We start from the raw sequence: 144,179 nt of genomic DNA, 5'->3' as shown, positions 1-144,179 counted from the left end.
TAACCTTCCTGCTTTCTCAAATTTGCTTGAAAATGCACCATTTGGCCATTATTTTTTCAAAATTTTCTAGGGGGGAAACCCCCCGAACACTCCTTAGGTTGTTCGGGCTCGCTCGCTACGCTCGCTTGCTGCGGTGCATAATGGCAATCATTTCACGCCCCACCACTTTCAAATGTCACCAGCCGCATTTGGCTGATTTGCAGGTTCTTGGCAGAGTTATTCCAAATGGGAAAGAGTTATGAACAGAGAAAAAAGTTGTAAAGTAATCTTCAAAGGTAAAAGAGTATGTGGAAAAGCAGAGACCAGCGTTACCGGAAACAAAAAGTTGTTGGTGAATTTGACAGCACATTTACCTCTGCAGTACATTAACTCAGTGTCTTAATGTGCTTTCATTGGACGTCTCTGTGAGCTGAATTTGAGCTAAGGTTGAGAGTTCGATGTTAAGAAAGCGAGACATAAATTGATTGAATGCTGCCTACTTAGACAATAATAAGGGGATGTATATGCCAAACTCTTTGCAGCCATGTCCAGGACACCTGCTCCAATGTTACAAGTGTATCGTCCTCCCCAGCCCAGGAACATGCAAGATAAATACGCCGCACATGCTGCTCTGCAACATACGTCTTTATCCTCAACATACAACTTCACGCATTGCGTCATAACTTATATAATCACACCTTAACACCTTGCAGCAGATTATGTAATTCCTGTTTAGAGTTCACCCAGAACCACAAGGGTCCTAGCTCACGTAATATCTCCCCCTTTATTATATTAAAAGTACAGACAGCATTAGCATCATAGTTCCTGTATGAGTCATCGAGGCAGTTGCACTGTTCTGCCAAATCGGGTGGTATGAGGTAGTTGAGGTGCACTTTGATTGGGCACAGATGGCAGAGGCTCTAGGTGCTTGATCTGGATATTTAGGTGGGGTTGCCTCACTCATAATATTGGTAGCTGATGAACATCGAGGTAGGTGTTTGAAGTATGACAAGTCCCGGAAGATGGACTTTCCAGGACGATGTGCTGTCGCCATGTGTCCTTTCCACGTTACAATCATTAAAGGGTCGAAAGCAAACAGAGGGTCCATATTCCACTTCAGTTTCTGTATAACCAGTTTCCAGTCCCCAGTGTTGGAGAATGTTTCCTGGGCGTGTCGGTGCTGAACAACATATGTTTTCATTATGCACTCTCGAGAAGTGTCTGTCACATGAACCTTATCAGCATTCGTCAATCTGTCCACTGCCCTTTGGGGTATTTTTATTCAGGTGGCTCTCCCAGATAGCAAGGTGGTAGGACTCTCACCAGTTGTGGAGTGAGGAGTTGATCGATAGGCACAAATGGCTTCAAACATGGATTGGTTTAAATCAATTCCTTGCAACGATGCTCGTTGAAGTACACCCTTGAGGGTGTCCTTGACTCATTCAACACCATTGGCTGGGGGCCAAAGCGGTGTACCCTTTTGATGCTTGACATTGAGTCAGACAAGAAACTCCTTGAATTCTTTGCTATTGAAAGCCAGGTCATTATCAGATTTGAGAATAGTGGTGATGCCCCACGCTGCAAAGACGCTATCAAGTCGCTCGATGACTTTATCAGTGGTTGTTGATGACCAGTGGCGGTTTCTGTGCACGGGCGTCGGGGCTCCGCCCCCTTTATTTCCACGGCAAAGCAAACATTATCTTTATAATGTTAGATCCGTTTTTTTTTATTTAAAAAATCACCCTTATAAGATTTTAGAACAAGGGAGGGGCACTGCCGGCTCCACTCGCCTGCATCAGCATTGTTGCTGTGCTCAGCGTTAGCAATGCAGGCACGTTACTGGTGACGAGAGGAACACTGGGAATGCCAAAAGTCTAAGTATTTACCGGGCTGACAATCTCTCGGCCCTGAGGCCTGTGAGGTCATCAGCTCGGCAAAGACCTTGCATTCACGCCCAGTCTTCACCCCCAGATGGCGTGGAGGTTAAGTCAGACCCGGGCGTTTTGAATTGAAGCCCGGTATCTCTAAGCCTCCACGTCAATCAGGGAGTGGAGAGAGCAGTGTCACCCCGCCCTTTCCCAACTCGTTACAGGTTGGGAAAGGATGTGGCAGCCTGGCAGGCGGGAAGGCAATAGATCGAGACTGCACAGACTCCGTGTAGCTTCTGAGGCATTAAGTGCTTCCATTAATGAGGGTTCGGTCTTGGGTGCCGTGCCTTGTAATAAAATGAGCATGCTGTGTGTGTGTGTCTGTTCAGACAGACAAACAAATGATTTGTGCAGTGCCTGCAGCTAGAGAGCGTGAAAGCACTGCAGGTTCCTGCCTTCGTGATGCTTATGAAGGAATCGGGCCCGAAAGCACTGCAGGACAGACTGTTCCTGTCGTCGTGACACATGGGAAGAAGTCGGGCCGGTACACAGAAGTTCACCAAGTAAGAACTCCAAAAAGAAATTGGCAGCTGCCGGACCCAGGCCCTACTTGTTGGTTGTAATTGGGCCATCCATTGTACGCGGGGGTGTACTACAGCAGGCTTTGGGAGGTGGTGGGGCACTTAAAATAATGGGGGCCCCATAAGCAAGGGTATATTATTGAAAAGTCCATTTGTGAGAAGCACAGCGCTATCTCTGTTGAAATCCGACACAATTTTAAAACATATCTTGTCCTGTTTAAATGAGTTACAATTTCCAGTGGTACTAAAATAAGCTGGCACACATGCTGTTAATGAGAAAATTGGGATTATAGGAGCGCAACATTACTTGATAATGTTTGCTCAAAAAAACGTTTTACATGTTTCTTTTGATGGAATGTAAATGTGTTTTTGTAAGCGCCTAAGGAGAAACTCTGTGGACCAGAGTATTTAGCAAAATATGCAGTGCAATTATTATGAAAATTGCATCCGCCTTTCAAAGTCAAAGTCAAAGTCCACTTTATTCGATTAATTAAAATCATAAAAGTATTCTACAACAAATATCATACGTTCATATATCTTAAAAACAGTTAATACAGTATTAAACAGTCGATAGAATTTAAAAAACAAGTTAAAAAGGCATTATTTACACAGAATTCTTTGCAGTTTGCACTCAACATTACAGTAAACATGAATTCAAGTATCTATCCTCAGTTGTGAATCCAATCTTAACCTTGATCTCTTACATCTAACAGATGCAGCCAAAAAACTAGCGGTGCAATACATAATCAAAGGGGAATGCAACATCTGTAAATATAACAGCGCAGGCTTGTACTGCGTGAAGCCCAACTCCCTCAGAATTGATTTTAAATATCGAGTACGGGGTTCGTGATAAAAGGAACAGAAGAACAAAAAATGCGCATTATCCTGAGGGGAAAAACCATCACATTTGCATGGGGACGAGTCCTCGAGCTTACACCAGTCTTTCTCGTCCCGCAGAACCATATAAATTTGGTTAAAACGGAATTTGGACAGTAGCCACCTATGAAAAGAATTAGTGACCACTGCCAAATAAGGAGCCAACTCAAAAGATGGGGTTATCAATACATGAGCCCTCACAGAGGGTTTACATAATTCATCCGCTTCACGCTCGGCCATACGTAATCTGATGAAATTGTTCTTAACCCACAACAAATCTGCTTTACACAGGGATTCTGGGCTGGTAAAGATTTCAGGGCGTCCCAGACTTGCGGCCAAGGACTCGACATATGACAGCCACTGGATATCCCTCCTGTGATCTAACATAAGACAGTCTTTGATTATCCTATGATTAAGGCCAAGATTCGGATTAAGCCAAAGCTTAATCCACATCAGAAGTGGAGCGAGATTAATTATATCTAAAATATAACCCAAACCCAGCTCAAGATGTAAAGAGTGAGTAGCAGTTGACTGTGGGAGACCCAACAGAGAACGAAGAAATGTATTTTCCTCTGTCTGGATGCATTTAGAATTAGCGTAGCCCCAGACTGCAGCCCCGTATCTAGCGATCGCGGCTGTCTTGGCTTTGTAAACAGCCAGGACAGCTTCGATAGGTTTCCCCCCCAATCTTTTAGTGAATCCCAGGATTGCAGAGTATGAGCTTCTCACCGCGTTCGCTTTGGCTGTTAACTGCGGTGTCCAGGTTCCCCTTTGGTCGAATATCACTCCCAAGTAGGTAAAAACTTTAACATTTGTAATAACCTCTCCATCACAAAAAAAGGTTTTTTCTTTTAGTTTACCACATCCTGCTGACATAGTGTGCGATTTGTTTTTATTCACCACCAGGTCAAGACTGGACATAAAGTTACCGAAGGAATTGAGTAACTTTTGCAGGGCAATTGGGGTCCTGGCTATTAGCACCGCATCATCGGCGTAGAGGAGCACCGGAATTGGTGCACCCCCCATGCTCGGAATATCCTTTGTAGCTGCCCTTAATTCATCCTCCAATGAGTTCACGTATAACGTGAACAGCATTGGCGCGAGTATACATCCCTGACGGACCCCTCTAGTTGATCGAAAACTCTTGGTACACTTTCCGTCCGTTGTTATTCTGATGCGGGCCCTCAGATCTTTATGGAGCTCTGCCAGAAAGTGTACCAAGGAGCTATCGAGGCCCATCTTCAGGAGCATTGCCCACAACTTAGATCTATTAACAAGATCAAAAGCTGTGGACAAGTCCATGAAGCCAAGAAATATACTTCCCCCTTTAGCTCTGGTGTATTTAGAGATTATGAGGTGGAGATTGAGGCATTGATCCTCTGTACTCCTCCCTGACCTAAATCCGTATTGTGCCTCGGACAGGATATTGTTCCCCTTGGCCCACGCGGATATTCTTGCTAGGACAACCTTTCCTAGGATTTTAACCGAGGAGTCCAACAACGAAATCGGTCTATAGCATTTCGGATCTCCTCTCTGCCCTTTTTTAAATATTGGCACAACTGTGGCTAAAGACCAGGTCTGAGGGAATCCCACTACGGCAGAGGCATTAAAAACTTTTGTTAAAATATTGGCCCAGAACAGCGGATTTGCCTTGAACATATCCGCTGGCACTCCATCGGGTCCCGGGGCCTTGCGTCCTGCTGTATCCTCTATAGCTCTAAGTACCTCAGTTATGTCAAAGCTCACAGGCTCCAAGGGGTTCTCAATAGCAGGGATTATGAAAGGTTCCAGCTCCCTATTACTATCATAAATATTTTCAAAATGGCGGAGCCAGTCCTCTTCTGAGATATTTAATTCCATTACTGAGTTTTGGTCACCTGAAAGTAAAGGAGTGTTAATAATTGACCAAAACTTAGCACTGTTTTTTAGGGTGGCTTTATCCATTAATTCTTCCCAGGCTTTACTCTTTAGTTCATTTTTGCGCAAATTAATGGCATCCGCCTTTCAACATGCATGCACCTACTTTTCACTCACTACCCTCAACTTTGTTCATTTCAAATCGCAAAAGTCATCATAGCTGCCAAGCCCCGAGACTGCTTATGTGCGGCATGTCCTTGTTTTGAGTCCCTTTGCGTGTTACATTAAAATGTGTATGAGTGACACTTTACCACAAGTTGAGGAAACTTGTTATGCATATGTACACCTTCAGTTATTTTTACTTTTTTAGTAAATAGCAAAGTTGCATTCTGGGATTTTTAGTTTTATTCTTGGAGATTCCTGGAAGATAAAGAAGTAGATTGGGTTGAAACTTGCATGTATGCCAGCCGCCTCGATAATTTATTTTTTTAACTTTAGGTCCAGGCAGGAATGTAGAGGGTAGTAAAGCATCGTTTTTTCTGACATACTCAGTTAATTAGGTGATAACTGCTGGGGGCATGTATAATCTGTCAATCAACCCTTGCTGGTCTTGTGCTCAAACTTAAAATGGCTACTTCTGCTGTGCACATAAGCATGTGCTAATTATTTTTTGTTATTCACTATAAAAGTAAGCGTGCATAGTTCTGCTCTCATGGCTTTGTGTTGAGATCCATATTACAAATGCTACTATTTTAGCAGCAGAATGAGAAGTAGATTATGTACTCTAAAGTCATTTGATAAAGGAGTAAACATTTCTAGGAAAGCTATTCCCTTTTGCTCTTTTTATTTGAAAAAATTGAGCTGAAAATGCAACTTTTTATTTCACTTTTGTTATATACGATTTGCACAGAAAACGGCCACTAACCTCCTCACAAAATACTGTGCCATTCCTACACACCCCCAAGCCCAGCCCTACCACTCACAAATCTCACCAGCCGCCACTGTTGATAACAAGTCTTCCATCAAATAAATCAACTGCAACTCTCCTCCGGTATGCTCAGGGAGGTCAGACATTGTCCGTGGATGCTGCATCACTTTGGGGGATAAACAGTTGCAAAGGTGGCACGCTTTCAGCTCTTTCTCAACTCATTCTTCCAGGCAAGGGAGCCACACTCAGTCTCTCAGGGCTGTTTTGGTGGCAACAATGCCACGATGTCCTTCATGGACTAGTTCAATGATTAGCTGTCTCAGGCTCACAGGTATGACAATTCTCAAGCCTCTCAATATGATACCTTAACAGGTGATGGATAGCTCATCCTGCACATTTTTTTAATTTTGGGAATTCCACATTGTCAGCAAATGGTCGAATACTTTTCTTCGTTTTAATGAGGTCTTTGAGAATGAGCATGTCTTTATCTGCTTCGGTAACATCAATAATTTGTTCAATGGTTAGAACTGCTGGCATGCTGGATCTCACAATGAAGTTGAGATCCTCTTCAGCCGCTTTGGACGTTGAACTGTGGTGATGTAGCAGCACTCGTGAAAAGTAGTCTGCAGGGTTTTGATCATTCCTCGGCTTGTGTACAATCGTATAGTCATACTTTTGCAGTCGCAAGCTTTACCTCGCAATGTGAAGGGGCATCTTAGCTTCTGGCTTTCCAAAAATAGTGAGCAAAGCCTGGTTGTCTGTGATGATCGTGAAATGATTTCCATATAAAAACACATGAAAATGTTTGCAGGTCGACACTACTGCCAAACTCTCCTTCTCTGGCTGATAGTAAGCGCGTTCTGTTTCAGACATGCTTCTGCTGGCATAGGCTACAATGTGTCTCTAGGCATTTGGAAGGCCAGTGAGTTGAGCAAGGTTTGCCCCCAGCGCCACCGGGCTCACATCTACTGTGATCTTTGTATGTAACTTGTTGTCAAAATAGGCCATTTAAATTGCAATTTCCATTGCATGTTTTATTTCTTTGAAACTTTGGTTGCATTCAGAAGACCACTGGAATGGGACATCTCACTTTGTTAAGTCTCTCAATTGGGCACTCACTGTTGCAAAGACACAAATGTACCATGAGCAATAACTGGTAATGCCTAACAAGGATCGCAGCATGGTTACTTCTTGTGGGGCGCAGGTAGATGACAATGCTTACACTTTATCTGGGTCAGGAGTCATCTCCCCATTACAGAATATGTGCCCAAAGAATTAAAGTTTGCTTTTGTGAAATGCACACTCTGCTGCATTCAGAGTGAGACTTGCATCAGGAAGTTATTGGCACACTTGTGTAAGAGCCTTGCCATGGTCCTTTTGTGTTGTACAGTATTCCAGTATGTCATCACTGTAATTGAAAGCATGTGTAACAGGTGGAATTATTCAGCGATAAAGATACTGAAATATCTCTGCAACCGAAGAAACTCCAAAACTCAGTGCTTTGTATCTGGAAAAACCAACATGAGTCAAAAACGTAGTAATGTACGTACAGTTCTCTTCCAGCTCGAGATGATGATATCCTTTGTTCAGGTTAAGACAGGAGAAGACTTTGACTCAGTTAAGCTGCATGATCATGTCCTCTATGTGGTGACCAGGATGTCTTTCTCTCTTGATTGCTTTGTTGGCCTGGCGTATATTAACACAAATGCCCACTGCACCTCCACTTTCCTTTTTAGCACCACAACTATGGGTAAAACACAAGGCATAGGACCGGTGGAGCGTTCAATTATGTCATGTTTCAACAGTGTTTCTAGTTCTTTTTCAGCGGCTTCTTATAAGTAGAAAGAGACTCTGCAGTTCTGTTGGGCCACAGGGCAAATGTTCTTATTGATGTGAAGTTGTACTTTCAATTTCTTGAGTCTTCCTAGGCCATGAAACAACTGACTCACAATTTCAGACTGAGTGCTGTGAGAAATCAGTCCCATGTCAGCAGCGGTGGCAAAGGTAAGTAGTCATGCAATAGATAAAGTACATTGAAGGACATGAATTCACGCTTGCATTGACATTGTTTTATGTTGCATGGTTGCTGTATATGACCTTTGACTCTGTAACGGTTTAGAAGCACCCCATGTGTATACCTTCGTGTTTGACAAAGTAAGGCATGGCACACGAAATAGGCTGCTAAACTTTTCTAATCACGTGGACACCAACAACTGTGTGTCGGTCTCTTTTCCTTGTAGCACCAGCCACCATCTTGGAGAGGCTGGCTGCTCCGATTTTCCTCAATCTAGTGCATTAGCAGCATTCTTTAAATTGTTTCCCTTTTAGGCATTAGTTGCCCTGGATTTGCCTGCTTCCAGATCTTTGCCGCCATTCAGGTGAGGCGGCTTTTAATTGTTTTATGTTTTCGCCTTTCTTTCTATTATTTTAATTTTAATTTCCTTTACAGTAGCTGCAACTCAAAAGGGAGCTTGTGAGCGCTGCAGGGGTTGCTAGACCCCCGTTTTGTTTCTATTTAAATTAAATTGTAAATTGTTGTGTCTTGTAAAGCGCACTGCTACCCGGAGGCCTCGTAGCGCTATAGACCGCTGGGGAACCCGTCCTGGCTTTCCCTGTGAGATAGTCCCTCCTGGGGGTCTCCAAGGTGAAACCAGGCATCCCCGGCGTTTGTGTGGGGCCGTTGTGGAGATGAGGCAAGCTAATGCCCAGAGTTGCCGAGTGTGCTCCCTGGTCGGAGTAGGCACCGATGCGAGAATTATCAGTCCGCTGATCCTGGTCCAAGACCCTGCCGCGTCGGGGATCGAACCCTGGTCCCGGGCCGTTCTCTGCACTCGGGTCTGCTGCCTCTAACCATTGAGCCACACCTCTCCTTTCCTTTATCCTTCTTCTGCCCTCGCATTAGTGCCTGCAGCCACGCCCCCAATCCCATCCCTAGATGCCGGACTACAAATATGGACCACTAATGCATCCACGGAGCGGGCGCGCCACTAGTGTGCCAAAGGCGCCCCAAATTCAAGCCTGTCTGCGCCTGTCCATGCCCGGATTGCGGCCAGCGCCAGCCAATAGAAATGCTGCTACAACTCAGACCCAAAGGTCCTGTATGTTCCGGAGCATGCTATGATCCCCAGCTGCAAAAGGGCTCACTACTCTGTATACAATGCAACCTTATTTTTTTACTTCATCCCTTTGCCTTATGCTAGACGCCTTGATTCCACCATGGCATCCCCTCAGGTAAGAAGAACACGGATCTCCTGCGTTCTCATTAACGCGAGATCCCTTTCCAAAAATGCCTTAGTCTTCTGCGACTTCATTGAAGGCCATCGGATAGAGTTGGCATTTGTCACAAAAGCATGGGTGGATGCCTCCTCTGACCCAGATCTGCTTCAGGCTCTACCTGATGGATTACATTTTTTAGAAAGGATAGAGGTGGCAAAAGGGGGGAGGAATAAACATAATCATTAGTACTAGTTTTAAACTATGGTTCAAGCCGCTTAACAGACAATAAAGAGTGTGAAACTGCAGCCTTTAAAATTGAACTAGACAGTCAAAACACCTTCAATGGTATACTACTCTATCGCCCTCCAAGAACCAAACCCTCCTTCTTTTGTTGATAAGATAGGTCAACTACTACAAGCTAAAGCATATGAGTCTAACTTTTCGATATTAGGAGATTCAATTTCCATTTAGAAAATATCTCTGACTGTGAAACTGAAGCCCTCCTTGACGAAATGGCCAACGTAGGACTCAGACAATTGGTTAAAGGGTCTACACATTTAACAGGGCATTTTCTGGATGGGTTATTTTTGGATCATCCTAATTTAGAATGGGCCAGATCACTTCCCTCAATCTGGTCTGATCACAGTGCGATCTTGCTGGAAATCTCTTTGCATCTCAAACTGTCTGTAAAACCCCCAAATAAGGTCACTACTTTTCAAGCGAGGAACAAGGTACAGGCTGAGCAACCTAATAATGTGCTCCCTCAATCTTTACAAAAAACTCCTTTTGATTTAGGTCATGCTGTGAAGAACTCCCAGTCCTGGATTGATTCTGCAGCCCAGCAGCTGGCCTCACCGGCCAATCGCCTCCACTCCAGGCAATCACCATCGGAACCCTGGTTTAATGACTCACTGAGAGCTCAAAAACGAATCTGCCATAGGCTGGAAAGAAAATGGAGATTAGATGACAACCCTCAGACAAAAACAGATTACAGATTAGCCATTCAAGTCTATAAACATCTAATATTATAGGAAAAGACAACTTATTTCAAAGAAAAAGATTGAAGCAGCCAATGGCTGTTTGAACATATTATTTTCCACCACCAAAAAAAATTTCAAAGCTTCCAGATCCCTAAGATCACAAAGTGAGCCAACATTTCTGTGACTCTCTAGCTGTCTCTTTTCAGCAAAAGGTTAAATTGGTCTACGATGCCTTTTTGCCCAGAGATAAATATCTGGTCCATTCTTCTCTTCATTCCAGCCACAGATCTCTTTTACAATTCACGCCAGAAAGGTCCACAATGCCGACCCTTTCATCATTTTCAATTTTATCATTAGATCAGTAATCTCAAAAGTCAAGTCAGGATCCTCGATGGACCTGTGTCCGCCGAGAATTCTTTACTTCGCCCCAGAGATCATTGCAACATCTCTCCTGCCTATTTTTTATCTCATGATTACTTCAGGACACTTCCCCATCAAATGGAAAAGAGCATCCATATTACCACTTTTTTTAAGAAATCTAACTTAGATGCTAACAATCAGCTGAACTATTGGCCAATCTCATGATTATCTTTTCCAGCAAAAATAATTGAAAGAATTATCAACCAAGAACTATCCACCGTCATCACTGAAAATGGCATTCTTGATCCTTCGCCATATGGATTTTGGGCCCATAAGAGCACCAAACTGGCCCTGATTACGGCCATGGAAAAGCTTAGACAAACTCTAGATGGCGGGGGTGCAGCCCTGACCCTACTAGATCTGTCAGCAGCTTTTTACATGATCAACCACATGTTGGTTGACCGTCTATCATCGTGGGTGATCAGAGACAAAGGGCTCACCCTGCTAAACTCTTTTCTGTCAGATTGATCTCAAGTGGTGAAACTTGGAGATTTTCTCTACCCCCTTCTCTCTTCCCTGTGTAGTCCCCCAGGGCTCATCTATGAGCCCTACCCAATTTAACCCCTTCTCTGTAGGGGTAATTCCCCCGCTGTGCTGGGGTGCAGGCACAGCGCCCCCATGCTCATGACGAGCTCAGCAAAGCAAATGCTAAAAGCAGTGACAGCAGAGTTGCTGTCACTGCTTTTAGCATTTGCTTTGTATGGATGATGGTTCTGTGTTATTGTGGAAAGCAGCCTCCCCTCTTTCAGCCTTACCAGTTTACGCCAGGAGAAGAAGTGGAGGAATACCAAGACAACCGACAGCCACTCCACCTACAAGAATGCCATGACAGACTACCACAACCAATGCAGAACAATCAAAAAGAACTTCATTCACAACAAAATCCTCACCAACTCCACCAACTCCAAGGAACTCTTCAACGTCATCCGGGAATTCACCAACCCATGCAGCGAAGCCACAGACATCACCCCGTCCCAGGACCTCTGTGACAAGCTCGGAACCTTCTACCACCTCAAGATCAGAACACTATGAAAACTTCACAGACTTCCCTCAAGACACCTCAGCCAACCCCTCGCCTCGCCAATACACCAGCCAGCCCACCTTCTCCAACTGGACAACTATCACAACCACAGACACTGCCGTGACCATGAAAATCATCCACTCAGTGGCCCCCACCAACCACTGCCCCCGCACATCTACCACAGAGCCGCAGACATCATCGCACCCCAATTGCAACACACCATCAACACCACTTTCGAAACAGACACCTTCCCAGACGACTGGAAGCGCGCCTAAGTCAGGCCCCTGCTCAAGAAACCTACAGCGGACCCCACCGACCTCAAGAACTACAACATCAACAGGGAACTCACACGGTTCATCAAAGAACACACCATCCTCAACCCGTCCCAATCCGGATTCTGAGCCAACCACAGCACTGAGACCACCCTACTTGCCTCCACAGACGACATTCGCACCCTCCTGGACCAGGGCCACTCCGTGACCCTCATCCTCCTTTACCTAGCTGAAGCTTTTGATACCGTCTCTCATCGCACACTAATCTCCAGACTACGCAAGGCCGGCATACGAGGAACTGTCCTAGACTGGATTCTCTTGTTCTCCACCGGAAGAAGCCAAAGGACCAGACTACCGCCCTTTCTCCCCTCCCCCACCGACATCACCTGAGGAGTACCACAGGGGTCATCCCTGAGCCCGACCCTCTTCAACATCTACATGGCCCCCCTTGCAGGCATCGTCCGACAGCCTGGCCTCAACATCGTATCCTATGCTGACGACACCCAGCTCATCCTCTCCCTCACCAATGACCCCACCACAGCAAAACTCAACTTCCAGAGATGAATGCAAGAAGTGGCAGAAAAAATGGAAGTCCTTATCCTCGGAAGAACCCCTTCAGTATGGGACAACACATGGTGGCCAACCACCTTTGGAAGCCCAACTACCCCCTCAGACCACGCCAAGAACCTTGGCATCATACTCAACTCATCACTCACCATGAACCGACAGGTCAACGCTGTCACCTCCAGCTGTTTCAACACCCTCCGCATCCTCCGAAAGACCTTCAAATGGATCCCCGAGAATCTAGGCAAACAGTCACCCATTCACTCATCACCAGCAAGCTCGACCATGGCAACTTCAAAGAATACAGAATACCGCCGGCAGACTCGTCCTCTGCATCCCCCGGCAGGAACACATCAGCTAACACCTACGGTGACTCCACTGGCTCCCCGTGGAGTAAAGAGTCACCTTTAAGATCCTCACTCACGCCAACAAGTGCCTGCACAACAACAGAGCCAAATACCTCAACGAGAGAATAAACTTCCACACACCCAACAGAAACCAGCGATCCTCCAACCTCGCACTGGCTGAAACACCTCGGATCCTTAGAACCAGATCAGGCAGAAGATCATTCTCTCACATCGCAACCAAGACCTGGAACAAGCTACCAGTAGACATCAGATGCGCCCCCTCCCTGGACACCTTCAGGAAGACCCTCAAGACCTGGCTCTTTGGCTGAACGGAGTGGTACACCCCTCCCCCAGCGCCTTGAGACCCTCACGGGTGAGTAGCCCGCTTTACAATACCCTGATTGATTGATTGATTGATTGGGTTCTTGTGAGCTTTTCAAATGTGCTCCCTGCAGGGTCTTCAACTTCTACTTCTACAATGGCCGCATGTGGACTGGAACGGGGCTTGACTCCACATACACCAGTGGCAAACTGCTGTGCATAGATTCTCGGCACACATGGCACACGCAAGCAGTTTGCTGTACCATTGCAAATTCTCTGGGAGAGCAGCCTTGTTTCCTTGGGGCACATATCCTCTACTTATCGCCAGTTGTAGCGCCCTTCCCCGCCCGGGAGCATGGAAATGAAATACGCAGTACATGGAGCTCTGTTACATACGTCTATATTCTTCAGCATACAACCACACTGCACACATTGCGTCATAACTTTTATAGCCACACCTTAACACCTCCCAGCAGGTTATGTAATTCCAGTTTCGAGTCTGCCCAGAACTGCAAGGGTCCTAGTGTACATAATATGAAGACACTAAACAAGGTTCAGGGCGAAACGCACTCTGCACAGTTGGGGTAGTTAGAGGTTCTAAGCAGACCATGCAGGGGTGCCAGGAGGTGAGAATTAAGGTAACGGTTACAGTTGAACCAGACGGTTACTCTATAGCACACCCACAGATGCCCAGTTGAGAACAGAATAAACCCACAATAGAGAGGACCAGAACTGCAAGTGGAGAACCTGTCCAAAAGCTGAGCAAGCAACAGAGAAAAAAACCTCCCCAGACCCTCATGGCTAAATATTAGACAATAAAAGTTCAATCCTCGAATGTGAATGGCCTGGGAAGTAGACTCAAGATAGGCATACAATACCTTAAGAGGCAGGCCCCAGAGCTTTTAATACTCCAAGAGATCCACCTCAAGGTAAATCACTACTAAGCCTTAGACAAATACAGGTACATTATGAGGGCACATGCAGGCTGCTAATCAGATTTATGAAGAGTGAGTATACTAACACGTAATTCAACGCCCTATAACACAGGCAGGACCTGGACAGACCAGCAGGGTCGTTACTTAGCACAAGCTGGGTGATGGGACAAGCTGACGATAAACATCTGCTTGATAGACATACCTTCCAGGTTCCATGCATCCACGCTCCCCGAGATAGCAGCACTGCTCCCACAGCTCCTAGAGGGAACCATACTGCTAGGGGGGACTTGGGTGAAGTAGCCTCAAAGGAGCCTGACAGACTCCCACCTGGGAAAGGGAAACAGAAGGAGACAAAAATGTCCACTTTTGTGGACGACCTGGGGCTGGCAGATATCTGGAGGGCTGATAGTCCCCAAGAGAAGTAATGGGCAAACCACTCAGGGGCGCATAGCCGCTTTTCCTGAGTTGTTTATCTCCTGACACAGCATAAACACTGCAAATGTTTCCTAGGGCCCGACACTTAGCAAGGGGCATTTCTGACCGTCCACTGGCATGGGTATAACATCTGGGACAGACGGGAAAAGGAATATAGACAGTGGGCCCTGAGAAATCAGGAGATACTAAAGGGCTTGAAATCTGCACCAACTGCTCCTTCACTAACAATGAAGAAACAGTAGACTACTTTCCTACACTGTGGGGAGCCCACAAAACAGTATTAGAAGAGTAGGCGTCATCACTGATATCCAGGGGAAAAAAGGAAAAGTCGAAATTATATGAGCTAGAAAGATATTGAAGAGCTAGAAATCCTCCTCACCTCCCAAGCGGTCTCAGAAACTAAACGTTGCTTAGCCCTAAAGCACTAGGCATATAGGGACGCAGCAGAAGAAGGGGCTAGGGATACATTCCAGGCCTCAAAGGGCTGCATATACAAAGTAGATAATAAAGCCGTAAAATGATTTGCCTGGCTAGAATATAGTGAAGGACTGACCAACTGGGTCCTCAAGAACAAAGATATCAATGGGGAACCCCAGAAGGAAACTAACAAATAGTTTACGAATTTTCCAGGCACTATGCCACAGTATATAGCTCTATGACCCCCAAGTCCATGGCAGAGGCGCCTACCCTGCTGCAAGACATACAATTACAAGAGGTGGGCAGAATTAGAGAATTTAATAGCGCAGAATTCCAAGGAATTATATCAATCCTGCATAAATCCGTGACCGAGCAGGCCATTTGGTGCTATGCATCCTTGTGTCCAAAAATTAATGCAAGGATTCATTTTGCATAAGAAGTAGCACCGCCGAATGCAATGCAGTGCACACCGCTTGTCACCCTTACATATTGCAGAGGGGTATGTTATACACTGAAGTGCAGTCATTGGTTTCTAAACAGGGCTGGAATAGGGAGAAGTCCTCTATGTTTAAAAATCACTGCAGATTAAATTTTCATCTACAATATTTTTTTAAACATAGAGGGACTGCTCTCTCAATGGGGCACCCCAGAAGGAAACTAACAAACAGCTTACACATTTTCCAGGCACTATGCCACAGAATATTGCTCTATGACCCCCTTCATGCCTCTCATTGGCTTCGTGATTAACAAAAAACTCCATAGGATAACATTGGCCCATTGCTTCCTGTGAGAGCACCATGAACTGGATCCGACCAGTCTGAACCAGTTCTCATATCGGAGACCATTACCCAAACCAGTTCGCACACCTCTGAGAATCCAGTCAGAACTGTTTTGGATCATTACTTGGTAACAGAAAAGACTATACCAACCAGACTGTTCCTTCTAATGTTAAAGGTTTTGACAAGCGTAAGATATTTGTTAAACCTGTCAGATCTTAGGGTGGTCTTCCCCTAAACGTTTTCGCCTTCATCACTGATATTTATGCTGGCATGTGCTCACTCTTTAAAAAATGGTAATATTGACATCCCCAATTGGCATATTTAATTTACGCATAGGTCCCTAGTAAAATGGTACTACATGTGCCCAGGGCCTGTAAATGTAATGCTACTCGAGGGCCTGCAGCACTGATTGTGCCACCCACTTAAATAGCCCATTAAACGGATGTATGACATCACAATGCATGCTTTTACGTCGCATGCTTTTACATCGCAAGTTTTACAACGCATGCCTTTACAACGCATAGTGCTTTGGGGTGCTGGATAGTGAATAGTTTAATTTACTATTCCAACTCCAGTCCCCGTGGATAGTAGGTAAGGTGTTGGATAGTAAATTAAATCTATTTCCTATCCTAAAGCGCCCTCCAGCGCAATGCGTTGTAATGGTTTGCGTTGTAAAAGTTGCGATGTAAAAGCACTGCGTGGTAAAAGTTGTGTTGTAAAGGATGTTTCCCCCATTAAACATGTCTCAAGTCTGCCATTTCAGCAGTTTTAAACTCGCATCTGGACCTGGTAAAATAAATCTTTTGCCAGGTACAGATCTTCCTATTCAAACAATACATATAAGTCATCCCTAGGGTAGGCCCTGGGCAGCCCATAGGGCAGGGTGCAGTGTATTTGAAAAGTTGGACATGTATTTTTTTACCTTTACTATGTGCTGGCAGTGAAAAACACTTAAATTCATTTATTGCTACTGCAAGGCCTGGTTGTATGACACAACCATGCTGCATAAACCATGCATACCTTAACCCTCCCCACTACCCGTCCTTGCTATATTAACTACCCCCGGCCCCCTACCCTGAGCCCTATAACCTGGCCCCCTAACCCAAAAAAACTACCCCAACCCCAGCACCCCCACCCTCAGCCCTAAAAACTGCTTCCTTGCCCTGAAAACTGCCACTTCCCCCATGCCCTGAGCCCTAAAACTCAGCCCCCTGTCCTAAAAACTACCCCAACCCCAGCCCTGATCTCTAAAAAAAGGTCCCCCACCCCTAAAACCTTACCTCCCCCCAGACCAACCTACCACACTGCATCTCGGTCGTTCCTGCAGTGACCCTTCCGGTTCCTCTCACTACTAGAACAACAGCTAGAATGCCAACTGCCTTAACCAAGCATATGTGTGGTTAAGGCATATGCGTGTTGAGAAAAGTGTTCAGCTTGCGGGGAAATGGCATGTGAGCTTAAGGCCGTGTTATGACTGCTATTTCCCGCAAGGCCGACCTCTCCAGTAGGATAACATTGGAGCTACCGCATTTAAAATACTGTAACTTCCAAATGGCAAAAGGTAACCAGTTCATGTTTGGTGTCTTTGGAATTACAATGAAAGATCATCTGTTATGAAGTCAGATTTTATATTACAATTTTAAAATGCCACTTTGAGAAAGCTGTCATTTTCCTGCCTAAGCCATTTAGTGCATGTAGCCTGTCTCTGGGTCACATGACTGGATAAAGCTGCTGACAGTTGGGCTTTGTGTATTCATCCTAGACTGAAACACACAATAGAGAGCTTTCGCTTGTCTGGATGGCCATTACTGGCAGTATGGGTGGTGGAGCTGGGCACAGCCCCACTTACACTTGAAGAGGCTATGTCATGACTCCACACGGAACCAATGAATTGCCTTAGCTGAGCAACGCATCCTCAGCGTGGCACCTCGTAATGCTCCACAACCAGAATTTAAGGTACTCTTGTTCAGTTGGCTAAACTAGGTCCCTGTAGCTGGCCCGTGCCTCATCACAGTTGGCCTGAAACTGTGACTTTCTCCTGGTCTGTTGTGAACAGATATCCACTGCTGGCGCTTTGTGCTTTTTGGCTCTTTTGTCACTGAAATCTTTACAATGTCACCTCTCCAGTTCTATTTTTCTGCATCTGATGTGGGATCCTTTTGTGGTTTGTTTTTACTGTGTTGCTGTTTGAGGTGTTGCAAAAATATTTTACATATTGCCTTAACCGCATCGCTGCGGCGGTTATTTTTGCACTGTGCGGCTTTTTTCTAAAAGCCGCGTTACATGACGAGCTCAGCTCGTCATCCGCACACGACCACCGTGGCTGATGACGAGCTGAGCTCGTCATCAGCAGCGACGGGGTTAAGTTAAGCCTGACTGCTCTGGGTCAAGCTGCCATGGGGTGATCACAGGTTAATTTCGAGCTTGCTTGTGACTTCACACTGTCAAGGATTGTGCGTTTTGTTTGAGTAGGGTTGTAGCCCCCTCGGCCAGAAACCCAATTGCTTACAATGCTATTATTTATCAAAGTGATAGCCTTTGCTGGAGATGTCATCTTTATTGAGATTGTAATACTCTAAATCTTCTCAAAACCTCCAATGAGGGGGGCCTTGGCTGCTCGATCACAGTTCCTCTGCTGACTCCTCCAACTTCACGAAACAGGGGTGAGACCTGGTGTGTATGTCAAAGTGAGAGAAAAGCTTAAAAACAATGGAATGGAATGCTCCTACATACATTCTCAATGGTGTGAAAGCATTTACCCAGTAGATTTCCAACAGGTTAAGAACTGTTGTTCCCATTGTTTTAGTGATGACTAAATGTATGTGTAGGTGTATGTATGCATTAGTAGAGTGCCAACCTGCCCAGAGGCAGCAGAGCATTGAACGGAGTCAAAGGCGAATACGAGTGCATTTAGAACGCGTCTGGTCTGCTTTTTTCATAAACAAGAGCACTGCTAATGGCATTGTATTATTGTATTCTTTGAAGAAATGTGCCTTAAGCTCTTTCCTGAATTGAATGCGATCCTTCCAGACTCTCGATGCATAGACGGAAAAGGCCCATTTCATGTTTTTTCCTTGTTTTTTGCATTTTTTCATCTCGAGACAGAAAGCCTTCATGCAGCGGGTGCGTCTGCAGCCACCAAAGACGGGGACCTTGTCAAACTGGTAGGTACATGTTAAGCTTGCGAATGCTTTGTCGAGTTATGCGGACCTTTTACCGCACTATCAACAATGCAGGTCAGTTCCCCACTTGGTCGACTCCACAAGATTAGACCCCGCAGCAGGTGCAGGTGGGAAATAAAACAAACTAAAAAAAACGGAGTCAAATGGGATCTCCTGTAATGTGTTATCGATGTGAACTGTAATCAGCAGCACAGTCTGACTGGGTGTGAACACCAACGCCAGATGAGTCATTCGTGGGAACCCCTGCCGCTTATCAGGGTGGAACATTGAGATGGTTTTGCACAGTCCACTGATGAGTGGTGGGCAAGTGAGTTTATTACATTCAAGCTAAGCAACCCTATTCGCTAGTCCATCAGTCAGTCGCTGCCCTTGTTGCCTGAATTCTTGCTGCCTGGCAGACATCAATGAACATAAGTCTTCCAGAGATGCCATTTTGAGACCAGGCAGCCTGGGAGGGATTCGTTTGTGGGCTTGGAAATTTAGCAAGTGCTGGTCTTTCACGGAAAACAGGCTTCCAGAAGCCCACACCAAGAGCGCCTTCATTTACAGAGTATGAGTGGCAAAATGCGGGGGAGGGAAATGAGTGAGGGGCTGTAAGGAGACAGATCTGAAATGAGGTGAGAGCTTCAGGAGCTCAAGTCTTGGTCCGATATCTTAAAAAACTTTCATACAAACAAATTGGTATGTGTAATAATTCCCATTTGGTAAGTACAGCAGTACACATCATAAACATCTGAGCAACTCACAATCATTGCATCATGAAGTATGGAGCTGTGTGGCAGCATAATGTTGGCTCCACCCTTACAAGTCACTGAATATATTACTGAAGATTATTCACTGTAGAGACTAGAGATGTATATACGTGTGTGTTCTAATGTTTAGATTATAACATGAAGACTTGTAGTTCTCATTTACACTTAGACGTGTATTTCAAGATATATTGCATTTACTGAAATTGCATTGAATATGTAATTTCAATGCAATTTCGTTCGACCAGCCAACCCCTCGCAGCCGTTCCACGCATCTGAAGGACGACCATGGGAGGAAGATCCTTCTCATACCTGGCAGCCAAGACGTGGAACTCTCTCCCCATCCACCTCCGTCAGACCCAAGACCACCTCTCCTTCAGGAAGCAACGCAAGACCTGGCTGTTTGAGCAGTAACTGACCCCCCTCCCCTAAGCGACTTGAGACCCTCCGGGTGAGTAGCGGGCTATATAAATTTCTTGATTGATTGATTGTGTATTAATTTATTAACGTTTTTGGATTTAGTCTGAAGATATACGTGCACATAATCACATATTCAAAGTGTACATTGAAATGCTTGACTAAAGTTAACTTGACTAGGCCTTAATTTTTAAATGCATTTTGCTTGCTTTGAGTGTTTTTCTTTTGCAGGTGCATTCTCGCTGCAATGCAGCATTGTGATTGGTCTGAGCACCATGGATTGGCGCTCAACCAGGGAAGGGGGGCCTGGGCATGTTCTCCACCCAGGCTGTAATGCAGCCTGCATGGTGAAGATGCGAAGTGTGCATGAATGTTTGGCAGGCCCGAGAGGGCTGGCCGAACAGTCATGTACATTTGGGAGTGGGCAAAACACTCCTCCGCTGCTCCTCTGTCGTCGGAGCAGCCCCGCCCCAAATGCAAAGCTGCAGCCTAAAATGATAATAATGCGAGTTATTATCACTTTATGTTTCCTTTACTTCTCTGCTGCAAAGCAGTGGGGCGACGCTCCTCTGGCTTAGAGGAGAAGCACACAAGGGTGCAACAACTGCCCCTGCCCGTGGGATGGGAAAACTGACTGAAGTTCCCAATATCAATGGTGGGAAGAGCAGAACAGTGGGATAATGGCTTGGGTTTCACCCATTTGTAAAGTAGACCACTATTGTATTTTGAAAAGAGAAGATCCCTATGGACTTTGAGGGGAACAGACCTCTATGCTTCCTTTACTCTTGCATGAGTGTAGCTTTAAGCAAACAATTATTTTCCTGTTTTAGATCACTTCTTCTGAAGTTTTCCCCATGATGACACCTTCCTGCATTTCGAAACCTCACTGAGACATTTAATCACGAACCATCCTCATTCTAGACTTAGAGCCAGATTAGATGACTTTAGAACCTATTCCTGTTTGGGAAGGAGAATTGGAGTTTCTTTAACCCCTTCGATGCTGATGACGAGCTCAGCTCGTCATCACCCACGGGTGTCGTGTGCTGATGACGAGCTGAGCTCGTCATGGTGCCACTAAAATGGCAATTTCCAGCACAGGAGGGGGAAAACACCTAGCAGCCAAGGTGTTAAGGAACATCAATTCTTGGTTTAGCTTTTTGCATTTTGTGGTTGTGATTGTTGCATATCTATTGCATATGCAATTGAGACTGATTTTATTTCACCGACTCACACTTCCTTTTAGGATTCTGTATTTTCATGATGCTTCATTTGCAGAAACTTGAGTTGACTGACGACTTATAATAATCCCACATAACTTTATTTTTGGACTACTGGCCTTCCTTGTGCAGCCAAATTGGTTGAAGGAAAGTTTAAACTGTTGTGATTGATTCTAACTCCCTGTGCCTCTCAGTCAACTGAAAAGGTTCATCAGATGGAGAAGTAGTAACCTCTTTCCAGCGCGTCCTCAGCTGCAAATTGAAAACCACATGTACATGAAGACACTTAACACTAATCATGTATCCTCCCAACCAGACTAAAGCTACAATAAAACGACTGAAGCATAACACTATTGAACGTTTCCCGGACTCCCTTTTTGTTGATCAATTTTACAATGGTTGTCTTGGGAGGCTCAAAAATGATTTCATTTTCTTCACTCGCGACACCCCCTCTTGGTCCAACAGTTTTTACAATTCCCTTAACGTCACCTCCTCCTCCTCTATCCCTTATGGGAAACAACTAAAAATTTCCCCCTCTGAGTGCTTCAATGGCTACCTCACTATCTCACTCTATAACAACGGTACTGTCATGATCAAAGGCAAAGACACTTGCCTCTCGCTCTTTGACCACCTCTTCCCCTCCATACTCCCCTCCTCTGCAACCAGGTTTCCCCCTGACTCTCCTTCCAGCTCCACCCATTACTCCCTTTCACCTCCGCCGACCCCACCTCACTCCAATTGGCTGCACTCTCGAGAAGAACAGGTCGGCCCTCTTCCCTCCCCCCCAACTTACCTCATCTCCTATTCCTCCCCCCTCACAGTATGTCCCCTCCCACATTACTTCAGCCTTACCACTAGCTAATACGCTCCGCGTCCCAGCTGCACTATCACGATACTCCAATCTCTTCTCCTCTCCCATACTTCTTCCCATCACCCCCCTTTTTAGTCCACCTCTCCTCCAACCCTCTCCCCCAATTAACTTTCCCTATGCTCCGCTTATCCCTCCTTCCATCCCTCCTCTCCACCCCTTCATCCCCTTGTCATTCACCCCGTTTTCGCCACATTCCCACTGCATCTCTCTCCGCCCACTCCACCAGTACTGCAGCACTACCCCCTTTCCCCTCCTAGTAACCCCTTCCATCTCCCTCCCTAGGGCCCAGCAGAACCACTTCCTTTCCTCAACTTCCCTTTCTCTCAACCCCCCTCACTCGGCCAGATGACCGTTCCCTCACTGCCACCTCTCCTAACTGACAGGATCTCCACAACCACTGCACCTCTTTTCCTCCCAAACCTCCTACATTCCCATGACGCCACACAGGCCTCGCCCCTCCTACGTCCCTACCGCCGTGTTCCGCACCTTTCTCCCTCTAAATGTGTCCTTAATTCCTCTCCCTCTTGCAACACCAACAATGACAATTCTCCCTTAACCTCCAATTCACCTACACCCGCTCTCAACCTCCACCTTTTCCCACCTGTGAACCCCACACCCAACTCACCTCCTGTCCCCCCACCTCTCCCTGCCTTCCACCACCAATTCCACCCCCCCCTTGTTTCAATTGAGCCACCCAACCTTCTGTGCTCTGCCTCATTCTCACTGGAAAATACGCTAGGCTCTCTGATCACCTCCATCTCCCAGCTTACAGCTGCCATTTCACTTTTATGCTCTAAGATCTCCACCCCTCCATGCACCTCTACTCCCTCCCAACTTCCCATGAGATGCACCTCGCCCCCTCACCCCAATACAGCCAAGCTCAACCTTTCATCTGCAAACGTCATTAACTCACACAAGCCCTTGAATGCCACCCTTCTTCAACAGGCATACCCTAGCAACCCCTCTATCTACACTATTCCGACCATCACCTCTGCTAGAACAAAGCATCCACCAAAACCCTCCCGAGCACCCCCGCATAATTACAATATCCCGATCACCCTTCAGAGCCCAAGTGCCCCCGTCACCAAAACAGTCCTGACAGAGCTGCGCTGTATGCTTCACAACTGCAGATCTCCAGTAAAACACAAACTTGAAATCTCCGATACCATCACCCTTCACAAACATGACATGCTCTTCCTCACAGAGACCTGGTTCAAAGATACCTCTCACTCTATGTTGGATCTCTTATTACCCACAGGTTATTCCATATTTAGGAATGACAGAACTGACAACACGGGGGGAGGTGTTGCAGTCATCTTTAGAAACGCCCTCCAACTTAAGGCTTCTCCAATCAGCTCCTCCCGCACCTTTGAATGCCTTTCTCTTGAGCTTCAATTGCAACACCGTTCACCGCTCAGATTCCATATCATTTACCGCCCGCCTCGTAGTGGCCCTTTGTTTATAGAAGATCTCACTGACTTCATCAGCGACCAATACTCACAAAGTGACAATCAGACCTTCGTGGGTGACTTCAATATCCACTGGGGCATACCGCAAGAATCCTCTGCAAACTCACTGGCCACCTTCCTCTCTGCAAACGATCTTATCCAACACTGCACTGAATCAACCCACTCTAAGGGCGCAATCCTGGACCTTGTTATTTCTAAAGCAGGCATGCTTTCTACCACTACCCCAATTCATGTAGATTGTTCTGACCACCACCTCATCCCATTCTCTCTTCAACTTTCACACTCTATAACTCTGGGCCAACCCAAGAGGGCCATATCCTGGTTCCGTGATGCCAAAAATATTGATGTCGGTCTCCTCTGTGAATCAGCTTTGCTATCACTTCCAAGGCTAGACCCGAACATAGCTGTTGACGATCTCACCTCCCAATGCCTCACAGTTCTTGCAGCTGAAATTAATAACGTTGCTCCACTCAAAAGCAAAAGGATAAGGCCCACTCCCTCAGCACCTTGGTTCAACAAATCCCTTTATGAGGAAAGGAAGCAGCTAAGATTCCTGGAGAAGCAATGGAGGCAAGTACCCTCCACTGACAATTTAGCCATGCTTCGCACAGCAAGATCCAAGTACCACAAGCACATCTTCCTTGAGAAAGCGGCGCACTTCAAAACCCTCCTTGACTCCGCCAAAAAAAGACCCAAAAAACTATTCGATCTCATCAATATTCCGAGCTGCTCTCCCCCAACCTCCAAGGTAGAGGATTCTACAATGAGAGCAGCGGATTTCGCTACTTTCTTCGATGAAAAAGTGAAATCACTTGTGGATCAGGTCGCTCATTCTACACCTCCAGAGGAGCGCAAATCCTTAGCCATTTGGCAGAGCTTTGACCCCATATCTAAAGATGCCCATCTCAAGTGCATACGCGAAACAAAGCCCTCCAACCATTCCCTTGACCCTATCCCCAGTGCCATTGCCTTTGACTTCTATACCCATTCCCTTTCCTATTGGACCACTCTGATCAACCTCTCCCTCTGGCAAGGCTCCCTTCCTGTCTCCTTCAAAACTGGGCAGTTCACCCCTCTGCTTAAAAAGCCCACTGCTGATGTGAATGACCTCAACAACTTCCGCCCCATCACTAACCTTCCCTTTCTTGCGAAGATCACAGAAAGATGTGTCGCAAAACAACTCTCTCGTCATATCAAGGACAATGATCTTCTTGACAATTGTCAGTCCGGCTTCATCCAAAACTGCAGCACTGAAACAGCTCTACTGCAAGTGGTTGATGATGCGCTGAGGATACTCGACTCAGGGGGGTCCTGTCTGCTAATTCTCCTTGACCTTTCTGCAGCCTTTGACACTGTCAATCACAACACCCTCCTCAATATTGGGCATGGAGGGCACTGTACTTAAATGGTTTGCATCCTTCCTCTCTGACAGATCTCAAATGATCAAAATAGTGAACAGTCTTTCTTCTCCTGTGGTGGTGGGTCAAGGTGTTCCCCAAGGCTCTATACTTGCACCCACATTGTTCAATCTCTACTTAGAACCACTGGGAAACCTCCTAAGCAAATCCGGGATTCACTATCATCTCTATGCAGACGACACTCAACTCTACCTCAAGGTTGCCTCCACTCATGATCTCTCCATCCTAAGCTCTACTCTTGACTCCATTCAAAACTGGATGTCAAATCATCAATTGATTCTGAATCCCTCCAAAACTGAATTCCTCCTCTTCTCCTCCTCACTCTCTCCTCGCCCGGTTCAATCATGGATGGATCAGATGAATCTACTAAACAATAAACCCATCATTGTCGACAGTGCAAAATCCCTTGGTGTCATTTTAGACAAAAAACTCAATCTAACTACCCACATCAATTCTATTGCAAAATCTGCTCGTTACCAACTGCGCCTTCTTTGGGGAATCCGTCGCTTCTTCCCGGGGCAGGACGTTATAACCCTGGTGCAATCGCTGGTCCTCTCCAGACTAGACTACTGCAATTCTCTTCTTACTGGCCTCCCCAAATATCACCTGTCCCCACTTAATTCTGTTTTCCATTCATCAGCTCGCTTCATTTATGGGGCCAAAAGAAGCGATCACATCACACTGATGCTATCTACCCTCCGCTGGCTTCCCTTCGAGGCTAGAGCTATCTACAAGACTGCTTGTATCACCCACAAAGCCTTGCACTCCTCCTCTCCTCGCTACCTGGCGAATAAACTGAAACTCTCTGGAGGCTCTAGACCTTCACGCAATGCAGAGAATCTACTGCTTGAACCTCCCACTTTCAAGAAGGAAAGAACAATGGCCCAATCCTTTTCAGGCAACGCAGTGAGAATCTGGAACTCCTTTCCGCCTCAGCTCCGGACCACCGCCTCCTCCCAGGCCTTCAAAAGGGACCTCAAAGTTCTCCTCCTCCAGAGACACCTCCAAAAGTAATTCACGTCCTCTTGTTATTTGGAGGAAGACTTCCCACTACTGAAAATTTCTACTTTCCATGACCATGGAAGTGCCTTCCCAGTGTGTTCTTGTGATTGGAGTGTTTGCCTTTTAGCAGTATTTTCCATGTACTTGTGTTTTGTGCCCTTTTGTAACATGCACACATCACTTTGCCCTTGTAACACACGGTTTGCTACCTCTCACATGTTTTTACCTTTGATACTTGCACAAGTGCCACCTTTGCCTACGTAACGCTTGTTCTTGTGCCTGAGTGTCTAGCACTTATTGCAGTATTATACCTCAAATTATACTTTGTTTTCTCTTGTAACTGCACACTTGTCACTTTTTCCTCTTTTGCACTTTTTACTACCTCATGTATTTTTGGTTGCTCACAATTTTTACTACCTCATGTATTTTGTTTGCTCACAATTGTCACTATTACCTTATGTAACGTAACGTCTGCTTCTGTAATCTGTTCTTGTGTAATGTTTCTCATCATGTTTCATTTCTGTTCCTATTGTGAAGCGCTCTGACGCCTTCTGGTAAAGTCAGCGCTATATAAAAATGCATAAATAAATTTTTTTAAAAATTAAAAACTTACTTAAAATAGTTTTTGGGTAGGCTCAGAAAGTGTTTATGATTCATTACGTTGTGTAGACTAATTTACATTTTTGTATATCATTTCTACCTACGGAGATCAATTGCCCTGGGCAAGTCCCATACTACGACCCAGTCTTGATACAAAACAGGTTCCTCTTACTTCATAGGTTTTTCAAGCATAATCCCATTAGGTTAATTTTACTCAGTGTACCAAGACCAGTTGTATTCTTTTTTCACAATTGGCTCATCTCCTCAATAACGAAGAAAAAAACAAATTACATGAGAAATAAATTGGTCACAATCCACCCGATTTGCCAAATATTCTTCACTTCTCCAGGAAGCAGATTCCACTGTGATCCTTTCATGGAATAGGCCAACTATGTCTCCAAAATATAACATGGAATCAGCAGGCCCTGCACCATGCCATCAACAAAGCACCAAATGAGAAGAATGTATAGAGGTGCAGTTAGTATGTGTCGCCTTTTGATATTGCCACTCCTGAGAATGGCTATCAAGACAAAATTGCTGGAAGTGTCCTGAGGTGGCCCAAGGGTGAGGGTCTTACCCTGCCACCATTTGATGCCTGGGGCACAGTCTGGTCGAGTGTGGACTGCCTCAGGATGACATTTACAGGCCGGTGGGGCCTGGCGAGCTTGGTGTAAGTAGCCTAGGATAGGGCGAGGTCTGGAGGAGACGATGCTGAGAGTGGAGCCGACCTGCAGGGTTGAAGCACTCCTACACATATGGGCATCAAAAGAAGCTGGTTGTGATATGAGATTGTGCTACCCGACTGCCCCCAGGTTCCATGACATGAAGGTAATCCATGGCAGTGCCAGGTGAAGATCCGCCTCTAGTTCATTACCTGTGCCAGGTTGGGGCGGCATCACTTCTTGAAGCACTTAGTTATTGCAACTAGGCCTGGGGACTGGTGAGCTGCTTGGGCTGCCACCGGGTGGCTCTCAGTGTGGCAGGCAGGTAAGGCATCATTTGTCCACCGTCAAGTTCAGAAAGTTAGTGTGGGAGGCTGGATGGTTGAACAGGGTTTTGATATTCAGTTGTAGTCACACAACACAAAATATACACCAGTTCTTAACCTTACATCTAACATTTAACACTTTCCAGGAGCCGCAAAAGGACAAACTACACAGTCTTCAATCTAGGATGACTGAAATACAACTTATTCAAAATTAAATAAGATTACACCTGCAATATTACAATGCCCAAGATTGAAATTACCTGTGTACGATGAAACCGGTCCTAGTCTACCTAAATAGACCTAAAGTGTTTGGAACCCTGCTGCAAGAAACACACATTGGAAACAAATATGGAAATACAGCTTGCAATCAGATGGAGCACCTACTGGTTCACCTTATCCTTCTTATCATATGCAAGGCCACTGCAAATATTTTAAGGCAGGGGCTCTGTTCCCAGCTGCTAGAAGTCATCACTGATGCTGAGGGGTATATTAGGAGGGAAGCAGATGACTATCCTAAATATGTGGACCCAATACAGATCATTTGTCTTTTCTCTTCTGTGATGTATGGAATAAATGTCTGTGGCTCTCGCCCCTTGCAATCCACCCTTCTCAAGGTGTGATCAACAGTACATCCTCCGGTATATAAGATAGTTGTTCTAACACCACTGGCTCTACCAGCCATGGAAGATTTTTACCAGATATATACTGATGCAGAGAACAGATTTTTATCAGACATTATAGATCTATATTTTGTGATTCTATCAGTAATACAGATATGCCATTCCAGCATCCTTACTAGATGTCAATTGCACTGAGTAAGTCTTGGAGAAAGACCAAACACACGTTGGCTGTGTTTGGATCCGATTATTTGTTGCTTAAGCTTTGCTTGGATTGTATAACACACTACCAACATTCTTGTCATCCTCGTGTGGAATACTTTTAGGATTGTTGAATTTGAATTTTTAATCGCTAGTCCTATAAATCTGTATGTCAAATAAAATATGGATACTCCCTGCTGGGGCTCTGCTGGACCCGGCATTCAGAGACAAAGATCTGTAATGCTGGATTACTTACCCTTCAACACAGGTTCAGTGAGTAATGTGGGAATACTATGGGAGGTGTTTAAAGCACCTCATTAGGGGAATGTGTGTTGCTGTATGAAGCTAGAACAAGAACTTGGGCATTAGTGATCAAGGAAGCAGAATATGGCGATTTGAATTTACAGACCAAGATACAGTCCAAAATATCCGAAAAAAAGGAGTCAGCTAAACAAATATCACTCACGGAAAGATGTGGTGTTTACGGCCAAAAGTAAAGAGTGAATGCTCAAATTAACCCCTTGCATGCTGCGCACATTATCACGCTGTGCGGGTGATTTAAGTAGTGGGCGGGATTCGGACACACCCACTGTGACGTCGGGCGGCCGGGGTCTACCCGAAGCATGCAAGGGGTTTATGCAATGCTGATGGGCTGCAGATTATATTATTCAAATAACAACGAATGATGGTCAAACCTTTTTTGAGAGAGAACATTCTGCAAGAATTCACCAAATGTTATTCTGGCCTGTAAACTTCCAAAGCTAGCACAACAGACTCAAATTTTATGTTGTATTTTGAGGCTGTTGCTCTGGCGTGGCTATGAGATGCCCATAGGCAGTTCCGGTGATCATCCATTACAACAGAGGAAATAAAACCGGTACATTGCACGTCAGGGAGCTGTTCCCCAGTAGTGCTGGGGTCCTGGTGAATTCTATAAGGCATGTATATATAGTCTAGCCCCACACATCCTCACAGCGAATGAAGAGGCAAGCATGACATAGAAAACTGAGACGATCCCTAGAATCATATGAGTCATACTAGCCCTTGTCATGTTGTTAGGACCCTAGTGTAATTTTCCCGATTCATGCCCTTATATAGGTATAAATCACCATATCCTTATATAGGCATAGAATTCATAACCATATTTAGACATAGCTCATGCAATCCAAATACGGCATGGCTATTTCCACTAGTTCCAAAAATCCACAACGATTTCTTGGAAAACTCGCCTTCAGTAGTCAGGGACTTCCCCTTGCATGAATACTGATTTATCCAAGAACTCATGGAGTTTTCAAAGAACTGAGACTCTTTGATGACGTTTTTATGTCCAACCTTACGTATAACTCGGCACCTTCAAGGTATAAATATGCCCACACTTGCCCAAGCAAACACAAGGTGGTTTGGAGCAGTTTAATTGTCTACTTGCCCGGCGCATCTCGCTGCAGCAAGTGCTGAGGGAAGCCGACTCTCCAGCAGAGGCACTGAGAGAGACGCTGTCTTTTCTCTTGCCGAGAAATCCAGCTCCAGTGTTTCCAAGCTACCCTTGCGGGTTATTGGGAAATCGAGTCCTGAGACAGAGAGATACCAGACCTCCTTCATTCTAAACCAAGGTACGGAGCTGATTAGACCCTAAGAGAAATCTTGGCTAGATTCTTGGCAAAAAGATTACTAAACCTATGCTACACCTCGCTTACTTCTTCCCTTGTACTAGACTTAGGTTAGGTACATCGGGGTAGGCGTATTTTTGAAGCACCAGTTGAGTACTTATACATACATTATTTATTAATGTATGTATTCTATGTATTTTATGGCTTAGAAACCATACCGTGCTTTTACAGTATTATTTTATACTACTCTACGTACTTTGGAACCAGTATTACTATTGTAGCAGTTCATTTCTTCTGTATGAGAAAGAAGACTGTTCAATAAATACTTTTATTGAAAACACCCGTCTTTCTATTTCTCTGCACCTCTGGTGAAACGAATCATGCACGATTGACTGAGTGAAATATCTATCTATTGTTTCCGCGACTCTAGAGATACATTTCTTTTTCTTGGGAAACAAAGTTGTCATGTTTATGCGGTTGTCAGAAACAAATCCCTTCTTGTTTATTCGAGAAAGTTTCTAGTGACCTCTGAGCTAGCTGGCACTCACAATTAAGTCTAATATATTCGATAGAGACCTAGTCGACCTCAGTCCTACGTCTAATCTACAGGATATATTATTCCAATGCGCAGAGCCTATTGGGAATATAGGAACTACACTACATGGCTCCCAACGTTTGATAAGGCGCTAATTTAACGCTAGATACTAGAGTAACTCAGTCGTGCTTTTCACACAGACCCCTTTTTCCCATAAAATACTCCAATAGACATCTGGAGTGGGTTAAAGGATAAAAAAATCTGCCATAACTGAGTAGGATGAAAATCCTATATATTAGTTTTGGTTTGTTCAACGTTGAAGGATACAGTGTTCCAAAATATTGTGCACCTTATCTTTGTCTCCTTGAAACTTGCCCTGCAAAACCTTCATAAAACAAAATGACGGACAGTGACGAGGAAAGAGCTGCTGCAGCAGCAATTGAACAAAACCTAGACACTACAGGTTTAATGAAAATGACCCGGGATCTATACACATCCCGGCAAATGTAAGAAAAATTATAACTTACAAACTTATAAATAATGGAGTATCATCGAGGGGTGGTAAAGTAATATTTGTAATAGAGGTAGATAAATATCGGCAGTCAGAGGTATTCTATTCATGGATTCTGTTTTCTGCAGCAAATCCAGTAGCACATGAGTTCCACTACTACAAAGTAGAGGAACCTTCAGGCAAATACGTTCCTTTCGAGGACGTTGAAATTCCACTAACTTACCAAGAGCATCAGCTATACACCACATCCTGACATTGAAAAAATGATAGGGCCCGAACTGTTAGCTCAGCTGAAACAGTTAATTCAAACACATAGACAGTTGGTTCAATATGTCATGCGGACTTTAACAGTCCAACCTGCTGTAAGAATTCCACAGCACACCCCTCACCAGGGGAACACAAACAAAATTACACCACAGACTATACAATCAGTCATTGGTAAATTCCCCGCAAAAAGGGAACAAATTCGGTTCTGGTTAGCTCAAAAAAATTACTCAAATAGAGGCAGTATTTCCCGATAGTACACCTCATGAGAAACACAGGATTTTAACAATCTGTTTACCCATGGGGATAGCACCACATGCGAAGGACTATGATACTTGGGGTACAGTCTTTGCTTCAATTCACACAAAAACACATGGTGTTCCGTCTATGGTGATAATCCTAGATGTCCTAAGACAGATGCAGAATGAATACGGACCAGAACCTGCTTTGAATCTTGGTATGAAGTTACTAAAAGATTTCAAACAGGTCTCGGCTATACTATTAGCTTACATCAAAGGTGAAGCAGCATCCGTGCAATCCGCCAAAAAATGAAAGGAAATAGATGTAACTGAATAACCGTATGAACTTGCAAGAATTATTGAAAAATCCTATGAAGAACTAGGTAGAGATAGTTTAGGTGGGAAACCAGTAAACCCCCAACTAACAGAAAATCCTGAACATTTTTTTATTAAAAATAATCTCACTACTCCTAAAAGGAAGTGAGAGAACACTAAACAGACACTTCCTAAAGAGAAGCATTCTCAGTCCAGAGGACGGTCTCCTCAACAGGAGCCCTCTGCTTTCTTTCCCCTGAGACGGAAGCCGGGGGCGCTCTGCTCTTTCCCCTCCTCGCTAATCAGTTTACTTGATTTCTGGCTGACATTATTTTTAAAAATTGTAAATATTTTAACCGGTGCAATTTTAATCTCCTGGCAACACGACCCTCGAAGGTGAGACTCACATCGCCTCCAGGGTCTCCCTCACTGCATTGCCTACCGGCGCAGCCGAATTGAGGTGCTGACGCCGGTACGCAGAGAATAGCCGCCGCCATATTAGGGGAAGGCAGGGTAGCGGTCCAGCTCTTGGACGACTCCCGCCCTCCCGCGTTACTTAAGGGCTTGTCTCCGGTCTGCCCGCAGACTACTGCTTTCTTTCCCCTGAGGCGGAAGCCGGGGGCGCTCTTCTCTTTCCCCTCCTCGCTAATCAGTTTACTTGATTTCTGGCTGACATTATTTTTAAAAATTGTAAATATTTTAACCGGTGCAATTTTAATCTCCTGGCAACACGACCCCTGAAGGTGAGACTCACATCGCCTCCAGGGTCTCCCTCACTACATTGCCTACCGGCGCAGCCGAATTGAGGTGCTGACGCCGGTACGCAGAGAATAGCCGCAGCCATATTAGGGGAAGGCAGGGTAGCGGTCCAGCTCTTGGACGACTCCCACCCTCCTCGCTATGTATAAAAGTCGACTGACTCCCCGTCCGCGCAGCGGGCGGGCACAGCGGGCGCGCCTAAGGCATGCCCGTCTGCGCCCGTCCGCGCCTGGCCCAGGCCCAGGGCCAGTCCCCCTGCCCGTTTGACTAACACGGGCCCTATCAGCTAGACCAGAGAGCAGCTTTTACAATTAAGTTCAGGCACCTGCACGCCGCTCTCTCGCTGCCCTCCGAGTAATTTGGAGGGTCGCCCTTTTAATTGCCCACACTGTGGTCTGGCAATTCCTCCATGGGGTGAACGTGTTCTTCCATTTGCCACCTCAGCCAATCGCACAAGTTCCCCATTAACACTGAGGGCAGGATTGGTCAACTGTCGCTCTCTCCCCCGCCATGCTAGCGAAATCTCTACTACACTTGCCTCACATGGATGGGCTATACTGTTCCTCACAGAATCTTTGATAAAAGACACTTCAAAACCGGATATCCATTTAGCCACCCCCCTGACTATCTTTTGATGGGTATTAACCGAGAGGGAAAAACGGGGGGTGGCCTTGCTATCATTTTGAAATCTCATCTGCGCCTGACTATTAAGAAACTTACGAATATAGGGCTGATTGAAGCCACGTATTTCACCATTTCAGATTCGTCTGCTGTCTTTTTGGCCGGTATTCTAGTGTATAATCCCCCCAGTGCTTCAGCCCCCTCATTAACGCTGCTTGTACATCTTATAGCGGACCTTTCCCTTAAACATCCGCACTTTATAGTGCTAGGCGATTTCAACTTGCATGCTGAAGACCCTTCCTGTTCCCAGGCTACTCAACTACTAGACACCTTGCAGAGCCTGAGCTTGCCCCAATTGATCCAGGGCCTGACGCATATAGCTGGCCACACTCTCGACTTAATCTTTTCAAACCTCCCTGGTATCACAATTCACCCTTCTCTTCCCCTCACCTGGTCCGATGGAACTTGGTAGGGACTACAGGAGAAAATGGCATAAAGTCACCTGCACTGCCTTAGATCCTGTTTTCTCGTACCCTTTGGACCCACTAACCGACGACATTGATGTAAGCGTGGCCCAGTTCAACTCAGCCCTATTGCATGCCATTGAGGCCACTGCCCCCCTACTGCCTGTCTCCTCTGCGAGATCCCGCCCTTCCACCCCGTGGTTTTCTCCAGCCTTGCGTGAGGAAAAAAGCCGCTGTAAAAAATTAGAACGCAGTTGGCGACTCTTCTATGATCCAGAAGCAAAAAGTATTTAGAAATCTGCTTTAAAGAATTTTATCAAACTAAAAAGGTCCACAATGAGAGAATTATTTGCCTTACAAATTAGAAACGCAGAGAACTCTGCAAAAACTCTTTTTAATATTGTAAAGGACTTTGTCAAGCCTCCTGCTATGACACCCCAGAACCTCTCTAGCCAGACCTTATGTAATGGATTGTCTGATTATTTTCAAGACAAAATTGGGAAAATCACTTCCTCATTTCCGTCTGCCCTAACACCTGTTCTATCCCCTCCTATTGCTAAGAACAAGGATTACACTACACCGTCATTGGTAGCTTTTAAGGATCTCACTACTGAGTCTGCACTTAAATTGCTCACTCAGTGTAAATCTGGTTCCCCTTTAGACCCGGTCCCGCCCAAGGTCATGGGTAGCCTAGCTCCCCTTCTGATTGAATCACTCATTTCTATCTGGAACTCCTCACTACATTTGGGCCAATTTCCAACGGCTTGGAAGGAGGCCATGCTAGTCCCCATCTTGAAGAAGATGGACGCGGATCCGGCGTAATTTTGTAACTACCGCCCCATCTCTGTCCTCCCTAAACCAGCGAAGGTCTTGGAAAAGGCCGCACAGCTACAACTTGTGGACTATTTGGAGACCAATTCTCTGCTACACGATTCCCAGTCGGGTTTCAGAACTGGTTTCAGTACTGAGACGGCGCTCCTGGAGGTCTCTGAGACTATTCGAGAGTGTGTGGATAGGGGCGAGGAGGCCATGCTGGTCCTCCTCGACCTATCCGCCGCTTTTGATACGGTGTCCCATGAGATACTATTGGATCGCCTAAAGCAGATTGGATTAGGTGGTTCCGCTTTGTCGTGGATCAGTTTCTTTCTTAAAGGACGAACGCAGAGGGTTCTCCTTAAACCATTTGAATCTGAGAGTGAACCCCTTGTCTGTGGAGTTCCGCAGGGCTCTGCGTTGAGCCCACTGTTTTTCAATGTTTATTTGGCCCCTTTGGCTAAGGTGGTGGAGTCTTGGGGGGTCAGAGTGATCTCTTATGCTGATGATACACAGCTAGTGTTTTCTTTTAGAGATCATTCTGACTCCAGTTTCGCCAGCTTCCGCCACTGTCTTGGCGAAATATGCTCCTGGCTGACTGCTAACCATCTTAGGCTCAACACCGATAAGACGGAGGTCTTATTTTTTAATCAAAAAATCACTATACCTTCTACTTTGTGGTGGCCGACCGTGCTCAATCCCCCTCCTATCCCGGTCCAAACTGTTTGCAATTTGGGCTTTCAATTTGATGATGCCCTCTCTTGTAAAATCCAAATAAACAAGGTAACTACAGCCTGTTTTGGGAAACTACGCATGATGAGAAAGATCTTCCCATATCTTCCCGTGGATGCCCGCAGAACTGTTACTCACGCCCTAATAACATCACACCTGGATTATGCCAACAGTCTCTACGCCGGGGCCCCTCTGTATCAAATTGAACGTCTGCAGATCGTTCAAAACGCGGCGGCGAGGCTGATTGGTAATATCCCCTACCGTCAGTCGGTCGCATCCTACCGTAAAGAGTTACATTGGCTCCCCATCTCCAGACGCATCCAGTTTAAGATGCTGACTCTTGCCTTTCTGGCCCTTAATGGGTCAGGCCCAGGATACTTATGAAAGAGACTTGTACTCTCCCAATCGGTCAGATCCCTACGGTCTAACAATCTACGTCTTATCACAGTCCCTCGGTTCCGCCGCTCCAGAATGGGTGGTAGAGCTTTTACAGTTATGACGGCCAAACTCTGGAACAACCTCCCTCTAGACCTTAGGTTCACTCCGTCTGAATCCCTTTTTCGTAGCCGATTGAAGACCTGGCTATTCTCCACTGCATAATTGTGCCTTTCCTTTTCTAGCTTGTAGTCTACAGCGCCGGGACACCCCCGTCGGGGGTAGCCGTGCGCTTTACAAGCTTCATAAATAAATAAATAAATAAATAAAAAGAGGTATAACCTCAGAAATAGGGATAATTTGAGAAAACCTGATAGATATCAAGTTACTGATACACGTTCCTCTTGTACCTTTCAGACTTCCTCGCAGAAATCAGAAAGAAGAGGACGGTCAGAACAAAAGGAAGAACGCGTGAAGTCCAAAGACGATCAGCACGTTCAGAAAAATAAGAAAACCCAATTCTGCAAAAACAACGTAGTAAGTCTAAAAATCAGACATGCCGAGGATCTTGAGGACACAACTCAAGAACGGGGAGTGGGCCCAGACAATGCTGGACAGCGCAGCAGAGGTAACCATAGCTGGTAACTCTTTCAAGTCCACTGGAGACAGTGGACTTGAATGAGTACATTTAAGTTGAAACTGCCGACACCAGGGTAAGTGTCCCCCATAAGTTATATGAAGTTACGCTCCGGATGGAGGGGGACATACCCAAGAAAATAAGAGCGCTCTTTTGGGAGAAGCTCTCTAAGGGTTATGACATTCTTCTAGCTGAGAAAGACTGGCCACCAGAGTTTGTCAGGGAGTGCCCACATGGCGAAGATACCATTATGCCAGCCTTCTCAAATCATATTCCAATTCATAAAAAATACACCTATGCCAGAAAATGGGCAGTAGCCCATGCTCCAGCATTATATAAAAATCATGTAGGATGGGATGAGGATTCTCCTCACCATAAAATCCAGTTAACAAATCAACCTATTGCTCAGAGGCAGTATCCAGTAAAGCAAGAAGCTAAAAAACAGGTCAGGGAGATCTTAGATCAACTTGAATACCAAGGGGTGATTGAAACATGCACCTCGTCAATGAACAATCCTTCTCCTTCCTGTCTCCAAACCAGACAATACCTATCGTCTAGTTTTGGACTACAGACATTTAAACTCTTGTTGCAAAACGTTTGCAGTACAAAATGCACACAGTGCAGCACTTATGAATAACATTGTGCGCAAAAAATATAAAACCACATTAGACATTTCTAACGATTTCTTCTGTCTAAACATTACACCAGAAAGCAGGTTTTTGACCGCTTTCTCAATAATGAGGACACAGCAACAATTTTGCCGTCTCCCTCAGGGTTGCAAGAATCGTCCAGGGTTATTTTCAGCCAGAGTAACAGAGCTACTACAAACGTATGATGATGAGGCATTATCTTATGTCGATGACATCTATCTTACAGATGATTATTTGGACGTACACTTGAAAAGAGTAAACACCATAATACTTGGGTTTGCTTCTGAAGGGTATAAATTCAATTTTAAGAAATCACGAATTTCCCACCTTAATGTCCTATTTTTAGGGTACGAACTTTCAAGTGAAGGCAAAAGCCTGGCAGAAAACTTTCTAGAAAATCGTTCGCTGCTCCAACCTCCAAAAACGCTGAAAAACTTACAGTCAATTCTGGGTTTCCTGAATTACGCAGAAAGGGTTAAACCTCTCTACGAACTAATCAAAAGGGATTTCAAATTCACCAATTGGACTCAAAACACACAGAAATTTTGCGTTCAGTGCAAACAGACATGTTAGCAAAAACACAGTTACAAACATGCGACAATATGCGCAACCTTGTAATCCGAATCATCCCAGGGAGATGCGGATTCACATACCTAACCTTTAATGAAGGTGAAAAGGTACCGATAGCTTACAAATCACACTTTTAAACACAAGCTGAAATAAAATTCACTTCAACAGAAAAAATTCTGACAGCGGTACAAACTGCAGTAGCAAAAGAGAGAGCCCTCGCACAGGGAAAACGCATAATGGTCGTTATGCATGTACCTGCCTTAGAGGCAGTGAGGAAAGCAAGCATTCCGAATGCTAAAGCTTTACATCCGAGATGGATACAATGGGTTAATTCTCTTGCTGCAACAGACGTTGAATACGTTTTTGACCCCTACTTGAAAACACAAGAATTTCTACAAAACGAACATGAATGTCCTCTGCCCACTGAAATTCTGCCTCTCGAACATTACGGATGTATAATTTATACAGACGGATCAGCACAGCCCGCAATTGGAGGTAGACAAGCTTATAGTGCTGCGTGCGTGATTGTTAAAGGTCGCTGGCGCGATGGTCAATTCAGACCTATGGTCACAAAAACATAATCACTAGGAGACTGTACAGCTCAGCGAGCTGAACTACAGGCTTTCACGATGGCGCTTGAAAATACCGATAGCGAATTCCCCACAATTATAGTGTGCGATTCGTATTACTGCGTTCAGTCTTACAATGAATATCTACAGAACTGGGTTCAAAATGGATTCAAAGACGCAAAAGGTGGCACAATCAAGCATAAAATGCTTTGGGAACAAGTAGTTCTATTATAGAAAGAACTATAAAAAGACTCACGTGATCCATACACTGAGTCATCAGCGTGATGGCGTTCACGTCGCAGCGAATTCATTGGCTGATGAAGGCAGCTGTGCAAACGGCTTCCGTAGCTGCAATCACTCGTTCAAAAACAGAAATAGATGGTGAAACGATGTTAGCTGTCATTGCCACTAGCAAAGGCAGGGGAGCAACGTTACCCCTTAATTATCCACTCGAATATTCATACATATTTGATGCCAACTGCGTTCCTTTCGCTCAAATCCGTGGAGTGGGGGAGAGATTAATTCCAAACATGAAACGTAGAGATGCTTTGATACAAGAAGCACATATGGCATAGGGTCTGATACATCAAGGGATCTCTAAATCTCTAGTAGAATTAAAAGAGACGTACTGGTGGCCAGGGATGAATGCCCACATCTACTAACTTGGAATTAACTGCGATGTCTTTTACAGAGATCATAGCTTTGAAAGCCACCAGATACCTGACTACGGTGGAGCCAGCCCAGTTCAGATACCTTTGTTAGACAGCATTAGACTTTCCACACGCAGAAGTCACCATGAACGAATGTGGTCCCACAACTATTAGGACAGATTCATTTGGATGTGGCCTCAGCGGTCGGCTGACGCTCGAACTGTTATAAAAGATTTGCGAGTCTTTATCGGCACATACGCAATCGGCACGCTATATTCTGACCAGGGTCCTTCGTTTAGCTCTGGAGCTTACAAAGAAGCCATGACCAGCTTGGGCGTTGCATTGCGGTACTGAAGTCCATTCCATCCTGAAGAAAATGCGGTAGTGGAAAGAAAAAAACGGGACATAAAGCTATCTATAACAGCTATGGCATTAGGCTCAGGTGGCGGGTGGGTCAAACATCTAATAAGTTTCCAACATATGAAATACTGTTTGGTACTAGAATGCTCATCCTGGATCTTGATCAACACACTTCAGTGGCAGAACAAAAACCCTTTGATATCAAAGACCGTTTAGCTATTTTACAGGACTTAAATGAAACAAGAAGTCTGAGCAACACATTACAAAAGCCAACGACCACTGAAGAAAACCCACCTGTCCCAGCAAGACCTGTCTGGATTTCAAAGATTGGGGAACTAGTCAGGGAAAAGATCGCGGTTAAGAAGGAATTTGGGCCTTCTTACAGAAAACCAGTACCTGTCTTAACAATTCACGGAACAAGATCAGTGTTACTGCCGCCCCTTGCTGGAAGAAAGGAGAACAAAGTTGTGTCCATCGACCTGGTCAAACCACAACATGTGGCTGATAATAATTAGTAGGTCCAGTGGACTCCAAAGATGTAGCAGATGACTAAATCTGGCTACAATCCAAGAGGTTCAAACTGAAAGATTTATCACCTTTGTTAAACCTGCAGTGCGAAAAGAAGGACTGTGCAACAAAGCCATGGAACTTGTGCCTCTTGAGACCCAAATAACAGTTCGTCAAGACACTCCGGTCTACAATGATATAGCATCTGACTATACTAATATGAAAAGAGATCAATCAACTCCAGCGATTTCAAGTAATCCGGATGCAATACCAACAATTGACAGAAATGCATCTGGCTATTTCATCAACTTTGATACGTTTTCTGAGGATCCCAGTGAACCCGAAACAACACCAGCAAATAAAACTTTCAAACACTGAGTATCAGAACTCTTTCATCAACTTGACAAAACATATCTGGTTTCACCATTGGTTGAATTTTGGATTGTGTTAGGTGTACTTTTTCTCCTACTTTGGCTCATTCTTGTTTTAAGTTTGGGAAAGCTGATAGATGGAAAATATAGTAAAATGGACACAGCAAGTAAGAACATCCACTTGCTCCTGAAACCACACAAATCATCTCATTGTGAACGACGAGACCTGTCATCAGTGAACATCACAGGCATTTGTATGCCTGATGGCATAGCGTGGGACAGATCTGATTATGACATTTATGGTCCAGTAGAGCTGTTGAAGATACTACAGCAATTTAAGATTTATTTGAGTGACTTTGTATCACCCAGCACATTTTCTGATGATTGGGACTTTGAGACTGTTAATAATATGATGGCAGACTTAGAAATGTCAGCAAAATTCACAAACATGAATACTTAGAAGGTTCATCAGATTATGAACAAATGTATTGTTTTAATCACCATGGTCATCATTATTTGAACATATCTGCAATGCCTAGAAATGTTTTAATTTATAATCAATGGGAACATTGTCCAACACCGCCGAAGCACAGCTCAAAAACATTTTATGCAAAATTTCCATACTTTTCAGGTTTCAATGTCACAAATCCAGAAACTTTTTACTTTAAAAATGTTAATAAGACAGGCATGAAAAGAACGATGACTAATACTAAGCAAATTTATTCTGCAGCCTTTTATGCTCGATTGTCCACATTAGGTTTTGACTTTTGGAAAGACAACATTGAGACAAAAACTGTCTGGGGCACAAAAGACTGGCAGGTGCAAGGTTTAGTAGCCTTGTTTAGAGACTGCATCATCCCGGAACAAATAATGTTTTTTAAATGACACTGTTCAACAGACATCTTGCCTTGGCCTGGCTAAGATAAAAGGTAGACGTAAACTATATTTTACAACAGAACAGAACTAATCCTGATTGGAAAAAATTATTATTCTGGCCCACAGACATGAATAACTATCAAGATGGATTCCTGAATAAAACACAAGGGTTCACAGTAACTAGGCCAGATCCAAGATATGTCCAGAGACTACATCCAGGGATAATAACAACTTACAGTGTAGGAAAACAATGCCTTGAGTGGCTACAGAAATCAATACTTCCAGAAATAAGACAACAGTGAACTTTACTTAAAGTTGGCGTTGATTTAAGAGACTTCTTACTAGGACCTCGTAAACCACGTCATAAACGTTTCATATACGCCAGTATATACGCAGTTTATAATGAATCATGGAAAATCACGCAAATGGAATCTGCAGAAAGAATATCAGAAATTGATTGTATTAATTTAGAGAAAGCTCTCTCTGTAGTGGACAATGGGTTAACGACATTAATTCATTGGACAGAATAGTATCCTCTGCCATAGACATAATGGAACAAGACTTGCTCATGTTACAACATGGCCAGTCTCAATTACGTTCTATAATGCTGCAAGGCTGGACATTACAAAATCTCCGTTCAGGCTACCTACCATGGCGTCTAATCAACACCACGTCATTGTTTACTGGATTTAACCTTACAGATAAACAAATCTCATTGGCACAGAGGGGAGCAGACTATACGGTACTGAGCATAGAAAAACTGGAAAGATTACCATTAACCGTTTCTGAGAAACCAGCCATAGAATGGATAATACATGGCACCATCACGATACCAGTAAGATTTTCCAGTTTCAGTATTGAAACACATATCAGCAGGCCTGTATGAAAGGTTGGGTAAAGAATACATTAAGTCGACCTGGGATTTAGCATACACTCATACATGATGGAGTGGGGGAAAGGAAATATTTCTTAGTGGGAACAATTGCAAACATTCACTAAGCGGTACACTTTTGTGTCAAGGTATTAATTTACATGGAGCCTGTGAGGGTTCTTCAAATAACCTTTCTTGCCGCATGCACGGTTCCCTGGCAGCAGTGATAAATCCAGTTTTTAGGCAGCTATCCAATAGTAGCTACATAATGTTGAACGATCACAGCTGTTGTGGAATGATGCCAGGTATAGCCTATCTAGTTAGTGTGTCAGCCAGGGTCACTTGTTGTAAGCAAGTATTGTTTCCTAAAAGCAAGACAGACGGGGATTCGCCGCTATGGACTTCACTGAACATCTCTTCTATTCGAATTGATACTTTAAGCAGAATGAAAGCCATTCTTTTACAAAAAACTGTACCACTGACCTCGTCCAAAGAGACGTATGATCTGCAAGTTGCAAGGTCCTCTGAGGAGATACATGCCTTATTATCAACAAACTGCCCAATACATTTCACAGAAATGTTAGGTCGTATCTTAAGCATGTCTGATACCAGTGGTATGGCACATGTATTTAAGACGATTTTTTCAGGACTGTTAGCACCCTTTGAAGCAGTCCTAGGCATTTTTCCAAATTTCGTGCACTCTGGGTTCGGCGGCCTGCCTCTCATTTTGGGACTCGTAGCAGGGATTCTATTTTTATTCCTTCTGCTCCGATATGGCAAGTCCAGTCACCAGCGATACCCAGATTACCATGGAAAATGCTCTTCTGGCGATGCAGTATCGTGACCGAATAACATAGATTCTTGGCTTGGCTCGTTTGAGAGATCTAAATGCCACATGGTTCCTTTTGTTCAACCCAATCTGGCAAGATTGCATCTTACCTGTTCTACGATGCCTGCTTTTTGGAGAGGAATGCGTGTTGGATGTCTGTCTGACACTCTCATCAGCACTGCCAACGGATGTTGACGCATTGCTTGGTTCGGTAACGGCTCATGCATTGTGTTGTCCTCAATGGCTACCAATCCTGATGACGGCATTCATTGAGGTCTCACCAGCAAACCCAGCTGACAATGAGATACGCGGACCAACAGGCACACAGGTACCATCTACTGTGAACGTTGCTAATGCGGTTGACGCTGACGGCGATGCTTCTTATCTGTGTACGATTGATCAACTTAATGAAGTGGTTCAACTTTCATCTACTGTGGTAGATGACTTCTTTGCCAGCCTAGATGATTTAATGTTTTCTCCTGACATCGAGAATAACTTTTGAAATTAGCACACAGTGTTCCATGAACTCTGAATTTGAACTTTGCTTTTTCAAAATAAAAACTTCTGACATTGGAACTCTATATTTCTACTAAAATTGAACTTTTTTTGGGGCACTAAGTTATCTGCTTAAAGTAGAACTATTCGTAGAGAACATGAATTCTTTGTATACTTCCTAGAAACAATATTGACCTAAACTACAAACCAAAACAGTTTGTATATTCTGCTATTGAATGGTCTCGACTTTTTCTTCTGTAACTAAGAGCTATTTCATAAATGTAATTTTCATGATTCATTCAGTTAGCATTACCAATATCATGCTATTTGCTTACAGTGAAATCATTGCTTTAAATGCGTACTGTACAAATGCCCATTTTATGTGTACAACCATTTTCAAATGCATTTTTTTGGGTGGGACAGTAAACATATGCTTTAGTTTAGATATGTTTTAGTACCTAAAATGAGTAATGTCAAACATATTAAAGTGGAGTGGGTGTTGTGGTATACAGTCAAAATATTGAGTCAAAAATATAGAATTGCAGTAATATCGAAGTCAAAATATAGAATGGACAAAATATCCAATGGACAGAATATAGTCAACAAAAATATTGAATTTAAGGTAAGTTAATATCGATTTACATAAATATAGAAAGTCAAAATATCGATGTATATAATATAGGTATTAAATATATCGATTTTTTAATAATATCAAATTTTATTAGGTGGTTTTTATTTTAGTATATGTGTGAAAAGTGTATATTTATTTTATAATCTATTTTAAGTAATGAATTTTATTGTATTTAATTTTTGCGTAGTTTAATTCTGTAGCGGGGTGTGGGTTTATAGGGGAATAGGGTGGGAAGTAATTTAGTTATAATTAATTACATATTTTAATTTATTTATTGGTATTTATTTTGAATTAATTGTTAATTCGTTTTTGATTGGTAATTAATTAAATTATAATTGGGAATTTATTTTACTTAATTTATTAATTTATAATTATGTTAATTTTATTAATTTATTTTCTGTAGTGGATTGTGGGTTTATAGGGGAATAGGGTGGGAAGCAATTTAGGTATAATGAATTAAATGTTTTATTTTATTTATTGGTATTTATCTTGAATTGTTAATTAATTTTTAATTGGTAATTAATGAAATTATAATTGGTAATTAATTTTTATTCATTGATTAATTGATAATTATGTTAATTTTATTAATTTATTTTCTGTATCGGGTTGTGGGTTTATAGGGGAATAGGGTGGGAAGTAACTTAATTGTAATTAATTACATTTTAAAATGTATTTATTGGTATTTATTTTGAATTGATCGTTAATTATTTTTCAATTGCTAATTTATTAATTGGCAATTGGTAATTCATTTGAATTAATAGGTAATGATTTTTAATAATTAATTTTTATTTGTATTTTTAATTGATTAAATATTATATTATATTAAATTGGTAATTATTTTTAGTTACTTTTTAATTGGTATTAAAATGTAATTTATTTTTATTAATATATGAAGTATTTACCTTCCCTACTGTTGCACTCACTGGAGTGGGAATAGTAATTTTTACCCCTACGCTATCCAACACTTTCCCTACTGTTGCACTCTCTGGAGTGGGAATAGTCATTTTTACCCCTACGCTATCCAATGCTTTCCCTACTGTTGCACTCTCTGGAGTGGGAATAGTCATTTTTACCATCATTAATAATTCATTGGCTCCCTGTGGCTAAGCGTTGTACCTTTAAACTGGGCTGTTCAATCTTTAAAGCCCTGTCTGATCTTGCCCCTATCTTTATTTCCTCTAAATTGAAATGCTATGTTCCCTCCAGAGACCTCCTTTCTTCTGGCCACAACCTGCTAGTTATTCCAAAAACGAAACGAAAAAAACATGGCGGCTCCTGTTTTTCCTTCTGTGCCCCTAAAACCTGGACGCTTTCCCGTCCGCCCTTCGACACTGCCCTACCTATGGCTGTTTTCGTAAAATGTTAAAAACCTATCTTTTCTAGTCTGCTTTTGAGTAACACACGCCTCCGCCCCCCCGTATTTGTCATGAGCGCCATGAAACCGTATGGTGACCGAGCGCGGTACAAAACCTTTTACCATACCATACCATACCATACCCCTACGCTATCCAACGCTTTCCCTACTGTTGAACTCACTGGAGTGGGAATAGTAATTTTTACCGCTACGCTATCCAACGCTTTCTCTACTGTTGCACTCTCTGGAGTGGGATTAGTAATTTTACCCCTACGCTATCCAACGCTTTCCCTACTGTTGCACTCTCTGGAGTGGGAATAGTAATTTTTACCCCTACGCTATCCAATGCTATCCTACTGTTGCACTCACTGGAGTGTGAATAGTAATTTTTACCCCACTCTATCCATCGCTTTCCCTACTGTTGCACTCTCTGAAGTGGGAATAGTAATTTTTACCCCTACGCTATCCAACACTTTCCCTACTGTTGCACTCACTGGAGTGGGTATAGTAATTTTTACCCCTACGCTATCCAACGCTTCCTCTACTGTTGCACTCACTGGAGTGGGAATAGTAATTTTTACCCCCACGCTATCCATTCCTTACCCTACTGTTGCACTCACTGGAGTGGGAATAGTAATTTTTACCCATACGCTATCCAACATTTTCCCTACTGTTGCACTCACTGGAGTGGGAATAGTAATTTTTACTCTCCCACTATCCTACGGTAAAAAGATTGTATATTTTTTTTATTAATCTTATGTTAATATATATATGTTTTGAAAAATAAAGTGAAATTTTTTATAACTTAAATTAATTATTTAATAATTTTAAGGTTAAGTATTTTTAAGTATATTTTAGTTAATGATTTTTAATATTTCAATAATTTTTAATTATTTTTAACACATTTAAAAAAATTCGATATTTTGACTAACTATGTGTTTTTAAACAATTTTTTGATTCAATATTTTTGATTCGATATTTTTGTACTTACCTGTTTGTAGATAGGTATTCGATATTTTTGTATTCAATATTATTTCAGTGATCCGGGTGTTGTATAGCATTTTAGGACCCTAGCGTAATTTTCCCGATTCATGCCCTTATATAGGTATAAATCACCATATCCTTATATAGGCATAGAAATCATAACCATATTTAGACATAGCTCATGCACTGAGAGAGACGCTGTCTATTCTCTTGCCGAGAAATCCAGCTTCAGTGTTTCCAAGCTACCCTTGCGTGTTGTTGGGAAATCGAGTCCTGAGACAGAGAGATACCAGACCTTCTTCATTCTAAACTAAGGTACGGAGCTGATTAGACCCTAAGAGAAATCTTGGATAGATTCTTGGCAGAAAGAATACTAAACCTATGCTACACCTCACTTACTTCTTCCCTCGTACTAGACTTAGGTTAGGTACATAGGGGTAGGCGTATTTTAGAATCACCAGTTGAGTACTTTTAGTCTTTATTTATTAATGTATGTATTCTATGTATTTTATGGCTTAGAAACCATACCATGCTTTTACAGTATTATTTTATACTATTTTTCGTACTGTACGCATTATACTTTACAACCAGTATTATGATTGTAGCAGTTAATTTCTTCTGTATGAGAAAGAAGACTGTTCAATAAATAGTTTTATTGAAAAAGCCCGTCTTTCTAATTCTCTGCACCTCTGGTGAAACTTAGCATGCACGATTGACTAAGTGAAATATCTATCTATTGTTTCCGCGACTCTAGAGATACATTTCTTATTCTTGGGAAACAAAGTTGTCATTTTTATGCGGTTGTCAGAAACTAACCCCTTCTTGTTTATTCAAGAAAGTTTCTGGTGACCTCTGAGCTAGCTAATAGATGGACACCACTACTGATTCATAAAGGGTTTCATATAACATCCTATATATAATTTCTTCAACTGAATGATTTCGCATTAATGCTGAACATATAGATTTACAACTATGAAGTCGTCATAGCAATGATTTAATGTATGCGCCCATTTGTTTGATATGGATACAATGACCCTGATGTAATATAGGTCTTTCAACCCAAGAGTTAAATGGTTTGTTTGAACACAAAATGGTTCTAGAATGTTTTTGATTTTACTACAAATAGAACATGAGAAGTAAATGTTTATTGTGGACAGATTAAACCAATGCAATGCTTGTTGTCTTTTAAATTAATGAACCACAAAGTGATATTGTCTTTAGAAGCATGAACTTTATGTTCACGTATATGTTGTAAATATAATGCCTTTTGTCGCTACAGTTTAGTGTAATTGTTTTGTCACCAGGGTGTGTTGAATATAGCCAATGTAATATTGTAACTGTAAATATCTTTTAACTTGCAGACTACAATATTTCTATACAGATCTGAACTGATTACAGTCCTGAGGATGGTTTCATCAAATAACTGCTAAGAAACCGAAACGTCGACTTTGCACTTCATCCCTTGCTTTGTTTTACTCAATGTGTTTTGGGATAGGTGTTTTTTAGGTTCTGTTGAGTCACTTAGCAATTTATTTTTATGTGTACCCACAGTCCTAAAATCTTATTCGCTTATTTGTCTGTATATGAAGCTGATTTTTCTCAATGAATTATTTGATAAAAACACTTTTTTCGTATACACCCTGTGTCTTTGTTTATATGTTTCATGTTGACAACACAATTTGATCAGTTTTGATTCACTCATTGTAAGGACGATAAATTGGTTCTTCTCATATTAATTTTAAATAACATAACTTAGATTGAACAAAGTCCCTTGAAGGCATCTTTACCTTTCTATATTTACTTACCCAAGCCCTCAAGGGTATTCCGGGTTGCTCACTTCCTTAATAATTACTCTCTGAGCTAGCTGGCACTCACAATTAAGTCTAATATATTCGATAGAGACCTAGTCAACCTCAGTCCCACGTCTAATTTATAGGATATATTATTCCAAAGCGCCAAGCCTATTGGGAATATAGGAACTACACTACAGTCAATAAGATCCTTGGCAAGATTCTTGCTACTAGACTGCTCTCACCACAGCCAAACATAGACTTGTCAAACCAATCAGGTTTCATCCCAAGCAGATCATCATCTTATAATATGTGTGATATCTGCACAAAATAAAATCATAGGAGATATCAGACAGGGATGCCTACTTCCTCCCATCTTTTTAGATATTGTGTTGGAGCCAGTAGCTTTCATGCTCCACCACAAGACAAGGGGCTCAGATTGAACTCTTGACAACATCTCATCTTCTCTGTGCACACAACATACTATTGCTCCTCAGGGATCCAGGATTCAACCCCTCCACAATCATCTGTTAATTTATAAGGCATCTCATGGGTCTGTTCCTTAATTGAGGAAAGTCACAGGTCTTCCTTCTGACTCTAAGTACCACGGAATCTGGTCTAGACTTCCCACTGGTACAGTGTAGCTCTTCTGTTAAATACTTGGCGATGTGGATGAGCCACAGCATAGATTCAGTTCTCCGTGAATACTCTAGCACAGTCATGTCAAACACTGAAGAGTGGATCAAACTCCCACTCATGATGGCAGGACATATAGGTCTAATGAAGATGATGACTCTTCCTAAATTATTAGATATTTTTGTATACTATTATTTCACAGCCTAGACACTTATTCCGCCTCCTTAGACATTAATGGTGAGACTGGCATGGTCTGGGAAACAACCTTGAATGACAAGAGAACCCCCTAACTTTACCTCATGCCTAAGGTGGCTTCTCAGCCTCAGACTTTGAGTTATATGTACTCATACCCACTGCACAGACAACTGGTACTACTCACCGCCTTCTCTGCCCCATCTTTGGGTTGAGACAGATAGTGTCCCTCGACATCCCTGTGGACTGTATACTGTGGCAGCCAACTTTGCTAGCGCAGAGGTCAATGGCACAATTGCAGACCCTTGATCTAGTGACCCCACCCCATTAGAGATATTTCTTTATTATAGATTCACAGCAGCATCCACAGCAGTATTTTCTACATTGCCAGATGAGGTCACTCAATTTATGACACTGAAACTCCTGTCCTGGTTCACTGAAGACCTCCAGGCCTCCAAGCAAACCTGCCGAAAGCTGGAGAAGATCTGGCTCCGTGAACGAACACCGGCAGGCCACGCAGCCCACAAGAACGCCACCCGCAGACACCATCACCTCATCAGATCCACCAAAAGGGCCTCCTTCAAATACCGCCTAGACAACAACATGCACAACAGCAAAGAGCTCTTCAACATTCTGAAGGAACTCTCCAACCCCAGCTCCACCACGAATGACGTCCCACCCTCGCAAGACCTGTGCGACTCGCTGGCCACCTTCTTCCACTGCAAGATCGAAGACATCCACGACAGCTTCAACGCCACGACCGCCCCCACAACCACTGAGACTTCCACCCCCACGACCACCGTCCGCATCAACCGCCTGCTCTCCTGTACCAACATCAACGACAACGACACCATCAAGATCATGAACACCATCCATTCCGGATCTCTATTAGACCCATGCCCACACCACATCTTCAACAAAGGCCGCACATCCATCAGACCACATCTCTGGAAATTGATCAACACCTCCTTTGAGACAGCAACCTTCCCGGAGAGCTGGAAGAATGCCAAGATCAACGCCTTACTCAAGAAACCCAAGGCAGACCCCCAAGGACCTCAACTGACCAGCTACCTTGAGGAGAACAACATCCTGGACCCTTCCCAGTCCGGGTTCTGCCGCAACCACAGCACTGAGACTGCCCTCATCGCCTCCACCGATGACATCAAGTCCCTACTGGACAATGGAGTAACGGCGGCCCTCATCCTCCTGGGCCTGTCAGCCGCCTTTGACATGGTCTGGCACCACATACTACGAACATGCCTCCACAACGCCGGGATCCAAGAGAAGGCCCTGGACTGGACCACCTCCTTCCTCTCTGGCAGAACACAGAGCGTCCGCCTTCCCCCCTTCCGCTCCAAAGTCACCGATATCATCTGCGGCGTACCCCAGGGCTCATCCCTCAGCTCAACTCTGTTTAACGTCTACATGGCACCATTCGCCCACGTCGCCCGTCGACACGACCTCAACATCATCTCCTACGCCGATGACACCTAGCTGATCCTCTCCCTCACCAAGGACCCCCACACCGCCAAAACCAACCTTCAAGAGGGAATGAAGGCCGTCGCTGAATGGATGAGGAACAGCTGACTGAAGCTGAACTCGGACAAGACAGAGGTCCTCATCCTCGGATCCAGCCCTTCGGCCTGGGACGACTCCTGGTGGCCCACTGCACTGGGAACCGCTCCAACACCCACCGACCACACACACAACCTAGGGGTCATCGCTGTCTCCTCCTCCTGCTTTAGCACCCTCCGCATGCTCCGTGGGATCTATTAGTGGATCCCCATTGAAACTAGAAGAACGGTCACCCAGGCTCTTGTCAGCAGCAGTTTGGACTACTGAAACGCCCTCTACGCAGGAGCCTTGGCCAAACTCCTGAGATGGCTGCAACACATCCAGAACGCCTCCGCATGCCTGATCCTCGACATCCCCCGCCACAGCCACATCACACCCCACCTGAGAGACCTGCACTGGCTCCCGGTCACAAGAGGATAACCTTCAAGCTCCTCACCCTCGCACACAAGGCACTCCACAACACCAGACCAACATACCTCAACAGACTCAGCTTCTACACCCCCACCCCCCAGCTCCACTCCGCCGACCTCGCCCTCGCCATAGTCCCCATCCACCTACGGCAGACCCAAGACCTGCTGACCTTCAGGAAACTCCTCAAGACCTGGTTTTTCGAGCAGTGGCAGCCCACCCCAGCACCTTGAGACCCTCATGGGTGAGTAGTGCGCTTTACAAATTATATAATTGATTGATTGATTGACTCTTAATTACTAAGAGACAGCGGTCCCTTACAAGGCGAGTCAATATAAATAGCCACAAAATTACAATCCAGATTGGGTCTGTTTGTATCTAGATAGACAGGTTACATATTTAATAAACATATAATTAAGGCAAAACAATCCAAAACAAATAAGTGAGCAGGACGTGAAGGGGTATTGGAAAATCAGTCGATTTCTTTACCACAGGCAAGTGACTTAAAAGTGACTTATATGGTGAAGATGAAATTAAGCTAAAGTCACAATTACAAAAGCATCTTGTACTCCACAATTTACACAGTTTACAGTTTAAGATGCAAGTGTTGACGACGTTTCGATACCCAACTTGGTTTTGGGATAATCATCAGCACTGAGCAGTAAAGAAAATGTGTGGGAAGTTGCTCAAATGCTTGGAGCGGTCGGTCCTGTATAGCCGCAATACAACCAGGCCTGGTTCCAGGAATTTTTATTTGGGTGGGTCAATGATGCATTAGGGTGGGCCACTGTGGCAGTCGCAGCTGGCATGACTCGCGGGGCGAGGGGGCAGGGGGTTCACGTGGGGCGGGGTCACGTGGGGTGGGGTTTAATTGAATAATAATCATTATTAAAAAATGTAGCTTACCTTTCCGCCATTCGGGTCCCATGTCTTCTCGGCTCCTGCTCTCCTGCCTCTGGCAGGAACAGGATGCAGGCAGCCAGGCTCCCTCCCCTTAGCCAATCACAACGCTGCAAGCAGTGTTGTGATTGGTCGGGACACCGCCCAGCCAGGGGCTTATGTGGAGGCCATGTTCTCTATGCAGGCTGCATTGCAGCCATATGGAGAAGGGCAGAGTGGGCATGACTAGTTTGGGCAGCCCCAGAGAGCCGACCAAACAGTCTTTGTGCACTCATTACCTGACTGCTAATTAAATAAACAAAAAACAAAAGGACATGACAAGGCCGGCTTTAGCACTAATGTGAAAGTCTTGTTTGGCGCCCCACCAATTACCTCTTTATTCGTAGATACCATTACTACCACCCTCCAACAGTGCCCTTTATCCCTCTGTAGCCCCTCTCTCATATGCATTTCATTTGTTGTATAGCACTACTCATATCAGTGTAGGGCAGAGGTCTTCAATCTGTGGGGCGCGACCCCCAGGGGGGTCGTGGAGTCCTGGGAAGGGGGTCGCAGAACAGATTCTGTCAGTTTGCCTTAGTGCCGTCGGGCTGATTGAGGGTGCTTACGGCGGAGGCCTAATTCACACCGAGGGTGAAAAACCTCAAAGCCTCATTAACAAGTAAAAGGCCTTTTAAAGACCTGTGAAGTACTCGGGTGTGGCCTTGTGTGTGTCCAGTGAAGCTGTTTCAGCCGGGCTCACATACACGAGGGAAGGGGAGGGGTGGCTGGGGGAGGAGGCTGTAGCCCTTTGAGTTCAATGGGCGTTGCGCGCCTGGAGCTGTGGGTCCCGCCAGTAAAGCACGTGAAAGGTCCTCATTGGTTCAAGTCCCACGAGCCCTCATACCTGGTGCCTGTGCTGGAGAAATGTGCCTGAGAGTCTGTTCTTCATGGTGAGATGTTGTTACAGCCTGTCTGCCACCCCCCAACCCCGCCCCCAGCAGGGAGGCACAGAGATTCCCTCCCATAAAAGAGGAAGAAGACGGAAGGAGACACAGAGAGATACTGACCGCCCCCCTCCCCCCCCCCCCATGAGAGAGGCACAGAAAAGGTGGGTGAATGAATGATGAATGGATGCATGGATGAAAGGGTGGATGGATGAAGGATGAATGTATGGATGAAAGGGTGGATGGCTGTATGGATGGACGGATGAAAGGGTGGACGGATGAAGGATGGATGGATGAAAGGGTGGATGGATGAAGGATGGATGGATGGATGTGTGAAAAGGTGGGTGGATGAATGATGAGTGGATGGATGGATGAAAGGGTGGATGGATGAAGGATGGATGGATGGATGGATGAATGAAGGATGCATGTATGGGTAGAAGGATGAGAGGGTAGATGGATGAAGGATGGATGTATGGATGGATAAAAGGTTGCATGTATGAAGGATGGATGGATGGAAGGATGTGTGAAAAGGTGGGTGGATGGATGAAGGATGTATGTATGTATGCATGGATTGATGAAAGGGTAGATGGATGAAGGATGGATGTATGGATGGATAAAAGGTTGCATGGATGAATGATGGATGGATGGATTGATGTGTGAAAAGGTGGGTGGATGGATGGATAGATGAAAGGGTGGATGGATGAAGGATGGATGTATGGATGGAAGGATGAAAGGGTGGATGGATGAAGGATGGATGGATGGATGTGTGAAAGTGTGGGTGGACGAATGATGGATGGATGGATGTGATGAGGTCTAACAGGCGCATTTATGGTTGTCGATATTTGTTGATGATGAGGAGTACCAGTTTCTAGAAACTTTTGTCGGAAGGGGGTCCTTACGCCTAAAAAGGTTTTACAAGGGGGTCTCGGCATCAAAAAGTTTGAATACCTCTGGTGTAGGGTGTCACAGTACTTCACATCACACACACATTATACAGAGATAATGAATGATGCAAGTAGATAAATCAGTCTATAGGGAATGTCACATAAGCCAATGAGGATTAGAAGGTGTAGGACTCACATCATCCATACTGGTGGGAAGTATATTTTAAGAGGGAATGGTCTGTAGAAGCACAAACTCTTCAGCAGGATCAGTAATCATCAGTTATCTGGACATTGTTATTGTTGCCTTGCATCCATGGTCAATATAATGATAAAAACTATTTAAATGAAGCATACACAAAGTATGTGTCTTGCTGGGCCTTTGCAGATTTTAAAAATAAGAACAAATAGTCACACATTTTATTTCCTACTTTGTATATAGAACTCTGCCTCACAGTCAGATCGGATAAGCAGCTGCAGGGGTCACGAAAGGTGAATTAGGATAAACAAACTATTTTTCTCCAGCACAGAATAGAAAAGGAAATATTCAGTTAACCAGTGTCAAAGAAATAATTTGCCCCCTTCACCATGCCCCTATTGTACCTGCATGACATAGTCCACCTTACTAAAAGGAGATGCATGATTGGGGTGCCTGTGAGAAAGAGCCCAGGCCCAATCACGAAACTTCCAGAACAGGAAGAAATTAACGTGGTCATTTTCTATTGGTAATCAAGCCACTACTGCGAGGGCCAAGAGTCGGATTGGGACCAGAAATACACCCGGGCACCCAATAAAAAAGTGGCTCACATTTGCGAATTGCAACCTTTTGAGAAGCATTGACATTTTAGTATGAGGGGGGTCATTTTATGAGAATGTTATGGTAAAGAAAGCCTTCTATTGCTTATGTGGCCAGTGACATTGGTCAGGACTGAAAAGCCCATTATTCCGCTGAAACTCACTCACTCTTTTCCTGACGCTCATCTTGAGGTCCATGAATCACCCGTATCCCATGCTCCCCTTCATATCTCTTGTAGCCCCCTCCTGTCTATTAGGCCATTATTCGTATACACCCTGATGAAGGCAACAGATGATGAGCCAACACGTTGTGTACAAGTTGATAATTGTTGCAAAAGTGTCTGGAAAGGAGAGGGCACTACTGGATGTAATTCATATTGCTAGGTGTTTTTGTATCTCCTTATCAGGACTTATTCAGTAGATATGTGTGAATGAGAAGAAGTGTCTGGAATAGTATTTTACTTATTTAAATATGTTATAGATATGCTGTGTACTAAATGGTATTTGATAGAAAAAGATTATGAAAATGCGAATAGCCAGTGACTATTTAAAATTTGTATGGAATGTATTTGTTATTATAGGGCAATACAGATGCAGTGATATCAATGATTCTCTTCCATTTAATAATGGGGGTAAAGGTAGATATTTATATAGCTGAAATTGTGGGCATGAAATCATCAGTTGAGAAGTAATGATGAGAGTGTTATCAATATTTAAATACAATTTGAAGAAGAGTGACTAGATACTCTCTAAATGCAAAGACTTGCCTAATTTTAATGTAAAAACAGCAAAGACTCTTACCAAGGACAAGAAGATAGAAAAGACAAACTCTGTTCATGGCCTTTGGAATGCAAGAGAGAGATTCTCATTGTTAGTGCTCTGTGGAAGAGACATCATGGACAAAAGGCTGGAAGTAGGCCCTCACCATTAGCTCTGTGTTAGAAGAGGCAAACCTCTAACACAAACAAAATGTGTTGTTTTATACACACACACACTTTATATGTGTGTCGGGCCTCACATTTTCTTTAAGGAGATCTTGGTCGGAGTTGTTGAATACAGGGCTGCTCAGTACCAAGGCAACCAACCCACATTTGGTTCCACCTTATCCTGCTTCCTTCCACCATCCTACTCTTCCTCTCTCTATATTTCGCTCTTGCAGGTTCATTTTCCTCTCCTCTCTTCCTTTGTCAGTAGTTTCCTATGACTGTGTTCCCCTAATTTTCTGCCTTTCTCTCTCTTACGAATGGTTAAAAGCTCATGTTAAAAGTGCTTGTGCGAACCACTACCAACGATCTGCACAAATTAAGCACTGTGATGTTGTGATAAAAGAACAGTGATGTGTTCAGTGAGGACAAATACAGTGATCTACAGACATTGGTGGAACAGAGTCAAAAGGCAGGGCGAAGCTGAAAGAGTCAGAAAAGAAAAGGTGCATAGAATTTGAGTTGTTACATAGTGCATTCCACCTAAATATCTGCCATTCTGTTGCACTCTACTCAACAGGTGTTTTTAATACAATGATCCATTTTTCTCAGAAAGAGGAATAGTTGGGTTGGAACTATCCAGAATAAAGGTTATATAAATGCCTACTTGAATTATGGGATTGTGTGGCTGCAGCATTTGTCACGTTTGCCGCATAATCCATCATATGCCACATAATCCAAAGTTTTAACAAAAAAAGTTTGTTCCCAGCTCAAACGGTTCAAAACTTATCTAAACCGCAACTGCATGTGTGACTGCACAGAAGGCCCTTTGAAAAACTGGACTGGTCACCTCTCTGTTGCTTATTTCTATATTTGAGCGTTAAACTGGTACTTATAATGTGCAACCAATATCCAGACACCATTAACAAGTGTAAAATTGAGAAAGTATTGAAGTAATACTATCATTAAATTTGCAGCATTACACTACATAATTTTCCTTTTCTCACAGGAAAATTCATGCAACCCTGCTACATAACCTGGCCCCCCAATGCTGCATAATTCCAGTCGCCCTGTATCAAAACACCCCAGCAGGCAGCAGTAAATCACTGTGCTGTCTGAACAAATAAACTATGGCGTAAACATTTTCGATTTCGCTGGTTTTGATTGAAAGGGCTTTATTTTTTTTCCAAGGAAGGAGTACATGATCAAACATTTGGTCTCTCAGAAAAACCATAATAGTTTCTGTGGTGGGCCTCCTTTGACTTAGGTCCTTTAAAAGCTGCACTGCGGTGGCACTAGGGCCCAGGAAACTCTCTGCCAAGGGCATCTGCTGACAAAGCCTCTAAGTTATGTGCCACGTCTCAAAGAGACAGGTAAGCAGGGTTGGTTTCTGGTTAAATTCTGAGTTTGAGATGGGAGGTTGGTAGAGCAGTGAGGATGCCTTGCCTGGCCAGCATGAATTGGAGTCTGCTCCCTCCATCCACTGCGAGGAGGGATGGATGGAGCAGAACCCTGTTTATTGCCCCCATCACTTTCTGTTCCAAGGAAAGTGAAAACTCTGGCCCGCAGTAGCAGCACTTGCCGTGGTGAGGCCTCACTGTCATACCTTAAGGCAGAGGTCTTCAAGCATTTTTGGTCTGAGCCCTCTTACCCAGAATATTTTGAAGTCGGGCCCCCCTCCAAAATGTTATGTCTTGGGTAATTGTGAGGGTTAGGGCTGAACGCAGGGCCTCTTCCCTTGTACCCTCTCAACTCACCTGAAAGGACATTGACATGTAAACAGGGGCCAAGTTGCCTGGGGTATGGGGACTAAGGTGCCCATTTGGAAAGACTTCCCATACCCTTTGTTAAAAACAACCATCCCAGATGTGTTAATGGGTTCCTGGACGTTCCTCTGTTTGAGAGTTCAAGGAGGGGGTTTAATGTGATTTAATCTATCGAATAACTTGAAGCAGCATGATGACAAAAAAGTAATTAATTTTTAGAGGTAATGTAAGGTTGTTGAGTTTTAAAAAGTGTACTTTTAATGGTCTTATAAAAAAACGTGTGCAATAGGTACAGTCTGGTTAGCTATTACTACTATGTATTCTTTGAAGGCACATGTTTTATCTTATACAGGGCTGCTCGAATTATGCGATTCTGCAGCCGTGACATTTTTCACATAATTATGTATTTGCCACATAATCCACCACCTGCAGTGTAACATGCAGATTTAAAAAACAATTGTTTGAAGCTCAAATGGATCAAAAGTTACTAAAAAACATGGTGACGTGTTTGCGGACATTGAAAGCCCTTTTCAAAAGGTAACTGGCCAACTTTCAGTGGCTTCTTTCTGTATTTGGCTGTTAAATTGGTACTAATGAGGTGAAATCTTTGCCAAGACAGTACTACCAAGTAAAACAAAAGTCATGTCACTATTATGCACTGCACCATCCTGGATTCAATTTTGTGACTGTTCTCATACAGACATCTTCAGGGATCACATTAACCAAGTTTCATGATGTGCGTATCCCATCTATTAGTTTAATGTGATTTATTTAACACCTCATTACTCACTTGTAGGCATGAGCATTAATTTAAGTGCAGTTGCTTAACGTGTAAACACAACAAAATACTTATCAAATATTGTGTTGTTTTTAGCAAAGCTGTTGACTTTAAATGAAGGCAGCCTGTAAACACAAAAATAAAAATGTTGCTCTTCCAGTCCATCTTCATTCTTTAGTCAGACCCCCCAGGATATAGCGGCATGGATTAGCAAATTTAGCGGCACAAAAATGGAAATTTAGCGGCACAAATATGGAAATTTAGCGGCAATTTAGCGGCATTTTATTTGGCGGTTTTTCCTACAACAAACACATATCTTCGTTTTTTTAGTTGTTTAACAACATGAAACTATGTATTTTTGGTTTATTTACAACGTAGACACTTTGTTTGGCTTCAAGGCTGCATATAGGACATAAACTAATGAATAAATGCCCCAAAGCAATCCCCCCAGGCCCCGCCGCTGAAAAGGGCCCTCTCTCAGTATAATTTTAGGTTTGTGAATAGGGGAAAAACAAACCATCAAACAAATATATACATTCATGCTTAACCTATGTATTTAATGAAGGTAGTCAATCCACAATGAGCACTGACCCAACTAAAGCATTTTAATTGCTTGTTAATAAATCCTTTTCAATTTCATACATTTTATAGTTTCGTTCTTTTTTATACATTGTGCTTTAAAAACAATCCAACTTTACTTATCTATACACCCCAAAACTGGGTGATTTAGACAAAACAACTGCGATCATAAATACAGAATGATCGAACAACCACCCCATTTTCACTGACCCTCATTCATACAGGTCACCTCCTCTTATGCTCGCTCAAAACAAACATAACCCAAATTGATGGAATTTAATTGGCAATCCAGCATGGGGATCACTGCTTCAACATCTCCAATGTTGTGTCCAAGTTGGGGGACTCCCTACAACCTCCGCCAATGCACATTTCAGTGGAAATAGAGATTTCTTAACCACCTTCTTCAAGAGCTGTAACTATATAGCAATTCCGCCAAACACAGGAAGGGGGTACATTCTAATGGAAATAAAAAACCTTACAACGAGGGTCAGGATTCTACAATACATTTTTACACCTCATTTTATAAAACCTGTCTTATACTAAGAAAGCCCAGACTCCACCAAGTCACCACTATCATACCACAAATATCTGAGTAACATCAAGATTGTACCATAAAAGTAACAATGGATAACCACTGTCGCTAGCAATCCCATGACCAGTAGATCTTCACAGGAACATTAACAAAAAGATTTGCCATCACCAGGGTAACATCCAGTGGTGAACACTGTTATATTTGTTTGATGATTCAGTTAATTTTGTTAAAATCTTAAGATTATTGAGCGGATGTTGAATATTATGTGGCAAGGTTGGCAAATTGATAACAATTCGGAAATTGTAGTTATTGCAGAATCTCATAATTCCAGTGGCTCTACCTCTGACTGATAAAGTTGCATCTTTATGTGAATAATACTCTATCTAGTATTAATACTGGTTTGGTTGTCAAGCTAACTTGTATGTTATGGCAGAGGTCTTCAAACTTTTTGATCCCGAGACCCCCTTGTAAAACCTTTTTAGGCGTAAGGACCCCCTTCCGACAAAAGTTTCTAGAAACTGGTACTCCTCATCATCAACTTTTGACAACCATAAATGTGCCTGTTAGACCTCATCACATCCCTCCATCATTCATCCACCCACACTTTCAAACATCCATCCATCCACCCTTTCATCCTTCCATCCATACATCCATCCACCCTTTCATCCTCCCATCCATCCATACATCCATCCATCCTTCATCCATCCACCCTTTCATCCTCCCATCCATACATCCATCCATCCATCCATCCATCCATCCACCCTTTCATCCATCCATCCATCCATCCATCCATCCACCCACCCTTTCATCCATCCACCCAACCTTTCATCCATCCACCCATCATTAATCCCCCCACCTTTTCACACATCCATCCATGCATCATTCATCCATGCAGCCTTTTATCCATCCATACATCCATCCACCCTTTCATCCTCCCATCCACCCATGCATACATCCATCCTTCATTCATCCACCCTTTCATCCTCCCATCCATACATACATCCATCCTTCATCCATCTGCCCTTTCATCCTCCCATCCATACATCCATCCTTCATCCATCCACCCTTTCATCCATCCATTCACCCATCATTCATCCACCCATCTTTTTACACATCCATCCATCCATCATTCATCCATCCACCCTTTCATCCATCCTTCATCCGTCCACCCTTTCATTCTTCCATCCATACATCTATACTTCAGCATGTGGTCAAGGAGGAGTAAACTCATACTGATGGGAATCATTTCACAGAGGGTGGTTTGTGTCCTCCGAGTAAAAGCACATAAGTTAAAGTTGGAGTGCTGTAGGTGATAATGAGCATAAGTAACTAGGCAACAGAGAACATCTTCAGAGAACATCAAAAGATGCATTTCTAATTATACAAAAAGCAGACAAACAATACATATGAATGAAGAATATAACATAACTCTATTGTCATAGCCATCTTTCTGATGCCCATGCTGTGAGGCAGCATTCTTGGAAAACATAGCATCTCCCGTTGAAGATTTCTATCGTTTTCCGTTAGTCTTCTAAGGCATGCATTTTGTCTCTAATCTTGTCTCAATAATGGAAATGTATATAATACAATTTTTTTTTGTTAAAGGCATTTTTTATACTGCGGAGAAGTTACTAATACCTTGCTCGCGCATTTGTTGTCTTGGTGAGGCTCGGTTGTGAGAAGAGATCTAGTGTCAACCCTCATTAACTGAGATCTGATATTATTTGCATGGTTTGTTCAATAGAAGATTTCGTAAATTTAATCTGTATAGTTTGTGCTCTGTAGTGCAGTTGTATTGTTGGTTAACAGTCCGTTTCCCTCTTTTCAGAGTCGGGGAAGATAAGGCTCCAATAGAGTTGTGGCTTACATCCCAGCCCTAGGCAGAGAGGTCAAAGAAAAGGTGAAACACAAAGACTCATTAACAAGTGAAAGGTATTTTAAAGACCTATTAAGTACTCGGCTGCGGGTGGCAGCTAAAAAACTGACTGTCTGTGTGTCCTGGGAAGCTGCTGGCACACACGAGTGGGGAGGGGCGCACAGCCAATTAAAGGCATTGTTTGTTTTGCTGTCTCCCGCCGGTAAAGACACTTTTTTCTAAATATCGCGGCCAAAATGGTTATTATCGCGGCCATCGCGGTAGTCTGCCGATTTCGCGATTTTTTCGTGAATCGCGAAATCGCGATAAACTGGAGGGTCTGTTTAGTACTTAAAGAGGCCTTTGGGAGTCCTGGGACTGCCGCCAGGGACCCACAGTTTGAAGACCTCCGCCTTAAGGCCAGGGCAGGAGCTCCCACCACATGCTGTGCCTGCTGGCTTTGGCCCATTGTCATTCTATATGTGACAAAGGGCTGCAAAATTATGTGCTGGGCTGCGCAGAGGCTGCAGAAGCCTCTTGAATTCGGATCAGGAGAGCCAGCCCGAAAACTGATGGGGGGAGAAAACTGCTCACATCATGTTTGGGTGGGCCAGGCTCATGTTTGGGTGAGCCTGGCCCACCCGGCCCACCCTCTAGAACAGGGCCTGAATACAACGTGTGGCCATGAACTTGCAGTGGTGACGAGAAGGCAGCCGAAAAGGGTTCAATGGGCCAAGATCGGGTCGGGAGTGCAGAAGGTGTGAAGTAATCTTCAGGAAGGCGAAGAAGCTGCGCGAAAACCTGTGGTTTGATAATAGTTGTAGGCCCATCTGGGAACAGGCTGTAAGGATGTGCCCGGAGGGACCAACCTGGAGCTACGGGAACACCCTCTACGCTGGAACCACAGCCACACTACAGAAAAGACTCCAGAGCATACAGAACGCCTCTGCACGACTCATCATGGACATCCCCTGTCACGGCCACATCTCCGCCCATCTGAGAGACCTGCACTGGCTCCCCGTCAGCAAGAGAATCACTTTCAGACTCCTCACCCATGCACACAAGGCTCTCCACGACATGGGCTCCCAATACCTCAACAACCGCCTCACATTCTACACATCCACCCGCCAGCTCCGCTCCACCAGCCTTGCCCTCGCCACCATCCCACGAATTCACAGAGCCACCGCCGGAGGAAGATCCTTCTCCTACCTGGCGGCCAAGACATGGAACTCCCTCCCCACCCACCTATGGATGACACAGGACCACCTCTCCTTCAGAAAACAACTCAAGACCTGGCTGTTCGAGCAGTAGCGGCTCCCCCCTCCCCAGCGCCTTGAGACCCTAATGGGTGAGTAGCGCGCTATATACATTTGTTTGATTGATTGATTGATTGAGATTAAGCTGGTGGAGTGCTCCAGAGCTTGATGGCGAAGGATGGGGCACGAGGACCAAGGCTCGGTGGCGGGTTTCACACTATTTCGATGCGAATGGGGCTGCCCTTGACACCCCATACTCCTAGCCACACAGTGTCTCGCTTATATAACTGCATGCAAGAAGAGGTGGCCATTGATGACCCACCAGCTGTAAATATATGGGATACGGGTCAAAAATATCAGATAGCAGAGACCGATACATTTTAAATGTGTACGTTCAATATATTGTACCTCGAAAAGCCTGAAGGAATGCAGATTAAAAGAGGACTCTCGATGCAGGGCTTCGTTCACCTGGATGGATCATGCCAACCAATTCCTTTACATCCAGAAACAGTCTTTACTGACATTGCCAGGGTCGGACTGGAACAGAATATAGATCCAGCCACTAAATAAAAAGTCGCCTCCATTAGTGAATTAGGCAGCTAAAAAAGTGGGCCATGTTTGCAAATTTGGAAATCGAAGCAGTTTTGAACTTGTAAAGACACGGTTTATAAGTGTTTGCATGGTATGGAAACTGCATGGATTTGAGCTTGCTGTAAGCAATGCTTGTTTAAATATCAGGGTAATCACAAAACTGGTCCAACACACCATTAAGGAAGTCCACAAACAGCCAATAAAAACGTCTCACACCCTGACCTGTTAGACCGGCCCATCTGGAACTGCCTGGTTGCCCTGCAGGGCAGTCCGAGCCTGGATATCTCTGTCATGATAAGCAAGTCTAACCAGCCCTTAAAAATAGGCAAAGCATTTGCGGAACCGCTGAGTGTCTACGTGCATTATGTAATATTTTATCGTAGAGAGGGAGAAAGAGAGGGAGAAAGAACGAGAGAGAGCGAGAGAGAGAGGGCGGCAGGGGAGGGGCATAACACAAGCCCCAGCTGCCCCCGCAGTGCGGGGGGCCCCTATGCATCAGGGGCCCCTCTGCAGAACCACTGTAAACTGTCTTTTCCTTCGTACCCTGTGAGAAGGCGAAAACAGTGTCAGTTATCCTGCCACTGACAGCTGCCCGCCCCTCTGTTTGTTCCCCGCTTCCCTCTCTTTCTTCTCGCTCCTCCAAATTTAGTGAAAACTGAGACTTCCTCCTTTTGTTTATTTGCTCCCCTGTGAAATGGATCTAATAAAGAAAAACAGTTTTGCTGGAAACTGTGTATTTTACTGACATCTTTCAATTTCTATGTGCAGCCTCCGGTGAACAGAAATAAAACATTCTGAATATGAAAACTAAGCAACTAACTAACTAAAGCAAGACAGAGTGGTTGCAAGGTGGCCACATTGATTTTTTCACAGTTGAAAAAATTAGCGCCGCTTTACAGTGTTTGCCAGAGAAGCGCTACTTTTGGTTTCTCCTCTCTTTGAACAACATTGTTTTCTCTGGGTGGGAAAGTGCACCTTTCCTGGAGGTAATGACATACCTGCTTGATGTGTGAATTTGTAAGGATATAAACAATGGACATTGAAACGGTCCTTTCCGGGCCCTTTAGTCATTGCCTTTACTTTTTAGGCAAAAGCACTCTCTAATTTCTGGATAATGAGTGTAAAAGGAAAAAGGTAACCATGTTGTTCCTGCTTACATTTCACATGCTTGACTTAATCCTGCATTCCCTATTAGTGTTTACTTTTTCTAGGATGTTGTTATTTTTTTAGGCAGAATATTGTCTATTGCGTAATTTTAATTGCGTCACACCCAGGTGTTTATAGCGGGTCAGTGCAGTGCAGTGCAAGTTTCTCTCAGTGGGGCAGTATGATGTTCAGTGGGGGAGAGGATGTGGCGCTATGGTCAGTCTACTGATTTTGGAACTGGGAAACCAGGTTCAGCCTTTAATACCAGTCTCCCAAACCACTCTCTTGAGGGAGCACATTCCCATGCTGGACCTTAGAAGGCCCGCAAGACCTTAGAAGCGCTGGTGTTTTAGCACCAGCAGGTGAACCCTAGCGGTGGCAAGTGCGGGTTAACATTCTAGGCCTGTCCACAACAATCCAAGAAGTTCAACTCCAGTCTTGGGGCAGGCCTATGAAGCAGCACACCCTAGAGTGACAGTGACTCTGTCACTGAGGTCACAGGACCCTGGAGCAGGTGGCTCTAGGGCAGTGCAACCGCACCGGGCACTGACTTCGGGTGGGGGCATCGTGTTTATAAGTATAATATGGTTTTTAACGCACTTGCTGCCTCCTTCCTGGCCTCCAACAATTTTCGGCAACAATAAAAATGTCATGATAAGTCCAGTGACTAATGTTCTTAGTAGTGAGAGATGGTGTTTTGTCTAGTGGAAGTTTTGACTCGTAAAAAGGAAGCACAGAGGGTTAATGTGCCTGCTGCTCAGAACATGTACCATGCAGATCACAAAGTGCACATAATGTAAATAGGTTACTGCTTTGTCAGAGAGACCCTATTGTTACTTGCATTTAATAAGTAAAAATCCTAACATAGAACAGTGAGCTATTAACTGTCGTGTAAGAGCTGCCTGCAAACTGCAAGGTATAAATTAGAGCGTTATGGTTTTTCCCCAGTCTTTGATTATCCTAATTTTGCCAAAAAGGGTTCATTTGGGTAGAAATCAATTCTGATTATTAAAGAGAACGCCCAACCATGGTATTACGTTTTGAATTCAGAGTTTGCGTTTCTCCAGACCAATCACTATTAAACTATGCTGCCTACTAGTATGGTTGTCATGTGACTCCTACACCGTGCAGTCCTTTGTCTTTTATAACATTTCCTATACAGTGATTTACACACGTATGAATGATTGTCTCTGTGTAATATGTATGATGAAAGTGCTCTGACACCCTACACTGGTATTAGTGGAGCTGTACATTTTCTGATACTTTGTTATTTTTAACAGTCTCTGCAAAGATGTTTCCTTATTAGTACCAGTGGAACATACAACTGCAGCAGTGAGAAAGGTGACCAGTCAACCTTTGCAAAAGGGCCTCCACTTCACTGCAGCACAAGTCACATTTTTTAGTAAACTTTGATCTGTTTGAGCTATAAAGAATTTATTAGTTAAATCGTCAGATTATGCAGCAGGTTATGTATAATGTGGCAAATATGGCAGAGCGATAATTATGTGGAAAACATTTGCAAACTAGGATATTTTGCCATTCATGTTTGAAATGCTCTTGTGGAAAAAGGGAGAAGTGCTGATGAATAAAACTCCATGGCTGGGAGAGAAATGGCTTGTGATTCCACTTTTAAGGTTATTTGGGACATTCTGTGATTGGAAACATATCCCACTTTGTGAGTGTATTTTAATGTCAATAACTTATATTAAACGTTAAATAAATATGTGTATCTATTGGTAAAAATAAATAACATAATAAGCTGTAACCGGTTAGTGAAATGGGAAACAAATACTAAATATTCTCTTTCTGCCACAACTCTGACTCCGCCCACTGACCCAATCTAAGCGTTACTCCGGCCCTCTGATTCTCCACCCACAGTTCCCCTACCTTTTTCCCCCCACTTGGACCACTGCTTCCATTGTATTCCCTGTTACGAGAGGGGCCGTTATCTTGTTCTTGTAAAATGGAGTGCGCTGGATCTGCTAATTTCTGGAATGGTACAAGTTCATTAACATGGCGGCAGGGGCCACGCAGCCGAGAGAACCCCTTATAGGCTCAGACAGAGGCGCAACTAGAGAGAGCCACATTTCAGGGGGGCTACCATCAATTTCAGGGGGGGGCTAATTCTATCAGTGACAGATGCAGGGACTCTAAGAAGGGGTGAAAGAACAACAAAGCCTTGTTAGCAAGTAAATGGTCTTTTAAAGACTTTTGAAGTACTCGGGTGAGGCTGTGTATGTACCCGGGAAGCCGCCTCAACCAGGGCTGACACACACGACGTGGGGTGTGTAGGGGTGAGGTTTGAAGCCCTTTCAGCCCAATGGGGGTTGCACGTCTGGGCTCAGGTGCATGTTTTCATTGTGTGTAGGGGTCAATGCAGGAGAGGGAGTTTTAGGAAGATGAAAGTGCAGGGTGGAGCTTCGGTTGAGTGGGGGGTGGTGCCATTGGGGACTATGGTGACTGAGGCATATGGGTAGCAGCAATATTTAGATGGAGGGGACACTCATCTGATACCGCTGCAACAGGAAGGTCAGTCACACTGTGAGACATAAGCACTGCCCATGAGGTGGAACATTGTTTTAGTCCTTGTGGAGGTGGGCTGCGTAGAAGGGAGGTGGGATCCTACTAAGCGTTTGTAGCACAAATTGTGGAAACATGTTTTGCACTTTAATTCCAGCCTCTGTGATGCCTCTCTTCATCTTCACCCCACCCTTACTTCTCCCAGTCCCACTGGCAACCATTAACCTATTCAGAGTCATCACTAGCTCGGGCAGGAAGCACACTGGGTGCATTCAGTTGCGGCACACTCCACACTCCATTCCATTAATTTTAGGCCTTGCTACAGAGAGTCCTTGCTGATAGCTAAGGTTCACGTCACTGATAAACAAAAATCCACATAGTGGGATTTGGGTCAGATGCCTCCAGCCACTGAATTGTTTGGGTCGGCCCCCTTCAGCATTGCTCACTTAAAGAGTATTTTCAATTTGTATAAAGTCATATGTGTATTTAAAGAGAGGTCAAAAAGAGCACAATCCTGGAGCACATATACAAAAAAGACTAATAGGTCTTGTAGTGTCCACAACATTTAAGCTGTATGTATCCTATGATTTCAATCTTTGGACAAGACAAAGGAGCAGAAAAGATTCAAATTTTCATTTTCTTTATTTGTAGATCCATAAAATCAGAGTTGATAAGAAACAGCCGACACGTGTTTCGTCAGTACTAACAATCAGTACTATGACTTTTTCAAGGCTGTGAGACAAAACACGAAATATATACATGACATTACATGAGTGAATAAATAACAATGTAAACAGGCAGCATATATATGGGGCTAAAACTAAACAATAAAGAATATTATTCTTAATTGTAGAGTAGAAAAAGTGTAGGAGACCACGAAACCAGAAGTAAATTTGTGGTGAAGAAGAAGAGAGAATGTAAGAAAAACGTAGAGAAGAAAAAGATGAAGAAAAGAACAGAAGTGCTTGAATGTCCAGTGCCTAATAGATCAAAAACACTACACCAAAGTGTGGCGCAAAGTATAATAAGTGCTGTGAATAACCGTCACCAGATGAATAAATAGTGCAGAAAAAATATATATAGACACACTAACCTATAAGAAAGAAATTGGCTCGACGCATGTAACCTGGTGTCATTAAATACGACAGAAGCAGTAAGACTCAGGAATCTGATAATCAAAAATTAAATGTACATACATAAGATCACAAGAATCATAAATGATTTAAGATTTATAAAGAAGTAACACACAAAGCGTTTTAAGTATTAAGTAAGTCTGAAGCTAATGCACGTGTTCCATTAAACAGAGCATGCTCTTGAATCCCATGAAGTTCCTGAGATAGTCCCTTGTATTATCAAGGATACAATATATAATGTATAACAGTGGCACATAAAGGCACGTCGGGCTCACCATAAATAGCGATCAAACAATCCATGTGATTCTATAAAGTGACTTTGATTGTTGTAATGTGGGAATTGGCAAGTTAATATACCAGCTCAAGCTCTAAAGAGAAATAGATACATATAAAACATTTAAAAATAAATGTATTTATCCCCCATATTCAATACATGAAAAGTAAATGTATATCCTAATTCACAACTGGACTTGGCTATATAGATGGTGAAGTATCTAGACGTGTTCTGTTTAGCAGCACGAATCTCGCTTCTCTCCGTACACATGAAGTCATCAGAAATTGCACAGACCCACAACCGCACCAACAAGTCCTGGCTCACGGGGGAATACACTCAAAATTCAATCAACAGAAATGCGCGCCAAATGGGGGCAGAATGAATTAGCAAATTTGTAAAACTGCGCTCTTGCCAAGGAAAGTGGGTTTAGATGCAGCAGCCAGAATAGAACCGTGGGTCAATGCGCCTGTTGCAGCGTGTAGAGTTTTTGGCTGTCAGTGTCTAATGGGGGATATCGAATTACATCTAACTACGGTATAGGGAAACAATACAGATGAACGTGTTGTGACAGGGGACAAGCTGCCACATGAACATCATATGTAACTCTGCCACTGGATTAGTTAAAGCCGCGTGTTCAAATGCAGTGTGAACCCGTGACGTACCAATACCATTTTAGGCTTACTATAAACTCCACTTTTTTCACTATCTCACGTCCATCTTTTGACATCCTTCCCACCCCCTAGTCCTCTCATTTCTGGTCGTGCTGTTACCCCATGTCTTCCCTCATCTTTCTTCACTGCACTCACCTAATGGTGACAACGTCTGCCCTCCTGTGGAAATCCAAAAATCTTCATTCTCAGGGGTCCTACTAATATCAATAAAGAACTTGGCACAGAAGCTGAAATATGAAAAGACATCTTTATTAAATTTAATAAGTGAGGCCACGTCACACAGAAGCCGTAGCAAATGAATGAGGTAGTCTGAGGAATACAGAGAACAGAGGCCTTATATGCTACCTCCAGTCCAAACTGAACTAAAGGCAGCAGCCAGCCAATGCAATGCAATATAGTAAATATGCAGCGCTGCAGCACTGCGCACTTGAACCTGTTGATCGGCGCAGCTATTATTCACTCAGTTAGTAGTAGTAGCCCACTTCAGCCGCCTGCTAACTTCTTTTCGAATGAGTGGGCATCCTGTCACCGCCACGTCACCAGGAGCACATGCAAATGCAAAGCAGTTCCCTTCAATGCCAGGGACTATGTTAATCTGTTCTTTCAGCCATTGTTTTGCTTTTAGATTTATGCGGCCCAGCAGGAAAGTTATACACCACACACAAACACTGAAGCTGCACTTGCATATAAAGAACAAAGGACGCAGTGAATACAATAGGTTTTGAAAAAATAATTTTAAAGTAGCTATAGTAAATCAAAGATGAACTATGCATTAGCTTGGGAACATCGGTTAAAACACTCACAATACGGTTGGTGTCTTTGAATACTTATGGTGTGTTGCTGTACACGGGTATGCACATATAGGAAAAGTGGTAGAACAAGATAAACACACAGCACCAGTCGCGGCTCGCGGGGGGTCCGGGAATTAATTAAATATAATTATAAACTGAAAACTTACCTCAGAGTCACAGCCGGTCCGGGTCCGCGCCTTCACCAACGGCACTGGAGTAGCCTGGCAGCCTCTCTCAGCCAATCCTGGCGCTGCCAGCAGCGCCAGGATTGACTTGGGGCAAAGGTTTCTCTTCGCCAGCCGCACGCCCATTAGGAGACCGAGGGGCTCCTAATGGGCATACGCGAGCATGCGCAAACCAGTCCAAACACAAGTGCGCATGAGTGGGCACGGGCAAAAAATGTGCCCTCCGTCCCCACTCACGCGCACTTGTGTTATGCTGCTGCCTGCCCCTGGTGACGATCTGACAATCATGTCAGTCAACATGACGCTGGACCGCCCACCCCCTTCAGTGTCTGAAGGGGGTGGGCGATCTGACGTCATGCTGGCTAACATGATTGTCAGTTCTCCCTCGGCGTTTAAATGTAAATGTAAATTGATACTTGTATAGCGCACTACTCACCCACAAGGGTCTCAAGGCGCTTGTACGAATACCGCTGTGGAACCCATCCTGGCTTTCCCTGTGAGGTGTCCACTCATGGGCACCTCCAAGGTGGAGGCCAGGCATCCTTAGCGTTGTGAGGGACGTTGTGGAGATTAAGCAAGCTATTGCCCAGAGTTGCAGAGTGGGAATCCATGATTGGAATAGGCACCGAGGCGAGAATTATCAGGTCCGTGGAAATTATCAGGTCCGTGGAATTTTGAACACAAGACCCGCCGAGGCGGGGAATTGAACCCTGGTCCCGGGCTAGACATCTGCATCAGGGTCTGCCGCTCTAACCATTGAGCCACACTGAACTTAAGTAAACTGAATCAGTTTACTTCAGTTCAAAAACGCAGAGGGAGCTACGCCCCCACGCCCTAATGGACGCACCGCGCCTGGATATGAGGCACTTTTACCGCAATCTGCCTGGACAACTGTTGAAAAGCAAGGACCATCCGGCCAAATCCGGGACGCCTGGTCACCCTAGTGTCACACTACTCCTGTTTATGTTATACCAGTTGTGCTTTTGCACCTCATTGAATGGGCATAACATAGGCCCCGCAGTTCCTGCGGTGAGGGGAAGCCCCCAAGCTCCAGAGGGCCCCCTCAGCCCAGCACCCAGAGCTCCTGATTGAGTTGGAGGGGGCCCCTCCACGTACCTTTCAGGGGGGCCCCCCTCAAGTTTCGTTACGCCACTGAGCGAGAGCGATATAGAGAGAGTGAGAGAGAGAGTGAGAGAGCGAGCGAGAGAAAGAGCGAGAGAGAGAGAGAGAGAGAGAGAGAGAGAGCGAAAGAGAGAGAGAGAGAGAGCGAAAGAGAGAGAGAGACTGTTTGCTTTGATTTGTGGCCATTTCCCAATAGATGAAAACCCCTCTCTGGTATTCCTCTCTCCCTAATGCTTCATGTGCATGCTTGAGAAAATCTGCAATTGTGTTGACGATGTTCTACTGTGCAACACTCTGTGATGATTCGCACCTCCCAATGATCAAACATAAATGCATTCTTTCTGGTGTTCAAAAAGAAAATACAACTTCGTGAAGTATTTTGTCTTGAGCGGGTTTCTCCTGGCATCACTACAAATCCCAGGTGTCCACTAAGGCATGCCTAACAAGTTCAGCCTGTCAAGACTACAGAGGCAACTGCACTGGGGTAATGCTCATACACATAAATGCAAGGACAAAACTACACGTCCCAGAATCCAAAGTGGTGCCTGTTGAATAAATATGAAAAGCAGGAACTGGCTATGTGTATGGCCCGTGGCATAGGGCCAGTTCAGTGGATACCAGCTTCTAGTGGAGGTTGCATGGTGGAGTAGCTGCCGCCTGCCGGACAGGATAAACTACCCTGTCGAGGAGAGCGCAGGATTGAAGCTGCGCAGCACAGGTGCAGCCACCGCCGAACAGGATAAACCACCCTGACTGCCAAACGTGAAGCTGTTTCAGCGCTATCAGTTCGACGTCGGTTCCTCCCCCGTCACCCGAGCCTGGGGTGCCGCCGTGATCCACAGACTGGCGTGACTTGTCGAGGGCGCGTCGCGGTGCCCGGGCTCTGCACCGGAGCACTCTCGCAGCGGCAGAACCGAAACTTCCTGCACAGGTGAGCAGCACCTCCGGGGCGGCAGAGATACACCGGCAGAGCACGCACGCACGTGCAGAACTTCGGGGTAGACGCGGAATTTCATCCAAAACATGGAGTGTGCATGATTTCATCCAAAGATTTAAAGTGGGTTAGGTACGCAGAATTTCATCCGCAGTCGAGTCATTGCTCGGCCGAGATCTAACTGCTGTGCACGAGAGTTGATCGATAAGCAGAGAGGCGGTGGAGAAAGGGGGAGCCCAGGACTTAGGGGCTTATCCACAAGCCACGTGCACCGCCGGTACGTCACTTTTAAAATGGGGGGGAAAGTGACGGTGGCGAAAGGGGCTTGTGAATAGCCGCTTGCTATTTTGGAACGGGGACATGGTAGTCAAAAGCTGTGTGGTAGGTAGAAAGATTATCAGGTTGACGAGGAGAGACGCGCCGGTAGTAAATGAAGAGCAAATTGTGGAATGGGGAGTAGAAAATGAGGCTATGGAGGTGGAGGGAAGAAAACAGACCAGAGGAGGAGTGGTGCCCGTGGTGACTGGAGTGACCGAGAGAATGAGATGAGAGAGAGAGGAGCCTGGTGGAGAGGATGGGGGAAAAAAGAGAGGCAGAGAACTGTTTATTGGAGGGGCAGGGAGACAGGGTGAAAGGTGGAGCACGGAGGAGAAGTCTAGTCAGTTAACTTGGGCAACACACCCCGTCTCTCATTTACACCCCATTGCTTATCCCTCATTTTTTTATCTTTCACTCCTCGCTTCTCAGCCTCAGCCCTTATGCATCCCTCACTCTCACTACTTGTCCCTCTCGCTCACTCCTTAGCCCTCACCCCTCCTGTCACTCACTCCTTCTCCTCCTTTCAAACGCGTCGATTAAAATAGGCAACAACATAATGTCCACCAACGAGTATAACCCTGTCCGTTTTAGGATGACCCCTCCCCCGGTGCCACGCGAGAAGAAGTCAGGACTATTGGCTTTGTCGATGGTTGTTAGTTGCATAAGATAAATACGCAGCAACTATGGCTTGTATATAATTGAAAAAGCTTCCACTTAACGCCCTGGTGACACCATGACAATGTCGCTACTCCTGAGTTACAACAAGCATTTGCAGTGCAATAGGACTCGCAGTTACCGAGTTTAAGCTAATGGCATTGTAAATGACAATGCCTTTTATGTTTTTAAAACAAAAATAAAAGGCATTGTTATTTGCAATGTCAATAGCTCAAACTCGCATAAACGCTAGACCTATTGCATTGCCAATAGGTCTCGCTTTTGGGACCTTATAAATATTTAGTTATGCAGCACAATATCCTTGGTGCAACAACATCAACCGTTGCATGGCTAAACACTCATAAGGTCCCCCCAGGTGAGACCTATTGGCTATGCCAATGCTTGTTAGTTTTTAAGGGTATAGTCAAATCTCACTATCATGGCTAACTTGCCAATAAACATGCACGTAACTAGAGTAGTTCTATGGCATCAATCGCATGGAGTTCTCACGGTAAATACAGTTCCACTACCTTGTATGCTGAGCAGAGGAGGGGGGAGGCTCATGGGAAATCTGGATGACATACACACAGATTTCCCCTAGAATGTATCCATACAGTCAGTCTCTAGTTGCACAGCTTCATGCAAATGTTACTAACGGCAGTCTCTTACAATAGTTTGTGGCTCTGGGCTGGGGGGAGTCCCCTGTAGAGCTTTGGACCCACCAGGGCCAAAGCAGGCAAGGGAGCGCACAGGCATGTAGCAGTGGAACGCTGCACAGACTGAATCCGTCGGCCTGTGCTGGTGTGAGGGCTCGCGCTCCTGCTGCACGAGTGGTACCGGAGGATGGCAGGTACCGAGTGTAGCCGAAGATTGACAGTTGTACTAGCGTTAGTGACTATCGTGGGTGTGTAGCAGAGACATTTTCTTTGGTGCAGCTTGGGGTTGACTCTTTGGACAGCTGCAGGTTCTCGGGTACTTTGGATCAGGTTTCATGGAGTTCACTAGAGGATGCAAAAGCTTCCAACTGTGAATAAGCAGCACCCATGGGGAGCCTTTAGATATCAACTGTAAATGAATGAATGAATGAGTGAGTAGGCTTTTATATAGCGCACGGCGACTCGCTGAGTGGCCTGGCTCTCGGCAACAGAAACAGGTGAGGAGAGGCAAATTCCATTAGGTGTGATAAAATCCATTGAAGTTTAAGAAGATACATCTTTCTGAAGGTTCTTTCCCCTGTAATTGATCTCAGATGACAAGGCATCTGGTTCCACATGCTTGCCGCCCTGATTATAAAAGAGGACCCCCCCCCTCTTCATTGTTTTTCAAAATGGGGGATTGTTAACAAGTCCACGCTACTGGAGCCCAATGCCCTTCCTGGTCTGTACTCCTTGATCCTCGCATTTAAGCATAAGGGGCCCCTGTTGTGGAGGGCCAGTGTCAGACTTTTAAACATTATGCGCTGGCCCACTGGAAGCCAGTGGAGCTTCTTACGGAAATAAGATACTGAGCCGTGTTTAGGTAGCTTGTACCTTAGACGCACTGCCATGTCTGTGCTACTTGTAAGCACTGGACTAGATAGTCAGGGAGACCCAGGTACAGAACATTGACATAGTCCAGCCTAGATAAGATCAGTGCCCTGACCATCATGAGGAAGAAGGTACCGGAATGTTCTAGCATGCAGAGCATCCAGAAGCATGACTTTACCACCCCCGAAACAAGGGCACAGAAGGAAAGTTAGGAATCAAACATCACACCTAAGTTTCTAGCCACCACCTGTGGTGGTGAAGGGGAAACATCATGGGGCCAGGCTCTAGTTCACGCTGGGAGAGGGTTCAACCCAGATAAAAAGTTCTCGGTTTAGTCTGGGCTGCATTGTAATTTGTTTGACAGGAGCCAATCCAGCAGTGCCTCCATGCAGATGCCAAATGATTCTTTAGCGCTCACTGAATCCCCTTTGTATGAGAGCAGAAGCTGCATATCATCTGCATATGATAAGACCCTAATGCCGAAAAGTTCGACCAGAAGAGCCAATGGTTTTACATATATATATATATATATATATATATATATATATACACATACACATATGTGTAATATTGGGGTTCAGCGAGGAGCCCTGGGGAGCATATTCCATTTCAATGTTTTGACTCTGGAGGAACAGTGGTTTATCCAGACTACCTGCTCTTAGTTCCTCAAAAAGGTGCCCATCCAGCCTAAGCCAGGCCCAGTTACCCCTGGATATTTCAGCCTTTTTAGAAAAAATTCTGTGATGCACCATGTGAAATGCTGCTGACCTGTCCAACAGCACCAGAGGCACATTGAGACCGGAACCAAGACTGATCTTAAAGAATTCTGAGACTTTTAAAAGCGTTGTGTCCGTACTGTGTCGAGCTCTGTATCCAGATTGGTACGGGTGTAACAAATTGTTGTCTGCCAAGAAAGAAGGGAGCTGGGGTTTCCCACTTTTTCCAGAGTTTTGGCAGCCGTTAGCAGTAACAAGACTGGTCTGAAGTTTGCTGGCACTTATGGGTCCGCGTCAGCCTTTTAAAGAAGTACAACGTTAGCCCTCTTTCATGAGTCAGGCATAACACCCAAACGAAGCAAGGCAGAGAATAGCTGAATAGCTCCTGATACATTGGGGTAATATTGTCAGCAATAGTCTTGGGGATATGAGGAGGACAAGTGCGCTCTGAGGATCCTGATCTGCAGTTTGCAAATTCCGCCCTCAACTCCTCTGTTGTTGATAGTAAGAAGAGCATCAGCTGTGTTTGTGCTGTGGGCCCTGCCATATCTCCTGATCTCGGAACCAGAGTGAGATGACTGGGTCCCCCAGGTTAGACTGGGTTTTGCAGATCTTCGCTTTAAAGAAGTTGCTGAGCTCTGAACAGAGGACCTGATTGGTCTCCGGCGGTGGGCCATCGTTTTAGGGTCCGAGAAGCTGGAGTTCACTGTTATCAGCCTCTTTAATATCAGCAGCTGGCTCATTTTATGTTGTTGTGATAAACATTGAGGGCCGATTTGTAGTGTATTTTGTCTGCCTCCTGATAGCGTCACCGCCTAGCTCTCTCCAGCCATTTACAGGAAGCTCTTTCCAGCGCTAGGTCCTGGGAAAACCAGCAGGCTCTACGAGACGTTATCTGGTTCCAAGAGGCACTCATTTGTGCAACTATGTCAGCTGCTTTAGCACCATCGCTGCTGGTCTTATTCCTCTCCTGTGCTGGGCCATAATAAAAATGGGTGTGGTCATGATGAGCTGAGCTCCTCATGAGCACCGAAGGGGATAAAGAGCCAAGTACTGATAGTATTATTGTCCTTCCTGGTCTTAACTCATCAAGGACCCTCTTAAGGTCAGATAGAGATGGCGTGTTTCAAGATCTTTTCCCCAGAACATGTGTGAATGATCTACTTTCCTTAAAACCGGTCACGGGCCAAGAAAACAGGAGTAAGAAATTATCCGACCAGGTTGTCGGTTCGGGGTTCTCACAAAGTTCTGCTATATTGGACAGGATGCCATCAATAGCACAGTCTGCACTATACGTGGAGCCCGCATCAACTCGTGTAAGGTTGAGTGAGGCTAGAGATTTCAGAAAACGGATGGACATTGGATCATCTGTCTTGTCCAAATATATGTTGAAGTTGCCCAAGATAGTGAAATTCACATAGTTAATTAATTTATGGGCCATGGCCTGTTCAAGGGATGCTCTGATGTCCCTTGCTTGATCTGTGGGATGGTATATTTTGCCTGAAGTTTATGTACCCGGTTAGTTGGTGAATTATTTTCTGTCTTCATTTTAAAGTTATCAAGTGTTTAATATTGTCGCTGCCTGCCATTTGAGTGCTTGGTAAGGTGGCTATTTATTCTGATCTCAACAATTAATAAACTGCATGGCACAACTGGAAGGCTTCTTATTTAAAAAAAAAAATAATAATAATAATAATCATTACAACATGTCCTGCACGCTGATGTGATGTGCAGTACATTTATTTGGCAGTCAATAAAAAAAGAAAAGGCAACTTTTGAATTGCATTTTCACACAGTGGTTATTCTTCCATTTAATGTCATTGATTATAATTGTACATAGCGCCAAAAGACGCGCATGCCCCTACATAGTGCCAGGAGACGCTCCTGCTATTATTATATAGCTCCAAGAGATGCCTGTGCTACTACATAACGCCAAGGAATGCATGTGCGTCTCGCGGCGCTATTTAGTAGCAAAGGTCCTCCGAGATCTCCTCCCAGAGACCGTCCGCGCGCCGTATCCAGTCTCTGCGTCGCGCCCCCTCTTTCAAGCCTGGTCAGCCTGTGTTTATGTGCGGGTTCATTAATTCATCCTCGAGTACATTACAGAGTCGGGTGGCCCCCACAGCCGCACTTTTGAAGTGCGCATTCCATCCGGGCTTATCGGTGGCGCGGACCGGAGCGGGAGATTGCCTTTCATGTGTCTCGAACTCTCCCCTAACAAAGAACACGTTTCAGAGACTCTGAAAAGGCGGAAAGGTAGTCCTTTTAATGTGCAGCTCCCAACTGTAAATACGAAGAGACTCGACTCCGTGTGAATGACTCCATGTGAATGAAGTTACTGTCCAAAAATTTACCTGAGAATAAACTGTGCATTTCTTTTACACCGAACTGTGTAGCTAGCGGTGCTTAGGAAATGAAGAATTCGCTGGTTAAATTAGGTGCATTTAAAATAAGCCGTGGAATGTCTGGTTCTTGAAGGGAAGGGAGGGAAAGTGAAAGTGCGCAATGCGCGCGCTGTGCTGCCAGTTTCGCAGCTGAAGGGAGAGAGGAGTTGGCAGGCGCGGACAGGAGATGTGCACGCGTATGGAGTGCACATCTCCTTTCCGCGTGTGCCACCTCCTGTCTCAATGGCAGCACCAAAACGGCAAACATAGGCTCGCTAGCGAAACAGCGCATGCGCTGCATTCACAGGCGAGACCTAAAAAGAGCAGGGAAATCCAGAGAGAAAATGACTCTTTAAAGGATTTCCCTTCCCCTACAACGCTCACCTGACATGACGTCATGCCGTAACTTCTCCACTAGTGAGAAGGGAGGAGTGTGAGCAGTGCACATCGCTGTGCCTGCTGTCACTGCCATCCAGAAAAAACGGACCGCCTGTGCCAGGGCACAAAACAGAGCCTGAATGGGAACCCATTTCGAAGCCCCCTTTAACCCCTTGACCGCGGCCGGAATTCCATGCCTGTGCGGCACATTCCGATCACGGGCGTGGTCATGACGGCTCCTGGCCGCCATCAGCACACGCCCACCGTGACGCATGATGGACAGGAGCCGTCATCAGCATGCAAGGGGTTAAAACACTGTCAGTGCTCAGCACATGGGAGACTCTGCCACTTAAAACCCTGGGTAGTAACGACTTGTAAATAGGAACTTGACATGCTTGCTTAACATCATTATAAGGTTTCAGTGACTTCAACCCATGAAGTCAGAAAACACTGGACCCACAGATGAGGATGAGGACTCTGCAAGACAACGGAGGCAGGCACGCAGGATGTGGGGGTGTTTACATTCCCAGAGTCCTTTGCAGTGTGCACTGTGTGGGATCTAGTCTCCTATGGCTTAATATATATATATATATATATATATATATATATATATATATATATATATATATATATATATATATATATATATATATATATATATATATTTATTTATAAAGTTTTATATAGCGCAAACTTGATCCCGAAGGATATCAGAGCGCTTTACAATTTGAGGCAAAGGTAACAAATCAGAACATTAGTCCAACATGGGGAATCTAACAACCACCTGGGTGAACGAAGTATGTGCTACACGATGGAGCACAATGACTCAAGGGGAGCAAAACTCAACAATCATGTACAGGAACAACAACCAGAACCAAAAACAATGATCATATACAAGAACAACACTTGACACCATAGTATGTCCGATGTGCCCAGAACTAAATTCTGTTTAATTATGACAAGGGAACCCAAACTGTGGCTGAGGACCGTGGGAAAGTATGCTCTGAAAAACAAGGGTCCCCAGCCCATCAGAATCCACAACAGCAACACAACATAGGCCGCAATAGGAGACTACACCCGTCCTCCGTCCAGCCGGACAGGGCATCCACCTGAGCAAAATGAACAAACACGACAAACGATCAAGAGGCACAGTCCTGCACCCTACCCAAGAAAGACAAACAACTCTACCTAAAGTCTAAAGACTCTAGATAGTGCTTTCACAACCTAACCATTGTGTTTTATTTAGTTGTGTCTAGCATTTTTTTGGCAATACTTTAAATCCAAACACTGAGTCACAAGTGGCCAATATTGCTCGTTTTTTGCCTGTGAAATGGTTTTCCTTGTATGTTGTTTGTCTTTCTTGAGTAAGGCACAGGACTACGCCCCCCGACCACCCACCGTGTCTGTTCATCTCGCCCAAACAAACACCCTGTCCGGCTGGACAGAGGACAAACGCAGTCTCCCACTACGGCCTACACCATCTCGCTGCCGTTGATTCTGGCAAGCCAAGGACCCCTGTCCTTCAGAGCTGAACTCAATTCTGGACACTCAAAACTCACGCCCTTCATCTCTCAGCACTCCCAACCCATGTTCTGCCTCCTTCCATCTTCCCTCCACACGTGCAGCTTTTTTTGTATTCATGACTGCAAGACAAGTAGGAGGGGGAATGGTAATGGACTCTGAACCACTCAAAGCACTGGGGCCTTTTTGAAAGTGGGATGGAGCTACAAAAACAGAGATTATACTTAACCCCTTAAGTGCTGCTGACGGCCAATGGTCGTCAGCAGCGCTACCTCCCCAGTGCTGCGCACGACCATTGAACGTCCATTCAGCACTAGTTCTAATGGACAGCGGAGCACTGGGGAGAAATGTTTACACGCAGCTAAGGTGTTAACAACAATCCACCTTGAGAATCAGAGTCCAACATACAGATTGCAGGACAAGAGGTTAAATGAGCTTCGTTCCGTGAGAAAGTAACACTATCGTTCTAAAGTGAGATGCTGCATTTCAGCCTCAAAGGCAGCAATTTCTCCGTATTCAGCATAATTAAATTACTAGTTCAAGTCAAGTCAAATGATTTATATAGCGCACTACATACCCATAGGGTCTCAAGGCGCTTGAAGAAGGGTGGGGGAATTACTTGTCGAATATCCAAGTTTTAAGTTGCTTTCTGAATGCTAGGTGGTTCTGAGTGAGGCGAAGGTGAGTGGGAAGTGAGTTCCAGGTTTTAGCTGCCAGGTAGGAGAAGGATCTACCTCCCATGGTGGTTTTGTTGATGCGAGGTACAGTAGCAAGGGCTTGGTTGGAGGATCGTAGCTGGAGGGGGTGTAGAAGGAGAGTCGTGTGTTAAGGCATTCGGGTCCAAGTTCGTAGAGTGCTTTGTGTGCGTGGGTTAGGAGGTGGAAAGTAATCCTTTTATTGACGGGGAGCCAGTGGAGGTTTTTCAGGTGACCAGAGATGTGGTCTTTACGCGGGATGTCTAGTATGAGTCTGGCTGAAGCGTTCTGGATGCGTTGGAGTTTTTTCTGGAGTTTTGCGGTGCTACCGGCGTATAGGGTGTTTCCGTAGTCCAGGCGGCTCGTGACCAGTGCGTGGGTGACAGTTTTTCTTGTTTCGGTGGGGATCCAGCGAAATGTTTTTTTGAGCATGCGAAGAATATTGAAGCAGGATGATGAAACGGCGTTGACTTGTCTGTTCATGGAGAGTGAAGAATCCAGGATGACGCCCAGGTTCCGTGCGTGGTCCGTCGGGATGGGTGCTTTTCCAAGAACCTCTGGCCACCAAGAGTCATCCCAGGCAGAGGGGGAGGTACCTAGGATAAGGACTTCTGTTTTGTCTGAGTTCAGTTTTAGTCGGCTGCGCTTCATCCACTCGGCTACTTCTTTCATTCCTTCATGTAGGTTGGTTTTGGCAGTGTTCGGGTCTTTGGTGAGTGATAGGATCAGTTGAGTGTCATCAGCGTATGAGATGATGTTGAGGTTGTGTTGGCGTGCGATGACTGCGAGGGGGCTCATGTATACGTTGAAGAGGGTGGGGCTGAGTGAAGATCCTTGTGGCACGCCACAGATGACTTCAATGGCCTCTAACTTGAATGGTGGGAGGCAGACTCTTTGGGTTCTTCCGGTGAGGAACGAGGTGATCCAATCCAGTGCTTTTCCTTGGATTCCGATGTTTCTGAGGCGCTGTAATAGGGTGCTATGACAGACTGTGTCAAAGGCTGCGGAGAGGTCGAGGAGGATGAGGGCGACTGTGTCTCCATTGTCCAGTAGAGTTCGAATGTCGTCTGTGGCTGCGATGAGGGTGGTCTCAGTGCTGTGTTTGGCTCGGAAGCCGGACTGTGAGGAGTCGAGGGATTTGTTGGTTTCGAGGAATGCGGCGAGCTGGTTGTTGACAGCTTTCTCGATGACTTTGGCCGGGAATGGAAGGAGCGAGATGGGGCGGTAGTTTTTGAGTTCGGTGGGTTCAGCTGTGGGTTTTTTCAGAAGGGCGCTGAGTTCGGCATGTTTCCAGCTTTCCGGGAAGGTGGCGGAGTTGAAGGAGCAGTTGATGACGTCTCGGAGGTGTGGTGCTATGATGGAGTCTGCTTTGTTGAAGATCTGGTGAGGGCATGGGTCTGTGGGGGATCTTGAGTGGATGGAGTTCATCAGGCGGATGGTGTCCTCAGTGGAGATTGGGTTCCAGTCATTAAGGATGTTCAAGGGGGGTGAAGGTCCTGCAGAGGGTTGGGTGGGTTGGTCTCCGGGTCGGTTGTCGAAGCTGTTGTGGATGTCTGCGATTTTGTTGTGGAAAAATGAAGCTAGGGAGTTGCAGAGGGCTTGAGAGGGGGTGATGTCGTTGGAGTTGGCTGAGGGGTTGGTAAACTCTTTGACGATGTTGAATAATTCCTTGCTGTTGTGGGCGTTGTTATCTAGTCGGTCTTTGAATGCGGCTTTCTTGGCAGACCGGATTAGTTGGTGGTGTATGCGGGTGGCGTTTTTGAAGGCATTCCTGGTGCTGGTGTTTGGGTCTTTAGGTCTCGCGACCTATCTGTGCGCAAGCGCATCGAGCGGAGCGAGAATTCATGTCGGCAAAACACAAGTCAAACCAAAGGGCTTACAGCCCCGCAGTTTTCATGAAGTTGACGTGAACAAGCACGCGCATTCAGGGCCAGCCCAGCACATCAAAGGGCTTCTCCTCCCCTAATTATTCATGGCCGGCCACAGGCCGGCCGTACTCTGTTTCCCAAGCCCGCCCCCATCCTCCACGCCCCCCATCCTCCACGCATCTCCTTTCACCATGCCTGCACTCAGCCCAGCACATCAAAGGGCTTCTCCTCCCCTAATTATTCATGGCCGGTCGCAGGCCGGCCGTACTCTGTTTCCCAAGCCCGCCCCCATCCTCCACGCCCCCCCATCCTCCACGCCCCCCATCCTCCACGCCCCCCATCCTCCACGCATCTCCTTTCACCATGCCTGCACTCTATACTTACCCACATCGCATCGCCTACAATAATGTCCTTTGAAATCTGCAGGCTGATTCATTCATCTGTTATTTGAGTCACATTTATTTTTATGATTTCGAATATTTTAATTAATTCTGTTAGACTTTTTGAAAAAGTAAAACGTTTTTGCAATTTTGCCACGAGAAATATATCTTTTATGGTATAATTTATGGTGATGTCGTTTCTGCAAGCTTCATAAATAAAATTGCCCAATTTCCCACATTTGCAGAGTACAGCGTGTCCTTGCTCACAGAGCAGCATACTGCGTGAAACGAAATGCGTTGTCAATTAGACATTTTGGGAAGGAGATCTCTGTTAAGGCCGGCCGTACTCTGTTTCCCAAGCCCGCCCCCATCCTCCACGCATCTCCTTTCACCATGCCTGCACTCTGGCCGGCCGTACTCTGTTTCCCAAGCCCGCCCCCATCCTCCACGCATCTCCTTTCACCATGCTTGCACTCTATACTTACCCACATCGCATCGCATCGCCTACAATAGCAATAGCTCAAGCAGCATTTCTCCTGCACAAGGCTCGCAAAAGGCTCTCCTCCCTCCCCACATCCAAGGCATCAATCACCCTCCCACAGGCTTCCCCAGCGCTGCCCCGCCCCCTGCTTCACGGCCAGGCCATCTGTTCCCAGCAGCAGCATTTCTCCTGCGCCAGGCCACATCAAAGGCTCTGTGCCACTTTCACCCACACAGCACCACTTTCAGACACGCAACGCCACTCACACCCACGCAAGCCCACTATCACCCACGCAACACCACACTCACCCACGCAATGCCACTCATCCAAGCAACACCACTCCCACATCAACGCAACTCATCCACGCAACGCAACTCATCCACGCAACGCCACTCATCCACGCAACGCCACTCATCCACGCAACGCCACTCATCCACGCAACGCCACTCATCCACGCAACGCCACTCACCCACGCAACGCCACTCACCCACGCAACGCCACTCACCCACGCAACGCCACTCACCCACGCAACGCCACTCACCCACGCAACGCCACTCACCCACGCAACGCCACTCACCCACGCAACGCCACTCACCCACGCAACGCCACTCACCCACGCAATTCCACTCACGCATGCAACGCCACTCACACACCCCCTCACCCTCAAACAACTTACACTCACACACCCACGATCTCCTCACACCCATCACAACACTCTCACACTCACTATACATCACACACTCTCAGCCACAAACCACCTCACTCACCCTCACCCTCACACACCCTCACCCTCACACACCCTCACCCACAGTCACACACTCAACATTCAAACTCGCACACCCTCACTCACCTTCACACCCTCACAACACTCACCCTCACTCACCCTCAAACTCTCACCTTCACTCACCCACACCTATCATCACACACTCTCACATCCCATTACCCTCACCCCCTCATCTTCACACACCCTCATCCCATCACCCACACTCATACTCACACTCACACCGTCACCCTCACTCACCCTCAAACACCATCACACACCCTCACACCCCCTGAACATCACATCCAATCCCCCTCACACCTTCCAAGTCCACCCTCACAACCCTCACTCATGCTCACACCGTCACCCTCACTCACACTCACACATCATCACACACCCTCACACCCCCTGAACCTCACATCCAATAACCCTCACACTCACACCGTCCAAGGACACCCTCCTAATCCACCCTACAACACCACCCTACAACTCCACCCCCCAAAATGACTGCGCATCTATGTTAATGCAAGCAAAGCTTTTGCAGTGTGGCTTGATGTGTACCTTACCAAAAAAAAATGAAAAAAATTTACATGTATAATATAAAAAAAATTACTGATGTCTTTGATTTTGGATTCAGCGCTAACAACAGCATCAATAAACATTACATAGGTCTCTTAGCTTCAGAAACAACGCTTCACAACATTAAGACATTTGAAGTGTACAATATTCACGGCGAAAATATAAACACTTATAGCCATCATCACAACAACTCTCACTCACACCCACTCACACCCTCACACACAGCCTCACACACCATCACTCATCCTCAAACTCCCTCACAACCGCAAACACCATCACTCAACAACACACCCTCACCCTCAACAACCTCACCCTCACACACCCTCACTCACCCTCCCCCACTCACCCTCACACACCATCACTCTACATCACCCCCTCACCCTCACACCCCCTCACACACCCTCACCCACAGTCACACACTCAACCTTAAAACTTGCACACCCTCACTCACCTTCACACACTCACACCCTCACAACACTCGCCCTCACTCACCCACACCTAGCATCACACACACTCACACCCCATTACCCTCACCCCCTCATCTTCAGACACCCTCACCCCCTCACCTTCAGACACCCTCACCCCCTCACCCTCACAACCCTCACACCCTCACTCATACTCACACAGTCACCCTCACTCGCCCTTACACACCATCACACACCCTCACACCCCCTGACCCTCACATCCACTCACCCTCACACTCACACCGTCCAAGTCCACCCTCCAACTCCACCCTACAACACCACCCTACAACTCCACCCTACAACTACTAATCCACCCTCCAACTACTAATGCACCCTCCAACTACTAATCCACCCTCCAACTCCAAAAGTAAATAGCATTAGGCAACATTTAATTCAATAACAAAACATCAGATTACACACTTGTAGGTATTCAAAAATGAAAACTTAATGCATCGCAAGGACAGTGCACAAATTAATACATAAAAACGCAGGAAAGGATTGTTAAATATAACATTTTTTACAGAAAAAAGTAAATCCAAAGAAAAAAGGGAAACATCTGAATACACAGCGAGTAATACACCAATTTAAAAGGGGGCAAAGACCTCTAAAGGACACAAATTCACAACATAAAGCAGTCACTAAAGTAAGGGGAAATAAATAAACCATTAAACAATGGTGGAAAGAATCCACAAAACAAAGAAAGTGCGTAATCACAAGAGCACTAGACCTCACATCCTACTTGCAATTCACTAATAAGTACAAGAAAGTATTTCACTCAAACTAAACAACAACAACAATACAATTTTTAAAGGTGGCTTCATACTTATACTTTGCCACAATTAATGCACATCTGTAGTCGGAAATTTATAAGGAGGTAAACATTGTCTCGAATAAGCAAACACAGACAAAATCAATGCGCATCTATGTTAATGCAAGCCAAGCTTTTGCAGTGCAAATTGATGTGTACCTTACAAAAAAATGATAACTTTTGACATGCATTATATAAAAAACGTTACTGATGTGTTTGTTTTTTGATTCAGCGTTAACAACAGCATCAATCAACATTACATAGGGCAGGATTAGCTTTCTCAAAAAACGCTTCACAACATTAATACATTTGAAGTGTACAATATTCACGGAGAAAAAATGATCACTTATAGGCATCATCACTATGACTCACACCCTCACCCTCAGCCGAACACACCCTCACTCATCCTCACCCTACATCACACCCTCACACTCTCACAACCTCACACCCTCAATCACACTCATACCCTCACACACCATCACTCACCAACACACGCTCAGCCTCACTCACAACATCAAAAGCCCAGACACTCACATCCACTCACAGTCACACTCACACCGTCCAAGTCCACCCTCCAACTACACCGTAAAACAAGTAAATAGCGTTAGGCAACATTTACCCTCACCCCCTCATCCTCACACACACTCTCACAACACTCACACCCTCACTCATACTAAAACAGTCACGCTCAATCACTCTCACACACTGTCACACACCCTCAAACACCCAAACACTCACATCCACTCACCCTCACACTCACACCGTCCAAGTCCACCCTCCAACTACACCCTATAACTACTATACCACCCTACAACTTTACCCTCAAACTACAACTCCACCCTCAAACTCCACACATAAATAACGTTAGGCAACATTTATTTTAATACATACTAATCAGATTACACACTTGTAGCTATTCAAAAATGTAAACTTAATGCAACGCAAGGACAGTGCAGCAATTAATACACAAAAATGAATAAAGGGATTGTAAAATAAAACATTTCTTTCACAAAGATCATAAATGCACACAAAATAGGCAAACATCTGAATACACAGCAAATAATACAACAATTTAAAAGTGGACAAAGCGAGCTAAAGGAAACAAATTCACAACATAAAGCACTTACTAAAGTAAGGGAAAATAAACCATTAAACAATGCCAGCAAAAATCAAAAACGCAAACAAAGTGCGCAATCACAAAAGCACGCGACTCTGGTGTTGCTCTAACTCATGCTGCTGTTGCACGAAGTGTTTTGGAGGTGCTAAGTGCACAACAACAGGAACAACGTACACCAAAACAGCATCAAACAGCATCAAAAGAGCACAACTCAACAACACAACAACACTACTAACCACCACCCCAACACCACGATTCAACAGAACATTATCACTCCGCAACAACACATTAACACAATGCACCAACACAACAACACTCAGCACATTAACATTGTCACACTGCTACACTACAACATCGCTCAGCAACACCAGAACAACACCCAATAACACCACAACACCACTCTCAAGGACCACATCATCACTCGCAAACACCACATTAACACTACACAGCACCACACCAACACTCCAAAATACAACAGTACTCAGCACCATCACAATACCACTCTCCATCACCACATGGACAAAACAACAACACCACAATGATACTAATGTTTAAAAATTAATGCGGCTGTGTTGGTAAGTGTTGCTAGGCTGCTGGAAAGTGATGCTGCATGTGTTGTTAGCTCTCGCCCTCAATATACCTATCTAACTATCTATATAAATCACAAATTAACAACAACATCTATACAATAATAGGATTACACCACATTTAAATAAATAATAAACAATACAATGCATTCATGTAATGATGGACTAAATAACACGGCAAAAATAACACCTACACAATAAGATCTTGGTAACACATAAAAAAACTCTTGTAAATTACAATTAAAATACCATTCCTGTAGATACGCCAATAAACAAAACAATAAACAAAATCAATTTACACCCAAAATATGCACTTGGAAAAAGGGACGGAAGTAATACACTCATGTTATTAACAATACAAGACCAATACTGTACATACGATACCTGAAATAATAACCCGCACGTCAAACGCAACGCTACGTCACCAAACGTAGCCCTGCGATTGGCTAAGGATTACGTCATACATCAAACACATTCAGAATACACAAAAAAGACTAGAACGCTAAACACTTAACGTAATTCACGTAAAGGAAACACATAGCGCTCGCCATTTTTATTTCAATAACACTTTATACACAACGTTAAAACAAAAAACATTACAACACATAACACATACTTAAAAATAAATACATACAAAGACATGTTAGAATAAAATACATACATGCAACACAATACCACTCGGACATCACATCTGACAATTGCTATAAAACAACAAACACAAAGCATAACGCAACAACATATAATACACTACATAACAAACATATATACAAAAATATTAATACACACCATCACAAAAACACTACTCAACTATGCAAAACACAAACAACACTCAGCACCAACACATCAACATCTCTGCAACAGGACAGCACCACTCACAAATAATCCAGCATTACATGCAACGCCACACACACATGCAACGCCACACACACATGCAACGCCACACACACATGCAACGCCACACACACATGCAACGCCACACACACGCAACGCCACGCACACACGCAACGCCACGCACACACGCAACGCCACGCACACACGCAACGACACTCACACACGCAACGACACTCACACACGCAACGCCACGCGCACACACACAACGTAAGTCACACACACAACGCAAGTCACACACGCTATGCCACTCACACACACTACGTAAGTCACACACGCAACGCCACTCACACACGCTACGCCACTCACACACGCAACGCCACTCACACACGCAACGCCACTCACGCACGCAATGCCACTCACGCACGCAACGCCACTCACACACGCAACGCCACTCACACACGCAAGCCCACTCACACACGCAACGCAAGTCACACACGCTACACCACTCACACACGCTACACCACTCACACACGCTACGCCACTCACACACGCTACGCCACTCACACACGCTACGCCACTCACACACGCAACGCCACTCACACACGCAACGCCACTCACACACGCAACGCCACTCACACACGCAACGCCACTCACACACGCAACGCCACTCACACACGCAACACCACTCACACACGCAACACCACTCACACACGCAACGCCACTCACACACGCAACGCCACTCACGCACGCAATGCCACTCACGCACGCAATGCCACTCACGCACGCAACGCCACTCACGCACGCAACGCCACTCACACACGCAAGCCCACTCACACACGCAACGCAAGTCACACACGCTACACCACTCACACACGCTACGCCACTCACACACGCTACGCCACTCACACACGCTACGCCACTCACACACGCTACGCCACTCACACACGCAACGCCACTCACACACGCAACGCCACTCACACACGCAACGCCACTCACACACGCAACGCCACTCACACACGCAACACCACTCACACACGCAACACCACTCACACACGCAACGCCATGCACACACACAACGCAACTCACACACGCAACGCCACTCACACAGGCAACGCCACTCACACAGGCAACGCCACTCACACAGGCAACGCCACTCACACAGGCAACGCCACTCACACAGGCAACGCCACTCACACAAGCAACGCCACTCACACAAGCAACACCACTCACACAAGCAACACCACTCACACAAGCAACGCCACTCACACACGCAACGCCACTCACACACGCAACGCCATGCACACAGGCAACGCCATGCACACAGGCAACGCCACTCACACAGGCAACGCCACTCACACAGGCAACGCCACTCACACAGGCAACGCCACTCACACAGGCAACACCACTCACACACGCAACACCACTCACACAGGCAACACCACTCACACATGCAACACCACTCACACATGCAACGCCACTCACACATGCAACGCCACTCACACATGATACGCCACTGACGCATGCAACGCCACTCACACATGCAACGCCACTCACTCAAAGCAACGCCACTCACTCACGCAACGCCACTCACACACGAAACGCCACTCATCCACGCAACACCACTCATCCACGCAACCACACTCGCGCACGCAACACACACATGCAACGCCACTCACACATGACACGGAACTCACACATGCAACACCAATAAAAAAATGCAACGCCACTCACACATGCAACGCCACTCACACATGCAACGCCACTCACACATGCAACGCCACTCACACATGCAACGCCACTCACACATGCAACGCCACTCACACATGCAACGCCACTCACACACGCAACGCCACTCACACACGCAACGCCACTCACACACGCAACGCCACTCAGGTTTCCAATAGGTATCGCAGTAGGAAAGTTGGAGCCATTACAATTGCAAATAACAATGCCTTTTATTTTTTTTATCATTTTTAAAACCTAAAGGGCTTTGTCATTTACAAAACCAATAGCTCCAACTTTCCTACTGCGAGACCTATTGGCAACGCCAGTGCTTGTTTTCCATGCCTTTTCGAGAGAGCGACAGAGTTTCTTAGATTTCTTAAGATCGTCATTGAACCAGGAGGCATTTTTGCTGCCTAGCTTGATTTGGCGTTTTTTCAACGGTGCTAGGATGTCGGCGCTGTTGGATAGCCATTGGGTGAAGTTAATGGCTGCTTGGTCGGGGTTTGAGGAGTGGGCAGGGGGGTTTTGAAGAAGCGATGAGGAGATCTGGTCGATGGTGATTTTGTTCCAGTTTCTTCGCAGGGTATGTTGAGGGTGGTTGTGGGTTGTGGTCTTATTGTAGATAAAGTGAACGCAGCTGTGGTCCGTCCAAAGGAGAGCTGTGGTGTGGCTGAAGGAGACATGTTTGCTTGAGGTGAAGATAGGGTCGAGTGTGTGACCTGCAATGTGGGTGGGGGTAGTGACAAGCTGTTTGAGTCCGAGGTTGGCGAGATTGTCCAGAAGGGTGGTTGCGTTGCTGTCATTGTTCTTTTCCAGGTGAAAGTTGAGGTCTCCCAATAGAATGTATTCCTCGGAGGGGAGGGCGTGAGGGGTGACAAAGTCAGTGATGCCGTCACTGAATTGTGCACGGGGTCCTGGAGGCCGGTAGAGGAGGGTGCCTCAGTGTGGTCTTGGGGTCGGTGTGGATCTGGAAGTGAAGGTGTTCGGCGTTAGCGAGGTTGACGTCTGAGCTGGTAGAGATGCGGATGGAATTCTTGTGCACGATAGCGATGCCTCCTCCAGTTTGGTCGGTGCGGTCCTTACGGATGATCTTGTAGCCTTCCGGGATGGCAATGGTGATGTCTGGGGCTGAAGAGGCGTTCATCCATGTTTCTGTTAGGAAGGCGACGTCTGGAGAGATGGTGTCTAGTAGATTCCAGAGGTCGATGGCGTGCCTGTGGACCGAGCGGGTGTTGAGCAGGATGCATTGAAGGTGGTTGGGGTCAGATAAATGTTTTGTGTCCGAGGAAGAGGAGTTGTTCTTGGTGCCGTCGAACTTGCAGGAGTTGCAAGAGAAGGGTCCATGTGTGTGTCTAGGAGTGGCTTGGACACAGTTGGGGAAACGGCCGGGGTTTAGAGCTAAGAGGGTGGTGGCGTCGTATGTAATCCGGGTGGGGTAGGTGGTACAAGGGCCAGGGGGTCTGGCGCTGGGCGCGGTCCAGGCGCGGACGGGCGTAGACGCGCTTACCTTTGGCGCACCTTCGGCGCAGCCGTAGCGCGTGGACGCTGCGCGTTGGGTCATCAGTCTTAAGTGGAGAGTGGAGGGGGGGCGGAGCGTGGGCGGGGCAGCTGGGAGGCAGGAGCTGGGAGGAGACGCGGGCTCACACAAGGTAAACAAACACTCCACAAAATGGCAGCCCGGTACCAGAAACGAAACTGGGGCACAGCCGGAGTGCGAGATAGGTACACCAATTATTAAAATAATGTAATGACTGTGCAGGCGCTTTTTACCTTCCTCGCAATGCAAGGCCAATGAACAATAATTATGTAGGCACTTAAATGATGTCAGGCGCGATGCAAACGCTCTAATAGGGCAAGCAGGCAGCAGGCATAAAATTAATAGTAACGATACCAAGCGCGATACCAAGCGCTGCGTGCACTTAAAAAATACAATAGAAGATTGGGTTGAGAGCAGAACAGTAGCGTACTTTATTCAAAGAGTCGTCGAAGAGCAGCTTAACCGACTGCTACATCTGCTTTACTCCAGCCATCAAGGCAGTAATTCTTTATGCTTTCATTTCTTTTGTCTGTCACATCACATATATGCAGTGCTTAATTTGTAAACTAAGTGCCAGGGCCCTTACCAGGAGGCCACTGCAGCTTGCACCACCCGTTGCCCCATCATCGCTGTCAATGGCGGTACCAAAACAACTACTAACCATCTCTCTCGCCTTCCAGGTCCCCAAAGCTAAAGGAATAGCAGAGGAGGCTGGTATTAGTATTTTTTTTAATGTATATTCTATTCATAAACAACAGTTGCTTTCCTCATCTCTAAATTAGATGAGCAGCGCCACCAATTGGAAGTGGAAGTGGCATAAGTGTAGTGATCGGTGATGACACTTATCTGCCGATGCCGAGCACCGGAAACCAATTAAGTGCAGTGGGGAACCCACCGGCTCAAATTAAGCACTGCATATATGCATCATTAAAGTTGCTTTACAATGTCCAGAACACACATTCGAAATCATTTGAGGATTGATCATGCAGGGGAGCCTTTCATTGATTATATTCAGAAGAAGGGAAATGTTGACCCTTTTGAAAACCGAGTAGAGGCAGAGGCAGGGTACAGGGTAGAGTGGTGTAACAGGCAGGCTTTGATGATTTGAAGACCCTCTGTTTCCAGAATGTTCTCGGGCATGCTTTTGGTTAGTTAGTGCGTTTAAAACCAACGCACGTCCGCTTTCTGAAAGCCAGGCCTGGACCCTACTATGGAGGTGAATGACGCCCTTCTCGTTGGAGTGTTTACTAATCCTTTCCAACTCTGGAGACGTCAGTTCAACTACAACCGTCAGCACATTCACTGATTACCAGGAGGAGCGAGAAGGGGTGTGACAGTTGAGGGGCGAGGAATGGGGATATTATAAAATGCAGAGGCTGTGTTCATTGTAGGATATGATCATTGAACATTTTATTCCTACTCCTGAGGTGAGGGGAGGTCTGATCAGAGAGAGGGAGGAGGCATGAGAAGTGACAACTGGCTGAGGAGTGAGGGACAAGAGGAGTGAGTGAGTGAGCGGTAAGAGATATGAAGCAAACCATGAGAAAGGGATGAAGAGTGACAACATGGACGGAGAACTGAGGTATGAAGACTGAGGTCTATGGACTGATGGCTGAGAAGAAAAGAGTGAGGAAGGAGTAGCGGGGCATTAGAAGTGAGAGATGAGAAGCGAGTGAGCACTGATGAGCGCAAGGAATATTAAGTGAGGCAGGAGGGCAGAGGTTAAGATTGAGGCTCTGTACGTAGGAAACAGCGAGCCTGTGCATACTCTGCATATATTGGAAGGCACAGTGTAACCCCTGACCCCTACCAGAGCAGTGAAACACAAGAGCAGGTCACAAAAGCGTCCGCATTGCACTGTTTGCTCAGCGAGGTTCTGTTTCTGTGTTGTTACTGCACATTTCTGGCCTGTCCGGAATGTGCATCACTGCAGGTCTCTGGCTTGGCTAGCACCCATCCCTGGTGTGAGTAAACTTGTGCATTGAGGATTACTCTTAGTGCGCAGCGTTGTCTGTTTTTGAAGTGACAAACTGTGTGTGTGTGTGTGTGTATATGTGTGTGTATATATATATATATATATATATATATATATATATATATATATATATATATACTAGCAGCCCGTCCCGATCTTGTCCGGGAGCAACAGGCTTCCCCCGACCCCCCACCCGCCCCGACATTGTCCAGCAGCCCGGGCCCCCGCCTGCTCCGACCCCCACCTGCCCCGACCCCCGCCTGCCCCCAAAGTGGGTCCCCTTACATGATTGCTGTTACACCATAAAAACACGGGATCATTCTCTTTTCTGCTGCAGCCAGGGCCCCCTCCCAGCCCGTCCCCTGCCTGCCCCGACATGGGTCCCCTTACCTCAGCCTCCGCTCCTCCTGCCTGTCCGCTGCTCCTCACATTACCGCTCCTCCCCCGCGCCATGTCCGCTGCTCCCTTACCTCAGCCGCCGCTCCTCCAGCCTGTCCGCTGCTCGCACCACCGCTGGCCTGTCCGCTGCTCCTCACATCACCACTCCTCCCTCGCGCCATGTCCGCCGGTTCTCGTTGTGCTCCTGTACGCCGCTCCTCCCCGCGCTCCTGACATGAGCATGCACGTCGCGGCCGGCGCTAGTTCGGAGGGACTACTTTTTTTTATTGTAAATTTTTTAAATAACGTGGTTTTTTTTGTTAATTTATATAGCCTATAACCATCTACACACCCTGACCATTGCAACGGTGTATCGGGTGTGTGGATTGGTGCTGTGGTTCCCGAGTTTACCCTCCTCAAAGGCTGAAAGTTCTTTCAGCCTTTGAGGAGGGTAAACTCGGGAACCGCAGCGCCAATCCACACACCCGATACACCGTTGGAATCGTCAGGGTGTGTAGATGGTTATAGGCCATATATATATATATATATATATATATATATATATATATATATATATATAAAAAACGTTATTTAAAAATTTTACAGTAAAAAAATAAATAAAGGAAGAACTTTCAGCCTTTGAGGCGGGTAAACTCGGGAACCACAGCGCCAATCCACACACTGATACACCGTTGGAATCGTCAGGGTATGTAGATGGTTATAGGCTATATATATTAAAAAAACGTTATTTAAAAAATTTACAGTAAAAAAAAAGGAAGTTCTTCCTTTTTTTTTTTTTTACTGGAAATTTTTTAAATATATATATATATATATATATAGCCTATAACCATCTACATCCCCTGACGATTCCAACGGTGTATCAGTGTGTGGATTGGCGCTGTGGTTCCCGAGTTTACCCGCCTCAAAGGCTGAAAGTTCTTCCTTTATTTTTTTTTTACTGTACATTTTTTAAATAACATTTTTTAAAAAATTTATATAGCCTATAACCATCTACACACCCTGACGATTCCAACGGTGTATCGGGTGTGTGGTTTGGCGCTGTGGTTCCCGAGTTTACCCGCCTCAAAGGCTGAAAGTTCTTCCTTTATTATAGTAGTATAGATATATATATTGTGCGTGTGTGTTTGATATATAGTGTGTAGATATGTGTGTGTGTGTATATATATATATATATATATATATATATATATATATATATATATATATGTGTGTGTATATATGTTTCAATGAAGACGTCTAAAAATGCAACAAGCGTTTTGCTGAGGTGCGCAATCCTCATGTAGAACAGCTTTGTGCCGACCATTTGTAGGTACTGTGGGTCTGCGAAAGATCCAGCCAGACAAGCGCTAGTCATATGTCTGTGGTTAGGAATGTGCTGTGCTGCTCATAAGTCTCCAGGTGTGCACTACTTCACAGCTCTATACGCCCAGAAGTGTGATGCTGCAGTGTTCCTACACTTCGGGGTACAAGTTGCTGCACGGTCCTGGGCTTTCCAGAATGTGTGATGCTGAATATTTTGGAATGGCCAGATTCTATGTTGCTGCATAACCAGCAGCAGCTGCTACCGATCAGGGGGGTGGGAAGGAAATTAAGAAAAGAAACACTTACCTGGGAGGGACGGCCACCGCCTCTTCTCCTTCCTCTTCTTCCTGTTTCCGCTGGCAGCAAGAAGCACCTGGCTCAGAGGCTCTCCATAGCCATTCACAACACTACAATGAAGCGTTGTGATTGGTCTGAACACCATGGCTCGACCCTCAGACGCGGACTGGGAGGCTTTGTATGTTTCTCACCAGGCTATGTGAAGCAAGTCTGGTGAGGAAGATGTAAAGTGCGCAGGAGTGTTTGGCTGGCCCGAGAGGACCGGCCAAGCAGTCATTGCACTTGAAGAGTGTCAACTTCTCCTCTCGCTGCTCTCGCCACCCACGCCCGCCCTGAGAGCCAATGACTTCAACAGGAAAAAGAAAATGATGATAACGATACATTATACATTATTTTTTTTCCTATTGATCAATGGGGCAAATCTCTTTCACCTTAGCAGAGGAGGCGCCACTGTTGTTCATAACGTTGCAATCCAGAGGTTGTCCCGCTGCACTGTTAGTAAATGTACATACTGTGTGGCGCTGATTAGTTCCAGACTGTCAAGAGTATGTGATTTTGAACTGCTCAAGGGTGTTGAGAAAGTGTGTTGACTCTCAGTGGAGACTGAGTGTTGCTCATGTTGCCTTTATTTGCCCAACCTACGCTCACCCACACTGCTCTCGGCTAGCTCGCACTTGCAGCCGCTGGCGCGTGCACCATCACCCTGTGACCCTACAAATTTTAAGAGCAGATCCCAGCCCCTTATCTGTTGTCTCAGTTGTTAGATTTCTGGGCTCAATATCGAAAGTTCATAGAGTGATCTGTTAATTTTATGTGATGGCATGTTGGCTATTTTTTCTATATTTCAAAATGTAGGCTTTTTTTTTTTTGCTATGCCTATGAGTTGTGCTATTTTATGTTTAATGTACAGTTTTAAACTGTTCAGTTATATATTTGTGTTCTTGTGCATTTATTGCCCTAGTAGCCGAAATAAAGCAGTTTTTGAAGTGAAGTGTGTTGCCTACTGCTACGGCTTTTTCTGCATAAATGTAGATTTGTCGCTCTAGCCTCCTAATCGGCTATCTACAGCTCAATTTGCTGATTAGCAAAAACAAGTTGCGCACTCAAATGGTTAAAATGTTATTTACATATATTTGCACGAAGCGGGACACTATACGTGACACTGTGTGAACCGGTAATCTCTCTGCTGGTGATTGCTCTAAACATACATTTAAGTCTTTTAAAAAAATGACCCCTTAGTGCCCACATCCTCATTTGATGGTTTCTGGTGGAAGGACGTTTGTTTTTCTGTACCAGAAACCAAAAACTGTTTACACCACAGACACCGGCCTCAGAGCTGCAGTTATTTCGAAACGACACCCAGGCTTCAGAAAAACCCAAAACAGGCTTCATCGGGTTTGGTCTGGCTACATCCAACATTAGATAGTTAGATGGCCTCATGTAATCCGTTATTCAAAAAAGTACAAGGAGCCCGATTCACAGAACTAACTTAAGACGAAATCCTAAATTTACTACCTTTTTAGTATTCACAGAAGGCACTTACTCATTGATGAGTAAGTGCCTTCTATGAATACCAAAATGAGTAAGTGCCTTCTGTGAATACCAAAATGGTAGTAGGTTTAGGATTTTGTCTTAAGTTAGTTCTCTGAATCGGGCCCAAGAAGTTGTACAAAGTTAAAGGGCATTGGGTCAGCCCATTCAGCTGTTGGCTTTCTTAAGTTTTGCATGGGTTGACATTGTTCGAATGGGATGTACATTCAAGGCCCTGGGATTCCATTTTTGTTCCTATTAGGTTTGGGGATGGGGAATACAGTAGCCCAATTGTTAGACTTCATATATTCGTCATGAACTAGTGTTTGATCCTTGCTGATTTATGGATTTCTTGTTTAGGAGGCGGTGCTAGGTGTTGGGATGCTTTAAGCCTTGGTAAAACACATTGTCATGTTCACTACTTGGCCTTGACTTTTACTTTGCTTCTACAGCTTTTTTGTTCACAAAGTGAAGATGTTTATGAACAAAGGTGGCCTTAGGGTTGCAATGAAAATACTGTCCATTTGTCAAAAGTATTTTGTAATAATTTACCATGTAGGTCTTTTAAGTTCACTATTTACAACGTAAAACGTATGGTCTTACTCTTTGTCATGGTGGTTCTGTTGGGTAAGGCAAATCACATTGACAATACTAATAAATGCAATTTAAACGTTTAGAAAGCTTCTGAAACACATATGCAATGAGGAAATAAATACTCCAGCAATCTACTGAAAAACTTCATATAGACAAAAGATGATTTGATGCGATTTTTTTTTTAATCAGAATTCATTCATGTTGCATCCAAATGAATTCATTCAATGATAGCATTGGATTCTCAAATAGACCGTGCGGCACCCCATCAGGCAGAGACCTGTCCTCCTAATTAGCATACTGTCCTACCCCCACCCTCCTGTCTTGAAAAAGACTTGCCACGACCACCAACTGGGGCGCACCAGGGTCGACGCTCACCTGTGGTCCAGAAACTCCAGGAGCCCTTACATGAACACTATGACTCCTTGGATGTGAAATAGATTCTGGCCTATTCAACCCTTGTATATAATTGTATATATATTACTTGATTTCACTGTACATTGCTTCATGCACCGAGCACCTTTCACCAATTGTCGCATAATTGTCACTTTTGTTTGACGGTCTATTTGCATCTTGCTGTTGCACATGCTAGGCTGTTTCTATTGGCCTGTTTTTCTCATGGCATTCAGTGATCTTCGTCATCATTTAACTTTTGTAATCCAATATTCATCATAGTGGGGCCTTCTGTATGTCCTTGTGCATCACAAAGCTTTGTTTTAGTAGGTGTTGCTGTATATTTCCTATGTGCCCTTTGAACCTGGATCATACATTCCAAATGCGTAAGCCATACGTTGCCTTGACATAAAACAAATACTTCAAATAACATATTCTGGCCCCCAAAAGTTAACGGGCTGCGATCATTGATTCAAGTGTGTCAATGGTTGGTACTGGTAATTATATCTAGTCCTCCTTGTTTAGTGCCTGCCATTGGTGAATCCGGTAGCAGTTTATTTTTTCCTGACTTCTACCTCACTGAGTGTATTGTACATAATGTCACGTCTGGCATGAAACATGCGTCATGACATGACTGTGCCACGAGTCGTGTTAGGGCTTGTAGTCTTCACTCCAGTGTGGTGCTGTTGGGTAACAGAGCTACACTTTTGATACTGTTATTATTTTTAAGATTAGTCATGTTTTTTTTATTATTATCATGTTTGTCTTATAAAGGACCTTCAGAAAGGGTCTTTTAGGCGTTTAATAAAGTTCCTATTATGCCTATTGTCATGCGGATCCCTTCTGGTGCCGGTGTGGGTCTATTGTATGTGTTTTTTAAGAGATCGTAAGCCAGAATTAAAGTTCTGTATCATTGGTTGGAGGATTTGTTTATTGAAAATGAGTTGAGACTATATCATTGCCCAAGCCCCTCTCACAGGCTTTCAATTGTTAAAACTACCATCGCTCCTAATACAATAACCCGGCTAATGCGTTGCTCTTTCTATTTAAATTTTAGTCCAATTAAAGTAATTCTCAATCTGACATGTGGCATTGTTTTCTGTTCATCGTTTTGCACCTCATCATGCTTCTGTGTTCACTGATTCTTGTCCTTGCTTTTCTAACCATCGTCCTCCGTATCATCGATGAAATGTAATGATATAGATTATATCATTTGAATTACAGATCATATGGTTTTGTAATTTCCATGGAGTTTTGAGTCCTAGGTAATTTTTTTTTGTTTTTTCTGTGAAAGCACAAATGGTACAATTCAAGCAAGGAAATTGACTTTGACCTGTGTTAAGTGCCATGGTGTTCTGATCAGTCTCTTAGTAGATCAGTTTGGGTTTGGTACTCATAATCATATCTCTGATCGATTTGCAACTTCTGAATGAAAACATTGTTTTTTTTAAGTTTAGTGACAGGGAGTTAAAGATCTTCCAATGCTTTGTCACAATTTTCTTTAGGTTGTTGGAATAAATTCCATACTTGGTTTAAACTGATACACACATCCTTTACTTTCTCATATGTTTGTAGTAATGACAAGCGGGAATTGTTTAATACCCTCTTCTTAGCTTGATTGAACATTTTGTTTGGATAGCCTCTATCCTTTAGTTTGTTGGATAATTTATCGGCATGTATTTGAAACTCTGATTTTACTGTGCAGTTCTTCTTAATCTCAGGAACTGTCCTACTGGTGGATTATTTATCTCTGAGGGATTTTGGATGGAAGCTCTCATTTCTCTGGAGATTATCCCTGTCTGTTGGTTTCTAGAAAACGTCGCGCTTCAAGATCTTATGGTGTAATGAGATTTGCAGGTCCAGGAAGGATATTTATATTTCCCTTCGACTCATCGTCGTTGTGAAATGCAGACATCTATTGTAGTTGGTGATTCATGTTATGAAATCTTCATCCTCTTCCTTATTGCCCAACAGTAGGGTGAGGCTGTCCTCTATGAAGTGTTTCCAACACCTAATGCTATTACTGAATTGATAATGCGCTGCCCATCAACATTTTTTTGTGTGGTTTTTTTCAATTTGAAATGTTTCCAAAACGTTAAGGATATCTGTGGTATCTAAGCATGGGCGGAAAATCCGTTCCGCTCCCGGATTTTGCGGATTTTCGGTAAATTCGCAACCCGCGAACGCTCGCGAATTTACCGAAAATTCGCATGCAGCGGATTTATTTTTCTTGGTGATACAATTTTGCGGCGTTCACTTACCGTCATTCAGCGTTTGCTGAGTTGTTTTTCTCTATTTTGCAAGTGCTGCGCCATTTGGAATCTTGCTGCGGGATCCCGCGGGAGTTTGGCGACGCATCGCAAGAGTTTGCAATTGCGAACATGTAGGTGCGGTGGGCAGCAACAATCTCGCACTCCCGAAGTTACAAAATTTGCAATTCTGCACAAGAAATCCACTAGCAAGCAGCATAGACCTTCTGAAAATGATGATTTTTATCAGAATAACTCCTCAGGTTGACATTTGCCTGCACTTTTTTGGATGTGAGGCCTTTTGACTTTCTTTGGATCACTTTTGGATTAGAATTCAACTTTCACAAGTAAGTTTGTTTGGGGCATTACAGTTGCTGTTCTGCAGAAAAACGAGTTTTGCAAAACTGAAAGCACTCAGCAGGTGCAAAAGTTCACTCATCATTAGTAACCATTCCCTGTAGTACTTCCTGAGGGGCCCCTCCAGAGTTCAGTTGCCTATGTTTGTTTGGGGCATTACAGTTGCTGTTCTGCAGAAAAACGAGTTTTGTAAAACTGAAAGCACTCAGCAGGTGCATCAGTTCAAACTCATCATTAATAATAGTAACCATTCCCTGTAGTGCTTCCTGACTGGGGCCCCTCCAGAGTTCAGTTGCTAGTTGCAACAATTCTATGACCCTGCTCTGACCCTCACAGCAGGCTCATAGAATAGCTGCAAGTAGGCCACAAAGGTCCTGGGGAAAAAAAATTGCACTGCAACAGAAAGCAAATTACAGATAAGGAAGCAGGTGCCAGACTGGAATTTTAAAACAGTGACACATTAATAAATCAACCCCAAATTAATTCATGTCAGTTGAAGCAGGGCAGGGGTGCTTGCTTTTCCCCCCCATGATGAACCAGAGGGTGGCATTGATGTACCAGAGGGTGGCATGGGTGAAACAGAGAGTGGCAGTGGTGAAACAGAGGGTGCTGGGAACCTGTGATGATGAACCAGACGTAGAAACAACATAGTCGCGACAGTTGCGAGCCGACAAGTAAGTTTGCAATTGCGAACTGGTACAAAACCCTCGCGAACTGGCAGAAACCCTTGCGAACACGAAAAAAAATCTGCAAATTCGCTAGAATTTGCGTATTTTGCCGATTCCGAGTTCGCAAATACGCAAATTCGCGAACGCCAGATTTGCAAAATTCGCCCATGCTTAGTGGTATCCTTTACAAAAAATGGCATACTTTCCACCAAAGGACTCCAGAACCAATCTTAGAACTGATATAAGGGTTCCAGGCCTGAGCCATGATGATAGGTCTTTGTAGTGAAGGGTATCTTCCTTTGTGCTCTTTCCTCGATAAGTAGAAATAAGGGACCCTGGAATGCTTTTCTGATCGGAATCTGCCTCCTGTTTAGTGATCCAGACTTTGTCTTTTGCTGAGTCAATCAGGTATGTGTTGTTTTGCACACTGTTCGATGTGGGATTGTTTTCTAGCTGTTTATAACTCCTAGAGTAGTTAAGCAACTTGAGACATTCTGCTTTGTGCATGCCTGTTGGCATGACAATCTCTCCTTCTCCATTGTCTGCTGGTTTTATAATTACTGACTGTAGGTTTGCCAGTTCCTGGAGAGCTTGTTTTCTTTCTTGCTTAGGTTGTGTAAATGGTTCATTGTGCTTCTAATTATTGAGTGAATGGGTGTTAGTTTCCTGCTTTTTTGAAGGCTCGTGGGGCATTGTAGTTGGCAGGAAGTTGATTTTCTCCATAGCTCAGTTTTTTTAATGGTGCCCCCATCAGTTATTCAATGATCCTAAAGTAAGTCTAGAGAGGTATTTTTGAAAAGCATTCAAACATTTCTTTCCAGAGGATACATTTGTCAGATTTTGGGGTGTGAACAGATCCTAACCCTTTAGTGAGTATCCTTTCTTTGCTCACTTGTGAAGACTGGTGCGCTTAAGTATTATCTGCGACTTTCTCGTACCTGCCTGTGCTTGGGTCTCCCTCTCTGGGTGTATTGTCTCTTTGTCCCACTGGACCTTTTTTCATGTCATTTTCCTCTGGATAAAAAGAACTTGTTATTTAGGATAACCAGAGAAGCGCCTCTGTGGTATGCGTGGTGGTGGTTGGTTAAACTAGTGGACAGGATGCCGTCCAAACTAGGGATTATTTATTTCCCAAAGTTCATAACACGGAGTGAAGAATTATTGTCCCCTCCTGGGCGCTACGCCCCTTGTTCTTGTTTTCCTTTGGTTTAGTTCACTTCCTTCTGAGTTGGATGACTTGCTTTCTTCAGGTACGCGTTCAGGTTTGGCCATATTTGCCGGTTGGAACTCTACCTTCATGTAAGGGAAGGTGCTATCAGGCGCTAAATGTTTGAGAACTTTCTGGAAATTTGTATTCTTGGAATATGTTGAAAAAGTCCTTGAACTCTTTAGTGGTCTTATTTACCTCTTTCAGGGCCAGATGTAGGATGTTTTTTTTTGGTCCTGAACAGCCCATTTGCGACTGGAAAAAAAGCATTTTTCTATGTACCAAATCCTATTTTTTGTGGTTCGGTAACCTACTACCGAATCCCAAAATGGGTTTGTAACTCAGTATCAGGAAGGGGCATGTTAATAGCAACTTGCAGCGGTATGTGCGAATGTTTTGCAACCGAAATGTGGTTGCAAAACATTAGCATTTTACCGCCTACTTAAAGTAGCCAGTAACCCATTCGCAAATGGGAAGTGCTCCCCAAGGGATCCCTTTACCTTTGTGAATGGTCATGACATTTTTATTTTTTGAGAGCATGCAGTGGTCCCACGGGCCACTGCCTAATCTTAAAAAAAGAAAAAGCTTTTAATTTTTCTTTAAGCAAAAACGAGCTGCATTTAAAAAAAATGTTGCTTTACTTCAGAGCAATCACAGACATGATAGCAGGTCAACATCCCTGTAATTTTAGTGATTCCCAAAGGGTCACAAATTATGACCTACCTCATGAATATTAATGAGGTAGGTCAATTTGTAACACAATAGTAATCACAAACGGTGTAAAATACTGCAATACATAGCTGTTTGCAATTACATATTAGCGAATAGCAAAAGTTCGCTATTAGGTAATCACAAACCTATGTACATCTGGCCATTGGTTTCTTCTTGAAAATCATTCAGAGTGACTTGGGTTTTTTAAGCTCCTTCCCTTGTTTTTTATTTTCACTAATTGTGCATCAAAAAGTCTGTTGGCTGTTTGTGACCAATCCCTTATGAATTCTGCATTCGCTGGGTTTTGTGGATCGTTTTGCTTGTTTTGTTCAGATCACTGCTCATGGTGCTGCATTACCTCAGAAATATTCTATCATAATTGGTCCATGGATCAATGTTTTTCCTTGTGTCTTTTTAACTCTGGTAGTGTCTCCCAGTCATCCCTGTTAGGCATCACCTTATCCAAGCCGACTGCACCTGTTATGGGTGAGGCTGATAAGAAAGAAGCGATTATCTCTTTGTCAAATGATAGCCTTCCTGCCATCTATCTTTGTGCCCGGAAAATAATTTCCCTGAAGTTTAACCCCTTTGCTGCTGGGGGTCATTCCCCTGCCGTGCTGGAGGGAGGGGGGCGGTGCGTACAGCGCCCAAGTGCTCATGACAAGCTCAGCTCGTCATGAGCCACGGTTTTCGTGGGCTCATGACGAGCTGAGCTCGTCACGGCCACGTCAGTTTCAATAGAACGCTCAGCACAGCACAGCAGGGGAATTATCCCCGCGTATGAGCTTTCTAATAGTATGACGAGTTCAGCTCGTCATGAGCACACTAGAACCGTGGCTCATGACAAGCTGAGCTCGTCATGAGCGTGGGAGGGGTTAACGAATACTTCTGAAAAAAATCTTTGCTACTCAAATTCTCATTTCACACTAGAGGGGAGAGTAAGACGATATGACGTCTACGTATAGTCTCCCTGCCTTACATAATGAACACCATAGGTATGTATGTCCTAATTAGTAAGATCCTTTCTTTTACGTCTTACAAGCTTATCTAAATATCTCCAGATAGTTGAAGAGGGCACCTCACTTGTGTTCTCAAAGCATGCTTCATCACTGAAATGCCATTTTTTAAGGTGGAAATGGAGTGGTGGGACTGGTTTGAACATTTTGCCAGGGTTGCAAACGTTTTGTTCCCAGTCTGAACTTGCTTACATATAGTTTTCAAGCAATGTTCAATTGTTTATTGAAAACACGTTTTTGTTCCTAAACCATCTTATATTTTACACAATACATTGTCAAACTTTCTTTGTAATCCTATGTTTCAAAAAAAGAGCACCTCTTTTTGGACACATTAGCCCCAAACATGAGCGAGCCTTAGGGTGGTGAGCTTTTCCACCACTCAATAAATATAGACCACATGAGGCAGAGGGTGTGCTAAATACCTGCTATTCTGAGTATGGACAAGGGTTTGCACTACCTCCCCCCCCATACCCCACCTATCAAAGGGACCATAAGACCGCTGCAGGCCAGAATGTACCGGTCAGTGGCCCAATGGTGGCTGCATCATTCAAATTTTTTGTGGATTTAGTTTCCTGCAGGTGGCAACGATTAGTTGCCCGGAGTGGCAGCGGGGTCACCTTGGCGGTCAACTGGGGCAGCTGTACAGCTTAAAAGGGACAAACTTACTGCAATGGACGCATTGCTGCCTGGCTATCACTGGGGCCTGTAGGCGCACGCTGCCCCCAAACTACAGAGGAGCTTGCTTTGCCCATCCATCGTTCCTTTTCCTGCAACAATCTATTGTGGGGGTGGTTAAGGAGTCTTGTTATGACCAGTAAAGAGGCTGTCAATGTGAGGCATCACAGATTCAAGATGTTATTGGGTCTTTAAGTTTTTTAGATCAACCCGGGGCAGGAGTGTCGCAATTACTAGTGAAGGGCTGGTGACATTTGCCACTGCAATTGTCCAGAGCCCAATAGGGTATTCTATTATATGCCCTTTTGGATGTATGTGGGGGTATGGTGGCTATGCCAGGGAACCAAGGTATGGCCCAGTTGCCCAGGCAGATCCCTCCCCAATTGAGTTCAAGGGGGTTTCCCTTCATCGAGTTGCCCTGGCATGGTTCTTTTGGGGGGAGGGAGAGGGGCAGCTGCCTTGGTGACCCTAGCTCCCTCTTTCTTGAGTGAGCGGAGAGTTTGCCTTGTAAACGACAATCTGTTGAGCGAGGTCCCATTCAACTGAATTATGCGATGCCACAAGGTATTGAAGGGGGGGGGGGATCAATCATTTCTCCTAATGGAATGTGAGAATAAGTTGGTAGGCACAGGGTCATATTGATTTGCATATAGCCATGTCTGAACTGGGGTGGCAGAGTGGGCTAAAGAACGGTGATGGATTAAACCCAGATCTTTTGACTTGGTGTGAGTGTTTGATTGGTTCAGATGCTCCGTCCATCACCACCCCCTTTTGTACCGCTTCTGGCCGCCATAAGTGTGTCCGGGTATGCTCAGACGTGAGTCCCTTGCTCACTTTGCCACTGGATTCAAGCAAGCCGGGCTGAAGACGGCTGGAATGCCAGAAACCGGTCCTCGGAAGCTTGTTTCCGGTCCAGGGAAGGCATGGCTTGGCAGTTCGGGCTGGACTGTTCCCATGAGGCACAGGGTCAGACTGATTTGCATATAGCCATGTCTGAACTGCGGTGGCAGAGTGGGCTAAAGAACGGTGATGGATTAAACCCAGATCTTTTGACTGGGTGTGAGTGTTTGATTAGTTCAGATGCTCCGTCCATCACCACCCCCTTTTGTACCGCAGAATAAGTTGGTAGGACATTGTATTAGTCAAAAAAACTACATCAATTTTGCATATAATGAAAAATTACTGTCAACATGAAGATAAAAGCTGAATTTTTATGTTGTGTTTATGAAGTGTAATCATTGGCCAAATAATGTGGACATTCTCTAACGCAAGAATGGTGGCTGTTATTGCATCATTTGGTGGGGTAACGCTTTTTCATTTTGGGAGAGCAATCGTAGTAGTCTTTCCTAGCCAACAGGTCTCAAGACGGTCCCTCCCCTCTTTATTAGGAAAATAGGATGCAGAACTTGGGGCCAGATGTAGGTATCCAAATACCAGTCGGTAACAACAGAAAATACCGATTTTCGGCCATTACGACCGGTATTTGGATACTGAGATGTAGGGCATCTGAAAATACGGATTCGGTAATTTTACGATTGGATTATCTTTACTAATGAATTTGCTATTTACGGAATTTGCTGTACCCTGCACTTTTGCACTTTATCGCTCATGTTTTATAACTATTGTGTGTTTTAAAGTGTTTTAAATTGTCTATATCGTACATGTACTTTTATGGTTTGAATCAAAACCGAATAAAGTCTCTTTACTTACTTACTAACCAAATCGGTAAATTTACCGATTCGATAAAGTTACCGTTTCGGATGTAGGTGGCACTGTAAACAGTGCCACAGGGCTTTAAGGATTCGTTATTTACCACCAAGTATTAGTTGGTGATAAATAACGAATACCTGTGTATATGCAAATCTGTGCATGTACACCTGTGCTATCGGGCTTTAAGTGGGCCGGGTCCTGCCTGTGCTAAGACAGGTTCCTATCGGCCTCTCCATTTCTGCCCTCAGACTGAAAGAAAAATCTTAACTCTGCAGCAGCCCCACCCTTCACAACCATTGAGGTAACTTTCAGGTTCACCATTTCAGAACTGAAGCATTTTCAATATTCTTTACAACAAAGCTATAGTTGTTGCTTATTTATCTTACACAACTGGCAACCATTAGCAAAGCAAATAGCCCTGATTTGTTGTAGGTGTAATGTTACTGATTAGGGCTTGTGTGCCATGTGGAACATATACATGCCCAAAGGGCATTTATGTGTTCCACATAGCACACAAGCCCTAATCAGGGGTGCAAAAGGGTGTCAAAGTGACACCCTGCCACCCTTGAATTATTCTGTATTTACTGAATCGGTAATTACCGATTCGGTAATTGCCATTCATTCCTATGGGCCTTCAGGCCCATAGGAATGAATGGCAATTACTGATTCAGTAATTACCGAATCTTACCGATTCGGTAAAAAATACCGAATATTTACCTACATCAGATTTACCGATTTTCTAAAATACCGAATCGGTAAAGATGATTTACCTACATCTAGCCCCTGGTGCTTACCACAATGATTCGACTTGCATTAGTATTTACCGTCATTTTTTCTATGTAGCTTTTGACCTGAAGAATTGTATCTGGATTAGGGCTTTAACCACATGCGTGCAGGGGTTATTTTTGCGCTACGCGGCTTTTTTCCAAAAGCCGCGTTACATGACGAGCTCTGCTCGTCATCAGCACACGACCACCGTGGCTGATGACGAGCTGAGCTCGTCATCAGCATCGAAGGAGTTAAGTGGAACGAAAAGACTAAGGGGTCTCTGAAAGGGGCGTGGCAGATAACATTAAGGGCGTGGGTTAAAAATACCCAAGATAGTATGCCGCCCGACTGGTATTTTGCTATTTCTGTCATTGAATCCAGATATATAATACAACAAGTAACATCATTCCTACAACAAATCAGGGCTATTTGCATTGCTAATGGTTGCCAGTTGTGTAAGATAAATAAGCAACAACTATAGCTTGGTTGTATAGAATATTGAAAATGCTTCAGTTCTGAAATGGTGAAACTGAAAGAACTATAACAAGTCTCTTTGAAGTTACCTCAAGGGTTGTGAAGGGTGGGGCTGCTGCAGAGTTAAGATTTTTCTTTCAGTCTGAAGGCAAAAATGGAGAGGGACCTGTCTTAGCACAAGCAGGACCCGGCCCACTTAAACACCCGATCTACGTGAAATTGCAGGAGGAAGAGGTAATGACTGTAAAACTCTGATTTTCCCATACATAGTGTGTCCGGAGTAATGGTATAAGTCAATACCCCTCTAGTGATTGGGGAATAGATATTAACTACAGCATGAAAAGTGAACAAGCGTGTTAAAAATGCAAAACGAGGTTTACACCTTGCATGACAGACACAATGAAAGGTGAGGCAATTTAATGAGTAAGGATGCGAGCTCACAATGCAGAATGAAAGCACTTTAAAAAAAGGGGGATTAAAGATTTCAGATTCAAAGAACTGGGTTTAGCTCATGATGATGTAACAGTGACGTCCAAGGGAGGCTCAAGTTTTGATACTGCACCGCCTTGTCAATCAAACCTCTCAAATTACAGTTGATGCTAAAGAAGCCCACAAAGCTAAAATAACAAAAAACCTGGCTCCACTATTGAACTGCACTTTTCCACTTCCATTTTGTATACATGTGGTGTGTGGGTGTTTTTATTCACCAGGGACTAAATAGAGGTTTAGGGGTGAAGACAGTTCTGCCAGTGTCCTTATCTTGCCCTTTATTACGCATGGTTCTTGTGCGGTTGCTAATGTAAGGCAGAATATATTTGTGTGTGTATTCATACTGCTGGGAGGTATTTTGGCCAGGGTGGGGCTGCTTGAAACAGGGCGCTGGTCGGCCTCCATTAAACGTGCTGTCGGTATTTTTATTTTAGGTAGTTTGGCAGTGATGAAGGGAAGAGGTTGGGTGTGATGAGAGTTTAATGGGGTTATGTAATAGATGATTTGCATTTAAGTATTAGATAATGACGAATACTGATTTTTAATGAGTTTAAGTAATCAAGAAATTCCAAGATATTCTCAGATAATAATCAGTGCAGAATAAATCACAAAACCTGCCTAGACTCTTTGCAAACAACACGAACACCGCGAACACTGATTGGGTGTAAATCCCAACTCGAATTTCCCCCTTGAAAGCATGCAGTCTCCAGTTATGCTACCGCCCTCAACAGTGCCCTCAGAGTAGATTGTTGGCAACATGAAGGTAAAGGTTGTATTTTACGAAAGGGGGAAGAAATTCCCTCCCTCCCCCCTAATTGTTGCACTTGTTGCAGCCAAAACAATGTTGTCCGTCTTCAGTTGTTACTGTAACTTGCACGTGCATGTGCACTGCATCATCACATTTAATTCTTGCTATATGATTATCCAGTAAACATCTCAGAGATTGAGTACTGGTTGGATTGGAGTTTGATATTGTTGAGGATTCATTCCTTGGAGAGGACCTACTTAAGACTCTGTGAACTACATGGAAGAGTTTTGAAGCCATTCCATAGGAAATATTGTATCTCTACTGGCACTGAGCGAATTAGCATGCAGATCTACTAAGATCTGTGTGTATATTTGATCTCGGTCGATGGACTTTGGTATTAAATGTGCACAGATAACAAGTTTCCCAATGAAAGCACGCAAACAAAAAACCGCAGCCCGATCCGTCGCGGGAAACGCGTCCAAAATCTGAAACGCTATCCCCCCACTCCCCCTTATCAGAACTATCCCCTCCTTCGCAAGATTCAAAGAGCAACTCAAAAATCTTTTTCTAGATCGGTGCCTAGCAAAGGCTCATGAGACGCGCAGAAGAGCTGTTGACAATACCCACTGATGGGGGTGGGATACCCTGACTACAGTAATTCTGATAAGGTACTACGAGTACTCATTGACACTGGCTACTCAACCCTCTAATACACAAAGTGTATACCCGATATTGTCTCGAGACTCTTTATACCGTGAATGATGTTTTGGTCTATGCAATTCGACGGTTGTGAAGTGCTCCGATACCCCTGGGTCTGGCTAGCGCTATATAAAACTTCATAATCAATTAAAGTGAATCATGTAAATATTAAATAGGTTGAGAGAACACCACATGTTACAGTGCACTATGTTAATCAGCTTTGCCTCATCCATACACCTCAGGACCAGTGCGATGGGTAATATCTCAATCAATTCAGGGCTCAATGTGTCATCCCACCACTGTCTCAAGCTTCCTGCATAACAGCTCATGGCCCAAGGTATCAAATGCGGCAGACAATTATAAAGGTATTCGAGTGGTTGAAGGAACTTGGTTATGGTGTTGAGGCAAGTGTTCTCTAACCTGACTGACCATATATTGTATTAGACTCTAGTTAATTCTGTACTTGCTGTACGGCTACCGTCTCAATGACTTTAGCCAAAAAAGTAAGAGTGGGATCCCTGCAGTGTCCCCAGAGAGCGTCTTCGCAATACGAATAGAAAGCTAGGTGCAGGCGTAAAGAAGTTCTGCTTCTTTCAAGCTTCATCTGCAACAGCACAATCACATGCCTAAACCAAAATCCATAGGCTAGATTCCTGTTGGACTTCTAGAGTTGCAAAGCAAATATTCCAGTAACTGAGGAAATTGACAACAACATGTCATGGCAGTTATTCAAGCTTGACAGCTGGGATCTCGCTGCATCCTTAGGTCATTAGTTGTAAACTTGTATGATGAGAAAAGTTGAAGGGTAAGGCAGTGCAGGATGATGGTTCCCTAGCAAGTTCTCTCAGACCCTCAATTAGAAGGAATGCATGGTGATATTCTTGATAGTCCAGGTGCGCTCTTCATTCGTGAGTGGGTAGATAGCCTGTCTATCAAATACCAAGACCTGTATCAATCATAATGGTGGGACAATGTAGACCAGACTGATAGATGTGCCTCGTGCCTTTTTCAATGAATTATCAGTTGTCCGTTTTCTTACTACTGCGTCCAAAAACATTTCGGGCAATATAACCGTAGCTTGAGCATCTAGGAGCTTGACAGGTGAACGCACTATAGATTTTTGTGGCACAAGTTGATGCTGCAAATATTCCCCTAATTTAGATGGTGATACCAAGGGTTCGTGGTGAGGAATTCGTCCTTATTCTCTTGGACCACTATTAAATGAGCATCTGTGGTTCACTCTAGTTCAGCAGCTATTATAGCTGTTCCAGCCTGTTTCCCATTAGATCTTCATTTACTCTATTAGTCAGCCCTCTCCCTCTTCAACTGATGGAGGGGAAATAGGAAGATTCCGGCTGCAGAGGAAGGGCTGTTCATGCATCTCTTGACATCCTGGAACTCGGGCAATCATCACTGGTGGTGAGCTATGTACTGTTGTCACTGGTCACATTTCTCAAGTTGATGCAAGGGAAATGGTTATTGGTCTTGTTTTTGTAATCTACGTAAGATATTGCAATTGCTCTAATATGTTTTCCACATGGAGAGTTCACCAATTCCTTATGGTGCCAGAGGCTGCCCGTAGGGGCATTTAAAGAAACGGTGGTAATCGTCAATAAAACCTTGTTGGCTCGCTTGATACATGGAGTCAACAAAAGTAGGCAAGATATACATATCCGGGTGCAGGGAGGAACTGCTCCGCAGCTCTTTATAATGAGAGCATGGATTAGTCAGAATGCATGCTCCCATTGTAAAGAATAGGAATGCAACCAAACAGTGTTCGGTCGCATCCTAATTGCTAGGTTGGGACTGACGACAGGAGGCCGTTTGGTCCAAGTTCCCAAACGATGTCAGACGGACTTAGGTCCATCCGACATCATAATCGGGCCCCAAGTGTTTACTGTGAGGTGGTAGACAAATGAAGTGGAAATGGCTGGATTACTTTCTGGTGATCCTCATTTCTCTAAGGTACTTCTTTAAGCTAAGGTTTTACTCGTCAATACTACGCCCATCTGCACAAGACCTATATAAGTCCTCCCTGTAGCAGAAATATTGCACATAAAAAGCAGGAAGCATAAAGGGCTAGGAGGGAGGTATACTTCAGGATAGAGAAAGAAAAAAGATCAACAACTAGAAACTGGTGAGAAAGTTTCAAGTGGGGAGAATTAAAAAAAAAAAAAGAAATAGAAAAATTACTGTATCAGGTAAAACAGGACTAGGAAAATTAGAACCCTGAATATGTTACGTCTTAAGGTAAAACCACAGATCATTTCCCAGTCAATGAGAAGAATTCCATCTCTGGCAAACGCAGCACCATCACTTCATGGAAGACCCACATAATTAGTGCATAACTATGGCCCAAAGTATACGCTGTAGCTCTGTTGCCAGAGACATCGACACATTAAAAAAATACCTGAAGGAAATCTTTTTGTTGTACCCTTAACCCCTAGTTAAATTTGCAATGGACAACTTGGATTTTGATTTATTCAGGGCTGAAACATGCATGCATGCATGCATGCAAGGGCTAGCCACTGGGGCTCTGTGAAAAAAGACGGCACTAAATAGTCATAAATGTCACTCTTGTAATTTTGCAATGTTTGCAGATCGACGAACATCTCTTCTAATACATTACATGTTTATGTATTGACTGTACGTTGTCGCAATGATGATGGAGTACCCTTTCCACCAGCCTAAAGGTCCGCCTGCCTCATTTAGAGTCGGGCAGGTCTTCAGTGTGTAGACGGGAGATACTACTCTGTCTCTGCCGCCTATACACACCTCCGACAAACTGACTGAGTAAGGGCTGTCGGACGTTTCGTCGTGTGTCCGCCCACCATATTTAGATCTGGCGGACACATGGCCAGTTTTCACTGCCATGAAGAATGTGGTGGTAAAGTGCAGTGAAAACTTTCAAATGACCCACACATCATCCGAGAATGCTGCTAGGGCAAAGGGGGTCATTGTTGTGTGTGTTTTTTTTTTTTTTAAACGCACAAAAAAAGTTGTACATTTGATGTATTCCTCCGTCATGTTGACGGAGCCTTTGATCAAACTTTCAACACACTTCCAGGAACCACCATGATGACAGTTCTCTGGAAATTATAGGATTGTCCGCAGGGGCAGCAGAGAGCACTACATGCTGTGGGTGTAGTAACTTTGCCATGGCAGGAGTAAAGTACTCCGCCATGGTGAAAGTAATTACTCATCCACCAATAGTTAAATCAGCCCCTTAGTCTGGAGCAAGCACTTTAAAGTACTGCTCACCATGCTCAGGATGGAAGGACTTTTAAAAGGGTACTTGCAATACTCAAGGAGAAAACATCTCAGACCTTCTAAGTTGGGACATCCCTGACTTAAAAGATGTGATGGCACCTTCTTATTTAGAAGGGAAGTCCAGTAGTTCAAGTGGAGCCATACCATGCTGCTAGCTTGGACCAAGCATTGGCTCGCGTGGGGAGATTTCCTTTGAAATTCAAGGGATTTGAGCTGAAAGGAGCAGAGGGGGGGGGGGGGGGGGGAGTGGGTACTGCATACATAATATCACTGCGGAATTTTTTATTATATGGAAATCTGAGATAACTTTGATGCCTGGGGAGGAAAGTGCATCACATTACTGCAAACTATGAGTGGGGTTCTGCAAAGTTGTTGTTAGTAATGGTTAGATCTCTCAACCCACCACTGAATAGTTTACCCTTTGAGACACTCCGCTTGGCCCATTCTAGAAATTATTATGACTGGGCCTAAGGAAGAGATAAGAAACCTCTTTTCTACCGCATTGAACCATTTCCACTAGCCATTGAAGGAGGGGTTTCCAGCTCTGTGTGTCAGATTCCAGCATTTTTGATGCTGTCCTACCCCTGTTGATTCACAAAGCTAAAGGATTTCGCATTCTGCTAGTTACTGATATATTTACCTCCTGAGGTTGAATTGTGCAGAAGTAGGCTACTGGCTGCCTCCCAGAATTCCATTAAAACAGTTAAAAATTGACATTTCTTGGGGACTTTGAAGTTAAGTTGTGGTGATTGCCCTACAGGAAGTGGTGAACTGAGATCCAAGGAGCCAATATTAAAGATGAACTGTTCTTCAAGGTTGCACTATAACCTGCACATGTGCAAAATGTAGAATTTCTAGACGAACTTCCACTAGAAAATCGATAAACTGCCCAGACTTCCTAGAAAGAGATGCACGCGCAGAAACGTTGTGGTTCTTGCTGCTTTAAGCATTTGGCTGCTAGTTTAAGGCAATCTCAGGATGACCCGATAAAGGTGTCTGACTTTCCGGAGCCCTTTCCAACTGCATCTTTCAGACTTGCCCTACAAAAGCTGTACTTTACTCTAGAGAAAAGTGTTTAAAAGTTTGAAAATAAAAACTTTCATCATATTGAACCGCCAAGTTCTATCTTACTATCTTTTGTCCTGATTTAACCACAGTGAGTGTCCAGATCTCAGTCAACCATGTCGAGTAACTTTGTCATTTTAGTCATTTCTAATAATCAAATCAGTCACTTAATTTTCCTATGTAGTTGGTTGAACATATATCACATTCATTTCTTGTTTTCATTGATCCAAGTCAAGCTACTAAAGATGTGTCAAGTATTCTTCACAGAAATCAGTTCACCTTTGTGGGGCAGATTGTTTATGCCTTTTGGGATCTCAGTTGCAGTTTGCATCAGTTATGTGGCCTTTCTTCTTCATAGCCTAATATTAAGTGACTTGAAGAAATGTTTAAAAAATCTCATAGAATAATAACATAATCTTTCTGACAAACAGATGAAGCCCAATTGCTGCATAATATTAAGTTACCAGCAAATAAAAGAGAAGCATGACGTTCATTTATCACCGAATTATAACAGAAGGGGGGAGAGAGAGAGTCAGTGGATTCAGTCTCCCTGAATGTATACATAAACAAAGTGGAATCCACTCAAGGTGGTAGTGGTCCCTAAAATGATGGGGAAACACACAGTGTTGTTTAAATGCCCCTCACACACCAACAGGCCCCTTGGTGTCATGCTTCATCATCGGGGCCTTCGCACCCCTCTACGGGATGCGGCGTGCTACGACTCGCGGATACGCAGGAGCACTTTGAAGTGAGCTATGTGTGGGGGTGTGTGTATAGGATCAAAATGTGAGTGAGGTGAGGTGAAAAAAGTGAAAGGTTAAAAAATACCTGGCACGTGGGAGGAAATTTTTTTTTTTAATTAAATCCCCGGCTGGTATTATTAAAAGAAGTGCAGGGCGTGGTTAGATAGATACGAGTTAAGGTATCCAGAACCACTAGTAACGTTCCAGGCCGATTCCAATTATCTAATTAACCACCTTCAATTGCTAAGAGGGAGAGTATATATAAGGGCCCTGACGCTACACAGGCTCACTTCATCGGAGCCGCGTTGAGGGAAGGCAGGCGAATGACCAATGCAGTAACCGTGAGTTCATGGGTGTCATAGACTAGCATTTTGTCTGTAGCCTGGTAGACTCAATATTGTGCTTTCTTTCCCAACTGAACCTCGTTTATTCATATTTTTAGGTCTTTTCAGATCAGGAAGGAAGGATCCCCAATATACGTTTAGGCTCATGAGGTCTTACATTTTAGAACTCAAAGTAAGACTTCTTCCTTCTTATGTGCTCTCTTTCCATCATAGCAGAGAGTAATTCTGTGTTTTGTATATGTGTGTGTGTCAGTACTGTTATGTCCACTTGTGTATTTTTCTTTTTTCTTACCGGGTCCCATTATTTTTGGTTTACCCTCGCAATACTCAGAGAAGGTTTTTTCTTCTCCTATGATCAGTCTGTGACATTTGCATATATTTACCTATGCATTTCTTTCCGCAGGTTCTATCGCCAACTGGGCGCAACCGCATTCACTAACACTATAAAACATAGTTAGGAATATTACACATTGTGGTAATTTTGTTAATTTTTTAATACACTTTAACATTCTGCATGTGAGTAAGGGGAGGGTAAGTGCATAAACCCTTGTCCTGAAGAAGGAGGCTGTGACCTCCGAAACATGTTGACACGTTACTAGTGGTTCTGGATACCTTAACTCGTATCTATCTAACCACGCCCTGCACTTCTTTTAATAATACCAGCCGGGGATTTAATTTAAAAAAAAATTTCCTCCCACGTGCCAGGTATTTTTTAACCTTTCACTTTTTTCACCTCACCTCACTCACATTTTGATCCTATACACACACCCCCACACATAGCTCACTTCAAAGTGCTCCTGCGTATCCGCGAGTCGTAGCACGCCGCATCCCGTAGAGGGGTGCGAAGGCCCCGATGATGAAGCATGACACCAAGGGGCCTGTTGGTGTGTGAGGGGCATTTAAACAACACTGTGTGTTTCCCCATCATTTTAGGGACCACTACCACCTTGAGTGGATTCCACTTTGTTTATGTGTTCATTTATCACCACCACATGCCTTCAGTATGACTATGGGTTTTACAGTGCTGCTACATGCAGTATCTCTTTATTTGCAGTGTACCTGAACAATATTAATCTTCTTTAGGAACAAATACAGTGATGGAGTAACATTTATTTTCTTTAAAGCTGAAGTGCTACACTGGCACTGACTGAGAGCATGAGAGAAGAAGTCCCATGGAAGTTGCCAATTGTCTGCTGTCCCTGGTACACCTGTATGCAGAATTTAGTATGCGACTTGATGATGATGATGATTAAATGTCTTTAATTATTTAGGACTGACCATGAAGGTAAGCATCAAAAGAACCTAACAAAACTCTTGACCAATTGGTATCTTTGCAGGTCGGAAGGAGATTATGCTACCCACAGAGCAGCCAATGATGAATAGAGAGCTGCCAAGGCAGGCCTTCAAGGAGGCGTAAGGTATGTAGATGGATGTCCAAGTTGCCTGAGTAGGACTAACGCCCAGGTTCTTCTTCTCTCTTTTTTTGAAATATCCAATGCTACTTAATCAAACATTGTTTCCATGAATGTCAGCTCAAAGTCTGACTGGATTTCACTAATTTGCTAAAAATGGTCTAGCTTTTAAAAATAAAATCCTTTCCCTATTGCTTACTGTTGGTTCAACTGAGCAATAGGCTCTTTGTATTTACATATAACCTGCTCCAACATACGTTTTTGATCGGGCATTTGATGATGAAATACATTTGTGAAAAATCAATTATGGTTTCTCAACCACTAACTATATTTCACTTTGAGTATCTGGTATTAGTCATTGCCTTCAGAGCATCCCAAAGGACGATGAATGCGGATCCTTGTGGATCCTTGTTTTGGGATGGGCAACAGGGAAGGCTAAGGAGCTATAAATGGAGAACTTTTAATCCATTGTCAGTTTGATTGGAATGGGACTAAAAGCTAAAAATGTGGCTGAACAAAAATGTAACTCCAGGCAAGAGTGTATACTGAACTATTACCTTTTGATTATTAGAGCTTCTCTTTGTTCACGAAGATCACTTGTCTTCCAACCCAAAATGATATATTCTCCTGTCTACACTTTGAAGGTATCAGAACCCACCTACTTATGCAGGATAGAAAAGTTACTCTCGCCGCCCTACCCTTGAGCGGTAGACACCAGACAATACAAAATGGTAAACGACAATATTTTGAGAGGAGGGGTAGGATGGGGGCACCAGGGAGTCGATCCTGCTTAAGGGGAAACCTTATTACTTTGGTATACAACAATGGCCGAAATGTTCACAGCCCGTCAGCATAAATATTTTTTCTACCCGAGTCTCCTTTGAAGATTGAGCATTTGGACTGTTTTGTGAATTTGAACCTACTCCATGACAAGGAGTGGAGAGGGAGGTTTGAAACTTAGACCATGCTGAGACCTTTTAAAAACGGACCTTAAAAAATATACATACATGTGAGAAAGTAGATTATAAATTAGGATCTATGGTAGGCCACCACAAGTAATAGTGAGAACCACTATTACAAGGGAACCCTACTCACTCGCAACCAGGGAAATTAAATTATTATAAAAAAATAATGGCTCCTGTGGACACTTAATGAAACTATCTCATTGTATGAATGCACAATTGCAATGCAATGGGTTATTGTGATGTTGGAAAGAGAAGGAATCGAATACACCTCAAATTTGTACTTCATTCACAATTGTTTATGTAGACTTTGAAAGAAAAAATGCATACATGGTAATACATTAAACATTTAGTCCTTAGTGGGTGATGTCCCAGTGAAAACAAGCATTGGAAATGCAATAGGTCTCGCAGTAGTAAAGTTTGAGCTATAGGTGGTATTTATTTTTTTGTTTTTTATGTATGTGTTGTTTTTTCTAAATAGCTAAATTAATAGCTTTCTTCTTTACAAAGCCAATAGTTATAATTTTTGTAAATGTGACACCTCTAGCATTTGTAAAGCAACATGTTTTGTATTAACGGGACTTATATGTGACTTATATGTATTGATATAAAAAAAATCAATGGCTTTAAAAAACAATTAATAATTAATTCGTAAATAAAATGGATTTTATTTTATATTGCCAATAGCTTAAAGTGTATTAAATATGTTTAGTGAAGATGCTGTGGTTGCGCTGAGTGAGGGTGAGTGAGGGTGAGGGTGAGTGAGGGTGAGGGTGAGTGAGGGTGAGTGAGGGGTTGAGGGTGAGTGAGGGTGAGGGGTTGAGGGTGAGTGAGGGGTTGAGGGTGAGTGAGGGTGGGTGAGGGTGAGTGAGGGTGAGTAAGGGTGAATGAGGGTGAGTGAGGGTGGGTGAGGGTGAGGGTGGGTGAGGGTGAGTGAGGGTGAGGGGTTGAGGGTGAGTGAGGGTGAGGGTGAGTGAGGGTGAGTGAGGGTGAGGGGTTGAGGGTGAGTGAGGGTGAGGGTGAGTGAGGGTGAGGGTGAGTGAGGGTGAGGGGTTGAGGGTGAGTGAGGGTGAGTGAGGATGAGGTGTTGAGGGTGGGTGAGGGTGAGTGAGGGTGAGTGAGGGTGAGTGAGGGTGAGGGGTTGAGGGTGAGTGAGGGTGAGGGGTTGAGAGTGAGGGTGAGGGGTTGAGGGTGGGTGAGGGTGAGTGAGGGTGAGGGTGAGAGGTTGAGGGTGAGTGAGGATGAGTGAGAGTGAGGGGTTGAGGGTGAGGGGTTGAGGGTGAGTGAGGGTGAGGGTGAGGGGTTGAGGGTGAGTGAGGGTGAGGGGTTGAGGGTGAGTGAGGGTGAGGGTGGGTGAGGGTGAGTGAGAGTGAGGGTGAGGGTGAGGGGTTGAGGGTGAGTGAGGGTGAGGGGTTGAGGGTGAGTGAGGGTGAGGGGTTGAGGGTGAGTGAGGGTGAGGGGTTGAGGGTGAGTGAGGATGAGTGAGAGTAAGGGTGAGTGAGGGGTTGAGACCTAAAAAATAGGGATGGAGCAGATGGAATGGGAGTGTTGGAGTTCACATGTACTGCGCGTGGGTGTCCTTCCTTTCCTGGAAATGGTAGCTTTACTGTCTTAAAAGAAAGTGAAAGCAAAGCAGACTAAAGATCGAACAGAGATCGTCGGGGACTTTCCACTTCGACGCAAGTGTGGCTTTGTTCAGCTGTTAGGCAGAGGGTGTTTGTGGAGTGTGGAAAACCTGAAAACCATACAGGAGAAAATGCTGATGGGTTTTTAATAGCTATTAAATGTAGCAACAGTTCATTCACTTTGACGGTTGAGGGTAAACGCATGTTTAACATCACGAGTCTTCCGAGCGTCGCGTTTTTCTTGGCAGACATGTTTTGAGGGGCATTCTACAAGTCTGCTGTTATAAAAGCGCCATCTTAGTGAGGGTACGCAACCCCAGTCGAGAAGCTTCAATGTAACCCCCGTTTCACCCAACATGGCTGTTAACTAAAATTTGCGAAGGCTTAAAGCAAGAAAGAGGAATTAGGTACCGGTGCGAGAGCACAGCATGCGCCAGTTACTGGCCCTAGTTGTCAGCTACTGCTCCACGATGTTTGGGGCTGCGGAGCCGGTGAACTTAGGAAAGCGACAGCCCGCCAGATCCGACTGTGCCCACTCTCACCTCGCGAGATTTACCCGTCGCAAAACAGCTCTGTCTGCTTGCAGTAACTAACAAGGCAGGCGGGAGGGGGGAGAAGAGTAGGGGAGGCACGGCCTAGCGGCCGTGCAATCAAGAAGTGAGGGGGCAGGAGAGTAGCAGTAACTAACAAGGCAGGCGGGAGGGGGGAGGAGAGTAGGGGCGGCACGGCCTAGCGGCCGTGCAATCAAGAAGTGAGGGGGCGGGAGAGTAGGCAAGGCAGGCGGCTGGGGGCATGTGCACGCGCTTTTAAGCTCAATGCGCATGCGCATTGAGCTTAAATTTCTCGTGCACTGCAAGGAATCGCCACGATTCCTTGCAAGTTGGATAAAGAGTGGATAAGCCCCCATAGTCTCGCTTGCTCCATGCGCATCGACAGGCGAGACCTAAAAAGGAACCTAGAACAATATTGATATATTTGTGACCTATGTACAAGGCTTCCTATACTTCTTAAATACGACCATTAGCAAGTGTATATTCTATGAACCGCGCTTTATACAATGATAAGTGCTGGTGTAGAATGGTTCGCTTTTGAAAATAGTCTACCGCGTTTCAACCCCGTGTGCAATGTAGGGTCTCTAAGATTGTAGGGAAACCTGAAGGGTTAGTTTTCACAGCCACTTGTAGAAGGTGTGGCACAATGAGTGAAGCAAAGAAACGCATACTCGCATGGGACCCAGCTGGGCACCCATGTGAGGTATGCGGTGGTCTGGCAAAATTCAATACAGACACACGTTGTTCTGCTCTGTGTGAATCCTGACACAGGCTCCAGCAGATTCACTCTGCAAATGAGACCCCCCCCCCCATTGGAGGTAAATTTCTCACCATAGGAGATACAAAGAGCCAACATGCCTTACGTTTAAACCGTGATTCACATAACCAAGAAGAAGCCTGCTACCATAAGGCACTGAGACACCTAACTGTACGCCTGGACAGCACATTCACTGTGCCTTCCAAATTTTACACGTGAAATTTTCCTGTTGTGCCCATTCGAATTTTGCCAGCTAACCACATACCTCACTTGGGCGCCCGGCTCGGTCCCATGTGAGTATCTGTTTTACTTCACTCACGGTGCCACACCTTCTACACGAGGCTGTGCAAACTAACTCTTCACATGTCCCTACAATCTTAGAGACCCTACATGGCACACAGGGTCATGTACGCCGTAGACGGTTTTCAAAAGCGAAACATTCTACACCAGAACTTATCTATACTACTATTATAAAGGAAGAACTTTGAACCTTTGAGGCGGGAAAACTCGGAAACCATAGCGCCAATCCACACACCCGATACATCGTTGTAATCGTCAGGGTGTGCAGATGGACATAGGCTATGTAAATGTAATAAATATACGTTATTTAAAAAATTTCCCGAAAAAAGTAGTCTCTTGGAAGAAGCCCTGGCCGCGACGTTCGTGCCCGATGTGAGGAGCGCGGGAGGAGCGGCGTCCAGGAGCGCGAGGAGGACTGGCGGACATGGCGCGGGGAGGAGCGGTGAGGAGCAGCGGACAGGCGGTGAGGAGCAGCGGACAGGCGGTGAGGAGCAGCGGACAGGCGGTGAGGAGCGGCGAACAGGCGGTGAGGAGCAGTGAGTGGCGGATGAGGTAGGTTATTTATTTATTTATTTATTTAGGAGCGGTGAGCGGCGGAAAAATGAAGCAAAAATGAAAATCGGGAGCAAGAGGAAGCAAACGGAGCATTACAAAAGTGAGCCAAATGGTGCATTACTGGAGGAAACAGTTAGGTGTGCAGGTTACAAAAGCGTACATCGTGAGCAAGAGGAAGCAAACGGAGCTTTACAAAAGTGAGCCAAATGGTGCATTACAGGAGGAAAAAGTTACGTGTGCAGGTTACAAAAGCGTAGAAAGTAAACATAGAGGTATAGGAGGAAAAAGTGACGTGTGCAGGTAGCAAACGGAGCATTAAAAAAGTGAGCCAAACGGTGCATTACAGGAGGAAAAAGTTACGTGTGCAGGTTACAAAAGCGTACAAAGTAAACATAGAGGTATAATACTGCAATATATGGAGGAAGGCTCCGGGGGACCCACGGACAACGTCGGGGTGGGCGGGGACCCTGAATCCTAATTGCTCCCGGATAACGTCGGGACGGGCTGCTACAAAACCGTACAAAGTAAACATAGAGGTATAATACTGCAATATATGGAGTAAGGCTCCAGGGGACCCATGGACAACGTCGGGGCGGGCGGGGGCCCTGAAGCCTAATTGCTCCCGGACAACGTCGGGATGGGCTGCTAGTCATTGTATAAAGGGAGGTTCATAGAATATACCAGACCTATTGAATTGCAAATGCTTGTTTTAAAATTGTCCTCAGACGCTTTGACTCTGTTTTGTACTGTAATGTTTTAAGGGTAGCGGTCAGGCTTAGAGCAACAAGGGGAAATCGGGAGAATATAGGCTGACCGGGAAGTCACTCCTTGTTTATGGACCTAAAAAGGAATTGGCTGAAGGGAGGGGCACCCAATCTTTGATGTATCGAATGTGTATTATGGAGAATTTTGGACTGTTGAACTGGTTTTAACTCAGATGTATTTTATCTCACTACCTAGTGGGTAAATCATATAATGGGAAACCAGAAAAACTGGATCAATTCTCCTGCCTTGAGTGCTTGTTCAAATTATATAATCGTAGGCAAATATTTTACTTCACTGATCCTGCTTTTTCCATGATGACATCTGAGAGCACCTTCATATATGTGTGCTGTTCAAAACCCTTCTGAGTTTGATTTAATAGAGTGTAATGTTGCCACATATATATTAAGAATCCAGGCTATATATAGCCTATGCATGACAAGTGACTTGCCCTTAGTTGGCTAACTGCATTGTTCTTGGAGGGGAGTAGGAATCTTTCTAAGTATTTTGAAAACGATCACTTAAGAAACTGCAATATCATCTGTTGTACTACAGTGAAACACATTTTCATGTTAAATAAATACTCTTTTTTTCATTTCGAAGGGAAATATTATATCGGTGTGTTATAAATGTTTGTTACAAGATGTATTTACGGCATATTTTCAAGGCTCAGCTGGCGTACGGACTCTTAGCAGGCGTGCTTTGCCTATTCGACTGAAAGGGCTTATTTTGGTGGTATGTCATCACCAAGGTTCCCAGCAGTGCCAGTTGTGCCATCTAAACCTCTGAATTCTCAGTTGCCTCAATAGGTATTCCCCAATTATGTGCCTGATTCCTAAAGGTTAACATACACTTTTGAGGACGTTTACGATTGCGTGCTATTCACTAGTAGTATATTTACAACTGCTGAGTCTTTCCACATACAAAGACAGTCCTTTCATTTTATGTGTGCAGTCTCTGCAGTGGTAAAGGCGCTGCTACAAACTACCTTTGTGAATAGCACACAATCGTAAACCTAAACAAAAGTGAAAGTTTAGCTTTGTAAATCAGGACTTCTAGTTCAAAATGCCTCAACTTGAGGTCAAACCTATATTGCAAGTAGGGAGTTTCCTTCACACCTGCATCTCCACAGACACTCACCTGGTGTGTAAATGTTGTATGCGTGTGTAAACTAGAGATAATACAAGATTTTTAATTGGACCAATCTGATCACCTCCTGCGTTGCTACCTCCGAGGAATGTTTACGTGCTTCTTCCCAGTCAACATGTTCCAGATAGGTGGCTACCAATACGTCCTTTTCCTATGTGTAGGCGGGGCACCCAATTAAGGTTGCTGTTAGCTACAGAACCAGCAGGCGCATTGTCATACTTGCTGAGGGTTAATAGTGTTCTGCAAGAGAGAGCGATACTTGGCACCTGAAAACTTTGGAACTGACGTACATGGAGCTGCAGGCTTCTCTTCTAAGGGTTAATGGGCGATCTCTGCCAGCGCCATTCGGAAAAGTAATCTGGGATCCAAAGACATCCTTCACATTCACACTGTCAGTGGATACTGCGAAACTGAAAGTATTGTCTACAGACGGATGTTCACGTGGAAAAAAAAGGACAAAGCCCTGCGGGACCAAGTGTGTCTCTCTTGCAGCTTATGATACTCTGAGCTGCTCCTCCACTCACCCTGCGGCACAAGGTCTGGGTGAAAAGCACCCCGCCACACCCTGCCTCCCCCAAAAATCAAGCTGTCCGTGGAGCAGGCGATGTGCCTGTGCCGACTTCCACCATGAACGGAATCTTGTGGGTCAATTCATCATCGTTCAGACAATGTTAAATGGTAAGCCACCTGTAACCCCTATTTGTGGGGGGCTCACGAGGGTTAAACGGAGGCGGTGCCTGGCACAGGGACCCGCGCTGCAATGCTTGGCGGCAGAGACTGACGTTTGCATTGACCGACACTCATTCCTGTATTACAAGCGAACAACAGAAGAGTGTTAGGGATGGTGGTGCGGAGGCACCTGCTTGGTGCTGTCACACAGTCCAGAGTGAAGGGGAGCAGCTGGCGAGGAGGGGGCACGGGAGAGGCTGCAGGTGCTAGATGCAAGTGACAGCCGATGAGCATGGGCGAGACTGCAGAGAAGCGGCAGTGAGGAGAGTATGGGGTGGCAGACTGGGGTGTTGAGGCTGCCGAGTAGAGGCACAGGGTTAAAGCGTAGGGGCACAGACATGGCGGGCAGAGCATGGGTTGACGGCATAGAAACATTTGAATAGAGGCACGTGGGAAGGAGAGTAAAGGATATGTAGAGCCGCAAGGAAATCTCAGGGGTAGAGCTTACCTCTTCGGCAGGGCACAAGTCCTAAACAAGCAAAGCAGTAAAGGGGGGCAGGGATGTGAATGGGCAAGCAGCAGATGGCGAGGAAAGACCAAACAAGCTCTTGGCATTGCTGTGGGGAGGGGGTGGAGGAGAAATGCGAGACACGGCCTGGCAGCCGTGAACTGTGAAGCAGTGGGCGGGGGAGGAGAAATGGGAGACACGGCCAAAAGGTGAAGCAGTGGGCGGGGGAGCCCTTTGAAGTGAAGCTCTCGGAGGCAGGCGGCTCGGGAGCGAGGGACAAGCGCGTGCTTGTGTTCACGTGAACTGTCGGAAATCCGCCCGATGGTTTGAGAACTTATTTTGTCCACTAAAATTCCCCCCTATCCATTCTTTGCTGAATGGGAGCCCTAAAAAACCCACCCTTAAGGCACACCAAGTGATCCACTTCATGGTGCACATTAGAAATAAATGAAGGAACAAACTAGCCCAAATGTTTGTTCTTCTAGTGGTCTAGATGCAGACTGCTTTAACCATACAGACCAATCCTAAAAACACAAAAGGATCACCGGATCTTACCAAGCCAACTAAATACAGATCCCTCTCGCTTCTGCTTTATTAATCTAAACTTATGAAGGTTAACACATGCCTTAAACAATGTATGGCTATAACAAAATTCAACATCCCTTGCAAGCTGGATTTAAACAGATCTGTAGAAATGAACTTGTCAATGCAGTAACATCTGAGGACCTACAGATGATGACTGATTAGGACGGAGAGCGGATCACAATTCTCCCTGATCCCTCTGCTGTCTTGTCCGTTCTCACCTCCTACAAAGAATGTAAAGTTTAGCCTTCGGGGGCAATTGTAAAATGGATTTTCTCATTTTTAACAGACCAGGTTAAGTTGTATCACTGAAAAAATTTACTTTTTAGCTGAGACCCCCTTTTCTGAGGAGTAGCAAAGGGATCAATTCTGCTACTGCTTATTTTTAACTTTGTTTGGCCAATAGTTCACTTGCTGCAAAATGTCAAATTTGAGAGTTGTTGCCAAGTAGATAACACTTAATATGTATTTAAGGTCCTTGCCAAACTTCAATATGATTATGCTACCCACATCTGAATACTTACTACTACTCCGAACTGGATGACGCACAATGGTTTTGATTCAGGACCCCTCACAAACCATGATCCTTCCAATCTGTAACAAAATATCCAGATGGAGCAATTCTCTCTGACGCCGCTGCATGGGCAACTGCTCAATGTCGGTTTCTACAGTCTGGTTGTCTTACTAGAACTCCTGCATGTTCCATGAGTCTGAAATTGCTTCAAAAGGCATGCTTTTCCCGACTAAGGAGAATGAAGCAAATTCTTCCTTTCCATTGCAGTATACAATGCTTATATTTAATCTAAGCTTGATTTTTGGCAATGCCGTCAACCTTGTTCAGTCAAAACAAAAAACACTAGGGGCCTTCCGCACATCCGAAGTGCAATCATTAGAACTCTGTTCAATCTGAAAAAGTATGACTATTGAAAGTAACTCCATTGCCTTCCTGTTGTTAAGTGAAAATTAAAGCTGCATGTATTCTGTACCCAATTTATTATGGTAGCAGCTCATTCTTCCTCTCACAGATATTACAGAAGCACATACCCACAAGTCCACTCTGATAAGCAAATAAACTAAAAAGGTGCCACTTCTAGTGCAAACTGAAAAAAGGAAAGGTAGGACCTTTTCCACCCTCGGCCCTAAATGCTGAAATTCCCTCCCTCTAACCTTAAGAGCTGCAACAAATGTCTTGAAATTCAGGAAACAATTAGCTGTTCCCATAATAGCGTGTGTAAAAAGACTGGATGATAGAAGCTACCATCTTGTGTCTAGAGACTCTACTCGGTGTGATGGTGTGCAGTATGAATACCTAAAATAAATACAATTCTAAAACTCCTATAGATGTAGTCTGTATTCTACATCTTAGATCTTCCATTGCCTGCCTTGTCTGAAGCAAGGATTGTGGTCTTGTTCTTGCAAGATCCATGTTTTTTTCTCAGAATCATCCTTAGACTTGAGACACATGATGTTACTCTAGATATTGAGATGATTAGAAGGTCATAGATGATCACCTGAAAATTGAGTTCTTAAACTTCAACAAACACTACAATGAACCTCGTTTTAACTCTGGCTTTTCACTGTTTGCCAGCACAAGAATAGCGATACCACATTTTCCATCATTTAATCCTCTCCACTACGTTTGGACATGCAATCTAATACACCAATGAAGCTTCTTTCCACTTCATCCAAAGATGTAGTAATAGTTACTGTACATTTCAAAAGATATTTTGGATATGTAATCAATACTTGTGTGTTTGGTGTTTATGTAACACAATAAATACTGTTTGATAACCTGAGATGCTGATTATCTTTTGTTGATTTTTAGGAAGATAAATCATGACCTAAGAAAGATGCTCTGGAGGAAAGGGAAGGTTTATGTCGTCCTTGCTGTGCCCTTTATTGAACAACAAGAAGATGGAACCAAGGAATGACCACACTTCAGCAGCCTCATCCGAACAAACATTCCTCCGACAAGAGGATTCAGACTTTCTGCCCTCTGTGAGTCTTGCTGCAGTGCTGTTCCTTATATTTACCCTGGTCTCTACTCTTCTTCTGTATTCTGCTGCACACCAGGAACCCATCAGTCGCAGCAGGAGAGTAATATGGTCCAATAGGTTGATCTCACAGGACCACAGACTTGAGAAACTAAAACTGCTCTTCCCAAGTCAGACAGAAGACACCTGGTGGACTCTTCAGAGTAGCCTTAACCAGCGTTGGCTGATCGAAAAGCCCTCAGGACTGGTTGACATCCCCTTTATTGCCATTGCTCGTGAAGGTACCACAAACTCTCTCCTCTGCCTTACAAAAAATATTATGTCATTACTATCCGCAGCAGAGCAAATCCCATTTCATGTCATCAGAAGTCAGCAGGATGATCCAAGAAGCATCTACTTCCTCAGGAGGCAAGGATGCAACAGTGAAGTTCCAGTCTTGGCTATTGCAGTTGTTGTAAAGAGAAAGGGTATTGTGCCTTATGGAATTTATCAAGGAATACATTGTTCCCGCGATGGCGGGTCCAATCTATGGAAGTCCACGTTAAGCCTGAGGATCGACATGGAAAACGTTGCTGACCACGTGATTCACAACTTGGCAAATGGCATTGCATCTAAAATCTTAGCCAGCATCAATATAACTGGAAGGGTGCCGGACACCTTTTCTTCCATATCTATGGGGAATCTCCCCATTCTGCACATCAATTCGGAGTATTACCTGGAAAGAGGCTTTGTTTGCTGATGGTGATAATACAGAAAGCAGTACCTCATCTTTGAAACTGTTGAATTCTTCAGGTGGGGGCAGCCCTTTAACTCTGCACATCAATTCAAAGTATTACCTGGAAAGAGGCTTTGTTTGCTGATGGTGATAATACAGAAAGCAGTACCTCATCTTTGAAACTGTTGAATTCTTCAGGAGGGGGCAGCCCTTTAACTTTGTACTTGACTCCTTATCAATGTGAAAAAAGTTTCCTTGACAAAATAATAGTACCACAAGCACAATATGGTTGTCCACTGTAGTGTTTGGTTAAATTCCTGCAAAGATACTAACAGCTGCATTAGATCTTTTGACTTCAATGGTGAGAAAAGAAATGTGGGTGGTGGCCACGTGGAACAAAAACAAGTATTTGGAGGAACGAAGGGATATAGTGCAGCTTTAATGCTTTGTGAATTATCTTTTTAGTGTATTGAAAATGATGGCACACAAGGATCTCACTTTTCCAAGGTTGCCAAAATGAAACATGTGGCTAAACGGCTCTATTAATAGAAGAAAAACTTGAGATTGCCTACCTTTGCTTGGTTAAAGTGACTGCAGCCTCAATACACAAAATAGGCTGGGATAAATCAGAATAGGTTATGGGCTTGGACAACAATGGTCCAGGAGATGCAGACTTGATCCTAGCTAATCCCAGAGGTGTTTACAGGGAGGCTGGCCTGATATTCCTAGATAATAATGATGAGGATGTGGGATTAGCAGAAATGAAGTCTTACTAAATCAAAGTAGATGCAAAACAGTTAGATTATTTGATCTCCAGTGTGCAGTGGACAGTTTAGTCCATATATATATGAAAATGGATTCTTAGATACAAATTTAGGAATGTACAAAAGGTCTGGAAGACAGTTCAAGTTCCATGACACCAGGGGCCTGGAAATGAGGAGCTGGTCTATTACCGAAGACGGATGCAAGAATATTCTGATGTAGTATTAGCCCTATGGATGATCAGTCCGCTGACAGACAATGAATATATTGAATGTGAACTAGGCCAGGTGCACCGGTGTCAGCACAGAAGCACACGCCCTTTAAATGATTTTTCTACACAGATGGACTCAAAGAATCTTGCCTCTTGTACTACATACATGTTCAGAGCTGTGATTGGGACAATTTTCCAAACGTCCAGATCTCAACATCTGAGTACTGTTCAGCTCTCTTTTTGATCATGTCCCCAGACTGATGACGTGGGTCAAGCATGTAAGGGTTATCATTCTCTCAGATTGCAGGTGCCACCTTGGTCTTTAGCCATTATCCATGTTGCGTCTTCCTCCACTCTCCCATTATCCATGTTGCGTCTTCCTCCACTCTCCCATTATCTGTGTTGCTTCTTCCCTTCCACCCACCATAAGAACAAGGTGCTATGATGCGGCCAGTGCTCGCCGTGTCATAGCGGTTTATTTTTACCCTCTAGTTGTCTGTGTTCCTTCTTCCCTCCCTCCGTCCATGTTTCCCTCTCACCCACCTGACATCAGGTGGGTGAGGGGGTTTTCAGAGTTGGCAGCCCCATATCTCTTTTTTAATTTTTTATTACTAAGCTGCCATACTATTCTGCAGCATGGCTAAAAGACATTGGCGCAGCCCCAAGCTCTCTTGGCTTTGCCAATGCTTGTTTCACACTATGTGAGCCAGAGCGTATTTTGCCTGAGATCGCATATAACTTACACACACACACACACACCCACCCACCCACCCCCCTCCCTCTACCTACCTCTTATCCATAAGGGTGGCTATGACTAGCAAGACTTTGCTCGTGCTTTCTGAAAGTTTACAAAGGTTTGGGCACATAGTCTAAAAGAACTGGATGGTATTATTCTGGTTCACTTGTCCTGTCTGATGATCAGAAATATTGATCCTATTTATGGCCAACCCTAGCTTTGCATCTGTGGGAGGAGGTTACTCGGAGATGCAAACAAATCCGTGTCACTGGGACACCTTGTATACGGTTTTAAGGTTCCCTGTTCAAACTCGTTCTTCCCAAGTGTTCATATAATTGATTCAATCAAAGCAACAAAAATGGCCGCTCCTTAGATACACAAAGATTGTTGCATCGAAGTTCAGTCTTGGAAGCCGCGCCTCGGTGAGAGTCTATCTCCTCCGAGAAGACGCTGCTTCTAAGATGTTGTAATGAATCAGTCAACCATGTGGCTGCATGAGCAACCTGGCTATAAATTGGATGCGCCATGAGTTCACAGAAAAAGTTTGTCTAAAGTGTTAGCAGTGAATTTTTAAATCCAATAAAGAGTTCCTATTTTTTATTTATTTTTCTTCGTTTCTGTGTGTGGTAACACAAGAGCATTTTATTTGTGCACTCAACTGTGAAAACATGTACTCCGGCCGTTTTGATACTAAAGGGGATGGTTGAAAACTTCAAACATGGCTCTGGATGAATACATGTAGTACGGTAAGAAGGTGGGAAGTGTAATAGAAGATTCTGGCCTTTTGCGATATTACATTAATATGGGCGTCAGATCGAAGAGTTGCTAGGTGTTTGACTTTGTTAGATTCAAAGTTCAAAAGATTTTGCAACTGATTGTTCTAATGCAGGACCATTTAACTCTCGAATAGATGGATAAATACACCTTCATCTTCCTCTCCCATTGGCTGAAACTATGATCTACAATTCGAAAGTACTTTTCACCCCATTGACAAACTTTTTAATTTCACCTATAGAACATTATTCAGCTTTTCTGGTCACTCAGCCACATTGTCCTGAAACCATAAAGTGGGGTTACTTTCAGCCACAAGCAGAGTCAAGCACTTAAGGCTTGTGCTTGTTTTTATGGATATGGAATGCTGATCAGCCCGACCCTCAACAGGTACTCACTCCACTGTCCTGTCCGAGCCCACTTTCTGCTCTCGGTTTGCCTGCAAATCCATCAAGTAGTCTAGACCCTCACTTCCTCACAACCCCTAGTTACTAGTGCCCCCAGTATCTGTCGCTGCTGGAGCAGGGAATACCCAGGCCCTTTCAAGCTCACTCATAATTGGCTGTAAGCGTTTCATCTTCCACAACACACCTGGAGGACAGCGAGCCAGTAGATTAACAGTAAGGGTGGGCGTAGTTCGCGAAGTAGTGCTACGCGAAGTGCACTTCGCAAACTTCACGTAGCACTACGCGAGCTGCGTGGTAGCATGCTCGCACTGTGCAAGATGCGTTTTCAATGATTACACAGTGTGGACAAGCATCCGGCACAGTGCAATCATTGAAAACGGCATCTTGCACAGTGCGAGCTGTCGTTTTCTGCTGCTCGAGTAGATTTTTACTCGAGCGGCAGCTTTCTCAACGCGAACTGGTAGTTTCTCATTGCGAGTGGTCGCGAGCATGTGCAACCAGTCGCAAAGAGAAACCTGACCTCCCCGCATTGAGAATCTTGCCCGGATGTCATTTTGCTTGCTCGCGGTCGCGAACATGAAGTTGAGGACCGCGAACAAGCATAAAAATGACCGCTGCACTACGCGTATTCGCAATGTGCTACATGCAGCTCGCGTAGTGCGAAGTTGCGCAAACTTCGCAAACTACGCGAACGTAGCGAAGTGCTTCGCACACGGTTACTTAACAGGGAGAGCCCAGCCAGAGCCGAGGCAAAGGTCGACTCTGGCTCTAAGAGCCCACGCACGAGCCGAGCCCTGAAAATCTTCAACCTGTAAATCACGGACCAAACATCATGTTGGAGTAGGATAAATTCTCTTCAAAATCACCCCAAAAATTTTCTTTTAAGCAAGCAGAAGAATTTCACCTTGGAACACCAGATTACTTCTAAAGTATTTATTAAAAGTGGTAGTTTTTAAACCTGAATTGAAAATCCTTCCTGCTTGGATGACAATGTTATTATTGTACTAAGGGCCATATGAATGAAAATGTTCTTTTGTGATTTTCAAATAGTGATTTATTTTGCTAATCGCTACTTGATAATCGCAAAACGCTATTATGTAGGGTTTGCAAATAATTTTGCGAATCCTACATATTCCTTAATTGCGAATGTCAAATTGTGATTTGCAATTAAGGAATACCTTCCCATTCATAGGAATGAATGGGACGACATTCTCAATTTGCGATTCTCAATTAGAGAATCGCTAATTTAGAATGCAGTTTCAAGGGTGCCAGGGTGTCAAAAGGACACCCTGTTGCACCCCTGAAATGGGCATGTATGTGCGCCACATGGCACTTTGAAAAATGCAACAAAGTGCATTTTCCAAAGAAATCGCAAATTACCACCAACTTGAAGTTGGTGGTAATTTGCAATTCCTTCAGGCCAAATGCACCTTTTCTGTGCTTCTTACATTGCAATTAAGGAATTGCAATTTGCGATTCCTTAAATGCAATCGCAAAATAGGGAACTGCAAATTTTGTGATTCCTTATTTTGCGAGGCAGTTATTCATTACCACTCAGCTTAATTGCGAACGCAAACGCTGATATTCTCCGAATGTCTGCATTTGAGATCGCAATTTGGAATGATGCATATGGCCCTAAGAGGCCAGTCAATTACCATGTATACAAAACACATGGCCTAGATTTCTATTATGAATAGAACAACTTTATGGGCTATTAAAACAAACAGACAGAGGTTTGAATAGCACATCTTGAACCCAACTATTTGAGGGTACTCTCATGTGTGATAATGCCCAGAGAGATGTTCTGTGAAATAAAGCATTTACCTTGGGTCACAAACTTTGGTCATGCAAGGATGCTGTGATTGATCACAGATTTTCCAGTTTCATGCTATGTATATCAGGCACTCGACTGGTATTTATTTCTGTCATCTAAAGTTAATGATTTGAGCTTAATTCCTTGAGGATGAGATTAGAGTTTTGTGAGTCACAATCCGTTTCTTGTTTTGTACAGTTTTACATAGTGTGACCCATACTCAAGGCTTTAATGGTGCTTCATGACAAATACTGGCTACCTCACTGTTCTTTTTCAGCACAGGGAGATTAGTAGCATTCATGGCATGCTGAACCGAGGCCAGAACTCGAACCCGGCTCCCATCTATGCATGGTCGGCCACATCGCCTGCTGTGAGTGCTTGGTTCGTTTTGTGCTCGAGTTTCTCCGAGAACTTCGAGCTGACTCAGCCACAGCCAGACATCTGGCTCGAGCTTTCAGTAGCTGACCCACTTCTAAAAAAGACCCATACCAAGAAATGTTTGCCCTACACCAAGAGGATACATCCTAGAACACCCCTTGCGTCATCATGTGCTCAAGACAGAATCAAGGACTTATATGTTATGTTACCACAACTTGTAAAGCGCAACAGCTGCCCCAGCTAAAGGGTGTCCTGGCACTGACAGCAGAGCAAATGACACGTTCGGATGGAGCAGAGAGTAGGTCTATGGTGCAGGAGAGGTGAGTTTTAATAGCCTTCCTGAATTCCAGGTAGTTGGTAAGGCCACGGATGTGAGCAGGCACTGAGTTCCAGAGGAGAGCTCCCCTACTGCAGAAAGAGCGGCCTCCAGGACAAACTCTCTGTGTCAAGGGAACCACCACCAGGTGTTGCCCCAGGGAGCGGAGATGTCATGAAGGAACATATGGCAAAAGAAGGTTGGCCAGGATATCGGGGGTGGCAGATTTTAGGGCCTTAAAGGTAATGCAGAGAGCCTTGAATTCAATTCGCCTGGCCACATGGTTGAAAAAGCCTTGTCAGCTCAACAGCACAGCAATATACTTTAACATTTTAGTCATTCAGAACACAATGTTTTGATTCTCATAAATTCACACGTGAATAACATTGTTGCAAAGCCATGTAAGGGAATGGTGATGCCCGAAATTGTATCTGCCATCCAAGCAGAGCAGTGGACAAGTATGCATCGCAAAGAAAGAAGCCATTGGCAAAGTCAACCAATGGCCTCCTTCGATGGCACCACGTCAACACCACTGGCTTCCATCGATGGCACTATGTCACCACCACTGGCTTCGATTGATGGCACCACGTCAACACTACTGGCTTCCATTGATGGCACCACATCAATTCCACTGGCTTCCATCAATGGCACCACGTCAACACACGTCAACATCACTGGCTTCCATCGATGGCACCATGTCAACACCACTCGCCACCATCAATGGCACCACTCAACACCACTGGCCAACATAAATGGCACCACTCAACACCATTGCATCAACTCCTTAAACTGAGGATCAAGCTTAGCGAACGTGTGATTTTGTTTTTTGTTTTTGTTGTCCAAGCCCATTCCTGCTCCTCCCACAGTTGCAGCAATATTGCCCTTACTACATCTTCCTCGAAGGGTGAACCTAGGGCTTGCACTTCCACACCCCCCTTTCAATGGGTAGACCACTACAGTTGAATCTGTGTTGCATACATTGTGAGAAGGTGGTCTAAATCAGACATGGTACATTTGGGCACAAATGCAATTTGTGCTTGGTTAACCAAGAGCACCCCTTTGCGATTGAGCTCAAAGTGTGTTCTTTCAGTGTCAACATCTGCACTTCCCTTCAAGTTTTACCTTTTGCTGATTGCTTTTTCAAATCAGTGCACTAGCAATGCTAACATGAAGAAAATCAGCATAAGGCACATTTGCGTACACTATTCCTCAGTCTTTTGGGACAGGTAATAAACTAGTTGATATAACTCATGTATACATGACCCTATTCATCTCAAGGCACTCTGTAAGGGCTGGACTTGCTGCATAACTGAAGTTAAAGGTGAGATTTAAAAAAAAGTGTAATTAATCAGTGAAATCCCTTGATTCAGAGTCCTGGCAGGGTTAAAAGCGGAGCAGTTAAGGATTGGTTGGGCTTAAGTGATTACTTGCCAGTTCCTTTCTGACACTTGGTGTGATCCTGAACAACTCGATCTGTGTGAACAGTCCTGTAAACATTTTTACAGGGGCGGTTCTCGCAACACTATGGACCTTTATGGATATAAACTCTAATGCTCGTTTGAAATAGTGCTCGCCAGACGCCTCCACCAGTTGTTGACCCACTAAGTTGCCAGTGGTCCAAACCTAAACCCTCTCTGAAGACTGCAGGATTCCACAGATGTTGGGCATTCCATCATGGTTTAATGACCTGCTGATGAGGTAGCATGGTTGTTTCAGTAACGAACCAGCCCAACCTGTCCCAAAGGGATAAAATAATACCAGGTGAGAACCATCTAGACGAGTGGCGCTTTGGGGTGTCCGCTGTTAATAGGGTTGAGCATCAATGTTCTGATGCCAGGAAGTCACTACTCCCTGAAGTACCACCAGCCACAACAAAAATAATTCTCGCTGTGTAAACTCACTGCTTCTTTCCACAGAGCAAGTAAATTCACTGGGAGCTTTGGGCTGTGGAGAAAACACGTTTCCGTTCAAATAAATGTAATCTAGTACGGATGTACGTCGTTACAACGTATGCTTTTACAACGCATGCCTTTACGACGCAACTTTTACAACGCAAGTCGTTACAACGACTTGCGTTGGGGGGCGCTGGATAGTGAATAGTTTAATTTACTATTTAAACTCCAGTCGCCGTGGATAGTAGGGAAGGTGTTGGATAGTGAATTAAAACTATTCCCTATCCTAGAGCGTCCCCCAGCGCAAGTAGTTGTAATGACTTGCGTTGTAATGGTTGCGTCGTAAAGGTACTTCGTTGTAAAAGTTGCAATGTAAACGCTGTTCCCCTCTAGTACCTTCCCAGATATTTCCCAACCTTTTTCCAAAAAGCAGTGGACCACACAGGAAGCGCAACAGCATTGTAATTCATCTGTTTGCTGAGTGTGCATGGACGTGTGTCCGTTCATGACAGGCCGGCTTTAGAGCTGGTGGTGACCGGTGCCAAAATCATTTCTGGCGCCCCCCCATCCCCCCCCCCCCCGCCCCCCCCCCCCACCACCTTCTTGGATTCCCTCACGACCACCAGACAAAAGTGCCCCTCATGTCTCCATAGCCCCCCTCTCCCATACATTTAATTAGTTTTAAAGCACTGGTAAAGGCTGACTTTACTAATAAGAATGTATATCTACCCAGACACTTTTCAGAAACATTAGAAACAGATAATAACAGCTTACTACAGTAGATACTACCAGTTTTTACGCAGTTTGCATACAGCTCTTTGAAGACCGTTAATAATAGTCACTGTTATCTATTAAAGTTGTATTTTATGAACTGTGGTTATAAAAGGATCTGTGACAAAAGCAGTAATCCACTCAGCTCTCCACATAAAATACAGATCTGTGATATGCACTGTGTGGTCCTTGCAGGAGGCATATTGACCGCTTAATGGCGAGTCAAAACTGCCCCTAGACAAAACTCGGACCTCTCTCTCCAGCAGGAACATTAATCACAAGAGTTATCTTAACATTTGTAATGCTGCATAAAAACTGTGCCCAAAAGGAACTCTGCTGAAGGTGTTTTAGATCTTAAGTTATTGCTGAACAGCTCCTGCCGCCCCCTGGGGTCAGCGGCCCGGGCCTCCCCAGGGCAGCGCCCAGGGCGGCCGCACCCGTCGCACTGCCCTAGAACGCACCGGTAATCTTTTACCAAGAAGGCGTCTATTTTGGGCTGATTCAGTCATTCATGCACTCATGACCTTCGGTGCACTCGTTTTTTGTTTGTTTGAAAATTGTGCACGGTTTACACAGCGAACGAGATTCATGCAGCATTCTCTCAAATTTCAGGATAGTCTTTTACTAAAATAAAATATCGCCATCGTTCACACATAATTCGAGTGAAGAACAACAGGTGAACTGTTGCCTGACTTGACTAGAAAGAATGTGTTCGGCTATGAGGAGGTGTGTCGCAGTTAAAGCACGCGTCATATCTACAAAGATAAACTGGATTATATCTGCCCAGTAGAGAGAGGGTGAAAGTAGAAAAACCTGCTTTGCCTGCGCGCCTCTGCCGCTCGATCATTACCCTGTAAACCAGTTTCCTCCTGTGAGGTGCACGCAGTGAATGTTATGCATAGTGATGAAGGGGGTTTGCATTTTTAGGTCTGGCCAGATGAATACAAATAAACAACAAGTCAAGTCAAGTCAGATAATTTATATAGCGCACTACATACCCAGAGGGTCTCAAGGCGCTTAGGAAGGGGAGGAGGATTACTTGTCGAATATCCACGTTTTAAGTTGCTTTCTGAATGCTAGGTGGTTCTGGGTAAGGCGAAGGTCAGCGGGGAGTGAGTTCCATGTTTTGGCAGCCAGGTAAGAGAAGGATCTGCCTCCCATGGTGGTCTTATTGATGCGAGGTACAGTGGCGAGGGCTTGGCTGGAAGAACGTAGTTGGCGGGGGGGGGTGTAGAAGGACAGTCGTGAGTTGAGGCATTCTGGTCCGATGTCGTAGAGTGATTTGTGTGCGTGGGTTAGCAGTCGGAAAGTGATTCTCTTATTGACGGGTAGCCAGTGGAGGTCTTTCAGGTGACCAGAGATATGTTCGTTGCGCGGGATGTCTAATATGATCCTGGCTGAGGCATTTTGGATTCGTTGGAGTTTCTTCTGGAGTTTAGCGGTAGTACCTGCGTAGAGGGTGTTTCCGTAGTCCAGTCGGCTCGTGACCAGAGCATGGGTGACTATTTTTCTGGTTTCGGTGGGGATCCAGCGAAATGTTTTTTTGAGCATGCGAAGAACGTTGAAGCAGGATGAGGAGACGGCGCTGACTTGTCTGTTCATTGAGAGTGAAGAATCCAGGATGACGCCTAGGTTCCGTTCGTGGTCTGTCGGGATGGGTGCTTTTCCAAGGGCTTCCGGCCACCAAGAGTCGTCCCATGCAGAGGGGGATGTGCCTAAGATGAGGACTTCTGTTTTGTCTGAGTTCAGTTTCAGACGGCTTTGTTTCATCCATTTGGCAACTTCTTTCATTCCTTCGTGTAGGTTAGTTTTGGCGGTGCTGGGGTCATTGGTGAGAGAAAGGATTAGTTGAGTGTCATCCGCGTAAGAGATGATGTTGAGGTTGTGTTGGCGGGCGATGGCCACGAGGGGGCTCATGTATACGTTGAAGAGGGTGGGGCTGAGTGAGGATCCTTGTGGTACTCCACAGATGACTTCAGTGGCCTCGGACTTGAATGGTGGAAGGCGGACTCTCTGCGTTCTTCCGGTGAGGAACGAGGTGATCCATTCAAGTGCTTTTCCTTGTATTCCGATGTTATTGAGGCGTTGTAAAAGGGTGCTGTGGCAGACTGTGTCGAATGCTGCAGAGAGGTCGAGGAGGATGAGGGCGACTGTGTCTCCATTGTCCAGTAGAGTTCGAATGTCGTCTGTTGCTGCGATGAGAGCGGTCTCAGTGCTGTGTTTTGCTCGGAAGCCAGATTGTGAGGAGTCGAGGGATTTGTTGGCTTCGAGGAAAGCGGCGAGCTGGTTGTTGACAGCTTTCTCGATGACTTTGGCCGGGAATGGAAGGAGCGAAATGGGGCGGTAATTTTTGAGTTCGGTGGGGTCCGCTGTGGGTTTTTTCAGAAGGGCGGTGAGTTCGGCGTGTTTCCAGTCTTCTGGGAAGGTGGCGGAGTTGAAGGAGCAGTTGATGACGTCTCGGAGGTGCGGTGCTATGACGGAGTCTGCTTTGTTGAAGATGTGGTGAGGACATGGGTCTGTGGGGGATCCTGAGTGGATGGAATTCATCAGGCGGATTGTGTCCTCAGTGGAGATTGGGTTCCAGTCGTTGAGGGTGTTCATGGGGGGAGAATGTTCAGCAAATGGTTGGGTGGGTTGGTCTCCGGGTTGGTTGTCGAAGCTGTTGTGGATGTCTGCAATCTTGTTGTGGAAGAATGAGGCTAGGGAGTCGCAGAGGGCTTGAGAGGGGGTGATGTCGTTGGAGTTGGCCGAGGGATTGGAAAATTCCTTGACGATGTTGAAAAGTTCCTTGCTGTTGTGGGCGTTGTTGTCAAGTCGATCCTTGAATGCTGCTTTCTTGGCCTTTCGGATTAGTTGGTGGTGAGTGCGGGAGGCGTTTTTGAAGGCGTCCTTGGTGCTAGTGGTTGGGTCTTTTTTCCAGGCCTTTTCAAGGGAGCGGCAGAGTTTCTTGGACTTCTTAAGATCATCGTTGAACCATGAGGCCTTCTTGCTGCCAGGTTTGCTTTGACGTTTTTTCAGTGGTGCTAAGGTGTCGGCGGTGTTGGATAACCATAGGGTGAGGTTGGTGGCGGCTTGGTTTGGGTTAGAAGACTGGGCTGGGGTGTTGAGAAGGAGCGATGCGGAGATCTGGTCGGTGGTGATTTTGTTCCAGTTTCTTTGCAGAGTTGGTTGGAGGTGGTTGGTGGGTTTGGGCTTGTTGTAGGTGAAGTGAACGCAGCTGTGGTCAGTCCAGAGGAGATCCGTAGTGTGGCTGAAGGAGACATGATTGCTGGAGGTGAAGATGGGGTCGAGTGTGTGACCTGCGATGTGGGTGGGGGAAGTGACTAGTTGTTTAAGTCCGAGGTTGGCGAGGTTGTCCAAGAGGGTGGTGGTGTTGCGGTCGTTGATCTTTTCAAGGTGAAAGTTGAGGTCTCCCAGAAGGATGTAGTCTTTGGAGGGGAGCGCGTGTGGAGTGATGAAGTCCGTGATGTCTTCACTGAATTTTGCGCGGGGGCCTGGTGGTCTGTAGAGGAGGGTGCCTCTGAGTGTGGTCTTGGGGTCGATGTGGATTTGGAAGTGAAGGTGTTCGGAGTTGGCGAGGTTGGCGTCAGAGCTGGTTGAGATGCAGATTGATTTCTTATGGACGATAGCGATTCCTCCTCCTGTGTGGCCGGAACGGTCCTTGCGTGTGATCTTATAGTCTTCAGGGATGGCAATGGTGATGTCTGGGGCGGAGGAAGCGTTCATCCATGTTTCTGTTAGGAAGGCGACGTCTGGAGAGATGGTGTCTAGTAGATTCCATAGGTCAATGGCGTGTCTGTGGACCGAGCGGGTGTTGAGAAGGATGTATTGAAGGTGGTTGGGGTCGGGAGTCTGTGGAGTGGTCGTAACGGAGTAGTTGTCGGTGCCGCTGAATTTGCAGGAGTAGCAGGAGAAAGGTCCATGGGTGTGTCTAGGAGCTGCTTGGACGCAGTTTGGGGCGCGACCGGAGTTAAGGGCTAGGAGGGTTGCGGCATCGTAGGTAATGCGGGAGGGCTGGGAGGGACGGGGGCCAGGGGGTATGGCGCTGGGCGCGGTCCAGGCGCGGACAGGCGTAGACGGGCTTACCTTTGGCGCACCTTCGGCGCGGGTTGGGCGCGGACGCTGCGCGTGGGAGCTACTGTCATATATGGATAGTGGAGGGGGAGGGGCGAGGGCGTCTCAGCTGGGAGGCGGGGCGGGCACAAGAGCAGGACAACAACAAACAAAATGGAGGCAGAGGGGGGAGCACAGCGGAGCGCTAGGGGTAAACGCGCATCAGACTTAAAAAGCACAATTACAAACACAAAGCGCTAATTCAGCAAAGCGGTAAACCAGCACAAAGAAGGCAAAATTAAGTGGCAGTATTTAAAGCACAATCAAGCAATGCAGCGCTACGATACACAAGAAGGCAAAATTAAGTGGCAGTATTTAAAGCACAATCAAGCAATGCAGCGCTACGATACACAAGAAGGCAAAATTAAGTGGCAGTATTTAAAGCACAATCAAGCATTGCAGCGCTACGATACCAGATGTCAGCAGGGACACTGGGAGCGACCACTCAGCCCGTGGGAGAGGAGCGAGTCACGGCGCCTTCAGGGAGAGGAGCGCTATTTCTGTTCAGTGGGAGGGCGTCTCAGCTGGGAGGCGGGGCGGGCACACGAGCAGGACAACAACAAACAAAATGGAGGCGGAGGGGGGAGCACAGCGGAGCGCTAGGGGTAAACGCGCATCAGACTTAAAAAGCACAATTACAAACACAAAGCGCTATTTCAGCAAAGCGGTAAACCAGCACAAAGAAGGCAAAATTAAGTGGCAGTATTTAAAGCACAATCAAGCAATGCAGCGCTACGATACACAAGAAGGCAAAATTAAGTTACAGTATTTAAAGCACAATCAAGCAATGCAGCGCTACGATACACAAGAAGGCATCTGGGCCTGTGTTACACATGGGGCACGCTGCCGGGGTGTGCGCCGCAGCACTTATTGAATGCGGAGCTCACCAGGACATGGAGCGCTGCTGTTGCACTGAATGTGCCTTCCCCAGCGCAGATCCCACCTGTAGTGAGACTGGTGCTAGGGCAAAGCACTGTGTAATTTGCATGTAACCACGCCCCCATGCAAATAAGGGAAAGCACCCTCGGGATCATGCGGCACACACTTGCGCCTAGATTTACTACAAATCATGCAGTGCAGCAAGTTGCGTTGCACGAATAAGATGTAAAGTTAGAGGTGAGGCCTAACACGTGGCACGGAGGTGCCGGCAAATAAGGGACAGTGACTCTGGTAGTGGGTTAGCCGGAAAGACCCCGAGCGGTCTTCCGCATCTTTATTTATACCCCGGCGCGAGCCCGCCCCGGGGTTGTGCGTGCGTGCGTGGGGGAAAGATACAATGTAGGGGAGAGCCCGAGTGGCTCTCTACATCCCTCCTTTGTTTTAGTTCTTTCTGCTCCCAGACACTCGGACCACAGTTCAAGGAGATGTCCATGCAAAGTCTCTTAGCCGTTGGCTGGGCATCGGATTGGGCCTCAGGCTGTAGCGATGACTCCGGGTCCCTGATGGTTCGACAACCCCAGCCGGGGTTGTCCTTGGATTGCACTCGCCTCTACTGCCCTTGGTTGACTTGGCTCGGTACTGAGGCAGGGTGACATTGGCCTCGGTTGACTCTCCCTTTGCGACGGTCCTGGCAGAGGATTCGGGGGACAGGGATAGTCTGGGTCTTCCAGCACCAGCTCCTCCGCCTCCATTTCTTCCGCCCGCTGATGTCCAGCGGCTGCTTCATTTGCCTTCTTGAAGCATGAGATATTTCGTGTCACCGTCTGTCCGTTTCTCTTTGCAGTGACCATTGTCCCTTGAATCTTGTCCACTCTCCACACTTCGGGTTCAAATGGCGTTCGAAACTTCCATCCAGGATGGCGGTCCTTGACGACCACTGCATCCCCTACTCTGATGTCTTGTTCTTTGGCACGGCGATGCAGGCTTGCTTTGGCGTTAGTGGCTCGCCTCCGTGCTTGGGTAGCCTCAGCGTCTCTCTCTTCCGGCATCCATGTGCTCGCTGTGGGTATGCCGTCTCTGGGGGCGCGCTTGAACAGTACATGGGCTGGGGCGCACTTGGTCGTCGAGTGTGGTGTCTGTCGGTAGGCCCCTAGAAACTGGTCCAGGGCCATCTCCGGGTCTTCACCATTGTCCACTGCTATCCGAAGGGCTCTATTTATCGTTCGCATCAGTCTCTCCACTTCTCCGTTGGCTTGAGGCCACAACGGGGTGATTTTTCTGTGTTTGATTCGTAGGGCTTCCAGATACGATTGAAATTCTCTCCCTTGAAAGGGGGGTCCGTTGTCGGACTTGATCTCCTCGGGGAGTCCCATTGTGGCGAACACGCGGTTTAGTACCCTCTTGACTTGTGGGAATGCTGTAGATGCGATGACTTCCACTATTGGGAATTTCGAGAAGGAATCTACAAGTACCAGCATGTGCCTTCCGTCCGGAAAGCTGCCGAAGTCGATACTGAGTTGGGTCCAGGGAGCCCGAGGCGCTTCTTCCGTGAGTACGGGTGCTGGAAGGGGTTCGCCCCCGGTGATCGTGCAGGCATGGCAGGATCGTATCATCGCTTCCACTTGGCTGTCCATCGCTGGAAACCACACCTTGCTCCTTAGGCGTGCTTTCGTTTTAGCCATGCCTTGGTGTCCCACGTGGGCTAGGCTCAACGCTCGTTGTTGGAGGCTTTCTGGCATGACGATGAGGTGCCCTCGCAGGATCACTCCTTCCTCCCCCACACTGAGTTCACTGCGGATGTGCCATAGCTGCTGTCTAGCATGGCTTACCTCTGGATGGAGGCTAGCGGCGCCATCAAGGAAGCGGGCCCAGCGGTTTTCCTCGAGGGCTCGGCGGACTTTCGTGAGAGTCTCATCTCCGGCAGTGGCGTCTCCGATCTCTTTGAGTGACATGTTCTCTGGGCACGCTGCATGCGTGACCATGTGTACGATTTCTTCCACTTCCTCCCCGTCCTCGGTGGGCATCTGCTGTGAGGTGACGTCCGGGTGCCGTGACAGGTAGTCAGTGGGGTTGTGAGCCCCAGGCCGGAACACAACCTTGAATCGGTAGCCCTGTAGCTGGACAGCCCACCGTTCGATCCGTGGGGGAGCTAACCGTGAGGTCCCGGCAAAGAGGGGCAGGAGAGGCTTGTGGTCTGTGACCACCGTGAATTCCTGTCCACAGAGGTAGAGATGGAAATGCTGGCAAGCCCACTTGATGGCCAGGGCCTCCCTCTCGATCTTCGCGTACCTGGTCTCCGTGTCTGTCAGTGCTTTGCTGGCATAGGCGACTGGTCTCCACTCCTCCGGCCCATACTCTTGCAGGAGGACGGCTCCTAGTCCCACAGGTCTAGCGTCCACAATTAGTTCGGTCCTTCTCCTTGGCTGGAAGTAAGCCATGGTGGTGTTGTCCAGAAGACCAGCTTTGACGTTCTGGAACGCTTTGTTTGCAGCTGCATTCCAGTCCCATTTCTGATCGGCTCGGGTGAGGGCCCGGAGAGGTTCCGCGATGGCAGCCAGGTTCGGTATGTACCGGCCGCAGTACGTGGCCATGCCCAAGAAACTGCGCACTTCCGTTGGGTTTTGGGGGGTGCTGGCCGCTTTGATCGCCTCCGCTTTCTTAGGGTCCACCTTGAGGCCTTCCCTGGTGAATGTGTATCAAAAGAAGTCCACCGATTCTTGGTAGAAGGCACATTTGGCTCGGTGCAAGGTCAGCCCGCTATCGGCCAGCCTCTGAAGGGTCGCTCTCAGGGTAGCGTGGTGTTCTTCGAGGGTTGTGGAGTACACGAGAATATCATCGCTGAGGTTAAATACTCCTGTCAGGCCTGACAGCACCTCGCGAATGGCGTTTTGAAAAACTTCGGCTGCAGATGAGACTCCGAAGCTGAGCCGGGTGTAGCGACGCAGCCCTACGCGCGTCGAAAAGGTGGTGATGTATCTGCTGGCCGGCTCCAACTCTAGCTGGTGGTAACCGGAGTTGAGATCCAGCTTCGAAAACCACTTTGCCCCGTTGAGGTCCGCTATGATATCATCCATGGTGGGGGTGATATGCCTCTCACGCTTGACTACGGTGTTCGGAAGTCTCATATCCACGCATAAGCGAATGGCTCCTGGCTGCTTTGGTTTGGGGGCGACGACCAGTGGGGATACCCAGGGTGTCGGTCACGACACTTTCTCGATTACCCCCAGATCTTCGAGCTTCCGCAGCTCCTCTTCTACTTGTGGCCGGAGGTTGAAGGGCACCCGCCTGTGCCTGAGTGCGACGGGTTTGACTGTCGTGTCTATATGTAGTTTGAACTTCCGCCCTTTGAGTTTACCTAGGCCTTTGAACAGCTCAGGGAAGTCCTTTAGCATGAAGTCCGCGTGTGCTTGGTGCACCTGGTTGGCAAAGAATACCAGGCCGAGATCTTCCGCCGTGTGGCAGCTCAGGAGGGTTCCCTTCTTGCCCTCCGTGATGTGGAACTTGGTCTCTGTAGAGTATTCCCCATTGACCACGGTGGTTTGGATCACCCCTCGAAGAGGTAGCGGTTCTGTCCCTCCGTAGGTGTATATTCTTGCCACAGATGGTGTCAGTACCGGTTTCGGGGACATCCTGTCATATTGATCCGAGTCCATGACGTTGACGGACGCTCCGGTATCTATCAGCGCGTTGACACTCGTCCCATCAACGGTAATGGAGCACATGGGTGGCGGCCTTCTTTTCGTGGATGCTCGGCTGACGTAGGAGACGACATACACCTCGTCATCTTCGTCGTCTTCGTACCTGGGCCGTCTGTCTTGTGCCTCGGTGTCAGGTGGAGGTCGCTCTTGGTCAAGTGATAGCTGTTGGATCCGCTGTGTCACCGCTCGGGCACGTGGGCCTGCGGACCTGAACTTTCCTCCCCGGCAGACGGCGGCAAAATGATTTAGACGCCCGCACTTGAGGCATGTCTTGCCTTTGGCGCTGCACGTGGCGGTGGCAGGATGATCTTCTCCGCAGTATCCGCAGCGGTGGTTTCGTGGTGGCCCCTGCCTCTGCCTTACTGGCGGAAATCGCCTGTGGATTGCGTCGACCCGCTCCTCTTTGATGACCGGGGTTCTCGCTGTTGTCGGGGTGATGACCGGGGTGCGCAGTGCCACCTCCATCTCCTCGGCCCTGGCATCGGACAGTTCATGCGATCTGGCCAGGATGAGTATCTCGTCAAGTGATATCCCCGGTTGCCTGAGGATTAGTTTCCTCAGCAGCTTCGACTTGCAGCCAACTATGATTTGATCCCTTATTTCTTCT

General features: G+C 45.2%; 1 protein-coding gene across 1 annotated transcript; it reads left to right on the top strand.

Moving 5' to 3' along the window:
- The first annotated feature begins 71,153 nt into the window (after positions 1-71,153).
- LOC147710271 (uncharacterized) lies at positions 71,154-126,989 on the top strand. Its single transcript, XM_086920952.1, has 3 exons — positions 71,154-71,272; positions 115,622-115,702; positions 125,942-126,989. Exon 3 carries the CDS (start codon positions 125,992-125,994, stop codon positions 126,847-126,849), a length of 858 nt encoding a protein of 285 aa, XP_086777078.1. The 5' UTR covers positions 71,154-71,272; positions 115,622-115,702; positions 125,942-125,991; the 3' UTR covers positions 126,850-126,989.
- The last annotated feature ends 17,190 nt before the right edge of the window (positions 126,990-144,179 follow it).

Source organism: Lissotriton vulgaris, chromosome 5 (genome assembly GCF_964263255.1).
Source record: "Lissotriton vulgaris chromosome 5, aLisVul1.2, whole genome shotgun sequence".
NCBI lineage: Eukaryota > Metazoa > Chordata > Amphibia > Caudata > Salamandridae > Lissotriton > Lissotriton vulgaris.
Note: the sequence above shows the minus strand (reverse complement) of the source record. Positions and strands in the feature narration are given on the sequence as shown.

Bases quoted from the DNA above. Each gene is read 5' to 3' on its own strand.
- LOC147710271 (XM_086920952.1), top strand. From the start codon at position 125,992: ATGTCGTCCTTGCTGTGCCCTTTATTGAACAACAAGAAGATGGAACCA.